The 144,179-nt window shown below is 40.7% G+C and overlaps 4 protein-coding genes across 6 annotated transcripts; 3 read left to right on the forward strand and 1 right to left on the reverse strand.

Moving 5' to 3' along the window:
* The first annotated feature begins 2,210 nt into the window (after positions 1-2,210).
* On the forward strand, positions 2,211-30,439 carry LOC121606577 (centrosomal protein of 120 kDa). 2 transcript variants are annotated; one of them, XR_006006842.1, is made up of 21 exons: positions 2,211-2,390; positions 3,417-3,573; positions 4,028-4,142; positions 4,288-4,432; positions 6,026-6,174; positions 7,298-7,495; positions 7,585-7,809; positions 8,745-8,979; positions 9,068-9,257; positions 9,618-9,767; positions 10,710-10,892; positions 10,973-11,069; positions 11,625-11,810; positions 12,349-12,438; positions 13,401-13,493; positions 14,248-14,409; positions 14,511-14,633; positions 15,577-15,675; positions 26,611-26,756; positions 27,729-27,998; positions 29,626-30,439. XR_006006842.1 is itself a non-coding variant. In XM_041936974.1 (20 exons), exons 1-20 carry the CDS (start codon positions 2,342-2,344, stop codon positions 27,946-27,948), a joined length of 3,012 nt encoding a protein of 1,003 aa, XP_041792908.1. In that variant the 5' UTR covers positions 2,211-2,341; the 3' UTR covers positions 27,949-30,439. The 2 variants fall into 2 exon arrangements, 1 of the variants encoding a protein (XP_041792908.1); XM_041936974.1 differs by having other exon boundaries at positions 27,729-30,439.
* Positions 30,440-39,667: 9,228 nt separating this feature from the next.
* On the reverse strand, positions 39,668-115,026 carry prdm6 (PR domain containing 6). Its single transcript, XM_041937396.1, has 9 exons — positions 114,572-115,026; positions 114,282-114,397; positions 102,695-102,843; positions 100,631-100,789; positions 81,667-81,794; positions 64,871-64,995; positions 55,994-56,369; positions 46,481-46,657; positions 39,668-40,050 (listed from the first exon to the last, which is right to left on the reverse strand). Exons 1-9 carry the CDS (start codon positions 115,024-115,026, stop codon positions 39,936-39,938), a joined length of 1,800 nt encoding a protein of 599 aa, XP_041793330.1. The 3' UTR covers positions 39,668-39,935.
* On the forward strand, positions 72,186-77,859 carry LOC121606827 (GTPase IMAP family member 8-like). Of its 2 annotated transcripts, none has more exons than XM_041937395.1 (3): positions 72,186-72,210; positions 73,180-73,276; positions 73,844-77,859. In XM_041937395.1, exons 2-3 carry the CDS (start codon positions 73,249-73,251, stop codon positions 76,615-76,617), a joined length of 2,802 nt encoding a protein of 933 aa, XP_041793329.1. In that variant the 5' UTR covers positions 72,186-72,210; positions 73,180-73,248; the 3' UTR covers positions 76,618-77,859. The 2 variants fall into 2 exon arrangements, with proteins under 2 accessions (XP_041793329.1, XP_041793327.1); XM_041937393.1 differs by having other exon boundaries at positions 73,200-73,276.
* Positions 115,027-127,338: 12,312 nt separating the features above from the next.
* On the forward strand, positions 127,339-133,818 carry LOC121606201 (peptidyl-prolyl cis-trans isomerase C). The gene is made up of 6 exons (XM_041936395.1): positions 127,339-127,530; positions 129,153-129,266; positions 129,533-129,626; positions 129,992-130,059; positions 130,242-130,358; positions 130,652-133,818. The coding sequence occupies exons 1-6, from the start codon at positions 127,426-127,428 to the stop codon at positions 130,778-130,780; spliced, it is 627 nt and encodes a 208-aa protein (XP_041792329.1). The 5' UTR covers positions 127,339-127,425; the 3' UTR covers positions 130,781-133,818.
* Positions 133,819-144,179: the final 10,361 nt, after the last annotated feature.

The following is a 144,179-nucleotide window of genomic DNA, read 5'->3' on the forward strand; positions in this document are numbered from 1 at the left end:
CTCACAACACAACATGTTCGACACAAACATGCCAGATTCATATACTGCCAGTCTAATGGGGTAACTGATTTCTTTCAAGTGACATAAATAGAGCTGTACGCAGCCTTTTTGTAGAAATTACAGTCAGCTAGCTAGCTAGTTAACAGGATCATTTAGCAAAGAAACTTAGGCTGTGCCAGAAATGACTCCCTTGTTCACTCATTCACTACTCTCTATATAATGGACGCTCAATACTTGACTCAACAGTAAGCAGAGATTTCAGAAACCTATGAATCATCATCATTTTGTTACTGTAATTTTCACATTTATAAAATGTGATATCACTGTGATTGTTAGCCGAAAGTCCCTGGTATGTACACTGCTTTTATTGTTCAATTGTATCATTTCTAAAGGTGCTATATGGATACATGGATATATGGATAAATTTACACACTCAGAATTAAATAAAATGGCAAATGTTAATGTAGTGTACGATATAGCAGAGGGAGCGATTTCAGACACAGCCTTAATGTTAACATGCTAACACTAGCTTCTGCTAGCTACTGGAGGCTTAATGTTAACATGCTAACACTAGCTTCTGCTAGCTACTGTAGGCTTAATGTTAACATGCTAACACTAGTCTAGCTACTGTAAGCTTAATGTTAACATGCAAACACTAGCTTCTGCTAGCTACTGTAGGCTTAATCTTAACATGCTAACACTAGCTTCTGCTAGCTAATGTAGGCTTAATCTTAACATGCTAACACTAGCTTTTGCTAGCTACAGTAGGCTTAATGTTAACATGCTAACACTAGCTTTTGCTGCTACAGTTGGCTTAATGTTAACATGCTAACACTAGCTATTGCTACCTACAGTAGGCTTAATGTTAACATGCTAACACTAGTTTCCACTAATGTTAGCTACTGTATGGATCAGATAAAATGGCTAATCAGACTAACATCACAGACGGCTCATCATATGCTGTAGTTAACTAGCCAACTGATATTGTAGGTGCAACTCAGTCCAATATGGCCACTAGTCCATTAACTTCAACCACAATGCCCTCACACTGTACCTGACAGATCATAATTCAGAGCAGCCCAGTGGTCAAAGCAGTCAGGTTAGCGTGCTTGTTGTAATTCTGAGCCAGAGATGTAAGGAATTTTCTATGATTAAAAGAGTTACACAAGTATCAACAAAGCAGTGTCAAACTGACTGCAAACATCCAAGTAAAATTGTATATTGGCACTGTACAACTGATTCAGCTAAATTAAAATGCTACAAATATGTAACACCATAATTATTATGTGGCTAATTTAGCCTTGATTTTATTTGTATCACTGTTATGGCATGGCTAGCATTAGGGGTAACCATCGTGGAATAATGTAGGAACACTCCTGCCAACGTAGCACAATGCAGCGTAATGTAGTGTTCACATCATGTGGGGCTGAAGTATTTCCAAGATGGATAATCCCAATCCCAATGGCCCAACCTGTCTATCAGCAACTCTGCCTCACTTACACAACACCTTACCTGCATAGTATCAGTGATCATTCTATTACTTGAATATAGTGCTATGAACCCTGTTTACAAAATGCTGTCATCTTTTGGGAGACACAGTGTTGTCTTATAAAGGCTGCTTGGTATGTTCAGTTCATCCACCCGGTGTATCCAGTTAATAACACACTGAAATCGTATAAACATGAAACCTGCTGTTGCTTTTTTATACTGTATATGCCTTAATTCATATGTTTGGCAATCATGATTAAAGGATGTTTATATATATTCTTTTGTCTGTGGAGTTTTCTATTTATAAGTGACACTAAAAAACTACAATGCTTGGCTCTTTCTACAGTAAATTAACCAATTTTCAACTTTAATTTTAAACCACCACACTCTTCATATATAGTTACATTATAGATTAACTCTATATATTATATAGAATTAGTATGTGTATCTATGAGTGGATTACTATCACTATTCTTTTTATGTTTGGTGTGGTTACATGGGCTGATGTATGACCAGTAGTGGAAGAACCACTCTGATCTTTAACTTGGTAAGTCCATTACTGTCCTCGCCCTGCTATTCCACCTCCTACCAGCAGAGTTCGCTGAACACTTAAGTGTCTCTGTCATCACTTCCGCTTTTAAAACAAAATGGGTGGCGCCAAAGCTTGACAACAAAGCAGAGCGGCTGTTTGCTGCCTGCAACGGACAGTTAACCTCGGGGTAAACAAATCTCTGCTGTGTTTAAGTGTCGTGTTTCACAATTTTGTTCTGAATAAAATTAGGAGTTAAAAACGAGTTTCGCAGTTTGATAATAAGCAGTTGAAAAGTTTTCGTCAGAGCTGTCAAATGTCGCCATGGCCACAAAGACAGACCAACTTCTTATCGTTCTGTCCATCCTGGAAGGTAAGTAGTTAAAGGAGGTGGATTATAATCCGTTTACAGCACACTGTTAGCTTCTTAAATAAATTATGCAATAAACGTCACCAGTATGAGACGATGGTAGATGTTTCTTAACACTTGCTGCAGTTAAATGAGTGTTGTTTGTAACGTATTAAAAGTAGCCTGTTGCTGCTGGTTATGCTAACTTTGGCAGTTAAATCCACTCATCTCTGTGACAGCAAGACGTCCAGAGCTGGAGACTTTATCTGTATCTGTGCTGAGAGGCACATTTAGCACAAAGAGAGCTTTTGGAGGAACTTAAACTTGTCAGTGGAAAAACAAATATTGCAACGAAACGTTTTTTTTCTTGTGAAAACGAGGCCACAGCGCTGTATGTGTGCTAGTGCTGCATATTCGGTATTTGTCAACGTAGCTATGCTTCTTATGTCTGCAGGGTTTAGTTATGTACACTGTTTTCACAAAAATCTGTCGTTTTGTAGTATTTTGATACTTGTTTGTTTGGTGATGTTTGTTTAGATTTAGATATGAGCTATATTGAATAGATAGGTATTGTGATGAGAGCGTTTGAATTTTGTAGTATCATGATTAAAGCTTAAATGTGTGCTTTCCTCGTCTTAAAGGCTGTATCATGGTAAAGTGGTGTACTCTAAACTTACTCAACCGTCACAGCTGTGTCATATTTAGTCATGTCATTATTTATGTCAAACACTGTGGAGGAAATGGCTTTAAAGAAGCTCACAGAGGAACAACAAGTACGTTGATTGATGGTCAGATAGAGTAGACCCTTCCCTTTAATTCTACTCTTTTAGTTTTGCTAACTCTTAGGCTGACCACATGTAGATCTATTATGTTTCGCTATGCACTGTAAACAATAGATATGATAATGATATGCTTCAGTGGCTGCTAGAAAAGCAAATCTTTTTTTTTTTTTTTTGCTATTTGACTAATGACTGGAGATAATTTCCCATCTTTTAGACTGTAAGTGATAAATGTGTTCAACTCCTCTGTAAACCCACTGCCCTTCCCCAGGTCGTCACTTCCCGAAGAATCCCCGGCTCAGCCTGGTGGTCCAGGCAAGCTTTGATGGCGAGCAGCTGGCCACGGACCCAGTGGAGCACAGAGATCAGCCACAGTTCAGCACCGAGCTGGCCTGGGAGCTCGACCGCAGGACGCTACACCAACACAGGTCTGAAGAAGTCTCAAGAAGTACCATTAGATTTGGTTGACGATTGTAGGGCTGCATCTAACCGTTATTTTCAGAATCTGCCAAGCTGGTGGGCTTTCTTTTTTCTAGATTAATTGCTCGGTCTACAAAACCTCAGACAATGTAAATAGCACAAATATCTTGCAGCCTAATGTGACGTCATGAAGGGTTTTGCTTTAGCCAAACAATCAAAGATAGCTGATAGATATTCAGTTTAAGGACTGTGTTTAATTATAGCACTGATATGTTATTCTATAGACCACTGTTGCTAGATGTTTAGAACCCCACAGAGAAATAACTATAATATATGGATTCATGTTTGTTGGCATCTTGACCTTCTCTATCAATCTCTTGTGTTGGATGTGTGTGTGTGTGTAACATAAAATGTTACTAAACTGTGTAATGTTGATGCATCTCGACAACTCCGTCCTCTCAGACTGCAGAGAACGCCCATCAAACTTCAGTGTTTCACAGTTGACTCTTTGAGTAAGAAGAGAGAGAGTGTTGGCTACATCGTCCTGGACCTCCGATCTGTACAAGAGATCAAGCCGGTAAACCTCTTCTCCATCTGTCGGGGTGACACGTTGAAGTAGTTGAGATTAGTGTTGCGATCAGTGATATCCAGTGTCACTGGGACCAGTAGAAATATATTTTTTGTCCTGTGTTGAGTGATGGGAATACAAGATTCGTTTCCAGGAGCCTCGCTGGTATCCGTTGCTGAGCAGCAAATATACCAAACAGAGACCAGCCCTCCTCCTCAGCATGATGCTGGAGAACGACACCAAGCCCTCCGAACCCTCTCCCGATAGGTTCAAAGCCAAGAAGGCCCCGCCCCGACAAGGTCAGCTGGTTCATCAGTACTGCTTGCTTTGTTTGTGCTGTGTTCGCTTCAGTGTGTTTCTTATCTCTTATTTATTAGTGCATATAATTTCTTGCAGTTCCTCCTCATTTATCTTGCTGATTCATGCAGCAGTTTGCAGCAGTCTAGGGACAAGAGAGGCACGGAGTCCCCAGTTCTGTGGTTATATGATTGTAAATCAGTGTGATGCTAGAAAATGACATGTTCAGCAGAAATGTACCTGACTAAGAACAGTCTGTCTGCTCTTTGGCCAGCTGTCAGTGCTGTGTCACACCATATTTTATGACATACAGTAGGTTCAGGGCAAAATATCTTAACCCACATTTTATGTGTGATATCTGTGATACTCTGCAGTGATCCAGATCCCTCAACTCTCTGTCATGTGCAGTTTGTAAAGTAAAAATCACAGCAGTGTCTGAGATCCTTTCTCTTAGCACAGTGATAATGATTTGTCACTTTGCACAGCACTTTTTACAGTGAAGTTACTCTTCACCCCTTGCTTGTGAGTTAAACTAAAGAATCCTGGTCATATGTTAGACAAATTTTTGGATGTAATCATGGGCACGACACAGAACAAACTCTTAACTAGAAAGTAAATTGTGAAGTTTTTATGTAACAACATTTCTTTGTTATGAGGGCTTTAAGAATAATATCTGTGTAGGAATAATGGCTGTTTTGTTGCTGAAGTGTCTGGTCCATTTGTTAGCAGCATGTGACCTGTGTTAACACCCCACACTGGAGAATATAGTATCAGAAACTGTGTGCATGTGCTGTGTACTTTGCTATCTGTGTCCCTGAGAGAGTTAAAACCCTGAAAAATATCTCATACTGTTTCACTCCCCACTGATCTGCACTGCTACAACTGTTTTTCAGGTTTCCAACCTGTTTAAACATTGGTTGTGCTCATCAGTGTTTTCTGTTGTTGTATAAGCTTCAGGTTCACTTCAGGTTCAGCTCTAGTTGTTGTATAAACTCTTAGAAATTAAGTAAGATTTATAGTCTAATGAACCGTACTGGATGTTAACATAGATAATTGAGAGTTTAAAAATCTGATGATGTTATATCAGCCAATATTAATTTTTTAAATACACTATGAACACATTTTCAATCACGACCCCTTAAATTTGATTATTTGAGGACTGTGACTAATTAGCAAAGAGTGGGACATTTTATAATTGAACAAGAAACCTGTCACTGCTCTCTGGTGGACAAACTGTAATAGAGACTGTTCAAACTAAATCAAACTTGTCTTTACAGTTAATTCTTATTGGCTGACGTTTACACAGAGACTAAACTCTCTGTCTTGAGGTAAAACTTGCCGTGCTGACATATTGCTCAGGCTCTGGAAAAAAAAAAGAACAGTTTGATTACAGCTTTTTGAAAAGTTTGCAGATGAGTATTTGTAGTGTGGGAGATTGAACCACCTCAATAAGTGCAGAAAAAACAGTGAATTCATGGTGGAAGTGAGTTGTTTGTGTTATTGCAAAGTTGATCATCTTTCGTTCTGCCCTCTGCTCTCTTGTCTTTTTCCTGCCCCTCTCCTATTTTAACACCTGTGCTACTCTGCTATTGTAGGTTCTCCTGCAGTAACTGACCTGCTCTCAGACGACCTGGAGGCCATACTGATCCAAGACCAGGGTTACCACCAAATTGGACCGGCAGATCACTGCTCTGACATGTTCGTTCTGTCCGTCACTGTGGCCTTTGCTACCAAACTGGAACAGGTAAGGACAGTACTCTAACTTCTGATTGATAACTTCCAACCTGAGCTGATACCAGGCAGTGAAGTTTTTCATTAGAAAACTTAAGATAATGTCACCAACCGGACGCTACATACAAACATTTCTGCATCTGGAAATTCTGGAATCACGTCTGATAGCAGACAATAGAAAAACACGTTTTTCTTGGCTTTCTTGAACTGTCGCTCATTTGTCCTCACTGTGACAGTCATTTTAGCTTTTTCCACTTTTCACACAAAATGATAAACCTAGCTGACAACTGAACTGACGCTGAACAAAGAATGAAAGAAATAAAACTACAACATGTTATCAGAAAATTAGTTCTTAGTTATGCTGAAATTCACAGATCGGTGATAGTCTAACAATGAAAGAACATTTCAGGTGCAAACTGTCATTTAAACATTATTGCTTCAACTCTCAGCTGCTTCAGCAAGGACAGTCTGTCCCCCAGAGTGTCATAACAAGACAATGAAGACACCAACTCTGTCGTTGCTACCAAATTAAACCAATATCTTGTCTTACATGAACCTGTTGTTTCTCATGGCAGGGAGAAGTGAGGTAGAGACAGCATGTAGTGTTCATAGAAAGCACTTAGTTCAAAATGTGATGAATTCAGAAATAATTTTATTGTTTGTCATTTGTTAGTTTGGAAAGCTAAACTAACCTAAAAGTTAATTTATCTGTTAGTTGATCGATGAAGTTTTGATATGTTTGAAGGCATTAATCCAGTCGTAATTTTAAACATTTGCTGTTTGTAGCTACTGTAGCTACTATCTACTGCATTTATCTGTCTTGTCATTGTAAATATACTAATTTGGATTTTGCTGACTGAAAAAACAATTAATTAAATTCAAAAAGTAAAAGAATAACTGGAATTATGATAAGCATTTGACATTTTTGTGCCATTTTGGAGATTAGAAAAGGTTGACCAATCAAATATATAGTATTGGTTAATGAAACATTCACCTTAGTGTTTTATTTGCAGCTACAGCTTTTTTCTAGAGTTTACAATATTAAACTTGAGCAATTCAGTCAGATTCAATTCGATTGAGTCAGATAATTTGTTTAGAACCAGCAAAATCAACTGAATGTGCTTTCTTTCCCACAGCTGATCCCCAGCACTATGAAACTGTCAGCAGAGGGGTCAGAGTTCTTCTTCTACTACTCTTTACTGGGGAACGACATCACCAGTGAGCCTTTCCACAACCTGCTGAGCCCCGACTTCGAGCCGGAGCGTGCCTCTGTGCGCATCCGCAGCAGCAAACGGATCCTCCAGACCTTCCTGTCTCAGCAGCCCAGTTTCCAGGTGAGAGGCAGAGCGTGTGATGACCAAGTCATCACTGCCTGTTGCTACCTGGCCATGCATCATCCTATGTCCCTGTCTGTCCTCCTCAGATCCACCTGTGCTGTGGGAATCACTCTCTGGGCAGCACAGACATCTCTCTCTCAGCCCTGTCCACTGTTTCTGTGGATCTGGAGAACAAGGCAGCGACAGTGGAAGGAGCATTTGTACTCCAACCACCTAAACGCATCAAACAGGCACTGCAGGCTCTGCCTGCCGACCTGCAGCCGACCGTAGGAGTGGCTGTTACCCTGAGGAGGGAAGAAGTCACACCACAGGTACAAATGGCAAGGATTTTTTTTTTTTTGACTCAATGCAAGTTTTATAGGTGGTGACAGATAATTTGATATTAAGTGTGGTAGAGCAAGTTTTCTCATTTGTTTTTTTGACAAACCTCAGAGAAAGGAACATCCCTGGACTTGTTACATGTTGTTGTGGTCATACATGTATGTGGAGAGAGAAATAACAGAACTAGTGCTGAAAGAAAGCAAAGAATCATGCCTTTTGTTCATAAATGCCCGGTTTGTGTTTGCAGCTCTTCTATTTTTTTGCTCTTGTGTGTGATGAAGAAGTACTCTCTGCCTCATCTACAGTGGATTTTTCCCTTTTCTGTCTCCATATGGTTCATCACCAGTAGTTTTTATTATATCAGAGATGGATTTGGGTGTTTTTCACTACATTACAACTAAATGAATCGAACATCAACACATAAATGAGAATAACTCATTCTTCTCCACACACCCCAGTAAAGGCCATGATGTCATTATTGTAAACAAAGATGACATAGAACAGAGTGAAATTTTTCTTTCTTTGTGTGGATGGCCCTTCCTGAGACAAGCTTTGACCTTATTATGAGCTGTGGCACATGCTACAACAGTTTTAAAAATGTTTTAATTTTATCGAACCCAAAATCAAGTTGTAATTATGCCAATAGTGTTATGGGAAATTGGGAGGGAGATAAAGGGGACAATGACACACGTGGTGATTTCCTTGTACGTACGTTTTTGTTCAAAATAACAATTTTCGCTGCAGTTGCAGATCTCTCCAACTGTAATGATTCTGGAATCATCTAGTTTTATATCAGTTATGTAGGCTGGTCACCCTCACTTCAATCTGGGACAAAGAGTGTCTTGTAGTGTGAGCAGTGCAGCAGCAGCCTTTATGCAGCACCAGTTTGGATTGACAGTCATATGATCTTCTGTCCTTTCTCCAGTCTTTAAGGAATAAAGATGGAAGTGGAGTTCAGACACACTCCAACCCTCCTCCTTCTGTCCCTCCCTCTGTTCCTCCCGCTGAACAGAGACCTCGAAGCTCCTCTCCAGTCCGAAAACATCCTGATTCTTCTCCTCCCGGTCCTCCTCTTTCTCCTCCTTCCTCTCATACAGAGAGTGAAGCAGAGAGTCTGCTGAAGGAGCTTCAACATGGCAAAGACCTGGTAGGACTGGCAGGTGAGGCTGGAAGTTATTTAAGATAAATTAAGTCAGAACATTAATGACCAAGAGGAGCAGCATTGAACTTGTTTGTTCATGTGTCCAGCTGCAGATTTTGAGGTTCCTGTGCAGCACCAGAGTCAAACTGAAGCTACAGCAGAGGGTGGAGCATCGTCTGTCAGTGTCTCAGCTCCCAAAGTGTCCATTCCCGCCTCCGCCCATCACTACTGCTTCTCTCTGGACCTCCGCAGCCTGGGAAAGCTCAGCCTGGCACACCCCATCGCTGCCACACTAAGGTGAAAGACTAGCTTTTGGAATGAGTCACAACTATAAGCAGTCACTGGAGGTTTCATGCAAAAAAAAAAAAAAGATATTGTAATGTAGGCCTGTGAAATTTGTCAAGGACAGGTATTTTGTGCATATTACTCTCACCTTCATCCACAAGGTTGTAAGATAACAACTTACTCACAAGCTTCACTGTAAAGACAAGAAATGTCACAGTTGTAATAAACATTTCAGGTGTGTTCAACTTTGTTTTAATGTCAAGTGCAGTAAATTTTGTCAAGACAGATAAAAATGACAGGCAAAACCATCTTATACATGGCCTTTATGATAGTGTAAATGATGATGATGGTTATGTGTTTGTTGTATTTCAGGTATTCGTATCAGTTCTTTGGCAGTCCAGCTCCTATCATGACCAACCCTCCTGTAGAGCTGCAGAGGAACATGGAGGCTTCTCTGCCTCAGTCCTACTGTGCCTTCGACTTTGCTGCTCTGCCACAACAACTACAGGACACCTTCGTCAGGTAGGAACACACACACACACACACACACACACACACACACACACACACACACACACACACACACACAGAGTGAAAACTTGTTCCTTTACATGCGTAATACTTAAATTGTATACACATCTGCATGCACTGTACAGACCTGTCAGAGTCGCCTGGTAGAGTGAGTAGGGAGGCCGCGTTTGTCAATCAGTGTTGATGTCAGCAGTATTACATTACACCAGCTCACATTACACCGATTTTAAAATCGCTGCATTGGCTCCCTGTGTGTTGCAGGATCGATTTTGAGGTTCTTTTATTAGTTTTTAAATGTCTTAATGGTCTTGGGCCCACTTATTTATCCGACATGCTTTTATCATATCAACCCTTGCGGGTCCTGAGGTCATGCATGATTTTGCTATCTGACTGAAATTGAAGTAGTGTTGCGTTTTAACATCTCAGAGGATCAGCTACACATGGAAGTCAAAATAGCACTAGGTGCAACAATAAATGCAATACATTCACACTACAATTTCTGTTTAATCACCTTTTTGGTTGCTGTGTTTGACAGATTAAAATGACATGTGCTTGCATAAAGGATAACCAAGTCTTTCATAAAATATCAAGAAAAATATAGTTAAATAGTTGATCCGCAATGGAATGCAGTTCAACACCAAATTAATGTATTTTTCATTTAATGGATGTTAATTTATTTGCCAAAGACAATTTTCCTCCCTGGTGAACAATGAAGCTGTGTTCTATTCTAACAGTGCTACTTCACAGATTTGTGATGCTTCCATGAAAAACTCTTCTTTATTTTCTGCAAAATCACTTTTGTCCAGCAGGTGGTGCAGTATGACTGTGTTGACATTGGTTTTGTCTCTGTGAACATTCAGTCTAGGTGTCTTTTTTCCCTGCAGTGTAATGCAATGCGTTGGAACTCATTGTGTGTATCTGCGTGTGTTGTAGAGTTCCTCTGGTGGTGGAGGTTTGGCACAGAGACTCCACCAGCAGAGACCAGCTAATAGGACAAGCCTCCATCCAGCTGTCTCACCTGCTGCGCTCTGAGAGGAGTCGATTACTGGCATCAACAGGAGAGCAGAGCTGGAGACAGACTCACCAGGACCGGATCCCTGTGGTCAAAACACACCGGTAGGAAACATCACTGAATGGCAAATTGATCACATGGTGCTTGTCAACCACTGTTCAACAACTGTGTTTCCATCCGTCAGACCCAGTGAAAAGGTGGCAGAGTTGAGCTATGTGGCAACACTGGACGACCTGGGATTGGTTAAAGCCAGAGAAGTCATTGTATCTGACTCTTCACAGGTGAGACAGGTGTGTGTGTGTGTGCATGTGTGTGTGTGCGCGTGTCTGCGCATGTGCATGACTTGGATTGGTTGATATGATTAAAAAAATGTTCAGACTTTACTCAGACAGCTCAGACTTTGATAGACTTGATAAAATGTTTTAGGTTCAGACTCCCTATAAGGAAGAAACATGTGCTGATGCATGCTTCCATTTATGCTATATATATTTATATGTATGGACTATATTTTTTATTGGATTTGTGTTTTAGCTGATACAGTACCAAAGTAGCAATACAACTAGCTTCTTCTTCAACTAACATTTTGCCTCAAAATATTGAATGTTCTTTAATTTTGGATGAGAAACACTCTCAGTGTAATGCAGTACAGTGCAATACCACTGCAAACTACACCTCACTGATAAACGTGTAGTTCAATCAATCAATCAATCTTTGTACAAACAGAATTTATGGCTTAGCTGTTCTATTAGAGTGCACCTAGTAAAGTTGCCAATGAGTGTGTAGACCTGTATTATTATCTAAAGATTTTTTTCCTGTTTTTATCATCATGTCACCAGAGCGAACCTGCAGTCCCCACACAGCCAACCTCCCACCCTGCAGCACCCAGACCTGCTGCTCCCAGTCTGAACCCCACCCCGCTGGGCCAAGCTGCTCCACCTGCCCCTAGAGACACCCTGGAGTACCGCACGGCTCTCGAGCTGGAGCTGTGGAAGGAGGAGCAGGAGGATCTGTTTGATGATCAGGTAAACACGGGACCCAAAACAACTGAACAATCTAATAAAAAGACTGAATCCAAAAAAATGATCATCATAAATGATGAAATGTAGTATTTACAATGTTATATAGATATAATGATGTTGCTTGTTTCACTTTGTTTCGCTCACGTTTATGAACAGGTAGACATGTCAACTGATTTTTTTCTACTCAAAAAGGCAGAATTTAAAGACACATTTTGAATATAATGGGTTTTTCGTTATTATATAATAAGTGTATGAAACATGCTAACAAAGCAGCAGAGCAGCAGAACTGTGTCTGTTTTTCTATTAACATTTTGCATCATGAAACTCTGGCTTTATACAAAATTAAGCTTTCATTTTGAAAGAACACTCTTCCACACGTAGCTCCTTTATTATCATTGGCTGAAGCTTTTTGCTCGTTTCATTTGACTTTGTATAAACAGGTATTTGACAACATTGTCCATCCCTCATGATGACTGTTTCATATTCTGCTGAATTAAATACAAACACTGATAAAAGTATAAAAATATGTCATTTGTTTCAGTTGAGGAAGAAAGAGCTGAGCCACATGCAGGCTCTGGCAGAGGAGTGGAGGAGAAGAGACAGAGAGAGAGAAGCTCTGGTCAAGAAGAAGGTAGAGAGTTCACACCTCCTTATGCCGGGATCAGACTACACGTTTTTTTTTGTCTTTGACGATGGTCACCGCGTCAGATCTAATGATCACAGTTCATAAACTATCTTTTATTACTGTCTTGGTTGGTTGACTGACAAGACTACACGTGTGACCTCGACAAATCACAGCACATCTTATTCCACGATCACGCACAAGTTCAGATGTCATTGGGGAGGTGGGTGAGCAGCTGTCAAACTGACGGAAGTGTTGTGCGGGATGCTGGCGGACTTGTGTAGCGAAAATTAGATAATAAATAAAAAATGGCTGTGGATGTGTTATAACATTTAAAGTAATATGAGCATATTCTCTCAATTAGGACCGGGAATAATGTTATGACAGCACAGCCAGCTACTCACCTGGCTGATGAAGTGCTTCTGCTATTTCTCGCCAACATTTGTCTTTTCTCTCTCAACGCACTTTTCCTCTCTTTCGTTGTCGCACCTGACAACAGCAACCCTCCTCTTTGCCATGGTTACCTGGCTGTGCTCTGAAAAGAACACCTGATTGGTCAACGCTCAGAAACATGTTGTGGGAGATGTCACACTGGGCGTGTCAAGACAAAAAAACATGCTAGTTATTGTGTCAGTGTCACGGGGAGTCCCAGACACTGCAGGACAGGTCATTTAACATGTCTCAGTACACGGATATAGATGCGTGATTGTTGTTCACAATCGGCCACGATGCTGATAATTAGTTGGCTACGACAAAATTGTGTCAAAATCAGGCTTAATTTGTGTAGTTTGATCCAGGCATTACACAAATACACACTGTGCTTACATATTACATTATATACTGCAAGATTTCCTACCATACAGACTAGGGCACACAGGGGCACATAAATGTGAATTTAATGAGGGGCTAAAACTGTTCTTAAAATAATGACTGTCCATGGTTTTAATCCCCAAATCTCCGTCTGCTTCTAGGAGGTGGAGTATAATGTGTTGGAGGAGCAGCTCCAGAAGACCCTGTCTGATCTGGAGAAAAGAGAGAAACAGCTGCTTGAAGCCGAGATGGAGGTGAGACTCACCTCTGACACTTCACACAACACTGAGATGATGCACAATGTTAAGAATTTGATGACTTTAATACAGATTATTGGACAGTGCGTCTGTTTAGCATCGTACTTATTTTTGTTTTTCAGATTTGTGAGTAGAATTCAATTAGAGTTCTGACACTTGTGAACTGAAGGCTGAATTACAACATTGGACAGCAAATACTATTATATACAGGGTTGCATTTATCTGCCAGTAATTACCTTGAAGAGTCAACTCATCATTTGGTCTATAAAATGTCACGATTACATTTTCAAATGTCTTGTTTTTGACCAACAGCCTCATTTTCTTTACTATCACATGAAACTATCAAAAGCAACAAATCCTCAGAATTTAGAGCTTAAACTAGTGAGTGTTTAGTAGTTTTTCCTAAAATATGACTTGAATGGTTAATCGATTCTCAAAATATTTCCAAATTAATTTTTTGTCATCGACAAATTGTGTCTGTACTAATTAATGAAATAAATCAGCAGTAATTTATACAGTGGACTACAGTTTTATGACATTTAGAATTTTTGTGTAAAAGAGGGTTATGACTTCAGTTCTGAAAATCTAAATGCCAATTTGCTCTACTGAAACTTAACTGTGTCCAATTGGGCACTAACATTAACAATATTATCAAACTCACTTTTCTATAGAAAATGCAGCTCATTCAACCGTTGCTCTAAGCGTGTTTTTCAGTGATTCTTTCTGACATTGACTCTTCTGTAATGTTCAGACTCAGAGGCTGCAGAGGGAGCTGCGGGCAGAGCACGATCTGACCCAGAGGGAGCTGCAGGAGAGCAGCAGGAGGCTGCGGCAGGAGTGTGATCACCGGGTGGCTCTGGAGAGAGACAAAGTCCGACTGATGGAGGAGGAGAGAGCCCGGCTGCTGCAGCAGGTACACAGGGAGGACACTTCTTTGAATTAGTGAATGTGCATGAGTGAATTTATCTAAAAATAACAACTTCTTTTACTCTTCTCTTGTTTTCTGTTGTCCAGATTGCAGATGGGGAGTCTCGATATAAGCAGCTGGAAAAAGAGTTCCAGCTCTACAGAGAACAGCAGAACATCAGGCCTGAGTTCAGACTGCAGTCAGAGATCAACTTATTGACTCTGGAGAAGGTAATCAACTGGTTTTCAATATCAGTACTACCAAGATAATTAGTACTTATTACATCAGACACGTAACTTGAAATCACAGATACTGTTTCAGAGAAATCTGGTGAAGACAGTATTTAAATAGTAAACAAATCCAGTCGAAGCCAAATAACAAGTGATGAAAGTTGGGAATGAGTTACAGCTATATATATATATATATATATATATTATTCTAACATAATTATTGATGCATTTATGTACGTTATGAACTATAATCCTGCAGTAGGTAAATGTGGAGATAATTTTAATTACTGTATATACTGATGGGTAGTTTAACATATAATAATACATTATAATTTATTAGTTGATTTACATTTCGCAGTAACAACATGAATCTGCAAAGTATCTTTTTACTAAAGCTTTAAAATAAATGTCGGGGACTAAAAAGTACAATATTTAGGCGCACAAAGTAGCATAAACTGAACATACTCAAGTAAAGTGCTCAGAATTGTAGACAGGCACACACAAACAGACACACACACGTGGGGGATGCAATATACATTCCTGTCCCTGGTTTCACACTATTCCACTACTCCACAGGTGGTGGTGATGCACTGAGAAATGTACGAATTTGCCAGTAAAAGGCAGGAAAGAAGAAGAATATAAGCTAGTAAACATAGATTTTAACAAACAGGATTTTAAATGTGTTAGAGCTCTACCATACACATAAAACATTTTGATAAGAAACACTTCATGTAAACGTAAACCCTGTTTGTTAACAAGAAAGCTTTTCATTTCAAGAGACAGTTTTCTCTATATTTCAACTGTCAATGTACATTTTTTGTTCACAAAAATGAATGGATGATTGTGCTTTTAACATTGATTTGATATTGATTTTAATCTCTTTAACCCTTTGCCTGTCTACAGGTGTGTGTGTGACTGATGTTTTTGTCCTGTGATTATTAAGGTGGAGCTGGAGAGGAAGCTGGAGTCCACCACCAAGTCCAAGCTGCACTACAAGCAGCAGTGGGGGCGCGCCTTAAAAGAGCTGGCCAGGTTCAAACAGGTACTGTTTATCTAGAGGGAGGGGCGTTTAAAGTAAACTCACCACCGTTTCAGTGAAAAATGTCCATTAAAGATTTGAAGAGTACACTTTAAAAAGGCCTAAAAATTGTGGTCCAGAAGATCATCAGTCACGTGTTAATCAGTGTTGTTTTGGCTTAAAGAATTTGTAAATGAGTACATACAACTAAATTGAATTTCTTTTCAAATGGAGCATCCAAAAATGAGACATCAGATTACCCAACAGATCTAGGACAACAACGGATAATTATTATCATCATCAGTTAAATTGCTGATTGTTTTCCTGATTAATTGAGTCTTTCTTATAGTTGTTGACTTTTTCAGACCAACAGTCCCAATATTTATATAACGCTAAATATATTTAGCTTTCAATCATAGAAAACAAGGAAAAGCAGCAAATCCTCATAGTGACGAAGCTGGAACCAGTGAGTTTGATCTTATCATCAAAATAGTTGACAGCTAGTATCATATCATGTCAGCTCCACACAGAGCCATGTTAAGATAGAAAAAATACCACAGTGAAATAAAAGCAGCTCAGTTTTTCTCACTAGCAGACAGTAGAGGTGGGGACCCTGAAATCTCAGAAGTCAAAGCGTCCTTGAATGCACCAACAGACAAAGTTTTACTTGTGCAAAGTGTATTACCACATGTTGGTGATGTGACTGTTACAGAGAAGTGTTAGTGTTCATTGTGATGGATTACCAACGTGAAGTCACCCAGTTTATTCTCACTGTGTATTTAAATGAAGTGAAACCAATGACTGCATGGACGATAGAAAATCTCCTTTTAAGACTAATGGCCAGCGCCGCTGTAAAGTGTAGTTAATGGGCTAGAATGAAAGACAATCGCGGTCCTATAGAGTCAAAGCAGTGGATAAAAATCTAAACACTGGAATCAAGATAACTTCACCTCACATAAGAAACTACCAAAACAAAACGGCAAACGCATGTTTGAGAAAAACCTTACCCCCAAAATAGGGACATCATGGAAAGCCAAGCTCAGGCCTCTGTATCCTGACAGCAGTCATATTTCACAGCAGACAATGGTAGTTTTTCTGTGTTGGTGAGTTCAGATGCTGCAGGTTTTTACTCTGCTGCTGGAGACGAGCTGACAGTGTTGGGACATTTAACAGCTCTGTTTAAAGACACAGAGTGAGCAAAGGAAGCTGAGTTCAGCCTGGCCATCATCTGTCAGCTGACATCACACTGTGGCTGTGGGAGCGTCGACAAATACACCAGTATACAAGTACAGTATGGATGTATGTGATTGATGTTTGTAAAGGCAACAGCGGCTGTGCACACTAGGCTCAAATGAAAGTCCTTTTAGCTAGAAAAACATCCTGCATTCAGAAATGTTCCCAAGTCCAATGATATTAGCAGCAAAATGTGCTAAATCAGGAGCAGCCAAACTTTCTCTTGGAGGGCCAAAAGTAAAACTTAACGCTGTGCTAAGGGCCAAAACAAACACTTATTATTTTGTATTGTATTGTCTTGTTAAGGTCCAATAAATCTCAAGTTCACATAATTAGCTGACTTCCTGCGCAAAGTGTCACTCTGCTCGCCATGCTCAGATTCTAAAATAATTAATAACTAGGGTTACTACATATTAAAAGAGCGTTTTAACCTCACAAAAATAAAACAGCATAAACATATATTTTTTGTTTATAATGTTACAATGAATGTTGAAGTTGGTCTAAATAGTACATTTATCTTTTCATATAATGTAACGTGTAGCAACGCAGCATACTTTATGAGCCTTTATTATTAATAATGAGGTTAACTATCTGTTAGGATGTGTGGGCTGATCTTTTTTTTTAACATTTTTACAGAACTGTTTTTTTCAATTTTGCAATGTAAACATTATGATAAGGGTTGTTTGTGACCTCAAACATGATGTCACCAACATTTCTCTACTAATATTTATTTGTTCATTCCTGACCAACATACACACTGACACAGAAATACCTGTGATAAGATAAAAACAGCCCATAATTTCACCTACGACAATGTATGTGATCTAATATATCATTAGATGAAAACAAAGGAGTATATATACACACACACACACAGACTATTTTAACTCAAATTCATATTTGAATTTTAAAAATTCCTTTCATTCGACTGTGAAAATAAGTATTCGATCATGGAAAAACAAGTAGCACACCGTGCCAGATGCAGTGGATGCATTTTTTGTTTGTTTTTAAAAGGGGAAACTTTCCGAGTTAGATGTGACAATATTGCGGCTCTTTGTTGCTGCATCTCTTTATTTTGTTTTTGTCACATTGAATGAAGTAGGCTTTGCGATGAAGTTAGTGCTTCTGTGAATGGAGTCTGGTGGCTTTGGTGAGAACAATGCAGCTGTTTCTGGTTAATAAAACAGATCTTACTCTTTCATAAAAAGATCCATCTCTGCAGGGATCCTTTCCATAATGTTGTCAGACACTGAGAATAACAATCTGAGCCTGTCGGTGGACGTGCATTGACGATGCACAAACGGCTGGAGGGATTACGTTGCAGCATGTTTCGTAGCTGCCTGCCACTGCGCTCTCACTCAATACTGGAAAACTTAAAAAACACTTTTGTCTCCATTAGTCACTTACACATAAAATCACAGGAAAATAGGATCCATAATCAGATAATATTTGACCAGAATTTCTCCTGTTTGTCTTGGACATTGAAATCTTCCAGGACACATTGGAAACTGGACACTCAACTTCACTTTTATTGATTGAAAATGAAATGTCAAACTGATAAGAGCGAATAACTCAACAGCACCGTGAAGGACATTATTTTATTTGCTTATTTTGGAATTGTAGGTATGTAGGCCTTTTAAAAGATATGTTTATTTTGAAATAATATGCACATTGCATTGCTCTTGTTGCAAATAGATATTCAAATGTTCCAACCTTTGTGTTTTTAGAAGCAACAACTGAATGTAATTTCTGGCCAATTGTGACAGCCCTACTTACAAGTAACTTAACTCAGCTCTCAAGTGGCTGCAAGAAATCAGTAAACGATAGAATAAGACTGATATCTGAAAGTACAAGCAGGTGCACAGGAGTGAAACTCAACTCCAAACTACAAAAGTACTGAGAGATGAAAGCAGACAGACAGGGAAAAAAAATAGAAACCTTCACACATGAGTTAAGCTGCTGAAGGGAGGAGACATTCACGGGGTGGCAGCAGTCAGCCCTCAGGACCACAGCAGCATGGCACAGTTCGGCACAGTTCGGCACAGCTCGGCACAGCTCGGCACAGCTCGGCACAGCTATCCCCTGCTGTGAAGCTGTAGCACATACACATGCCACCATGCTTTGGTGTTAAATTGGGCCGACCCAGGGCCATAAAAAAACTCGATTAGAGTGCGTTTGCATATGGGAGTTTAAGTGCGTGTGCGTGCATGTGTGTGTGCGCGTGCACGCGCGCGGGTGGGTGGGTGTAGCAAAGAAAAGAGCGGGAGAGAAAGACAGAGGTATGTTTTTACACCAGAGCCAAATATTTAGCTGAGGTGAAGTAGACAATGAAATGTGTGAGAGCCATCAGTTCTTAACAGTACACACACACACAGGCATGCACACAGCACTAAGTGGGGCTTTAGTCAGCCTAAGACTAATGTAAACACGCACACACACACACAGACCTTATCTGACAAACTAATAACTGTTACTGACATTAACCAGCTGGAAAACCGGACAGACATTTTTCCTCTTCCTCTGTCTCTCTCTCTCTTTTCTTTTTGCATCGATCACTTCCCCTCTTTCTGTTTTATCCGTTCCATTCCTCTCCCTTCAGTCACTTCTCCAATCTCTCCTTTTCCTTCTCTCTTCTTGTTTGACATTTACTCCTTTTCTCTGTCCTTCTCTTCCCCCCTCTTTTTCTTCCTCCTTCATTATTTCCTCTTTCCTCCCTCTCTTCCTATGGTTCCTGTTTTTGAATTAACTCCTCTCTTAGTGTCTTTTATAGCTTTCATGTATAACATTTCTTTCTCCAATCTCTGTACTCACATCTCTTTTTTTCATCTCACACCTCATTTCTTTTTGGTCATGATTCTCCTTTGTGTCTTTCAGTCTGAAATTGCTGTTTGTTTTCAGTCTTTCTCTTCTCTTCCTGTCTTTTCCTTTTCTTTCTATTTGTTCTCTCTCTCTCCTTCTCACCCCTCCCATCCCTCCTTCCTTCCCTCTCTAAGTGCCACATCATTGTAAAGAAAACACAGTGTGATTTATGCAGCTCTAAGGGGGTTCAGTGCCGAGTGTCACCCCCTACCTATTAATCATCCATGGGATTGTGTTGAGCAATAAGCTAGCCAGCCGCTAACTATTCAGATGTCACACTCTCGCTTTTTATAAAATATCAGGCCTGTGTTTACACGACCATCCATCTTTGCGCTCGGTGGTTTTTAAAGCCGGCGCTTGTTTGGTTTTTCTCGGCCTCTCCTCGCCTATTTATTCTCTCCTCTCAGCGCCTCGCATGGCGTTCTGTTTAGCTGAAGTCGGATCATAAAAATTCTTGTCCGAGGAATAATGTGCTTTTCAACCCAGGAGGTGTGGGCGGCCGGAGAGGCAGAGCGAGAATTAATATCCAGACAGTGCTGAGGTATTAGATCAGAGAGTTAGCCTCGCTCTTTTTGAATTCAAAATATTGGGACAAGGAGCTTAAGTTGGTCTTTTCGGAGCAAAAATATTGGGACAAAGAGATTAAAGTTCTGAGCCGAGGAGCTAAATTTGGTATTTTTAAAGCATAAGTGGAAGGTCAGGAAACTAAATTTGGCTTTTAAAAGCTGGTTTGGGAGAGACAACTAAACTTGGTCATTTTTATAGGCCATAAATTAAGTATTTATAACATATTTAAATCTGTACTGTGCAAAAGTCCAGATTACCAAAGCAGAACCCCATGAAAGACGGTCTGCTGCCCTGATGTCTACTTTACAGGTGTCACGTCTCTGTCTGTCTGTTTATGTTGTATTGTCCATTATTAATTTATCAGGAAACCTGTCTTTGTTTTCTCTTAACCAATTCACCTTTATTGATTAATCAGTCTGTAAAAGTTTAGAAAATTGTGAAAATGTCCATTACAATTTAGCGAACAGCTTGTTTTCTCCGACAGTCTTTTAGTGTCATGGAAAAAAAATGGTGATGGTTAATAAATTAATCATCTAATTATTTCCGTTCTGTAAAAGCGGCAAGTTTGCCTAAAAAATATACAGTGTAAAAGTAGGGATGCCACAGGATAAAGTAAACAAGTCTAAACAAGCGTTCAGTGCCAGTTTCTGGTATTTCACAGTTTTCCAGACTTACTGGCACATTTCAGTAACATTTCAGCACTATTTCAGTAGGTTGATACCCAGCCCTGATGATTGGTTTGCCTGTTCACACCATTTCACCTTCATCTTAACTCGGTTTCAGAGAGCCAAAGCACTCACGCTGTGAAATCCCTGTGGGGCCTTCTGGACTAAAACTGTCCTCTCTCATGATGCTGGGACTCTGTTTGTATAAACCTGTCTGTCAAACAGCAGATGTAACATTTCGACTGAGAGAATTTCAGTATTACTGGTCTCAGTGGAGACTCTGATGGTTCCCAGTGGTCATTCCTGGAATATTATGGAGCTCCAAAATGAGTGGCATGTTCCAGACAGGGAAGGTCAGGGAGGTTGATACATTTTGTTGAGCCAATTAGGGATTTCCACGAATATTGCACTTCACATGAAAATAACTAAAGCAACATCAACAAACCAGGAGTATGGCCACTATTTCCAGCAGTACCCAGTTGTAGTTAAAGAATACTAAACGAGTATAATGGTGGGATCTGTGGTTTTAATCTTTGTATTAAGAGGTGTTTCGAGCAGACCGGTGGCCTCTATCTCAGACAAACAGACCACATTCTTAAACTCTGCTCCTGTGTCTTTTATCTCTGGCTTATCGGTCTAAAAACCCCAAAGAGCAGCCTGAAAATACTGATCTTAACCTTTCAGACACTGCATCCACGCACTTCCAGCAGATATAGTACTGCTGGACAGTTAGTATTTAACTCTGTGTGGAACAAATCTAATCTGCTCACAGCTGCAGTCAGGGATTGGATAAGATGGGTTGCTTATAGCATCATTCAGGCTATCGATAAAGTTTTTTTCCTCTCAACAATACATGACGACCTTAGCAAATAAGCTGTTTAAAGTTTCTATTTACATTTTTTCCGTTATTCATGCAGTCCTGCTGATGGATTCATTTCCGTTTTGTTGTGATATCACTGTTTTGACACTTGTATAGAGCTGAAATGAGAGAAATACATATTTGGCAACTTGATAATTGATTGTTTCGATCTTTTTTCAACAATCTCTAGTTGCAGCTTTTTATTTGTGGCAATTTGCTGCTTTCTGTTTCTATCACATACGATTGTTAATTAAATATCAAAACAAAGTTTCAAACTAAAACAAACCCCAGTTTCAGCAGTTTCCACTCTGTGACCAGTTTGACCAGTTTGAACTTCTCTGTGCTTATTAGTGGCAAAATCATTTGAACTAAAATGTTACTTTGGGTTTGTGTGCCGCTCTGATGTTTTTCCTCGTCGATGTGTTCGAAGTTGAATCACATTGAACTTTGATCTTGTTTGTTGGTGACTGTTACAATGAAGACGACAACTGTCTGCTACCTGAAAGCAACTTGTCATGGTTGAAGACCTCTAAGAACTGCACCACACAAGCCTTGGAACCATAATGTGGTCGTGGCAGGAATGTCAGCAGTCAGACCAGGATACCTGGCAGATAAAGAGGCAGATAGTAAACAGGGCTGCTCTGCAGCTGATGGTGCTGCAATATAACAGATCAAATAAAGCAAAGTTTTCGTTGTGTCTCACAGAGCAAAAAGGCTGGGAACTCTTTGTTAAGTTCTATTATTATAATGTGATATTTTTGGGTTTTGGACTATTGATTGGACAAAACAAGAGATATAAAGGTCTCCCTTTTATTGATAAAAATAAAAAAAATGTAATTACAAATTAAGTGGGTGCCTAAAGGAGATCAGTCCTGGGTAGCAGCAGCTTTTGCTTTCTTTTCCTCTTTTAAGTTCTAATAATATTCACTTTACTGTACATCAGAGCAGGAAAACTACTCTTGAACCCCCCTCAGGTGTGGAGTTGCCCCACTTTGCGTCTGTCAGCTCTTTGCAGAAAGCAGGCATTTTGCATTTATCCATATTTTGCTGTGATTTCAGCTGTTGCGTAAACACACTCGTTTGTCTCTAATGTGAGCCCCAGCCGTCCCCTTCATTTTTTTTATCCATCACATCCCCGAAAAACCTCATACAGCGGTGCTGAAAAACTCCCCGTGAACTCCCACAGGTGGTGAGCTGCTCAGAAAACTACATCTGAGCAGAGAAAAGTGTGTCCACATGTGAGCGATGGGATGAAAGTGTTTGTGTGAGAGGTTGTCTCACAGCTGCTCCAACTGTTGACCTCTGAAAGTAGAGGCGAGTAATGGAGGGAAGACGGAGGGGAACCTGGGGGAGGAGAAGTCATTCTCTGGTCATCCATCCCAAAAATCAGCCCCCTGACTGTCTCAAACCTTGATCCTGCTCGCCTGGACTTCCTCTCAGAGCTCTTAGTCCCTGTGTGGCTCACAGCTTGTCTAGTTCACCGTCATCTCGCCTGTTTCAACTGGTGGTTGTCATTTTCTGCTGCCTCTGTGTTGAGCTGCTTGACGCATGATATCATGTTTCTCATGTGATCTCATGTATGTTAAGAAGAACGTCCACTTCATTTATTTGGTCACTCGTTAAAAAATATTTTATATAACTTTCTGCAGCCCCGCAGGGCAGCTGTGGCGACAAAAAGTTAACTCATGAATGTTTATCAGCCATATTGATCGAGACCTGGCGCCGCCACTCAGCTTTGCTGGCATTTTTCCCAGTGGACCCTGTGATACCCAGTTTGTATAATATGTCCACGGACATAACACACTGTCTTACAACAATACTGGAGGCCCTGACCTCTAATAGCAGCCAGGTGCATTTCCAAAGCCAAAGAGTTTATATTTGGTGCAAAGGGTTAACAGCAGTCTCACTGCAGATTTAAAGTGACGTAGCAGAGAACTGGAAAGATGTTGCTCTTGACAACTGGCTTTTCCTCTATTTTGTTTGAACTTTTTTATGTATTTAAATACAACCCTGAAATAGTTTGGATGCTAATAAAACATAATAAAACAGAATGTGATAAAACCTTTTGGACATAAACTCAATTGAAAACAGTACAAAGACAATATATTTAATGTTTCACCTCATCAGCTTCATTGACTTGACTGTAAATATCGTCTTATTCTAAATTTGATGCAGCAGCATGTTTGAAACGAGTCGGGACAGGAGCAACTGAAGACTGGGAAAGTTGTGAACTGCTCCAAAAACACCTGTTTGGATCATTCCACAGGTAAACAGGTTGATTGGTAACAGGTGATAGTATCATAGTGTGAATTAATACATGTTTCCATTCATATGTCATGTGATTAAAAGGAGTTGCTCTGTTGAGGTAAGCAGTGAATGATGCTTATGCTCCAGTAGGTGGAACAAGATGATGTCATTAAATAAGCAAACATGATGAAACATGATGGAAATATGACACGTCTGTTTCCTTCCTGTATTAATGTGAGGAAGGTTACAGCCTCCTCATCGCTCTGCACAGATCTGATGTTCTCGTCTCTTCACTGAGTCCGGTTTTGTCCTCTTCTGCTCACCGTGATGGTGTCAGCTGTTGCGGCTGGGAGATTCATGACGTAGCTGTAAAATATCTGCTGCGGGGTACCGAGTTTTAGTAGCTTTTCTCTTTCACCCCTTCTTCCTCCTCTCCCTCCCGTCGAGGCCTCAGTATCACCCCTCGTCCTCTAATTGTTTCAGGACTCGGCCTCAGATTGTCCTTGGCAGCGGGCACCAGAGAAAATGTTTAGCATGTTTGTTTTTGTAGTAATTAGCCTTAAAATGGCCTGTAATACAGACTGCTAATGGTCCACAGGGAGCTGAGCCTGAGTCAACACACCGTCTCTGTGTGTGTGTGTGTGTGTGTGTGTGTGTGTGTGTAAATGATGTGTTCATGAGAGATTGTATGTGTTTTTATGTGTGTCTGTGAACGTGTGTTTTTTTTTCTTCTAGGAGGTGAGGTGATCAGGCGTGTGAAAATGGGAGCTGTGTGTGTGTGTGTACATGTGTGTACATGTGCATGTGTGAGAGAGAGTCGCGCAGCAATGTGAAAATGTTAGTTTTCCCATCCAGAATGAGCCGGCTGCTCGTTCTGCTCTGTATCACCAGAACACACAGACAGATTCCAGCTTCTCAAATCACCTTCTCACTGCCTGCAGGCTGCTGGTTGGCACTTTTTCCATTTTTAGCCCGTTAACAAAGCAACTGGAGGACGGTGATGCCTGTTAGTCCATCTGTTCCTCCTTCACTTGTCAGTCCATGAGAAGATATTCCTTGTAGTAAGAGCGTACCAGTGCGACAGTAATCACTTTCAGAAAGAACGTTTTCCATCATCACAACCTCCCTGAGCCCAGTTGTCATCCATGAAATCAAGGGCAGGAGTTCGCCAGATTACAAAATATAAAACTCATGATGTTATCTGGTAAATGTGAATTGCAAGCCAGTATCTGTCTATATGCTCTTTTTTACAGAATGAAATCCCACTATGTATTTTTTTTTTATCTAAAAAGTTACCAAGGATTGCAGGTGTTTGTAGTTAAAAGACACCCAGAGTGAGGACTGTGAGTCAATAAACAGCCTAGTGTGTCAGTGTCTAGACTCATAATGTTTTAGCAAGAGAGCAGTTGAGTACTGACCAACAGCTAATACTAGCAGATAGCAAACAATAGTCAGTTTTTCTATACTCATAGTACATCACACTTCATCAGGATCTTTAGACTTTCAGGGCTGAGCAGCAGCTTGTTCTGTCAGTCTGTGATACTCAGAAATTTCAGCTTTTCTTGGTGTTGCATTAGTGTAAGATAAATATGAGTTATTTTGCTTCATTCAGCAGGTGTACATGTTTCACAGGGTTGTTTATTGTCCAGCTTGGATAGAGCAGCGACCCCTACGAATGACCTGCTGAGCCAGACAATCCAAGATCAAACTCTGCATTCAGAAAGCCTTCAGCTGTAGTTCAGTCATCAGCTTTGTTGAAGCAGGGAGCCTCAGCACTTCCTCAGTCACTGATCATACGGCCACTTTTCCCAGCAGGTTGTTGGATGTAAACCTTTAAGTTGTATCCCATTTGATTAATAATCAGAGATTAGACTTTTTGTTTTCCCATCTCAGACTGTTTCCTTGATTTATTAGCATCCAGCTGTAAGCCAGTAGACAGAGCCCAGATTGGTATTATGGGTCACTTTGGGAAGTCTGGCCGGTCTGCGCTGGAGGCCGGAGCAGCTGAGAGAAATATGACTTTTAGACGTTTTTATGAAGTTTTCTTTCTGCTCTCATTGTGTTGGTGTTGGTCTTCGTGTGAATTCTTCAAGTCCTGCCGCATTTTCTCAGGGAGGTTTTGTGAAAATGTGAAACCAGACATATTTATCACCAGCTCCGCTCTGTGTAATGAGAAAAAACAGTTTCTTGGCTTCTAAATGCACACATTTCAGCGCCAGGGTCAGAGGTTTATTGTTAAATATTCTCTGTTCAGATTAGATCTTTAGATGAGTCCAAGACGTCAGGACTCAAGTCAGATTCAACCTGTGGAAGTCAAATGTGTTTGAAATCATTGTGATGGTCCTGAAGGTGACTGTGAGGCAGCAAATTAAAGTCTCACAATAAGAACATCTTTAATGATCACTTCCTGCTTGTGTGTGTGTGTGTGTGTGTGTGTGTGTGTGTGTGTGTGTGTGTGTGTGTGTGTGTGTGTGTGTGTGTGTGTGTGTGTGTGTGTGTGTGTGTGTGTGTGTGTGTGTGTGCTTGCAGCGGGAGCAGGAAAACGCCATGACACGTCTGAAGAAGCAGCAGGCGGAGCTTGAGGCCATGAGACTGCGTTACCTAGCAACAGAGCAGAAGGAGGCGGTTCAGCAGGACAGGCAGGAGCTGGACGACATCAGGAACGAACTCAACAGGTGATTATGTTCAAACAGTACTAGAGAATTAGAAATTAAACTGATAAACAGGAAATTTCACATTTTACTGAAAACATTCATACTGATGAGACCAAGTTCATAGACAAATGTTTATTGAACATATCAAAATGTTTACAGCTGAAACAATCTGTCAGTCAATTAGTCTATCATATAAAGATAGTAATAATAGTAAACCTGCTTAACTTTTATTGGATAATAAGTTAATTGTTTCAGTCATTTTTGAAGCTTCTCATTTCTGAAGATTTACAGCTTTGTGTTGTGTGTTCGACACTATTCAGTTTTTTCTGACATTGTATGGACCAAATTAGTTAATCGGGGAATCAAGTGAATAATCAATAATGAAAGCAATTGTTAGCTCTCAACATGTTTTCATGCTAACTGTGATATGATGTCTTATGTTTATTTTAATGTGGCAATGCTCTGTATACTCGTCCAAAGAACATACCTAGAACCTGGATAATATCAGCACATCCCACATGTCTTAATCAGAAAATGCCCCTTTTGGAAAAGGCTTAATTCTGGAAAAAACAGCCACAATATGCTGCTTACATAACCTCTGTAACATTCAGAATAGTGTCACATTAGGAATAATTGCAGAATATTAGTGTGCACATAAACGTAGTCAATGTAGAGCTAAATCTGAGATGTCCTAAAATGGTCACAGCATGAACCCTTAGCATTCCACTCACAGACTTTTTTTATCAGCATGCTCATTAGCATTCAGCATTTTATCATGGTATCATATGAGTGTAAGCATAATAACACATTACATCACCGTTAGCATTTTCAGAGCTGCAGCTAGCACTTTCAAGATTTTTTGACTTCCGTATGTCCTCTTGTTTTAATTACCCATAACTCATTTAAAACTCTTGTTGTTGTAAAGATTGTATCATCTGGTTGTTTGTTTGTTTCAGATAAATAAGACAAAGTTTTGGATATTTCCTCTCACAGATTAAAGCAGCAGGAGGAGGACAGATTAGGCCCCGCCTCGTCCCTGTGTGGCCCCGCCCCCGCTCAGAGTGTGAACGAGAGCGCTGATGAACACCTGAGCCGCCTGTTAGAGGAGAGAGACACTCTGCTGAGGACCGGAGTATACACCCACGATGACCGAATCATCGCTGAGCTCAACAGACAGATACAGGACGCCATGAGGGACAGGGGGAATCTCTGACAGCTGCTTAAACCGACCAATCAGAGACAGTGCCACACCTGAGGCTGCAGGTAACCCAGCTGTTGGCAGAGGGACTCACCTGAGCTCTGAGGCTGTTTGTATGTCTGTTTCAGGTCATGAATCTATCCACTTTTGTTATTTTGAAAGAATAGAAACACATTTTGTTCAGCGAGATGATGCGACAGATAAAAAGAAAGTTGGCAGCATACAGGTTCAGACTAGAATCCATCTATTCTGTGAATACTTAAAGGAATAATTCAGTCAATCTCATGTCATGTCAGGACTTCATAAGCCTATTTTAGCATAAAGACTAGAAGCCCGGGTTGTTTAATCTGTGCATCAACAAAAATAGTATAAACACAAATTTATGTGCTAGAACTGTTTCTTTTGTGCACAAACAAACAGTCATGTTAACTAGTGAGCTGTTGGTGGGCACATTTTTCATCTTTCCCCCTGCTTTCAGTCTTAATGCTAAGCTAGGCTAACCACATCCCAATGCCAGCTGTGTACTCAGCACACCGTCATGAGATGACAGTGTTCCTTTAACATGTGTCAGACAAGTCAAAAGATATTGCTGCCTACACCAATAAATAGTATTGTTAAATTAAATAATTAAAATAAAAGTGTAAAAAGACAAATACAGCTTTATACTTTACGTCTAACAACCAGTTGTTTGGTAAGAAAGAGGTAAACTCTTTTTTTCCCTTTACCAGCATTAAGTTGATCAAATTAATTACAATATAAGTTATTTGACTCTTCTATTCATTTATTTTGGGTCCTGGCACACATTTAATCATTTCCTTTTCCTCATGCTAACATCATGACCTGGTGTTCTGCAGGGCTGCATAAAGCTTTCCAATCATTTTTACACTTTTTACACTTCCTTTAATTAAATATTTACCAAACCATGTCATATCAGGATCAATCAGATCACTGTATTGATCCCTGAGGGGATATTATATTGATGTTTTCAGCTATATTTTGACTTTGATGACTCATTTTGTCCATACATGAACTACAGAGGAAGCCTCAGAGCTCTTCCAGACTACAGACTGTTTATGACGTTGGGGGAGTGTATTAACAGTTTCTGTTAGTGTGCCATTACACCAAACTGGGTGAACTGGTGATAAAATTGTAAAGGTTTGAACTTGAGTTTTTCAGATTAGCTGCTGCTGTTTGTGTGTTTATGTTCATGTGCTGAAGGAGAGTTCAGATGGGACCTCTTTTCTTCTCTGGCCTGGCAAATCAGATGCTCATGTGGTTTATATCAGTCCTGTTGTGTGTTTGTGTGTGTTCATGCTCTAATAATCCTCAGCCAGCCTTCTTCTGAAAAGCTCCACAGTTTTAATGCAACAACACTCAGATGCCACATGTTTGTCAGAAGGTTTTGGTGTCTGTAATTGTTGCTCGTGTCCATTCTGGTCCTGAATGTGCGACAGAATCCACCATCCAGTGAAAAGGACTTCTAAAGTTCAGCTAAAGCTAACAGGAGTTAGATAGATAGACACTGTAAAATGAATGCAGTACTGTTTACAGGGACCAGTAATGATGCTGTATTAAGACATGAGACGCTCTTCTTTAAGAGACCAGGCTTCAGTTTTACTTGTCTGAGCTTTTAAACTACAAACTGCTGGACATTTTTATCACGACCAACCGTCTTCCATCGTCTCCTTTCAGGCAGAGGCCGCCCTCAGTTCATCGTGTGAGCGCGCTCACTGTTGATACGTTCAAGGATGCTTTGACATTTCAGAATCTGCACAATCCTTTTCACACTGTTCACTGGAGCTCAAAGGATTAGTCAGTTTATCAATTTGATGACTGTCAGAACATTAATCAGGGATCGGTGGCAGCATCTCAAATGTGAATATTTCGCTGGTTTTCTTAAACTTGAATGATACTGAATAACTTCAGCCTTTCAGACTAAACATCATCTTGAGTTCTGTGAATCTTATGTGATGAATATTTACTGATGTTTTAGAAGCAGAACATTAATAAAGCAAATAATCTGCAGATGAATCCACATCTGCTTGTTGGTCCTGTTGGATTAGATTTTAAAGCAGCACAGCTGTTTGTAAGTTCACTCTCATGTCAGAGCGTCACCAAGGAGACAAAACAAGAATTTAACTCTCACACAGAATATCTGACATAGACTAAACACCGACTGTTGTTATTTAATTTGAAAAATGATCCCAGTCGTTAATGTGCCTGTTCCTTTAATATGATTGTTTGAGCATCAGAGGATTCAAATCTGAAGCATTAATGAACCTGAAGCAGCAGAACAGGAAATCAAATCTGTTGTTAAGTTATTAGAAGACGTGTTGATGAGTTCATGTACACTCTGTAAAGTATTGATGTTTGTTCTGATGAGAGGTTTTTATGTGACAGCAGGTGGCGCTACAGCCTCAGAGAAACCTGCAAACGCTCCTCTGACCTGCACACGCAGTGAGACATTAACTTATTTTTTATGATCAGGAATGACTGATATCTGTGTTCGTCCACAATAAATTATTTTGGGATGAAATCTGTTGAGTAAATGAGAGTTTTTGTTCTGTGGAGATTTTGAAGGTATTTCTGCTTCATGAAGGCGATTAAAGAGCAGAGAAGTTTACACTGATAAACACATGAAGATCATTTCTGATCCTCTGTCTTTTCCTCTGCTTTGGTTCACACATATGTTAAGTGTATTTACAAGCAGGCGTCCCCTGACTTTTAACATATTTAAATCAAAACACAAAAATAATTTTCACTTACCAATGACATCTGTGTCTCTTAAGTAAGTTTTTCCTGCTCCTGTATGAATTCAGTCTGGACCCTCTGATTGGTTGAAGCTTACATAAATGCAAATTAAATCTATACATGTTACTACGTTGTGGAGTGCTTTTAGATTTTTCAGACTGAAACAAACTAATGTAAAATATATACTTATATATGCTTAATGCTATGCATTAAATATTTGTGCAATTTCCTGAATTTTAAAGTTATTTTCGCTTTTTGCAGAATTTTTCCAATTTTCCAGTCAAACAGACGGTAAAAGTACCATCATGTCAAAATACTCCATTCCAAGTGCAGAGATATTACCAGCAACATGCACCTGAAGTATCACACGTGAAAGCAGCATCTTACTGTGTATCACTGGGTCAGAATAAGAGACAGATGATCACTGACGTGGAAGCAGCTCATTCAACCACTTTATGTACTTTTGATATTTTAATCTATAACAATGTTTAACAAGCTCATCGTATGTTTTGTGTGAATTCTGTAATGATTTGTACAACTAACTGCAAGTAGTGGAGTAAAAGGATAAAGAAAAGTAGTAGCATAACATGGAAATACTCCAGTAATGCACACGTAGTAGCAAAGCAGTATTTAAGGGCAGTACTTAAGTAAATGTACTGAGTTAAAAAAGAAAGAAAAGCGAAATGTGAAAGTTGTGAGAGCAGAACCAGCTGGAGGTCGCCTGCAGACAGACGACACGTGTTATCACATGTAGAACAACATGCTAACACACACACACACACACACTGCTGCATCTGTGTGTGTTGACGTCTGCGCCCTCTGTGCTGATGGTGAACAGATGTTCCCAACCCATCCATCTACTGAGAGGAAGAGGAGGAGGGTGAAGATAACGGGAGACAACAGAAGAAATGTGATGCTGACGTTGAAGTGAAACCCTCCTCGAATATCTTATCAGCTGTGTGTGTTTTTATCTGGAATTCAAGCTTGTAAAACTTGTTTTGACTGATAACTGACTGAATCCTGTACATTTCAGCCTGCACACACACACACACACACTTTTATTATTACTTGAGGACTGAACAGGGTGTAATGAAACATGTATTTTGAGGAGAAGGCTCCAGGTGCACCTGTTAGTCTCAGGCTTCAGCTCTGATCTGAGGTCTGTGGCTGCGTTCACGTCGATAATCAAACACACGATGATCATCACCTGTAAAACAACAAAAAACAAAACAAAAGAAGAAAAACAAAGAAAAATCACACAAAGACAAACTCACATTTAGCATCAGGTCCAACAACAAGAAGAACAACTCATCCTACTCACACAGAGTAATGACACAGTGTGTACGCCATCTTTTTGCTCAGGGTCTATTTGCACCAGAGCAGCGAGCATCTCTGCAGCCTGAGTTGCTCGTGTCAGTGCATCAACATGTCCAGACTTTTCCTTCACAAACGTTGGGCAGCTCCACCTCCTCCACCCTGCTTCTGTGGAGTCTGTGGAGCAGCAGAAGGAACGCTAACATAAACTGCTCAGATCAAACAGCAGGCGGCTGCGTACAGTCTTTAAACAAATACAGACGCACAGCACTGGAATGCAGCTGAAGTGCTGTAGCCTGTGAATTTGAGGTACTTGTATTTTACTTGAGTATTTTCATTTTTATTGCAACTTTCTACCTCACTACATTTATCTGACAGCTTTAGCTGCTAATTTACACATAAAGACTTTTGCAGCAAAACTATACTGAAAAAAATATTTTCACCATTTTCACAAACCAAACAATCGATCGATTAATGGAGAAAATAATCACAAGATTAATCCCTGATGAAAATAATCATCATCAAAATGAGCTCCACCCCCTTTTTTTTTACATGAATGCATCAGTAATAACAAACAAATGATTGAATGTATAACAGTAGAACAGTCAGAGGGGGCTTTTAATGCTCTGCGTACACCACCACATCTCTCATGATGAGATGCAAACTTGTTCTCAGTCTGCTGGAAAACATTTCAACCAGTGGACTGAGGTTCCTGCTGAGGAGCCTGAAGACGCTGGCGGAGTGTTTCGGTCCTGTTTACACACTCCAACACTGGAGACGTGACGGGGTTGGATTTGTTGTGAATTAACTCTGGAAAAAACATCCCGGCCCGCCCGTCACTGCTGCAGAACAACTTCAAACTAATTATTGAAGTCAAAGGTTTCCCACTTCTACACTTTCACGACCTGCCGAGGTTTGAGGAAGAAAAAAGATGCAGGGAAACAAACTGCTTGGAACTGAACCACAGCCTGGTGTGGTGGTGACAACGCAGGAGATGAACCGTCCAATGGGAGCAGAGTATGAAATGATTTTAGTTACTTTTAATTACCTGAAGCACTGCGGTGACACAGTCACATCACATCTAACAAACAGGTTTTCAGTCAGTCAGGATTCAGAGGAGAAAGAATTAACTTCAGAGCTCGAAAGTGAAACTGATCTGTTGTCAGTGATGCAGGTTAAATAAAGTTCAACCTGTGCTTCCCTTCCTCCAATACAGGAAGTTTTCCTGAAAAAACGAATAAATTTCTCAATAAATAAATAAATAAATAAATAAATAAAAATACAAATAATAATAATAATAATAATAATAATGTAATATTATTATTTGAACTTTCTCAAACCAGATTTGTTTTCGGCGATATATTGGAGAGTTAAACCTTCTTGAACCCGCCACTGTAGAATGGATTATGAATGCACACACACACACGCACACACACACAGAACATGTTTCAGACAGATTTTCTCACAGTGAAACTTTCCCACTTTTCTCCTCCAACATGTTTCCAATTAAAACGAGAAAAAAAAAAACCTCTGCAGCTTCATGTCTAATTGGTTTTGAAAGTGCGACCTCGCGTCTGCTTAATATTTTCCCCCTGACAGGAAATACCACCAAAAGTAAGCCATTACACCCATTAAACACACACTCACACACACACACACACACACTCACACAGTGGTAAGGCTAATCAGCTTCACTAATACCTGACAAACACTGTTATTATTGATGACCTATTTTCTATATCATCACCTTCTTCTTCTGTTGTCGCTGTCACAGCTGATAAAAACAGTCAGACCTCCCAGCAGTATCGTCAGAGGTGAAGCTACAAGTTAGCCCGAGGACTCAGAGCTTAGACTCAGGTTTTATGTTCAAAATAAGAGAAACTTTGCTGAAAAACATTTGCTTGTTTTTACAGAATTGAATTCCCCACATTGTAAAGATTTTCATTATTTCAACAGACCTAAATCACTCTGGAGTTCAGTGTGTACGATTTATATTTGCAATATTCACAGTTCTGTTTTCATTAGTGTGCAATCACCTGAAAATAAGAATCACTGAGTGTTTGCTCTTTGTAACTCCAGAGGGAGCGGGTCCTCGTCCACCATGTTGTGCTGTCATTTTTCTACAGTAGCCCAGAAAGGACAAACCCAACACGGCTCCAGAGAGCACCTTTCATGTACTTCGTGTTTTTAGCGAGGAAAAGGGTGTTCAGTCGACTGCAATCTGTTACCTCATCACTAGATGGCACTAAATCCTACACACTGGACCTTTAAAGCTGCTCTAATCAATATTCCTTGTTAACAATCGATCACGTGACTTGTAGTGACGAACCGAACTGACAGATCACCTGACTCTGCAGCTCCCTCAGCTCCACCGAGCGCTTCATCGCTTTGGTTTTCTGACCTGTAACTGTTGTGGTGTCGCTTGGCTCTCACGTATTAATCCCATACTCAGATCAGATCGCAGTGTCATCTGACTCTGTGGTCTGAACACGTGATCAGGAGTAAATTCAGTCCACTTTCTGCCACAAACTGCTCGATGATACAAGATGTACCAAAACTGTACTGTCTTTTAAAAGCAAGCATAAAACTTACCTGTTCTCTCAGGCCTAACCAGCACCGCCATCTGTCTGTCTGTCTGTCTGTCAGTTCATATTTGCTGTGTGAAGCACATTATTTGGCTCTATAAACAGATCTGACTTCACTCTGATCATCGGCCTCAGAGAAAGCTTGAAACAGCACCAGCTGAGCAGCAGACAGACGCAGTGAGAACGCTGAGCTGCAGATATCTCGTTCAGGAGCTGACAGAGTAAATCCTGGTCTCACATTCATCAGGTGGAAACAAACAACTCTGTAGGGGGACAGTCGCGGTGCTTCAGATACCTAAATACGTTTTACCGATGCTTTACAGATGTCAGTCCTGTCTACAGCTATCATCAACAGCTGTAGACAGGACTGACATCCCCCCACTTCAACCTGGGTTATCATAATTATGTAATTAGATGTGACGTATCTGGATTGTGAATGATTTATACCATTTAGGTTATGGAGGAGTTGTTCCAGAGGGGTTTCTCTCTCTGCTTGCACATTATGTTGAGGTCTTTTCTTATTTCATACTTGTTCAAATAAATAAAAGTGGAACAGTTAAAAACCTTTTTTCCCCTCCTCGTGCTTGTCTCTCAGTCAGCAGTTTCTCTCTGTTTGCTTGTCTTCTAATTAAAACTACCACTTCCATAATCTCATTACACATAATCTAATCTGGACTCACAGAAAGGAAAATGACACGAAGCCCGGTTGTGTGATCACTTGTTTGGCCTCGGGTTCTGGATCCGGTTCCCACGGTGAAAAAACGGCTGTGATGGATGCTTGAAAGCTCTGACTGTGTTTGTTTTGGTGAATTTGTGGAATCCTCGCAGGAATAATCTCTGAAATCAGACTGGAAAGTGGAAAGTCCAGTTTGTGTTTGCAGACTGACAGAGCTGAGGTCAGGCCGGTGCTGTGTGTGTGTGTGTGTGTGTGTGTGTTACAGATTATTAACAGTAAGTAGAGGCAGCTGTTGATCGGTCAGTAAACCTCCTGTGTGGGGGTTCGTGTTATTGTTTTAGCTCACAGTTAAGTGATAATCTCAGGTGATTTGCGTGGTGCAGGACAGAAGCCACACCCCTTTCTGAAATGCTCCAATCACAGTTGAGCAAGAACTTCAAACAAGTCACTCTTATTCAAAACACAGAATAATGTCTGCCTTCACTTTTAATTCTCGTTAGTTTTCAGTCCCAACTGGCAAAACTCTGAAAAGACTGGAGCTGTTTTAAAGTTATTTGTTAGTTAAAAATGAAGCTGAACTTCTTTCACATCCTCTGGACAGCTGCATGGACAGACATTGGAGAGCGATAAAATCACAGAGAGAACCACTGATAAGAATCAAAACTGGATTTCAGCTTTATTTCCTATGGAACAATGTCTTTTTGGTTTTTGATCTCATTTTGTCATTCGTTATAAAAAAGGGGGGGGGGAGGAGTCAGAGAAATCATGCAAACAAGATCGGGTCAAAATGGATTCATAGAGTCTTTCTGTTTGGCACGAATCATCAGGTCCTGTCAGTCATATTACAGAGGAAATGATTATCATCATCAGAAGGCTGAGCAACATTCATTTTCTGCCCAGCTGATCCAGAGAAAGTCTTTTACATTTCCAACCAATGGAGGAAAAATTCATTCTGCATGTGAACTATTAGAAACCTTTAATTTATGACACAGCTCCAAATGTGGCTTTTATTTTTCACTTTTAAAGAGTAGGCAGTAGGTTTGAACATTTGAACATCCAAAGTTCATCAATCTACTCTGAGTTCTTGTCCTTCAGTCAGAGATTGCCTACATTTCCCAGAATGACTTGGAACAACTCTACATATTTGTCACCTTGTGAAGTCAGAAGAGGGGCCCGTAAAAAAAACCAGAAACATTTTCTGCCGTCAAATTCCACTGGAGCTTGTAGAAACATCTCATCAGGTTGTGTCTGTTCGGTCGGTAATCTCAGGTGTGCTTTTAGTTTAAATACACGGCAGCCGGAGAAGTTGCTCTCGAGGTTCATCCTCTGGATCCTGACAGATGTGAACAGTCGTGAATTTGCTCAGAGCTCTGGTTCATATTCACATTTGTGTTTGTCAGATTATTCCACCTCAGTCCCACTGATCCCTCATATAAAAAGCACGTAGTTTGTATTTTTCTATATACAGCATTGGATCAGTCAGCATTCTGAATAAAGAGATGTCTCACTCTGGCTGCTGTTCGTAACACAAACACGTCTGTAAGAGTCTGAAGAGCTGTTGGTTCAGTCCCAACAAGTCTGTGCTGTGGATCTGCAGCGCAGCACAAACATCAGGATTTATGATCGCAGAATTGATCTAAATGGACATAAACCATCTGAATGATAGGAATATGTTTTATAATCCATCTGAAACACTTGATGATTTGTGGCTAACATGCATCAAGTTTTGGGAATAAACTCTTCATCTGTGAAAATGTGAAACTGCTTCCTTTCAGGTCTTACTGTTGTGTTCATAGCTCACTGGAAGACGTGGAAAAAAACGTACAATTCTGCTCCAATTTAGAAACTTCAACATGGTTTTCTGAATAAAACTTTTAATTTAGCAAGAAATGTGTGCAGATGAAGTGACACACACAACAGGTGACCACAAACAGGTGACGTATGCTAAACATGTTCACATTTGAAGAGTGGCATCAAATTTCATCTGGCAAAATCTAAAATGATTATAACTGTCATAACTTCACAGAATTCACACAATAGCAGAATGTCTAAAAATGTCTTGATAGTCAAATAGTCCGACAAACAAGAAACCTGACGATGCAGACATAAAGTAGGACAAGCAGCTCATGAAGTGATGCTGATTGGACTGTGGAACTACGGGACCACTGATAGGCTGAAGCAACCTTTGCAGGCAGCCAATCACAGAAGCAGATCAATGCTACAGCCAAAAAGGTAACCAGGAGTGGTTGTGACTGCTACAGTCTGAGGGCTGGCTCATGTTTGGTCCCTAAATGCCAGAACACAGCCGAGTCCGCCGACACTCAGCTGCAGTCGAGCTGAAATGCAACATTTCTGCTCGGCACGGCCAGATGTGAGCAGATTTTCCACGTCTGCAGTTGGTATTCACAATAATGAAATAACTAAGGCTGAGAGTGGAAGTCCATACTTTAGCTTTGACGGTGACTGAAGGTGCTCAGGACTCTTACAGACGTTTGTGTGACAACATTAAAGGTGTTTCCCTGCAGTGAAACATCCCTCTGAGTTTTGGTCTGGACGGCAGGTTTACATCCACCAGGTTCAACACTCTGTTGGTCTTTGGGAAGTTACAGTTTTCAGATTATTATTATCATCATTATTATTATTATTAAAGCTTTTTAAACTCTCAGGCACAAAAACCTATTTGGTGTCCATGTAATAACTGTGCTTTTATCGTTACTCATTTTCATACAAAGTGTATCGTAATGACACAGGAATATTTACAAATCTGAGATTGCTTGTGAATGGATTCAAACTTGTATTGCGTAGCAAATATACTCTATGAGACAGAACTTCTAACGAGAGAGATGAGAAAGTATTCATCGAACCCGAAACGTTTGCCCTTTTTGGATTTTACGACGTTTGTGCCTCAGATGATCGGATGTCGGATATTCCTCTAAAATTGAAGGTAACTGAACAGATGGAGCACGATGGAAGAAATGCTTCAAACGCTTAGATGAGACAAAACATGGACTGACTTTAACCCAAATACGCTTCTAAACACTTCATACTCAGCACAGCTCTCTGTGAGCTGTGGGATTGTTTCGATAAAAACCTCTTCAGTATTTCCTCCTTCTCTTCTTCTCTTCTTCTCTTCTCTCTCTTCATCTGCCACCATCAGGCTGCAAAAATTAAATTAGCAACATTCTGAAACAAAAGTGCCCGAAGCATGATATGAGCAACAAGATAAATATACTTTGTTTTTCTTTTGTCCTTTGTTTTTCTTTTGTACTTCTTTTTTTTTTTTACAATACATACTCCTCGTCATGTTATTTTGTTCATTTGGTGATGTAGAGCTCGAGCGCCATCCTCAGATGTTTGTGTTGCTGCTCGTTGTGCATTATCAGTCTGTTTGCTTTGGTCACGCCCTCCTTTGGCATCGCTGTCGCAAAAAGAAAGAAAGAAACTGAGAAGTAAAGCTACAGACAGAACCTCAGTCTGGATTTTTTGGTATTTCGTTGTTTCTGTCCCGGTTTCAAGAAAGAGTTTTCTTTGGAGGGAAACCTGACGGGATTCCCAAAAGCCTCCAATAAATATCCTCATCCACAAAACATTAAGTTCATTAGTCCGACCCCTTTATCTGAAAGATCTGCTCTGCTGGAAAAAAAAAAAAAAAAAGGATCTTTGGTTTGGTTGAATCAGGATTCTCTCCAGCAGGATGTCCCTCCTCCCCAAGAGTCAGTCAGTCAAGTCCAAACTGTTCACACTAAACCTGCTAAATGTGAAAACGCTCTTCAACAATGACGTCCGTTTTCAGCTCTCCGTCCGCACTGAAACGCCAGGACAGCCGGAGAGCGGTAAAATCTCCTCTCCGCCTTCCTTTATTGGTCAGCAAACAACTAAGCTGTTAATAAGAGCTAAAGTGTTCAGCAGTGGAACGATAATGTGTCTCAATGCTTCAGTTTTAGTGAAGTGCTTCCTGTTTCTGCTGTCACACAACCAGACAAGCATGAAATTATGATTTGATCCTGGCTGATATACCAGTTTACCTGCTGACCCGATGCTAAAGTCAGCTGACAAAATCAGTATAAACGCAGCTTAACGACACCACCTGCACCCCGAGAAGGGCTATACTGACTTTTAAACTAAGCGATCACAGAATGAGAGGCGACAGAAAGTTTCCTTCTCAAATTTACCGCCACACATCCCGTAAACATAATTTAGCAGGCTTCTGTTGTACTTTTCTTTTCCACAGTGACATAAAGCATTTTAAAGCTACGTCGCTCTCTCAGGTTAGAAACACTTCAATTTTCAAATGTAACACAAACTCATTAACTTGACCTGTAACTACTGATCAGTGCATTCTGGTTTCACTATAGGAATATGACAGTAGAGAGTCAATAAACTATTGAATCAATAAACAAAAACTATGCAGTTTTCCTCCTGTGTGCACATTATGGAGCCTAATCTAAAATTAAATTTCTGATATCATTTGTTGGAGGTTGTGTGCTTTCCAGAGTAATCCTGAGCATTTTCAGATTTATCCGCTGTCAATTTTCTTTTTTTTTTTAATCTTGTTTTTGGCTGTAAAAATAAGCAGTCTCAGTGTGGATGACGGGCCAAAAACAGAGAGGAAAAGATGCGTTTTCAGATTTAGCTGCCTTAATGTGGATGCGGCGTCAGTATTTTTCAGTCGAGGGTTAATCCACCTCGATGGACTCGCTGCTCTCGTTCACTGGTTTACACTCGTTGGGAAGTCGCTGATGGCGGCTGAGCTGAGTGGCCTGTGTGAAGCTGCGGTCGCAACGCTCGCACCTGTCACACACACACACACACACACACACACACACACACACACACACACACAGAAACGCACAGAAGACAGATAAGAAATGGCGATTAGTTTACGAGTTTGCATGAAGAGAAGGTCAGAAAAACACAACACTGTTGAAGAGCAAGAGCACAGGACTAAACAAAACAAACACACAGATGCAACCTTTACATCTGTCAACACACACACACACACACACACACACACACATCTCCCTGCTAACTCTAATATCCAGTGACGGTATAAAGTGTGTGTGAGGCCCAATGGAGCAGCAAGCTGTAATTGTTGCCCTGATCTTCACAACCTGACCGACAAATTACGCACACACACACACACACACACCGACAAACACACACACACACACACCGACAAACACACACACACACACACACACACACAAGGACCACCTGTCAATAATCTATCTAGTGGTCTGGGGAAGGTATTCCCATCTCACACACACTTTAACACACCGACACACACAAGCACAGACATATCCAGGCCTGATAAAGCAGCGTCACTGTCACTTTCAATTGAAAGAGAGAAGAGAGGGAGCTTTTAGTCTGAGCTGGAGGGGGGTTAGGGGGCAGTTAAACGTATATAAATGTGTGTGTGTGTGTGTGCTGGATTAAGGGTGTGTGCGGGGGGACTCTTCAAAGAGAAAGCTGTGTTGAGGTATTGGACTTAGCAGCCCTGAAACAAGACTAACATGCTGTGAGATAGATAGGGTGAGGACGGGGAGGGAAGGGCATGCGAGATAAGGAAGGAGAGGCGTGTATATTTTTCTGGACTGAAACTCAGTCCAGTGTGGGCAGAACAATGGAAACTGGAAGCTTTTTAACTTGAATTTTCCATCAGTATCTCATAAAAGTCAGCGTGTTTATAATTTAATAACCTGGTTAATTTTGATGTTCTGCATTAATCGCATGTGATAAATTTTGTGTCAATGGAAAAAAATCTGGTTAAAGCAGGTTAGATTTTTGCTAGAGACGTGATTTCTTGGCCAGTGTTCATCACAGTGAAGGAGTACCACTCTGAATGCAACAATACAGCTCATCTTATGTCACTGATGGACATCAGTGACATAAGATGAGCTGTCTGAGCGGGCCTGTCAGTTGGCTGGCTTGCCAAAGTGCTTCACCAGTAACACGATCCATGATGCCAACTAAAGGTGTTGCTTTTAGCCAACAATACATGATGTAACAGCTCAAAGCAAAAACGTATAACTAATGATGGCTTTCTGCTAGCCAATAGCGATGCAAAGGCAGGGGGAGGCCAGCCGGCTGCCTGTGTGCTGTGGCTCTGGCATTGGTTACGCTGCTGCATTGGCTGATGGTGCGATCATGGAGCCAATGGTCGAAATAAAATATGGAAGCATTACAGGTAGTAATGTTATTCCAAATATGTCTGTCGCCACCCATCTGGTGACGTAGTCGTTGTGAGTGCAGTGTCTAAGGACAGACAGAGTAATGTGTGACTACACCTTTGACATTCACTCACTTTTTGATCGATGGGGATTTGTTGGGTATGTAGTTAAAATTAGACACTTCCCTGGTTGTGCAGGCTATAACATGTAATGTGAGAGGCTGCACACAATGATAGCTACTCAGGATCTCGGTATAACTGTAATGTTGTGCACAAGGGTGGACGCCACCTGCTGGCGGTTTACTATAGGTGTCAAAAGAGCTGCTGAACTAACACGAAACACACTATGCATTGAATAGCCAACTTTTTGTTGGCATTCAGTTAGCATAACACAAGCTAGCCCTAACCCTATTATTTGCTAACTTCAATTTTGTTATATATCACTGCTTTGCCTCTGTCAAGAAGTTCTCTCTACATGGACATTGGTCTTCATGTGTACTTTATACATTTTTGATGATCAGTGACTGACAGATGAAAGATGGAGTGACAGTGTCAGATAATGACAGCTTGTAAACTATCCTACAAAAATGCCAGCGATGCTCCTGAATGCTCTGCGATTGAAAGCGCTGCATTTTGTAAGTATATTTAAATGTGTGTGAGGCACTTTACAGTATTGACGCTGAAAAAGACATTTAGCAGACGGATCTTCCATTTGAATCCTTCTCATTTTGCAAATTTCTTACTGCACAAGAAAAACAAAGCAGAGGCCTGACTGAGCCGAACTGCTCTGCCCTCAAGGTGGTCTAATTCATCTGTATATCTACAAAACCACAACAGCTACTGACATCAAAGGTCCTCTGAAGCTCCACTGTCACAGCGACTTATCCACCAGGACAGACACGAAGACGGTCCTCCGGCGGAACAAAGAGCGGAGCTGAAACCAGGCGGCCACAGTCCGCCGGCTATCGACCAGCCAGCGTCTGTTACCGGCCGAATCCTTCTTTTCTCAGCGGGGAAAAATAACGTTGAGCACTTTGTGCTGACAAAATGACAGAGACAGCTTTAATCACTTTCCCTCAAGGATCAGTGAAGTTTCAGCTCACTTCTTAATCTTTTCTATGAAAGGGGACAGGATGGGAAGTAAACAAGTACAGATTGTGTTCAGTCACATATTGATAGGACTGATGGAGCCAAGAGGCAGACGGACGTGTACAAATCTCCATTAACCGCATTGTTAAAATTTACTGTGGGAGCATTCAGGCAGCATCAATTTTTTACTAAATTCTACCCTGAACCTGCAACTTATTCAAGTTTTTCCACTTGTTATGAGTTCTATTGAGTGAATATTGTTAATATCAATACTGTGATCAATAATGTGAATGTGCTGCTGTCAGTACTGCAGCCACTGAGAATCACAACCACACAATCACACAACTCTGTTGCCATATACAACTTTTAGCCTCTTGATTCCCCTGCAACAGTTAGACTGTCCCTCAGGCTCTCACCAAACTTCCCTTTAAATTGATCTTCTGAACCCACAGCAGACTACCACCCTGCCACCAATAAGCATACAAACACCAACTGCCTGATAAAGATAGATGAGATTCATTTGTACCGTTTCACCTTTAAGGTCATTCATGGTAAATGTCCTGTCTTGCTTGTAAAATGCTTTCTTCAGGTTTCAGGACATGAACAGTAAACAAAAGGAACTGAAAATATTTGTTGTTTAATGGGGAACCAGCTGATGTGTCGGAAAACCTACAGCATGAAACCATTGAGCTGCAAAGCAACGACCTGCTACTGAGAGCAGCTCTGGCAAAGACTGTTTAACTCAACACTGAGTAGCCCAAACCTAGAAAAGCAGCTGTGACTAGCAGAGATTAGCGTCATATATATGCCCAATACTTCAGTATGGTCCTTGAAGGATGTCATAAAAATTGAAATGGTCCATCATAGGAAAAAGGTTCAATCTTCAGGGTCCCCAGAGGCTGTTTTGAAGTTGGCAAAACTGCATTTTCCTATGATGTGCCCTGGTTTGGAATAATTTAACAAGATAAACCTGCTTTGGAAACCCTGCCATGTTTCATGTCTCTAAGGTGTTTTCTTTTGTGCTAAATGTGACTATGACTTTATATGACAGTGTGTAAACAACTCTTGATTTCTCTTGTAAGGGGATATGTGTCTCTCTGAATATGGGACTTCATCATCATTCAACATTCATCAGGTGGACACAAATGCTCCAATGGGATTATAATCTTGTTATATGTCTGATAGATTTGGATGTCTGCAGTTTTTCTGCAGCTTTATGATAAAACTTAAGTTTAGGTTAAGTTTTAACTGAAGTTTAGGCGTTTACATGGCTTAAAACTGACATTTTTGTCAGCTATAAAACTATTTTGGTAACTATGTTACTGTCCATGTTGTGGAGATTGCCCTCAATTTGGGAACATCGTTGTAGGTCAGGGTTGATGTTTGGAAACTCAACTGTGAATTGTGTTGAGTCTCAAACATGTGAGGTGGGGGGAAATTTGTGTTTTGGAGGAGGTTGGAGGCGTTATAGTAAATGACTGCTTAACTGAGTGCTTATGTAATTTGCAAAAAAAAATAAAATATATGTTGTACAAGTAAGAAAGAGTATAATACAGGTAATGCATGAACAACATAAGTCCAATCACAGGCGAGAAAGCAGGCTTTCGTTTACGCAGATGAACGAAGCCACTGCTCAGAGATCAGATTAAAAGTCTTCAGGCGACAAAGGATGTACTGCATATACTGTCCCAGAATCATTTAAGGGCTGAAACTTTTCACGTTTCTATCCTCTGAGCTTCAGTGCTACAGGAAGACAAAGTTTAAATGGCTGCAGTTTAACGCAGCCCTGAAAGAAAAAGTGCTTACACAGAACACAGAACACAGCCGCACAAAGGAACAGCAGAGAGAACAGCAGCAGTCTGACAGGCCCCACAGTCCAGCGAGTATCAGCGCTGAAAAGCTGCCGACCACACAGAATCCCGGCCCCTGTCTCCTCAGCGGGAAAATAAAGTTGAGCGTTTTCCTCCTGACAAAGTGACAGTGGCAGCTTTAATCTATTTGCCGCACCGTCCAAAAGGAGATAACTCCCCAAGGCCATCGATCCGCTAAAGATTTCTGACGCCCGTCCATGATTGTCTTTGTCCCGCTCCGCCTCCACCGAGACTCTGAAGTGCTGATGAAAAGGTTCGGGGTTTCCTCCGATTGCTTATTAAGAACGCTGATTTGCTTTTACCGGATTTCTCGCCGCTGCTTGTCGTTTCACTTTTTACACCGTGATCTCTTGTTCCTCCGCGCTCTTTATCTCATTTTCTTACTTGTTCTTCTCGCCCTTTCGCTCCCCACGTCAATGACAAGTTCGGATTTCTCTGATTGCTTATTAAGAACATTAATTTGCTTCCCCCAGCTTTCCCCTTATATGTGTCCTCCAGATTTCCCACAACCCAAATCCCTTATTCTGCTTTCTTCACTTTCTTTAATATCTCTTACTCTTTCGCCCTTTCCCCCCTGTCACCCTGCTGCCCTCTCCCTGAATGCTGACCTCTGTGTCCACTGGGGGAATCTTTATTGTCCTCCACCGCTGACGGGATGACAGCATGACAACAGCAGCTTCCAGAAACCCCTAATTGCAGTGTGGCTTGCCCTCTAATTATATCAGTCTTCACCGAGTAAAAAATGGAAATGAGCAATCTCAGGGTGCAGAGATTCATTACCGAGCGGCTAAGTGCTGTGATCGAGCTGCTTCTGTATTTACACTGAGCGATGTGTGTGCATTTTCACCGATGCTCTCATCCACGGCGATTTGCATCGAGCAAAAGACGAGGCCGAGCGAAGGTTTTCCTCGATCGCCAACATCACAGGAATCATGGGTAAGGAAAGCAAAGGTCAGAGGTCACAGCAGCTATGACAGCAGATGTAACAAAATGCTCACATAACCACAGAGGGTTCATGAATAATGGAAAAGAGCTATAACACGAAGTGAGGTCCAAGAAAGGCAGAGCAGTTTTTTGTTTGTTCGCTCGTTTTGTTCTTGAACCGGACCCTCACCTCTTTTGAGTTACAGAAATAAAATGTCCAGAAGATGGATCTAAATTTAAATAAAAAGATTTCAAATTTGTACTTAAATTCCCCAAGATGCTTTAACTTGCTCCCAGTAAAATGTTTTCTTTCTAACATGAAGAAATTCAGAACATTTCGAGCTCCCACTGGACTATTCTTCATGTTATAAAATAAGTAAGTTTAATGGGAGTGGTGACAGTGTCACTGATGTTATGAGAAGTTAAAGATGCTTCACTTCATTAGTTCAACTAAATACTCAGTTTGTTTATTGTGGCATGTCGAGCAGCGTTGGTCTCAGCCAACAACGAGCGCTGGTCGTTATTGATAATAAAGTATTTCTCCATGATGCCTTTGACTCTTTAAGTTGGTCAATGAATCTTTATATGTTACTCCTCGTAACCAGTGATGACATCTTGGTCAACAAGCACAAACTGTGAGCTCGTATCAGTTTCCAAAGTCTTTTTTCAGTCCCTCCCTGTCGTACTTTTGGTTGTGAGATTTGAAACAAGATAGAGCCGGACAGATAATCGTGACACCAAACCTTCTGAAAATCAATGTGTGAAGTATTGTCTTGGGCTCTTTATCATCAGCACCAGTAACAACGTTATGATTGATGGTATTATGGATACTTTTCTAAGACAGCCTTACATTATCATAACGATAGCACAAAAACAAACCTGAGCAATTAGCTGTAAGTTTATGGTGAGGCTGCAAGGGTTTTATTCAGATTAGTTAAAATTAATTCTGCAATATGTAGAAAAAGTGACATCCCAAATCGCTAAGTTGCCATCAGGTGAAAGCTAGGCTGTCAGGAAGTAGTAATGAGGGTGTCAGTAGGTGGTTAAGAGGATGTCAGTAGGTGTTAGCTGTGTGTCATACGTAAGTGAAACTGGTCAGGCTGGCCAGGCGGGATGGAGCAGAAGGTGGGGTGGGTTGGATGGGTGGGGGGTACTCACTGTTACTTACTTGAACGGCTTCTCCCCTGTGTGCGTGCGAATGTGGTTGTTGAGCGTCGTGGCACCGGCGAATGCACGGCCGCAGTATCCACATTTGAAGGGCCGATCACTCGAGTGTGTCACGACGTGGTTCCTCAAATCTGATGGCTGAGAGAAGGACTGGGAGCAGTGGCCACACTGGTATGGTCTGAGAGAGAGACAGGTGAGAAAATAAAGGGGGTATGTTTGTGCAGCCTGTGCTCCAGATCTTGTCGTGCAGAGCTGGTGGTAGGATGGAGGTCTTGGCGGAACCTGGAAGATGCTCAAAGATGCGCTGCAAATTTGTATATATGCTAAATGCTGTTTTTACAGAAGGACCTTGTGGTACATCGCGATTCTGCTAGCAGCTCTGTTTATTTTTAGTTCTTGGTTACAACTGGTTACAAATTATTAATTCATTCATTTCTGGTAGTTTGTAGCAACAATGCTTGATACGTTTTTCTTATTATTCTCTGACTGCTGTTGCGTCTTTTCTCATTGAGTTTTGTCCTTCCCAAATCAAGGATGTCAGGATAGAGAGTGTCTTATATTCTGCAGATGGTAATGGTCAAAAGTTGTTATTTTGTGCTATATAGAGGTGACTTGCAGACATGCAGAATACAAACAAGTAGTCACACACACACACCTGCACACAAATACAGCTAATTACACAAAAAACACACCCAGGGATCCAAACACGCATTAAGACACAGAAACAGATAGAGAGGCATGAAGCAAGTATGTAAGGTCTGCAAACACAGATAGCGTACACATACACACACACACGCGCACTCACACATGGGGAGACACTGGTCCGGTAACCATGGCAGCATGACCCTCATCAACAATGCAGGCCGAGATCATGACTGGACCATCTATCACTATGTGTGTGTGTGTGTGTGTGTGTGTGTGTGTGTGTAGTTACAGGGAGTGAGATAGAGACAGTAACAGAACAAGAAAAAAAGATAGAGATAGATATAAAGAGACTGAGTGTGTGTGTGTGTGTGTGTTGGTGAGTGTGTGTGTGTGTGTGTGTGGGTGGGGGGGTTGTCCCAAATGGGTGCTTGCAGTGGGAGTGAATCAGACTGAAACAAACAACCAAACAATAGCTGTGTGTCTGCTAATAGAGTGTCCTGCTTCCATACAGCAGCAGATCTAATCTTACACTCTCTCTATTTATTGAGTTGAACACAGTCTGCTATCATTATCTCGTTACTTTGATTTAACTTACGCGACAGTTCCAGGGTGATCGCAGCTTCTGCCCATATCTTGCATCCTCTCTCTGGTTTCCATTATCATTTTTCCTGCTTTCCTGCCTCCGTTTACAGACACAGGAAACATTTCCGAGGTTATGAAAAATCTAGGTTAATTGTTTTGTTACTCAACTAGAATGATCAGAGGCAGATTATTCTATTGGTTGCTGACCACTTCTCAAAGACAGCATAAAAGGAAGGATGCAGACCATAAAGGTGAATCCTTGAAGGAATCAGGAAGCCAGTCTGAGCACAGTCATTCTTTGAAGATGAGACAGAGTGCACTCTTATAGAGACTAAAAGTAATGGTATGCTCACACAGTTCTGAAAAACTATAATGCATTCAATGTAATTTAAGTACTTCTGTGGACTAAAATCATCACCTTAATTTAACAGAAACAATAACAAAACATTAATGTTATGACCACCCTCAAATTCTACAAAAGTAACTTTAGCTTCAACAGTTGTGATGAACGTTACTCTTTTTTAGACAAAGAATTATTGTTTTGATGTTTAATTCACTGTTTTTCTTCAAAATATTATTTTATTTAATTTATATCTTTTATTTATTTGAGTACATATGTCTGTTTTCCACACATACTAAACAGCATTTTAACCTTACAGTCCTGACGAATCTTAACATTACATTCCTACATGCAGCTCTGGAATGTCTTTCTCTGTACATTGCGTATCGTACTTGTATATCCCTCTTAGACATATATATGCATACATACAGTACATGTCTTTACTGTAGCTGGTTTATCGCTGTGGATCACTGTGATGTTTCTGCAGCAGCGCGGGACAAAATCCTGTGTGCTGCCTGTAGTCAGAAAATAAAGTGATTTTTATTCTGAAACCAATAAGACAAAACTCTGACATCAGTACCTTACAAATAGGTAAACACCCCAGAACTAGAATAAAACAAATAGACCAACATCTTCACCGCTCCAATAAATCACAAAAACCCTGAGAGCATGTCGAGAACACACACACACACACGCACAGAGGAAAGTAATAAGAGTAAAATAGTGTAATATAAAATCGAAAAATTCTCACTTGCAGTTTTCCACATAAAAGGCGTCTCGCCATGGGGGTCGGTTCATTTATCAGCCGGCTGGTCTATAACTTCACGCCTCAGTGGGCCGCACCACTATTTATTAGGTGGGTTTTCTATGAAGAGCTGCATTGATTGTGAATAGTTTAAGTTGATGAATGTGTGGATATTATTTATTAAGGCAGCAGGCCGGGAGATTAATGCCCGGTTATTGTTTATTACAGTGGAGAGAGAAGGAGGAGGAGTTGAAGCATAAACACCTCCATCACACACACATCCACGCACACACACACCCACATGCACATGCATGCACGCACACACACATCGGTATGTGCATATATAACCAAAATATTTGCACATACGAGCACATGCAAATATGTTCTTGTGCACAAGTGCATAAAATCTGCAAACTGTTGCAAACAACCACACATGTACATGGATTACCACATGTTTTAGGTATTTGTACTGTATTGTACATATTGTACATATAGTACATTGTACATACTCATACAACCTGCAGCTCACAGTCTGACTAACCCTCAGGCTAATTCATTGAACTTAAACTCAAGTTCTAGCTGCAGCCATGACAGACAAGCAGGACAGGAAATGAATCCTCACATTGTGAAATATGACTTAGTGGTAATTTACAATGTATGAGGCAAAACATACAAATGCAAACATATATTTAGGCTGTGTCCATGTACCATTAGCATTGTGGGAAAAAATGCAGTCCCCTTATTTACATCAACGAGACAACTGTGTTGACACAGCTAGGATCCTGACTCAGAGGGTCCCAGCAGAAGTAAATCCTCATCCTGGGATCTGCAACAGCGAATGCTTTGCATATATGCAAAATGACCATGTCGATTAGCATAGCTGCATATTTACCAACTAATTGTTTCACCTTTTCATTCACTTATACTTCAGGAGATCTTACAGCTGAGGATATAAAACCCTCTGCGTTTTCTCTTTTGTTGCTAATCTCCATTACAAACAAAGCTGCTCCTCAGCATCTCTCTTGGTTCCCATTAGCATCACACAGTTATTGAGTCTGACGGTGGTACAGTCTGTTGACAGCACAGACAGCCACAGATGTTCAGAGTCAACACGGCGACAGGCTAACAAAAACACAAAATAGACGCTTGGATTTGGTTCACAGGCAAACTAATAATACTTGGTTTGGATGGGCGATGAGAGTTGAACTGGCTGCCATGTTGTTCCCACTTAGCCTCGCCTCTGTGTGTGTGTGTGGACGATCTATAAAATTTGTCATTTTCAACACGTCTGTGAAATGCGGTTCAGCACAATAAACCTTGTGTGGCCTTTCAACACAACATGTGGTAACAACAGCAGAGTCAGTGTCAACGTGTCGCTGTGTCCACACCTTTAACACATGAGCTGATGAAAAAGGCAGAATGTGTGTGTGTAAGACCCACACTGCATGGCAACCAGCTCCGGTTATTAAGACTACATGGGAATAAGTTTCTTGGCACAGACGCATGTTTTCATTTCATCAGAGGGAGGTCAGAGGTCAGGAAGGTGGTCATGAGCTCAAAAAAACCCCCCAAAAAACAGAGAAAACTACAGCAAGTCGGCGTCAACAACTCAATCAGATTGCTAGCAAAGACAGGTTATTTCCTTGTGTCGTCATAATAAAAGCCCAAACACAGGGAATATGGAGAGAGAGAGGAGGATTTGAGGCAGAGATGTTGCGTTTTATGCCCCTGTTCATTTTAATCAACCGTTTTCAAACCTAAGCGATATGAGTAACCAGAAAAAGTCACAGCAGTGTCCGAAATTGTATTTTATTAAAACAACGGAAAGCTTCCGGGGAGATCATTTCAACTGTTTCCAACACAAATCACCTTGTTAGATGAACTCTGTCGAATCAGATGTCATCTCCTTGATGCTTGTAAAGTGATTGAACTCGTCCTGCCCTGTGTTATCACTGAGAGGTGCAGAAGCAGACACTGCTGCATGAGCGAAACAGAGAACAAACCAACACTGGATCACAAACAATTTGCAATAAGCATCGCAGACAAGTACATTCACGTGCCCCGTGGGTCAAAACTGATTCTAAGCAGAAAGAGTTTTTTGAGCCTTAAAGTTGAGCTTGGACTCACTGACTCTGTGTGTGATTGCAGCACGCAGCGATGCAGAATGAAGTGTGCTGATTGACCCGTACGGAGTCGTCTAATCCATATGGAGTTATATCTGTGCTGTGAGGACGACTCCTCTGTCCGCCGCGTATGAAGACATTATTCCCCCGAGACCAGCAGCTATAAATCACTGCTCCCGTCTCATCAATACACAATCAATGACTCTCTGAACACACTCCCTCCCTCACACACACACACACAGTATGTGCGTGAGCAGACATGTGCACATCCAAGCACAAATAAAATGACTGGTAAACTCCCTATACAAACACCGACCCCTTCATCTCCTTCTCCCTCTGTCTTTTCCACCACAGCCATGGCTCTCGCCCTCTTTCTTCTCCCTCTCTCTCTTTGACTATATTGACCAACCAATTAAAGCAGAAAGCTCACATAATGTCCTCTCATCAACCAGCTGAACTCATCAAGTGAGCCCAGAACAAAAACCAAGCTAACAGCCACTAACATGTCATCACAGAGAGTGCCTTGTTTTTGTTTGTTTGTTTGGACTATGGATATTATAGTTTCTGAAGGAATCATAGTCATTAAGGAGAGCTTATTATGCTGCCATACATTTTAACATTGGAAGGATCTTGTGGCACCAAATTGAGGCTCATGTCTCAGGCTGCTAACAACTGTAATTGGACCCAGCGACGGCAAAATACAACAAAAGGCAAGAGACGATATCTGATAGCCTGCTAGCAGCCAGTTGGTCATGCTTTAAAAATAAAGTGCCATAACATTAAAACTAAATGAATATATTCAATCAAAAAATGCAAATGAAACAAAATCACACTCAGGTCCATTATAGAAACAAAAAAAATGTGAAATTTACATTACTAACAGCAGACCTCTACTAAGACATGGTAAAATGCACTCATATGCAGATGCAACACAAAGTAGGTTTATATTATAGTGGCAAACATGACAGATACAAATAGACTCTGAAGGAATTTCTACAAGCCCGTCCATCAAAGTGATGGATCATTATTAGTTACTCCTTCGGCTACACACTGAAAAAAGAATAAAGTCATTTCTCAACACATCTGTGAGTCCAGCAGGGACAACACACATCTGTGTTAGTGTTAAATGCAAATATGTCCTCACTGTCGGGTGATAAATCTCCTAAATGTCAACTGTTTAGCAACAAAGAGAAACAGTCTTGTTTTAGCCTGACATGCAAACATTTTGAGCTAATTGTGTTATTGTGAATTTTCTCAGCTCACAGAGCAGCAAGTGAGCCTTGGAGGTTTGTATTATGTTCAGCTCTCTATGGATACAGGTCAGTCAGATGTAGCTGAATAGCTGCAGTGCTCCTCTCACCTCAAAACTAGCGGTGAGTTGAGCAGTTAGCCCAGCAGAGAAAAACTCAACTAAAATCATTTAATTAACACCGTCTTACCTATAAATATATAAGTCCGTCTCTCAAATTTGATAAAATTCAAAGCTGATCCAGTCTATTAATGTGTTTTACAAGGAACAAAACTACCTGCTTGGGAATCAAGCTTAAAGTATCAGCACAACATGAAAAAGTAGATCATCAGAGTCGCTGCGTGAAGGCTAACTGGACTCAACTAAAATCCTTCAACAGATGATCTTCAGCAAAAGCTCACTTCAATGAAAACTGACAGATACACAAACTGGAACCACAAATGGATCATTAGTGATCATTCAAGGTCAAGTGGCTTGGGAAGCAGTACTGTAGATGTCAATTAGCATGTTAGAAGCCAGTCTGTAGGTGGAAAACACCAGCGTCAGCACTAAATGTCCTGAAACCGCTGCTGTTCTGGAGGCACCTCATGTCTTCAACGTTCTGCCACATTGGTCAGACTTGTTCCAGATACCTTCAGCGTTATTAAGTCAAAGGTTGCATGTAAAGTAGGGGCTCTCTTTAAGTGTATTTTACCTCTGTTTGAGTAATTCTGCACATATCCCTGCCAATCCCAGGCATTTTGTCATTACTGTATTGTACATGTCTGTGCTATATTATGTAATTAAGGTCTTGAGACAAATAAAAGCTGTGAATTCTGACTGTGAATCAAGACCCAAATGCTGCTTATTATTCTGGATGTTCTCAGAGCACAAGCACCACCAACCATTGTTTCGTAAGACAATTCAATCATCATTCAATGAAAATATCACCATGAGAATGAATCCAACATCACTGACATACAAGGAAACATCAAAATCAAAAACTTTTTCAGGCTCATTTTAGGGAAAACTTGTTTCCTTGTCAATTACCTCAGTACAGGGTTTCTAAGATTTTCCAGTAATAGAGTTAAACATTTAACGTACCCCATTACTCAAGTGAGATTATTGTAGTCCTTACACAAGTAATAGAGAATGTTAATTGTTTAATGTATCACTGGAAAACCTGAAGAGCAACGTGCTGAGGCCAAATCATTGACGAGCCATTTCTAGATGGTAAAAACAAATGACAGAATGGACATTTAATTCCTCTATAAAGTGAACTTGGTGATGATACACACTTTCAATCAGCTATAAACTTTCTGTCCTTTGATAAACAAGGGTGATTATATCCATATACACATACATACTTTATTCATAAACAACATCAGCCACCAGAATGAGACCTGAATTGTGAACACTGGAGATCAAAGTACTTAGCAAAAAATACCCCATTTTCAGTAAAAGCACTAATGACTCTTTTAAACACCAGTGCAGTAAACACATCAATCACAAAAGCAGTAGTTATTAATTGTGTTCATTGCCGTGGTTTGTTCTGCATTGGTTGTGTAGTCCATTTTTGTTCTGACTTTTTTCCTGATTCATCACTCATCACCATCACAAAACTTAAACAGCGTCCTGCATCCCGACACCAGTTTAAAACTGAAGCGAAAGCACTTCCAAGGCCTCATTGACATAAACAAACTGCTCCTCTGATGATGGATTCTGTTGAAATGACACAGAGGGGGAAAAATGACACGGAAGACGAAAAAGTTCAGAAAAAGAAACACTCAGCAGAAAAAAAACAAACCGAAAAGAGATGGAGCTGAATGGAGGTGTGTGGTGGTTTTTTTTAAGCTGATATAAAGAGCCATCAGTCTTAAACTCCAAATGTTCCCATCAAGTAAACATCAATAAATATGTATGAAGGCAGAGGGAGAAGCAGAGGGACAGGAAGGGAAGGGAAGAAGGGAAAGAGAGAGAGGCCAATGGTGGAAAAGCCAGACTCCTTCACTCACAGAGCAGCCATAGTGGTTTAATGTCTAAAGATGGAAATGTGTCCCTTCAAAGACAACACAGGTGGGTGACTAATTCCAGTAAAGATCAACACAAAGGGCGTTAGTATGGTAACAGCTTCAATCCTCCTTGGCATGGACGTTAAACTATCAAAAACCCTCTTGAGGACCATGAGAACCACCTGAAGGAAATCGAGAAACATCACAGTGACCACAAAAAACACCTAAAGGACTACTACAACCTCCAACATGACCATTACAACCACCTAAAAGACTGCAGAACTTCCTCACGTATCCCCAAGATACTGCTGAATGATCAGAGAACCACAGTAAGGACTCCTCAGTGACTGCCATGACCTCCTAAAGGACAACCAGAACACCTTTCAAGACTTCAGGCTGCTCCTCAATGATCACTTGAACCCCCTAAATCACTAGAACCACCTACAGGACTTCAACAGGACCACACTTCTCACTTAAAGACTTTAGCTCTTTATATGCACAGAGTGACGCTGCAAAGGGCTTACTGGTCTAACTCCAGTCCAGTGTTAGGTACAATGCAGCCTTGGAGCTCCAGGACTCAGGTCAGTTTGGCTTGTTCAGCTGAATTTTATCTGCCCCTCTGTCCCATAAAACCTTCCTATTGACAGGCAGCTCCACATCGACCCTCCCTCCCTCCTCCATATCCAGCCCACATTTTTCTTCCCTATGAGTATTAGTTTATTGAATAAGTGGCATCTGTTTTCCTGGCCCCGTCACCGTAAGGCGAGGTATTTCTCACTGACGCACAGCACTGATTTATACGCTGCTCTGACTCTCCCCGCAAAAAATAAAGCTAAGCAAAAAATTTCCAATACATCCTCCGTCCGTCCAACACACACACACACACGCACGAATACACACATCACGTCCCCTCTTCTTCCCCTAACCCTTCCTCCATCCATGCTGTATATAATTAAGTTGGCAGATGTTATACACACTTTAAACACTTTTACACTCTTTTCACGCTTATCCACAAACTCCCACTTTCCGTCACACACAAATGGTGTGATGATGAGACAACCAAAGTCATAAATTACAGCTAAATGTCTGGCTCGTCAGCTGCCTCTGAAAAATGGCGACAATGGTTTAAAAAACTTGAATGCTGTCTCATGTTCAGTGTGTTAATGAGTATTCTGTAAAAGTATTCCTGGCTTTATTACAAAACATATACAGGTACTGAAGTTGTAGAAGTGTCATTTTTGCTTCCGTGTCCAAAAGGACAATCAATAATAATAATAACAAAAAACATCTTATGACTAGAGTCTTGATTTAAAATATAATAAAGTAATATTTAGGACTCAATGGCTACCTATGTTGTATATGACATTTATCCAAAATACTTTCTTAACAGTAAAAAACTTGATGTGGTCATTATTTTGAAGCACAGAAACAGTCCACTGTCCATCAAACTTCTTGTGCATCATAGTCTGATCGTTTTGCACCCAGCTGTTTGCACAATGGGGCAATGCAATGTACTGGGCTCTGGACTCTTGTTGCAACAGTGTGACTACAACTTGGCTTGATCTGGCGATGCTGTTGAGAAATTTGATGGATGTTTCCAAAGTGTTTGGAACTATAAACTCATACTGGGGAGGACACTTCAGCATTTTCTTAAACAACAATTCATCTAACCCATACAGTTTATGAGTCTAATGTTAACAAATTATTTTCCTTACTGAATGCTTCTGGTAGAAACAGATGGAAGGAAACCATCATTTGTGACAGTTCTCCTCCATGTGGTGGGTTTATCCAGCATCAACATCCATACAGAAATAACAGTCGTAATAGAGGCTGTCTCACCTGTCTGGATTCTGCGGACAGACATGCATCTGCAGCAGGATCCTCTGGGTGAAGGTTTTGAAGCACTGGCCACACTTCCAGAGATGCCAGTCACTGAACTCACTGCTCAGCTGGCTGGTGGAGGTTGGGCTTGCCAGGATCCGCTGGTTCTTTGACCCCAACTGGCCAAAACTGGAGTCTGACTGAACCGCGACCCCAACCTTGTCCAACAGGGATAAATTCCTAGAGCAGGGGGAGTGGGGGAAGACCATGGAGCGCATGAGGGCAGCGGAGGGGGTGGAAGAGGAGGAAGACGAGGAAGGTTTGCCATTCTTGCTGAATGATTGGAGAGACTCCTGCCTGGTCATGGCATCTACCACTGTGCCTGGGACGTTTACTGGACACAAAGAATGAAAAAAATTATTTGGTGAAGCAGTTGGTGGTTTCAAGAGAACGCAGTGTTTCCCTTACTGTTTACTTCATTTCTCTCTCTGTATTTGATGATGCTGGTTAAGACTTGTTTCAGCAATTAGCCGCTCTGTGTGTGAAGCTAGCCTTGCTAGCTTTCCCTGCATTACCATTGCTGGACAGATTTATGGAGCGGAGTGGAGGAGGGACAGATTCTTAATGTAGTCTGTATAAAACCCAAGATGAACAGATATCAATCTCAAATGTTGAAATTCAGGCCAAAATATCTGAGTTTTTTAAACGCATCCATCATGTATCGTAACAGTGGATGCTTGAAGCTGTGCTGCTGATGGGAGCGAATGTAGCCCACGCCAGAACGCAACTGGACCAACTCACCCATTCTTAGTTCAAAGCAACTTTTAAGGTGGCCCTCCACATGTCTATGTTTTAACTGTCACCAGGACATTTTTTTGTGCGTGTGCTGTGTCGGATGTATAGAAGTAATTCTGGTTCTGCTCCTCTGATGGAACCAGAAAGCCAGTCATAATGTCCTAACTGAGGCCAGATCTGCCTGGCCAGCCCTGGGCAAACTGCAGCTCCCGGTACCAGTGGATGAAGTTGTTATGGGTTTAGTTAGGCTGTTTGGAGTTTGTTAGTACAGTCACAGTGACATGCTGTTCTGCTCCCCGACCACAGAAATGTTTCTCAAACGATGGCTACAGTTCAGGGCCCAGGCTGGGCCTCCTGCCTGTTTCTGGGGGATTACCACATGATAGCGGTTGAGTTGTAATTTACTTGGACGAACTAATTACAATGTCAACTGTTACTGATGCTACTACTATTGTTAATGATGCTGCTACTTATATTATTATTACTTTACCTTATACCACTACTACTATTTTATTTCAATGATTCTTTTGATTATTATGCATTCGTCCTTTGCGTAATATATTCTTAAGGTTTTTATGTTGTGCTCGTGATTTTATGTGTTTTGCGAGACACTTCTTATTTCTGTTAGTTCTGTTTTGATAAGTGCTTTGTAACAAAAATATGAACATAGAAGCGGGCAAGATAAATGTATTAGGCCGAGGGGATGAACAGATATAGGATACAGAAGTGTTGCTGGTGAATAAAACAGTCAAGTACAATGACATTAACAGGAAAAAACACATTATATAAAAGTGTGTAAATTCGATTTCAGCTGAACCAGCTGATGCCAGCTGTCCTCACTTGACCCAGAATTCAACTGTGCTCTGTTCTGTGGTCTGACCAACTGACAGACCTGGACTTCATAATCCTTCATTATATTTCAAATGACATTAAAAGGGCTTGTCTTACTTTAATTCACTGTGGATGGTTTCATTTTTCATTCTGTAAAGCTGGTCTGTTTGGAAAAACCTGGCATGTGGACTGGCAGGAAGTGGGATCATCTGACTTACTCTTTCCAAGACCTTAAACACGTAGTTTTTGTTAATTATTTTGTCGTTTTAGGTAGGGAGACTTTTGGGAGTCAGTTCTGAGGGGGCAGTATAGAAGAACTACTATATTTTTCTTTTTTTAATAACCATGTTAAAGCAGTCCACCACCTCCTGGAACCATTTTCCTTCTCTAGTACCTGCAGTACATCTGAGTGTTTGGATTTTATATTTACGAACATGCCGTGCAGTAATCCATGAGGACTATGTCGTCTTTGCTTTTCTTTCTATTCTCCTCTCTAACTTTGCCGTGCAGTACATCTGCAGTGGAGTCATCATAACCATTTTCCATCCTTCATCAGCTCAACTCTGCCATCAGGCCACCAGGCTCCATTGATTCTCTAATAACCTTATGAGGAGATAATTACACCATCTGTAAGTTGCCCGACGGCACTATCGACGCCCACGTTACGCGTCGCTCGCCAACGCTTAATTCATTTTGCAACAAACGTCGCACATACAAAAAATGCAAGTCAATACAGTTTGGGCTGTGCATGAAATGCATCATCAGAATGGGAGAATTATGCAGATGCAGTTTGCAGAGTCTGTGTTTTCTTTCTTTGGAAGGGGTGTGTTCTCTCAGAGAGGTGTGACACGAATACAAACTGACCACAGACCCTGAGCTCAATGATGGAGCGAGTGCAAAGTTTTAAAAGCAACTTTTCAAGCCTGAAGGAAGTGAGTGTTTGATACTTCGGGTGGAGTGTCACGCTCTATCTCTGCATCAGTCTTCCTGTTCAACTATCAGTTCAAGCTTCAGTCTAACACTCTTCCTCCTCCTTCTTTCCTTCTTAATGAGAGCCACATGACGACCCCTCCCAGCCGTCCTGTCTTTTATTTTCTGTTTATATCTGCTTCTCTTTGTCATTCGGTTTGACAGTATGTACACTGCACTCATCAACACAATAAAGTCTAAAAGCTCATGTTGGAACACGATCACATTGATCACAAAATTCAATGCTATACTTGAACCCTCTAATTTCAATCGAGATGGCATTATTCTATATTTTTGCTATTTTATATCCCATGAAAAGACTAACACGAGAAATGTTTGGTTTGCACCAAAGACATACATCTTTTAGCTCAAGAGTATATAGTTTCATTTTTTTTAAAAAAGGCTCAGTAATTTCAGTAAACAGCTGGTCACTGTGGTTTTTAGCAAACATTACACTAACAGCAGGAAACAGTGCGTTTGTTGTGGATTATTTTCATCCGTGGATTAATCCAGATTTGTTGCTGTCTAAACTGCAGTGAGTGTGTGTATGGCAATGTGAAAACATATCACATCAGAGCCACGCTGTGGCTCATTGATGTGTTTTAATAGTCTTTGGATAACGATGGAGGTCTATGGCACAGAAGAAGGAGAAGATGTATCAGACTCTGATGAACACACAATACTTCTGCTGGCTCTGCACATCGGATGTGTTGAAAATAACAGACAGCCATATCTTTTACAGTTCTACTTTACATTTACACATGCATTGTTACACTGACATGGGGAAAAGCCTCTCTATCTTCGGCTCTTTACTTCTATGTAAGTATTGTTCAGATCATGATGCCAAAGCATTGTTAGTAATCAATGATGAAAAGTTACCAAAGATAATAAAGTCTTATAAAATCAATAGAGGCAATTATACTAATGGCAATACTAATATGTCAGATAAAGAAGAGATGTGAGTATGAAGTACAGAAGAGTTTACTGCAGAGGTGGACAAAACGTCTGCTGCTCTTCCTCCTCATAAATTTCCCCTCTTTTCCTCTCTCCTTCCTGTCCTCGTCTGAACTCTTCATCCCTCCCTTTCTTTCTTTTAACTGGACTCATCTTCTCTCTGTTCCTCTATCTGTCCTTCACTCTTTGTCTTTTTCTATCAACCTTTCATTTCTCCTCTCCCATCATCCTCTACTTCTACTTTTCTCTTCCCCCTTTTCTCCTCCCCTTGCCTCATCCTCATCTCTCCTGTCTTCTACCCATTTTCTTTTTCCTTTCTTCTTCTCTTTCAGCCTCTCCTGTTCTCACTTCTCTCACACTCCTTTTGTCCTCTTCCTCTCTCTTTGTCTTACGTTCCTATAAAAACACAACTCAACTCCACATTACTGCTGCTGTTACAGGCCGGAGTACAAGTAGTTAGGAGAAAGGAGAGGAAGACAGAAAATTGTGATACAGAAAAGGAGTGGATAAAAGGAAAAGGAGAGGAAACGAAGTCAGGGAGGTGCAGGATGAAGAGACAAAGAGGACATATATGAAAAGGAGAAAGACAGTGCGGAGTCCCCCTGAAGTGATTTTTCCTTTTCTGTCAGTGCACATGTTGTTGTTGTTAGGCAGCGGCCGGGCTGCGCAGCGTCAAGCCGACAGGCTGTGATTGGATGGAACGTGCATGAGTAAACAACCACAGGGTGTGTGTGCTTTGATAGTGTGTGTGTGTGTGTGTGTGTGTTGGGAGGGTGTGTGTGTCTTCTCTTTTGTGTGTCGGTGTGTGGTTTGGCTCTAATGTGTTCTCTGTTTGTCTTTAATGTGTGTGTGTGTGTGTGTGTGTGTGTGTGTGCGTGCGTGCGTGAGTTTGTGTGTATGAGTTCTTGTATGTGTGTGCATACACATACATACCTGCAAGTGTCCAGGGGAATGTGTGTTAAACGGCGTTTGTTTTGTGTGTGTGTGTGTGTGTGTGTGTGTGTGTGTGTGTGTGTGTGTATTTGAATTTGCTTAAATGAATGAAACCTTACTGGCACATTTTTTGGCAACTTCATAAAGTAATTCAGGGTTATTCCAGATAGAATTTCTGTACAATTTTTTTCTTAATTTTCTGAATTCAGTCTTGAATTAATTTTTTTAGTTTCATCTTGTTCAGTTTAAACCTAAATCAGAACAAGTGCAACAAAAACATTTTCTCTGCCTCCCTGTTCCCATTTGGTCCACTAGGATTTATTCCATTCAATACTCTTTGTTAATTGTATAACTGCATTATGTATAATTGTTCTTAATCAGTTCATTTGTTTCCATGATCATATAACATAGTTTAAACATTAAGGCACATTTTTTTGCCTGAATCATTTTTCCTAGCCACGGTTTCTTAAAGCCCTGCTCTGGTCTGTAATTATTGAGCTTACATCTAGAAATTCAATCACTACTGATTTTTAATCACCGGTGAGTTCATGTGTCTCCCTAAATGCTGCACGATGTCTGTTGGAGTAGAGTCAACCATTGTGCTTTTATGTCTCAGCGAACATCTCCAAAACTCACCAAGGTAACATGAAAAGTGCATCTGCATTTCAAATGGTGGATTTAAATGCAATTTAAATTCTGACCATGTGACCCAGGTCAGAGCTCATTGCCAGCTTGTTGATGATCTGTGTTGCTCAAAAAGTTGCCTGGTGCATTACAATTTTTACTGGAAATGAATAGTTCCAATGAACCAGTTGCTCCATTGCCCCTGGGGCTTCAGATCTGTGAGAATGTGGCTAAAGACAGTGTGTGAAAGTGGAACAAGAGAAACAGATGCAAAAAGCATCTATTTTACACGATAATATTAATTTATTTTCCCCTCAACCTTTCAGTTTTTTTTTCTCTGATAATGAAGCAAACTGACTGATTCAATGGATGGCAGATTAACTGACACACCTTTCACTTTCAATCTGTCTTTGTCTTTGCTTAAATTGTCAATGAACGGTGTCATTTTCATGCAGCACATTTGGGATATGCCAAATTAATTCATAGGCACTTTGTGGATGTTGACCCAAATACAAAAGATATGTACAGAGGGTCTACTGGACAGTTTCCAGTCTGAATGTGCTCTGCTGGTGCTTTCTGCATGAATACAGGTCAACATTTAAACGTCTGCTCCACTGAGGACACAGTTGCTCCAGTGCAGAGTTTTAACATCACACTCATCCTTTGCGGGCACAATCAGCAGATAACGATGCCACGGAAAACCCAAATGCAGTTAGTAGCTAAATGTCCTTAATTTAGAGCAGAGCTGCTGTCTCTCAGTTCGTACAAAAGAAGCGTAATCTAATTTCACTTCGTTTGGTTGTCAACAAGCTTTTTTCACTGCAGGGTGGAACAAAAGCAAATCCTCCAGTCTTTGTTTGCCTTCTGCCCGTCTGTGGAGGTATGCTACGTATCTGCATGTGTACATGTGTGTCTGTATTTTTGAGGACAACAGGGATGAAGACAGTTTAAGTTATTTATACAGTTAATGAAGACATTTTTGCAACTTTTATTCTTTGAGTTTTTGTTAAATGAAGCACAGATTTTACACACAGTTTAGTTTGTTGTGCTGGCCTTCAAATGATGAAAGAATTGACAGAATCATCAAACTGATAGACCCCTGGATTCTTGACTCTGGCACACCTCATTACTTAGCACACACACTGTATTACCATCTGAAACAGTGTTTGTGGTATTTCAATGAGCAGACTTCAGTGTGCACCATTACACTGCATATAGTAGCTTTAATCTGCAGGCCATGTGATGATGTTTGGGACATATAAAAATTCTCAGTTATCCAGATCCTGGCATATTAGCTGTCAAAGAAAACATGACCATTGCTTCAATGTTTCACCTCTCACCCACGGAAATTAAGTCATTACCCTTACAGAGGTTTCCTGCTATGAACTGAAGTGCTGCACAAGTGGAGATTTAGCCCTGTTTTTGGCACATCAAGTCATTTGGATTCATCCTCTGAGGACCACGAACTGTCTCTGCTATACTCCATGTCAATCTATACAGTGACTTAAAATAAGTTAAAGTTAAAATAATTGACTTTGAGTTAACATGTTGTACAAATCAACAGACATGGCCATCACTTCAGCCACACAGCTAATATGGTTCACACTTTTTTTGTTTAAATTCGGGAAAAATGTTTTGTTAGTGATGTATTGGCAAAACAGGTCCTCCTAAACATAGTAATACAAGTGTGTGTGTGTACGTGGGGGTGTGTGCGTGTGTGTGTCTGTGCAGAAGCTGCCGCAGTCCCGTCACGATGAACGATGTCATGTAAAAGAGTCGTTCCATCTGTAAAACAAACCAGTTTGTGGCCAAACGTCTCTAATTTGCAATCAGCACGATCTCATTTAACTGCGACTCTGTGAAAGATGAGCTCCTAATTCAATTCATTTCAATTTAGATTCCAAAGATTAAAACTCCTTCTTCATGTTTTGTTTTTTAGCTCCATAATTGTGTAAGAAAAAAAAGTCAAAGTTTGTTTTTTTTTTCCCCCTGCAGGGAGTTACTCTGTCAAATCCACAGAAAAACAGTTTGAATGGAAAAGATATAAACAGGCTGACTGAGCAGAAAACTGGGGGAGATATAAACAAAAATAAATTAGTGACAGAAATAGAGAGGATGGACAGAAGAGAGTGAGGTGGAGGAAGAAAGGAGAGACAAAGGCCAGGAGAGACGGAAAGAAAAAAGAAAAATAAAAACGGTCTGTGAGTAACTGAGAGACGAATAAAGACAAGAAAGACAAGAAAAACTTCACCACGTTTGCAAGCTGAAATCACTAAAATGTCAACTTTGAGAAGACTTTCACCAAAAAGCTTGACTTTGAGTGTCATACTAGCATCTGTTTATAAGCAGCCTGGTGTTTATGAAGCTTTTTAAGACTGTTTAAATATACAGTAATTTGAGTCTAATCAGTGAGTAAGGCGAGCAGCTGAATGTAACAGGCAGCATTATACATACAGGGATTTTTACAGACTAGAAAACTTACCGTTGTTTTTTTTTTTTTGAAGAAATTCAATTTTTATCAGCCTAATTCTGACAAAAGATAAATAAGAATCACAGTAAATGTTTATACTAATAGAAAACCTCATGCATTTTATAACTCTTAAGCTATTTCATATTTGTAAAATCAAATTTAAGAGACAAATATTTTGCCTTGACCTGTAGACATGCCACAGTATTCTCTTCACTAGAACAAGATAGAAACTAGAAGAGGCACCCAAAGAATTACAAAAGACACATGGACAGAAAGCTTCAACAAGTGAAGGTAAAGCACATGCTGCTCCTTTTCGTCATCGTATGAACCGTTTCGACAGGAGCCTTCTTTAACTCCAAATAAACTAATACATTTATTCAAAATGAGTCATTTCATTTTGCAACATTGCCTGAAAATTGTCAGCCCAAACAAGAACCAGGTGGACTTAGACTGAGTCAAAACATGGACTTCACCAAACTGGAGTTATGAGGTTTTCATGAAGCATCAGACACTCGATGGACTAAAGTGGACAATCCTGGATAAAAGGTGGAGGCTCACAAATGTGTACATTTTTGTTTGCCAAAGAACAGGATGGAAAGTTTCACCGAGGGAGAGAGGGGCAGCATAACGACACCAGGCCACAGGGTGGCTCTATTTTAGAAAACAATAGACTTCTTCCAGTCCTGTTTTGACTGGCTTAGTTGGACAGACAAATAAATCAGACAGTGGCAAGTTTGGGAAAAAACTGCCTCCACTACGTTGTTTTTGTGGCGGGCCAAAAGCTTTCTTTTCTCCTGTCTAAGAGCTTAAATACCGTCAGTAATAAAATTAGAGCAGCATCCAAAGAAAACTGCAGTTTCTTTCCTGCACACCGACCAGTTGCAGAGCCAGGAGGTTTGGCTTATGTAGATTTCACAGTCACATTTACATCTGAAACATTTAGCTGATGATTTTATCAGAGTTCACTGTCTGGCTTCACTGATTCCTAACTATTCAGTTAAGATAAGATAAACGTTATTGATTGCACACTGGGGAAATTCACTACACTATTCACTCCACTTTCTTGCTCAAGGACACTTCAGCAAGACTTCCTTCAGCAGTTGGGAAATCAAACTTGTGACCGCTTGGAGTTTTAGAAGAGATGATGTAATGTTACAACACTAAATGTTTTGTTGTTTTGCATGAGTCCCGAAAATAAAGGATTATTTTTCAAGCTGTCACAGTCATATTTTGAAGCTGATGTTGATTAAATATACACGGAGAAGTCCAACATGGAAGAGCTGAGACAAAAAGACAGAAAGAAAGCAGTGTTCTCTCACAGTTTTCGTCCTGAGCGATGCACTGCAGCGGGATACCGAAGAACGAAGTGTAGGAATCATTGTACCAAACCAGCAGCTCTGTGCCTCTGGGGATGTCCATGCACGCTCGGTAGAAGATACAGGACCTGCAATCAAACACAGAGACATACACATTTAACTTGAAATTGCAAAACATCAGGTGCGTCTCAACTCATGGTCAACTCGTGCTTTAAAAATCAAGACAAATAAAAATGTATATTTAAAAGTGCAATTAAACACTGTGTTCTTTTTCATTCTATTTCAGTCACATGAAGTGGGATGACAGAGGATGTAGCACATATAAGCCCACGTCATCATGAAAGATGCCCCTTCGCACAGGTAATCTGTGAATGCATGTTGCTTCGAAAAATGAGGTAGTCAACATGATTCGGAATAGTCGGAGCCAGCTGTTCATTTTTTCACTATAATAAACTTATTGATCGCTGATGATCCCTTAATGTGTGCACCTCCTTAGTTTTGATAAAGGTGCAATAGCTGCCCAGTAAGTGGTTTCACTTGTGGGTAAAACTTATTTTGTTGTGATTTCTGTAGAGGTGCTTCATTGCCATACGTCGAAGAAGCAGGTTTTTGTAAGTTAGGAGTACTTGTTAGAGTTATTTAGGGTGCTGTTTTGGTTTGAGTTTCAGAGACTCATGCTGGTTTCTGGTCTCTCTGGTTTCATCTCTCTGTTGATGAGTGCGTCCGCTCCTGAGCAACCTGTTCTCTTGTGCAATAAATAAATAAATAAATAAATAAATAAATAAATAAATAAATAAGGGGAGAGCGAGATGAAGGAATAACAGAAGACAAACATTAACAAAAGAAGAGACTGCTGAGATTAAAGATTTGCTCCGAACCAAAGTTGAGGCTTCCATCCGTGCTCCCGACAACTGTACCCAGTGGACAGCGGTTCAGGGGAGGCCTGAAGGCTGACCCAGACACAGTTAAATCAGTGGTCAATATGGAGCTGGCACAAAGAGGCTCGAATGAATATATATATATATATATATATATATATATATATATATATATACACCACACACACACACACACGGGGAAGATGGATAGCAGCAATTGTTAAGCACCGCCACTGGAGGACATCCAGAATTCCCACAACTACATAAATCTCATTTGACGGTGAAAATGCTCCCTATATATATATATATATATAAAACATTTAGTTTTTATTTTCCATGAATTCTAGATTATCACTAGATCATCATTGTTTTTGGCCCTCAAAAAAAAAATGAAAATATTATTTTGGGGTCTACAGCAGTGGTTCCCAAAATAGGTGTTGGGTCCACCAAAAAGGGTCCCAAGGTTCCTCTGATGGGTTGCAAGAAAATTAAGAGGATGGATAAGCAGAAAAAAATTCAGATTTTATGGGTAACAAGGTAGCTAACAACTGGTTGCTAACCACAAAGCAGCAGCTCTGCTAGCAGCCACAATATTTTACTCTATTACTCTTTACTCTATTTTCTTATGAAGATTATTAGACATTAAATGCAGCAGGGCTAACATTAAATTCTGACCTGTTGGTGGTGCTGGAGAAGAAGTCAGGGGGTCACTGAAATCATCAAGAAAATTCTCCTCTGAGGACCATAAATATCCACAGAAAACTTCACATATGGGTGTTCAAAGTTTTGAACAAATTGACCCTTTGTCATTATTATCATCCACAGTCTCTAACAGGGCAAAAGCAAACTCCTGATCAACAGAACTGCAGACGGGACAGTGTGAGGTGTCAGTGACTTTATCCAGGTCTGATTTTGGAAATGCCTCCCATCTGATAAGAGCTTGATTTCACATCTGACCAAACCCAAATGATTTATGGGAAATATCTGGTGTCCCTCACTCTCTTCAGACCAACTAATGACCATGAAGTTGTTCAAACACACAGCCCGTGAGCTGACGGATCCTGGGTCACACCACTGCTAAAACAACACCTCATCCACCCAAAAACATCAAACATGAGCAAACTCCACGTTCAAAACCACATTTTCATATTCATCCCAAACTATTTTTAAACAATTTCCCACATGTTCTTCTCTCCCATCAGGATGACAGGCTGTCAGACAGACCAGATCGTAACTGTGAGGTCACAGGTTCAACTCCCACACGACTCCCATGTTTTTCTGCCAAAGTACCTTCAAGCCAGAAAACGAATTACTCTTTGCAAGCAGCTCGGGACAACCACTTAAAATGAATAGAAACAATATGAAATCCAAACCATAACTGCTTTCTAATGTCCAGATAATTCAGAGCACATTGAATGTCTTCATGTGAGAAACATTCAACTAATGAAGTTTGACTTCTGTTCGCTAAAATGCCTCAAAAGCTCCAGCAGACTGTTAAAATACATCAAATCCAAAGAAATATGCAAACATATTACATACATACATACAACTATACTCTGGGTTTTCAACATTTCAGCCCACTATCTAAAACTCACGTTGATCTTCAGAATCAGCCTATTATTTTTAGATCGTTTTCCACCCTTCAGGGCGTACATTGGTTTCATTTGATTTCTATGAAAGACTTTCTGCAGATAGATAACCCATCACAGTCACATTTCAGACAACTTTATTTTTTCTGTCAAAGTGACTCTCGAGGGAAGAGGGGAGAATAAGCAGTGAGAGGGAGACTTCGAGGAGGATAAATAACTCAATGAGAAAAAGACAAATAGACAGAAAAATTAAAGAAGGCAAAAGAAAAGCCAAAGAGGAGGGAGGAGGAGGAGGAGGAGGAGGAGGAGGAGGAGGAGGAGGAGGAGGGGAAATGTCAGCTGTGTGACATTATGCTTATTTACCAAAGTGAAGATAGATAGATAGATAGATAGATAGATAGATAGATAGATAGATAGATAGATAGATAGATAGATAGATAGATAGATAGATAGATAGATAGATAGATAGATAGATAGATAGATAGATAGATAAACATCTGAACATCTAAGTCCCACTAAGCTAAAATACAATGAGGGAGGAAATGAAAGAAAGCAAATAAAGAGAGAAAAGGAATTCAAAAGAGGAAAACAAGAAGAGAAATACAGGTAACTGACAAGGAGAAGGATTCTTCTGGAGGAGAAAAAAAGTCTTTTGTTGCGGTAGTTAAAGATGTTGTAGGATACTGACTTGTATTGATAACTGATGCTGATAATTGATAACTGTGCCACAGTTCTCAACTAGTATTGTGTGCACACATTTACAGACATTTTGCCTCTTAAAAAAACACAGACACTACAATAGCAGTAATTCCTACTCAACTGTCTGAAAGTTTAATAACAGAATACTTCCTCTCTATAGTGCTTTTAGGTGTATTCTATATAAATGCTTTAAGTAGTGTATAAAATCCAAGGGAAATAAGGTTTGATGTAACTTTATATCTCAGCGTTAAAAGTAGTATTTTACGTTTATGTCACACAATCGTGGAATTATGCATTCCCTGTTAATGAACAGTGCAGAAAAAGATCAGAAACGTTTGAGGAGAGCAGTTAGTTCAGCCAGAGAAGTCAGAGAAGATCTGGGTTTGCCAATGTGTGTGTGTGTGTGTTTTATTAATTCTTTCCACACCGGGGGAGGGGTGGGGTGTTTGTTGGGCCCATGTGAAAACACAGCCAGGAGGGAGCAGGCTGTAAATCAAACATACCATATGACCTCCCAGGATGAAAGGAGAACATGGGGTTCACAAACATGCGGCGGCTTGTATGCATTTAAAACAAATGTGTGAGTTTAATATGTACACGCTGCTACATTCAGGCGGGGCGGTGTTATAAATCAAACACATCCAACATACTCTCAGGTTTGAAAAATAAAAGTCCCTGCTACTTTACAGCAGTGTGGCTGAATTTGAAATCGTTCGTCTGCAGATCAGTGGGACGCAGCATCGTCAGCTCTCTGATCCTTCCTCTGTTCTGTTTTCATACAAAGCCAAAATAACTCTATAATCAGCTTTTAATAATAGCATGCATATGGACACTGTGAGGTTATAAATCAAACAACTCAAATTCCTGACAAGGTGTAATAATGTGTCTACATGCGTAAAGACGTGTTTATCTAAAACGTTCATGCTGACAAAGCACAACAAAGTCAGTCCACAGTTTCAGTGTGGTCTGGCCCAACTCAGTGGCCATTTTCTGGGGTTTGTTGGGTTTACGTCCAAAACGACATTACGACAAAATGTTTCAAACTGATCTTTGAACCTTTTGAGGTATATGATCAGATCAACTAAATATCAAATATATGTTAGATTAAGCATAATCGGGGTAAACTGATTTGTTTAAATGTAGACCACTTTTAGTTGTAGTATGTGAGGCCACATAGGGTCAGAGCAGGGAAAGGGACACCAGAGGTGGTAAAGTTTATAGAGGGGCTATTAGGACGTAAACCTCTCAAAGAGATAGATATAGCTTGTCGCAAAGGAAAACATTCCTCAGTGGCCCAGAACATGATCTGGTTTTTGAATTAGGAAAAGTATGGGTGGAGTAAGTCGAAATGCCATGCTATATATTGTGTTGACCTCGCATTTTGGGCATATTCAAAGTCCAATTTCTAACCAAACGGAGAAGGAAATGAACCAGAATGCAATGCGGTTGCAGGAGAGACTGAGTTTGAATAAAGGAGTGAACTGTCACTTCTTTTGAAAACTTGCTCTCTTGATGCCATTGTCTGTACCATGAAAGCAAGCTGACCCTATTTGAAGGGGTTTTTCATTTGAAAACATTGTTGTGCATCGTACAGGTATCCAGATACTGTTTCGATTCTTTTCGGTGTCTCATGGTATGGTATTCTGCCAGTTTTTCTTAGCCTTGATGAGAAATCACATGCACTCAGACACCATGTAAGGAGGTTTCCAAATTCTGTACTTTATATTTTTGGTTTTTCCTGTGGGAGGCCCTCAAGTTTAAGATAATGTCCCTACAGGAGCCCTGTTTTCTGATGGAAATACAGCACAACCAAAGGTCTTTCCCAGCTGCTGAATGTATAACTTGAACTTTATTGTGGAGGTGTGTGTGTTCTGTGTTTGCACCTTTTAGCAAAACTGCCCTCAGTGTCACTCGACCTGTTTGCACCATAAGCAACACCCTGGTTAAAACATTAGAGGTTTCAATATTACGCCATGAAGTTTAGTCAAGACTGTACTGTTTGCACATTTAAGCCTAAAGCCACCACAGTTGATCCCAGACTCTTAATCATACCAGCTGTGTGCAAGGCAGCAGATCTAATGATCCTTCTACAGCATAACTAGCTTAAACAAAAACAAAAAAAAAGTCAAGTCATGAGCAGCTAATCAGTCCACCAAACACAGCCAGGGCTGTTTCACTGTTGTCATACTTGTGCAATGACAACAATCAAAGTGTTTTGGCATTCAAAGACTCTCCTTTGCTTCTCTCTCAGTGCGCGGGCCCTGCCTATTCATTGCTGTCATACCTAACTGCTGAAAAAAAAAGATAGTTATGGATGAGTTGATCTTATTATAGCGCTGAGACTTCATTGGTGCGCTTTGAGAAAGAGTGAGAATTTTATCTGGTGAGTAGATTAAACGGGTGATAAATGAGAAGAAGAAAAACATACAGAATACCTGTGTATATGTTGCCTACATACTTCATTTGTTTTATATAACTTAGTCAGGAAATTTGTGTTTGGTTGATTATTTCTTTGTTGTAACAATGTTTCGTGGCAATAAATCTTATACCATTGGAAAGCCTGTTCATTTCCCTTTTAAATGGGTCATGTTTGTAAGGAACATGCATCTGTGGGATGAGCAGCAAAGCTCAGTATGTGGTTTGCGCCCATGAAAAATTTGCCAAATTTTAATAATGAGATTTATTGCCAAGAAGCATTGTTACAACAAAGAAATAATATACCAAATACAAATTTGCTATGTTTATATAGTATTATTACGATATACTGTATATTACTATATATTATTATTATTGTTGTTAGTAATGTTATTATTGTTATTATATTATTAGTATTAGCAGTAGTAACAACATCTCAGGCTCATTATATGATGCACAGGACACACCTGTATGATATCAGACTAATCCAGTGAGATGTTATGCATGGTAATGTTGCATCATGCCAATCGTGAGAAGTCAGTTAGTCAGTCAACCATGCTTGTTTCGTTGTTGTCATAGTTGAACGGAGGCCTGCCTTCTAACTCTGAAGACGGTTATCTCAGGTGAGGTGATTTCAGTGTGGAGCTTTTACTTCAATTATTCATCTCATGCCATTCATAATTGGTGTACCAGCTCCTAAAAGTCCTCATACCTAAATGACAAAATGGTTGATTGGCAAATGTCTTCCAAATGACATTTATTCTCTTCTATAATTAGGGTCTAACTAATGAGGATGGTTAAAAAAAAAATCAGAGAAAATTAGATAAGATTCACAGAATAAAAAAGTAGATTTGTTTTACACTGTAATGTTGATGGACAAAAAAAATTCAAGCCTGAGGAAAATCACAGAGCAAATCCATGTATTTGGCAAATACCTGGAGTGCTACAACACTATTTGATAGGGTTTACTTCACTTGTAACCGATCCACTGAAATATGCTCGAATGGCCCCAGAAATGACTTGGATTGGCTGAGGACAGAAAACATACGTATGTGCTGTTTTAACCATTTACTCATGTAGGCTAAGTGTTTCTCACGTGAGTGCAGATAATCAGTCAAATTTGTCTATTTGCCATAGAACTAGTTTTAGGGACAGGACCTCTCTATTGCGCTCTCCACCCTGGTAAAAAACAGCTTTCTACTGATGAGATCCCACCCTAGACAAATTCTAGTTGTTTAATTTCAGTCAACCTACTCATGTGAAATAAATAATTATGTGAACAGCACCAGTGTGGACCAGGCACTGTCGCTGTGTGACCTTTCCCCTGCATGGCGCTATCTAGTGAACTCTTTCTGCACGTGGGCCAAGAGAGTTCTCGTGATTCAAGTTGAACTGATGCATCTGCACATGTATGAAAACAGACAGTGATCAGTGATTAGAGACCTCGATAAGATCTTTTCATGTCCGGTCAACATATACTGGTATCTCAAAACCAAAGGGCTAGCCCAGTAACAACCAGTATACTGGCGTGCATTCCCGCCCTCCACAGCTGATCCCAGACAGACAGCTGAGTCTTAATGCTAAGTTACAACTGAGGGAAAAGAATGAAAGTGAACATATCAGTCAGTCAGTCAACCATGGCTGTTTTTTTGTCATCATACCTGTACAGAGCCCCGCCTCCTCACTCTGCTGATAAAAAGGATCACCTTTTCAGTGCAGCTCTGATACTTCCCTTGAAGAACTTTGAGGAAGACTGACGCAGGTGAGTGAACTCAACAGAAATAAATGTACTATAATAATATATATATAATATATAGCATCTATATGTGTGGATTATAAAAGAAGACAGCATTGTTAACTTGATTAATTGGTGATTACTTGTGATTAGATGGAGCATTACATTTCCTAGTTATCAGAGTCAGTACAATATTTTGTAGATACACACATTGTATGCTGTGCCAAAAGATTAAACCAAAATGACTATAAAACACAACTGAAAACTACTGCAGCATTTGTGACTATGTCAAGAAAATAGAGGAGAAAAAAATTCACATCAGCCTGCAATAAATAGGATGTTCTTTGAAATGCCAACCAGAATTTTGAAAATTTAATCCAAATATCGATTCATCAAATTGAAGAGTAAGGTTCGACTAAAAAATGACAGAGCTATTGTTCCAATGCAAATTAGCTTTACTTTGAGACTATCTGGCATCAAACAGCTCCTGACGATGGTTTCTGAGTGAAGCCAAAAGCTTGAGACTTTTTTCCAGTTACCCTGTTCTTATTATTCAAAATATCTGTTCAGTTTATAACTTAATTTTATACTTATTAATATTGTGTTTACTGGAAAAAAAAACATATTCATACCTTTTTCACAAGAAGAAAAAGTGATTAAGCATGTTTTATAAAATGAATGAATTAATATACTGAGCATCTGAAGTATATTTACTTCACTTTTGTATACAACTAATGTTACTAAGTTGTCTTAAACTGAAGCCATTTCGCTAAAGGTTGTGTATTACAGGTCATACAGCAACATATGCTTCTAGTATATATTTAAATTCTACTTTTATTGTATATTTTTGCGACGAAAATCCAAACTTCATATTGAGAATAATACTATAAATTAAATAGAAATATATATATATTTCTTGCAGAACCTCTTGCCAAAGGTTTACCATTCAATAATTATCTGTGTGATAAATAATTATTGTATAATAACTTTGCCTAGTGTCTCCTGAAATCCAACAGACACCAGCAGCCTGTCACCTTGAATTCCCTGTGACAGGTTTCCATCATCATGGCAGCATCAGCATCCACGACCCACGGTAACTCTACAGAGACTTATCAACACATGCTGTATCACAGATAGAGCCAGTGAGAAATCAATCTATAACACATGAAATAGAGACAACGATAAGGTCACAGAGACAAGGAGGAAGAAGAGGCAGTGTGCTAAATGCACTGTGTATCCAGGCGGCTCAGGAGGGAAAATGGTTCTACAGCTTTAAGACTTAACTGAGGAACCCAAAATTAAGCCGTCCATCCCTTCTTTAGTTATAATTTCATGATTTACTAGTTCTGATTGAGACTCACAATGACAGGATCAGGTGACATAGAAAGTACCTAAAATATCACGCTTTAAAAGAGCAACTCATCTGTCTTGAAAACCTACAGGAATGCTTATTTTCGAGATCCATGATGAGGATTTCGAGGGAACGTGGTCCTAATGACTCACTCAAATTTAAGAGTTACAGAACCAAAGTGTAATTCAAAACAAACCTGTTTAATGACATATTGCATGAATTACTGACACAAATGGAAACCAGAAAATAACAATGTGCTCAAAGTCATTGTGGAAATTTGTAATGCTTTTTGTTGTTGTTGTTTCACAGCATCGAATCTCAGGGTTGTGGTGTTTGGAAAGAGTCAGAAAAAAAAGACAATACTAACTAACTTCATCACAGGGAAACAAGATTTCATTTCTCTGAAAATGACCACGAGATCTACAGTCACTCAGGGAGAGTGGAGGAAAATAGCTTTAACGGTGGTGAACACCTCGGACATCTTCAGTGCACCAGTGGAAAAAGTGAGACATGAGATGAAGAAGTGTGTGGCCCTTTGTCCACCTGGACCAAATGTTCTCCTGCTGTTAGTGAAGCCTTCTGATTTCAGCGAACAGGACAGGCAGAAAGTACATTTCATTCTGGGCTTCTTTGGTCGAGATTCTTTCAAATACTCGATGGTCATCTTGACACATGGCCAGGTGGCGAAGAGTTCGGCGGTGGATCAACTCATACGAGACTGCAGACGAAGGCAGCACAGAGTGAACTTTGATAAAAAAGGGCTTTCAGAATCTGATCCTGTAGAACTCATTGAAAAGATGGAGAAAATGGTGTGCGACAACAGAGGAGGACATCTAAACTGCACTGAAGGGGATGAGCCCTTCACATTGTCTGAACCTCTGAACCTAGTGTTGTGTGGGAGATCCGGGACCTGGAAGAGTTCAGTTGCTAATGCCATTCTGGGAGAGCGAAAGTTTGGTCCACCTGCTGACATGTCCGAGTGTATTAAAAAAGAGGGAGGGGTGTGTGGACGGTGGGTTTCCTTGGTGGAGCTGCCTGCCTTGTATGGAAAACCTCAGGAGGCTGTCAATCAGAATATATTCAGGTGTTTCTCCTTCTGTGATCCTGGGGGCATCCATGCCCTCATCCTGGTCCTTCCTGTGGACTCCCTCACTGATGAAGACAAGAAAGAGATAGAGACCATCCAGAAGACATTCACCTCTCAAATGAATGACTTCACTGTGATTCTGTTCACTGTGGAATCAGATCACAATCCTCCTGATGCTATTAGTCATGTAAAGAGGGACAGAGACATCCAGCTGCTCTGTCAGAGCTGTGGAGGACGATACATTGTCTTCAACATCAAGGACAAGCAGCAGTTCTCTGAGGTGTTGCATACTGTGGAGGACATGACAGCTGCGGGATCCAGATGCTTCACAAAGCAAATGATTGTTAAGCCTCGGCAGCAAAAGAGCGGAAGTTGTACTGCTGAACCAGAGGTGCCAAATTCTGAAAATCAGAGCGCGAAGTGTCTCAGGATGGTGCTGATTGGTAAGACTGGCTGTGGAAAGAGTGCCACCGGAAACACTATTCTGGGCAAAGAATGCTTCAAAGCCAGATTGTGCATGACGTCAGTGACCAAGCTTTGCCAAAAAGAAACAGGAGAGATCGACGGGCAGCCTGTCGCTGTGGTCGACACGCCCGGCTTGTACGACACAAATCTGTCCAATTATGAAGTGCAACAGGAGCTTGTGAAATGCATCAGCTTGTTAGCTCCAGGACCTCATGTGTTCCTACTGGTGTTGCAGACGGGCCGCTTTACAAAAGAGGAGAAAGATACCGTGGAGCTGATCAAGAGTATTTTTGGCAAGAAGTCACAAGACTTCATCATTGTGATATTCACCAGAGGAGACGATCTTAAAGAGCAAACAATTGAGAGCTACATAGAAGAAGACAGTGAAGACTTTGTCAAAAAGCTGATTGCTGACTGTGGAGGAAGATACCAGGTCTTCAATAACAACGATCGGACAAATAACACGCAAGTCAGACAGCTGCTGAACAATGTAGAGCGAATGGGAAAGAAAAATGGCGGCAGCTGCTACACCACAGAGATGTTCCAGGAGGCCGAGGCAGCCATACAAAGTGAAGTGAAGAGGATCCTGAAAGGGAAAGAGGAAGAGATGCAGAGAGAAAAGGAGGAGCTGGAAAGAAAACGTGACGAGGAAGTTCAAGAGAAGGAGAAAAAGATGAAACAAGAGAGAGCAGAGAGAGACAAAGCACTGAAGGAAAAGAAGGAGCACCTCAACAGAGAACAGGAGAAAAGGAAGAGGGAAGAGGAAAAGAGGAAGGAAGACAACAAGAGTTGGAAAATGTATGAAGAACAGCTACGACAGCAGTGGAAACAAAAAATTGAAGCTCTAGAGGAAAAAATCACATCTGAATCAGATAAAAGTGCAACCGCCGACAGGAAGCTGATGCAAAGCCGAAAGGAGATGAGACAAGAACGAGAGGCGTGGGAGAAAGAGCGAAAAGAATGGTGGGAGGCGCGACATCGAGAAGACCAGCAGAGACAAGAAGAGGAGCAAGCGCGACTCAAGAGGCTCAGAGAAGAATATGAGCAGGAAAAAAACGAATATGAAAAGAAAATAAAAGAAGATAGACTCAGGAGAGAACGAGAGGAGAGCGAATGGAAGGTGGCGCAAGAAAGCTACAAGAAAAGAGAGCAAGAAATGAAGAGAAGAAATGCCGAGGAGGCCAGGAAGCAAGCTGAAGAATTCAATGAGTTCAGAAACAAATACACAGCGGACTTTGCAGCTCTGATGGAAAAGCACGACAAAGAAATGGAGGACATCAACCAGAAGCTACGGAAACAGACTGAAGTCATGAAGGAACGTCTGCTCATGAAAAAGGAGTATCAGAGAGACTTTGATAGACTGAAGAGGAAACAAGAGCAAGAGCTGCATGAGCTTGAACAGACTCTCTCCGAAGAAAATGAGGATGAAGAAATCGAAACACTGAAGAAAAGACATGATGAAGAAGTCAGTGTCTGGGTACAAGAAAATGCAGAGAAAGCCTTAGCAGATAAGACTTGCTGCATTTTATGAGGTGCTGGCTTTCATCTGCACGTCTCTAGAGCAGCGTGGCTTTACTGAACTGAGTGAGCATTTGGTTTTGAAGACTTAAAACACAATATAAATTTTAACAGTTTCTCTTTTCCTGTTGAACTAATGTAATGTAATGTTTGTCTGTAGATGATATGCACTTAATGCTTTCATCCAGTCCTTCATGTTCAGTAGTTGTATTACTCAATCTAGCCAAGGCTTGACATACAAATACTGTATTTTAGTAAGAAACACTCTTAGATGAGCTTGTTCCATGTTGTCATTTGACATTATCTTTTTTTTTTCCTTTTGCAAATTAAACAAAATGGATATTTACCTGTTTACATTTTAACACACAAGAGTTCCTGCAGCAAATATTAACTGCAAACTAAAATCATGAATAAATGTTGACTCATCATAAGACCAGTGACACCTGACACAGCAGAAACACTAAGTAACATGCATTCATCAAAAAGCAATGCAATGATTATGACAATGATAACATTCAGTCTCACAAAGTTAATGTCCTGTCTTGGTTCAGTTTGTGTTCATGTGCAGATCAACACCGTGTTGGCCATGTTTGAGTGTATGTTTATCTTATGTGAGGTGCAAGTCATTCATGTTTCCAACCTGATCAATCCCGAAATGAAAGCTTTTTTCTTGCTAATAAGCTGCAGTACAAAACTGAACAACAGTGAATAAGGTGTTTCAATGGCTGCCTGAATGAAATCAGGCTAAATCCCAACCAAAACAGCTATGAGCTCTATTCACTGTGATTGCTTATTACATTATGAAAAGTTATACAAAGTTACTTGTGTGTAGTGTGTGTATGAAGACCTGCCTTCCATTTCTATCTCTTGATTATTTTTTTAAGATTAAACCCTTCATTTTGAATCTGAATGAAGGTGAGACAACCTGACTGTTCTTGGATGGTGCTTTTAAAAGATGAGCGTCAAGTTTAGGTCGTGAATTCATTTAATCAAATAATCAAATATTTAATCAAATATTTACACATACTGTGTGCTACGAGCACATTCTTTAACTGCCGATCTATGGAGAACAATGAAGAAGCTCCAACAAATCAGCTGATGTAGTCTGAAGATACCAAACTTGGAAGCATCATCATCATAACACAGTTTCTTTATCTTCATAATCGGTGGCCGCGTCTGCTGGAGCCGGTTTTACCAGATTCTGATCTAACTGTGTAGCTCAGTGCCCTCTGGACTCTGAATAATCACGACTAAATAATAATTAGATATCCAAAATCTCAATCGCTTCTTACAAAGGTACTTCAGCACACACTCTTAGCATGCATGCTGCTATTAGTTAGCATGTTAGCTAGCATGGCAATCCTGCTCCTGTCCTCCCATGAACAAAACAGATCAGACCAGATCCTCGCAAGGAAAGAGAGGAAACCTTAAAATAGTTGGCTCAGGGTATGCTTGCTACACTACTAACCATACATATTGTACTCTTATGATTGGACAGGGCAGGGCTTCCTAAACTTTTTTATCTTGGGATCCAAAAATCAAATTCATTAGTCCCATGTGCTCCAGGTGATGAAGAAAACAACAACTAACCTTCTCTTTCACTATGGAAGCACGCTGTCTTTAGATGTTTTCTTCTATGTTCTACAAGAACTCGCCTTTCTCTTGTGCTGTTTTGTGTTGTATGCATTTACTGCTTTAATAACTTTTAGTACTTAACGACACTCCCCACAAAACACACTGAAGTGCTCCTTATCATTTCTAAGTGGTCTCACAAAAAAAAAAATTATTATAAAGTATTTTAAGCTCAAGGTCCACTTACTGGCTTCAGTCTAGGTGATGATCACATGATTACAAGTGATATGTGATATTAAACATGTTGCGTTTGGGCTTCTTCATGATGCTTGGCTGTGGAAGGACTGAATCTGGCAACCAATTTCACTTCACTCACTTGATTTGGAGTGTGTGACATTGAGGAAATTGCAATCAGTTACCACAGAGATAGACAGAGATAGAACTGTCAGCGTTTTATCAAATTTGAATAAATCCTTTCAGATCCCTTATCATATTGTTTAAGTTTAACTTGTTCAATTAGGATAATAAAGTTAGAAATAAACTAATACTCAAGAAATGATTTAGTTGAGATTAAGTTTATTTATTTATCTGACACTTTTATCGGTCACGTGAGACGTGTCCTCACCTACACCAACACTTTTTAATGGCAGGCTAATGTTCACCACTTGTATGTTGTTCACCAGTTGTAGCCTACTTGCTCTTGCTTATCTTTTTTTTTTTAACCTCCTTTTCACATTTTAAGATAAAAAAAACCCCATAATTTGAAACAAGATCATGACGACAATGTACCAGATCTAAAGCAAGAGCGTGACCACAAAACGATGGATCTGACTAAAGAACATGACGAGAGACTAAAGGACCTAAAGCAGCAGCATGAGGACAAAATAACAGCAGGGCAGGAATTATACTACAGCCAAAAGGCCGGTGCAGTGGATGCCCTGGGGTGCAGCTAAACACTGTGTGGCATAAGCAAGTGCGTTTTAAAATGTACAAGCATATTGCTCACTACGGTGTTAGCGAACTACAAACAAACATGGAGTTTGTAAGTTTCTGTGAGATGCTTATCTGCATATGGTATTCAGTAATATTCCATTTACGGTGATGATAGGTATGCTCCTGTATTAAAGTTACAAAATGAGTAAACTCACGATCAACGTGTTCAGGGGACACACCCTGTTTTTTACCTAATGCAACCAGGCATACTATTTTCCTCAGCAGGAGGCTTCCATTTAATTCAAGTACTGTATGTATACTTTTTAATTTACAGTCTAATAAAGTGTGTTCGCACTGATTACTGACGATGGCAGATCAGGCTAACTGTTAGCTAATTGTACTAGTTTCCAGTAGTAGTATGCAGTAAAGGGTTGCCCTTTGAACATTTTAAACACCTAGAAACAGCTAATAATTCTCTGTTTAATACCTCCTCTTTCTGTCAGCTGCTATATGTCTGCAGTATATCTAGTGAAGCGACAAGCGGTCTCGCCAGTGTGTTGAATGTTTAATGTGTAAAACAGTGTAATAAGTCATTTTTGCAGCACTCTTATGATCCCAAACTCAAATGCTAATAGTTGCATGTGTGTTGAAGCTTAAGATTAATCTTGACCTTAGCCAATTTATAGACTTTATTTTATGATTAAACATTCAAATAAAGAATCTAAATGAAGAGCATGGCAGTATGATGACAGATCTGAAGCAAGAGTGTGAATACAAAATGTATCTGAATCTGAAGCAAGAGCACGGTAAGACAATGACGGAACAAGCAAAAGAGAAAATAATCTGAACAAAGACCATGGCCAAAAAAAGGTGGATCTGAAACAAGAGTACGACAAAAAAAATAAGGAATCTGAAGGAAGGTCACATCAAGGAAACGAGGCATCTGAAGCAAGACCATGATAACAAAATGTCTGCTCAAAAACAAGAGCACGACAACAAGATAACTGATCTCAGGCAAGAATGTGGCAGAAAAAAATAAAGATTTGATAAAAGAGCATCATGACAACATAAAAGATATACGGCAAGAGCACATCAACAGAATAAATCATCTGAAGCAGGATGATGATAACAGCGTAGAAGACATGAAGCAAGAGCATCGTAGCAAAATGACGGATCGGATGCAACAGCATGATGACAAAATAAATGGTCCAAACCAAGACCGTGATGACACAATGGAGGATCTGAAGATAAAACATGGCAAAGACAACAGAGCAAACAAGAGCAGGATGAGAACATTAAGAGTCTGAAGCAAAAACCCGAGAAACTAAAGGATGTAAAGCAGGACGCCGTACTGCAATGGAATACATCATTATTATCATTATTAACCCAACAGTAACAGTTTACACATTATGAGCTCTGTTCTTTGCCTTAGTGTGTTATTTTACAGTTTGGGCCATCATTTCTAATATTGACTGTTTTTGCTTTAGATGGAGACAAAAGTACGTAGAAAATCTAAATTTAAAAAAACACATTTTTATGATGGAAACAAGACTGTGTGGATATCTTAATAATGTATTACTTTTACTTCTGTTTTGAAATTGACGCTGATTTCCATCAGTCAACTGGATAGTCAATATTATCATTTTAAAGCTGGAGTGCTGAACTTTGACATATAAATGAACTTTCATGGCCCGTGCCAAAACAGGTGTGGATGATTTCTCACTGCTGGATAAATCCCTCTGGATTTCGCAGCACGCCGGAGGTGGTGCCCCAGTAGCATCTTACGTCAACTAGAAAAGAGTGGTTTGCTGGAGCGAAGGTGGGGAGCAAACATAGTGAGGGTAGCAGCACTAGTAGGCTATTGAATGTAGAAACATGGCTGAGGTGAGTCCACAGTGTTTGTGTAATTACCCTCACAGCCATAGGGGGGAAACGACAGTTCCACCATGCAGGTTTAAATCTCTCATATTTGTTTTAATGGGTTTAGTTCATTTTTTGGTTTTGATGAAGTTATGTTCAGGATGATTCAGTGATTATTATAGTGTAAATGTGTCACACTTTATATTTTGTTTTGTCAGATTTCTAAGACAGCTAATAAGAACTCTATTGTGGGCATGGTAGCATTTGTGCATGGAAAGATCTTATTAAAGTGGGTCTAAAAAATGTGCCGTCTTTGCGGGGGTACAGATCAGTGTTACTTCAAGGATTTCTGTCTTCCTTTAATCTTTTTAATGGCTGACCACAGCAGCAATAATAATGTTAGCTGCTACTGGGTGTCACTTTAGAGATTCCAGTTTACCCTTATATACCTTTTAAAGGTTTGATGTGATTACAGTATCTTTTGAATTATTCTGACTGCTTCAGTGTTTTTGTTTTCCGACAAATCTGACATTTGTGTGGAAAACTGCAGTCAGGGGTTATATGTAAAGCATCATCCCGACCCTTTGCCTCCTTTCAGTCAGCTGAGGGTGCCCAGTGGTGACTGTGAATAAAACTGTTCCTATTGGAACTTACTGTATAACACCCACCAGACGTCATTTAGAGAACGTGTTCTTACCTGTACTGTACAACCATCATGTTCTGCTCCCCGCAGTGTCTGGCACAGCGGATGTACCTCATCCAGCTGGACTTACTGGGATCATTACCATCAATAAAGTGCTGTAACGTCCCATCTGCATCATAGATCTGGAACACACAAATATGCACGGTCAGAACTGAAAGCGGTGCATGTACAAAAGAGCTGTGTTCGCTGCAATCCATTAAGTACTATAATGACCTTTATTCCCTGCATAGCTGATAAAAGCAGTGTTACAGTTAGAAGTTACACACACAAGATTGTATTTCTAGTTTATTTTTCATCTTTAAAGGATAGTAATATCACATCCAATTACATCTTGGACTGGGGCTGCAGCTACTGCAATGATCATTTGTTATCAATTAATTCCACCATTTATTACATTTCACTAAGATTCATTATTATTATATTATTATTATTATTAGATTATATAAAAACAACTAAAATCAATGGATTATTGAAATAGTTGCTAATTAATTTTTTTCTGACCGACTAATGGAAAAATCACTCAGGTCTCATCTCTCAAGACACTCTGAGAAATAAGCACAATCATCTATCTGCATTAGTTTTCAGTCACTAGACTACTGCACATTAGAATTATTATTTGTTTATCTATTTTAAGTACAAAATATGACTCGATTTCACATAAACTGTGCATTTATTTGCTTTTTGTATTGTTAATGAATGTTGTTGGCTTTGTTTTTTGGGAAGTTTTTCAAATGTAATTTCATTCATACAGCTACAGTCTGTTCTCTCTTTTCTTCTTTGTATATCTGACTTCAATATAAAAACAGACATTGGATATAAAAGAATTTGGACATATTACAGATCTATAAGAACAGAGGTGAAGACAGTCAGACGTTTAGATTAGAAGACGAGCTCGCTGCTCAGGACGTGCAGTCTCTTCTGTGTGTCATAGATCTCATGAGGAACGATATACAGACTCTTACATATAGATATATGGATGATAGATCTGCAGGGTTGGGGCTTGGGGTGGAAGGTGAAGAACTCCCTGCAGACATGCCACATCTGAAATCCTCTGGGATTTCACTCCTACAAGATTTACTCCCATGTTTAGGACATATAGTGTTTAATGTCACACTCATATAGCTAAAAGTAATACAACAATAAAAAGGTAACATGTGTGTCAGTGGAGAAGATCTGAAACAGTTTTATGTCATGTGTCATGTGTCATGGAGCTGAAAATAGCTTTCTGTAAAATGTTCCACAGTATTTATACCCACAGATTAGTTTAAGTGGTGAACTGTAAAACTATAGGTAGTACAGGCATATTTATGGGAAGCCAAGGTCACAAATCTGTACATTTTAAGAGATCCATCACATAATAGTGTGATCATGTTTCAGTTTAAGGTCAGAGTTTTCTTAAGAATGAACAGTCCTGCACTCGCAGCTCAAACAAAAAGAAATAACTCCAGCTGATTTGAAATGTTTTAAGCAAGCCTTGGCAACAAATCATTAGCCTCTTATCCGCAGTCAGGCTGAAGCTGTGATTATTAGAGGCCTGCTGGGTGTTAAACGTTATACAAACCTGATTTACACCGGCTTAAAAGCTTCACTGTTCCGTCTGCCAACGTCTCGGCCATAAAAACAAGTTCTGAGGTCTAAAAATATGTTTTCAGAGTGACAGTGGAAGGTAGCGCCTGAAACAAGATACATGAACACGAAGATTAAACCAAACAAATCTTCATTTAGAAAAAAGAGTGAGGAAGAAGCTTTTATTTTTTCTTTTGCTGCTCTTGTGGCAGGGTGTAAGGAAGACACTATCAGTCCGTCCACAGCAAAACACAGCATGACTGCAAGCACTGAGCAGCTTTCTGCAGATATTCATGTTCTCCAGACAGCGAGTCCTCATGATTTCAACTTTTCCTCTAGTGAGGCCTTAACTTTCTCTTGTACACACAAAATATTAACTGAATAGTCGGACTGACTTTTGTTTGGATGGCCCCGTGACCTCTCCTTTTGTGTAGCCCTCAGGACAAACTTTACATTTTACCAGACCAGCTCAAAAGCTCAAACCCAAAATTTTCACCAGACATGAGAAATGGGCAGCACACAAGAAGCACAGCGGGAAATCTCATCCAGCTGAATTTAATACACACCAACATGAAAAGCAGCTGATATCAGCAGCCCGTATGAGAGGTATACAGGAAGAAAATAGTACCAATAGGCTTTAGGTATGTAGCTTTGTTTCTTATTAGGAACATTTAAAAGTCAACATAACAATAAAACTATTCAGAATAAAAGAAAATCAACAGTACAATTCACAGCTACAATAAGCAGTTAGAAAGAGTCGATCTCCCTCAGCCTCCCTCAGTGTTCATTATTAATCCATCCCTCCATCCATCCGTGGTGATGCAGTGTGACTGTATTGAGGAGGCGTTGAGTGCGTTTATAAGGTGATGACCTGAGCCAATAGCCGAGCTCTGTGCTGTCCATACAGCCAACAAACAATCAATGCTGTAAATGACTGCGAGAATCAAAGGAAACAGCCTCATTTATTATTCTCTGCATGTAAGCACTTTAATGTCTGTCTGTCTGTCTGTCTGTCTGTCTGTCTGTCTGTCTGTCTGCAGACGCTTCTGCCTTTAACAGAATCATTGTCACGTCTATTATAGAATGCTATTAATAGAAATACTACATAATAATGATAGAAATGTGAAAATCGCCTCTGAGATGTTTGCCCTCCTCAGGCAGGGAGAAGGGACAGCAGGCAATGGGGCTGATGGGAAATGTGGTCTTACTTTACTCTGCACCCCTCCGTCTCTGAGTGTTATCTGTTTAGGGTTAAAAATGATGTGTGTGATGTGTGTGTGTTTCTTTTGTATCTTTGAGGTTAGAATTGAGTTTAGCTTCAGTGAGGGGATTAGGTGTGAACATGCGTGTGGTGTGTTACTTTCCCCGCCTCCTGCACTCCGCTGTTGTTTAAAGCTTTTGTTACTCGCAGCCATTTGTCACTGACGTCTATTTAAACAAATAACAGTATGTTTAACAGCCTCCTGCGTCGTCCTGCTCCACTTTACTCTGCGCTGCCGTGGGTTTGGCCTTCCAAAATAGTGGGAGCACCTAAAGGCAGCCTGGCAACAAAAAAAAAAACAATACGTTGCCAAGTTCTGGGGGGACTGCAATAGTTGCTACAGCGCTCTGTTATTTTTAGATAGCCTAAGTCATGGCTTCATTCTAAGGCGCTGTCGACAAATGTTAATGTGGTATAAAGAGCCAGTTTTGTTGTCAATCTACTATAGCCTGAGCAGTGAGGAAGCCCCATACGTGATCTTAACAGGCACCTACCAGACATCCAGACATGAACATTATAAATGTTATTAAAAAAAATAATAATCCATTAGAACCTGTACAATAGTACTTTCTGACCACTAGAGTGCAGTAAGTCAATTTCCAATCAATCCTTCAGTGGTGAGCGGTGATATATTATTTGTTGTGTGTGATGTAGACATAAAAGATTTAACACCTAATGTTACAAACCTTTGCCAGACAGGATGACTGAATGATTGCTATTGGACAAACTCCCATGAAAACAACATCATTTTGAAGACTTTCAATATAGCACAGGACTATCAGTGGTTTGGGTTTGGTTAAGATCAGGAAAAAAATGTGGTTTTGTTCAAGTGTTCATGAAGGAAAACACTTCAAATAATAATTAAAAATAATCAAAATAGATACATGAAATATCCCAAATAAATTGTATGAAATGATATGAAACGTGTTCATTCAACTATTCAGCAGTTATTTGTGAATGTCTGAATCTTGTCATGATGCCTGTGGTTTGTATATCGTCCTGGTTTTGTGGTTTTGATTCAGTCCCGCTCAGTCTTAAGCTGCATTTTTAGAACCTGCTAATATTTTGAACGCAGTATCTCTGGTAATATGTTCCATCACATCTTCATCAACAGGAGCACCTGTGTGAGAGCCTCTGCTGACTGCACAGTAAAACGTCTGAAGCTGCAGTGAGCTGGAGCCTCTCACACCAGCAGCTGGTTTCTAGCTTGATGCTGTTCTGTCAAAGACATTTTGGCGGCCTGTGTTTATCGAATCCATCGCTGCAAAATTCCATCTGCAAGACAAACGGCCAAATGTAACATGTTGTTTAGTTCAACGGCTAGAAAATGTTGCAAACGCTGCCAGGCTGTCAGCTTCGCTTCGCAGCTCTGGCTGTCATTTTTCCATCTGAGCACAACACTTGTGACGAAACTTGATTTTTTTTTTTTTTTTTTTTTTTTTTTGCTGCAGCTTCGGTTTCTTAAAGCTCAATAAATTCTCCTTGTTTGACCTTCAGTTTGTCCGGGACGGATGACCCTTTCAGCACGGCCCTGCTTTATATTCACACTCTGAGACCACACATCATATGAGCTGCTGCTGCTGCTGCTGGAGGAGGAGCTGAGGGTTCACTGCTTTGTTCAAAAGAGCTTCAGGTTAATCTCAACTACAACTGCATCTAATGATTATTTGCATTATTGATTAATCTATTTTCTTTATTAATATTTCTGCTAAATTTTGCCAAAAACTCAGTAGTGAAAAACGTCCATATCCGCCAGTTCTATGTGATATTCAGTTTACAACACAAGGGACCAGCGAATGTTTGTCATTTTCGTTTGAAAAATGATTTCAGCAGTTAATCAATTGCCAGAATGTCATGCCAACATTACACATTGTGCAAAGTGCCTTTTTCTAAATTTTAACATAACTAAAATACATTTAGGGGGATTATTCAAGAGGTCCTTCTATACATTTAAATGTACTTTATTTTTCTGCCCTTTTTATTGGACAGTCAGTGACGAAGAGGCAGGCAGGAAACAAGTGACATGCAATATGCTCCAACCATTCAGCTACTAGAGCACTCCATGACCTTGCTGATTTTAATAAGTAGAATTTGAATGAAGTGCAGGTCTACTGAAGATATCAAAGAGGAACAGAAAGTAGAACGAAACTATTTATCTGCTTTGAACTTTTCAGTGAAACTGAAGTGGAGGGTGTCGGAGAGACAGAGAGTCTCATCTGTCTGCCTCTGCCTCTTCAGATTTACAAGAACCAGAAGAGTGGAGGTAAGAGGGGAGGATTAACACACACACACACGCGCGCGCACACACACACACACACACGCACACACACACACACACACACACACACACACACACACACACACACTACAGTGAGGGACTGTGAGTGTTTCTAAGGGGGTGGATTACAGCTCACTCTTCCAGTCATTGATCTCTGCTGTCAGTGCTTCACTTACAGCTCTGTCACTGTGTCTGTGTGTGTGTGTGTGTGTGTGTGTGTGAGTGTGTGTGTGTGTGTGTGTGTGAAAAGTATGCTATGTAATAGTAAAGCTCAAATAGAGTTTTTGTAAATTGTATATGTGTAATACAATAGATACAACGTAGAAATATAAATACAAATACGAAATGAAATAAGCATCAAACATTTGACAAACAGCAATTTTATGAACAAGCGTATTTAAATGTATATAAGAAGAAAAGATGATTTACTGTTTGATACACTGACATGACTCATGTCTAAAAACATTTACGTACTTACATTGGACATGAGCGACAAACACAGCCATGTTTCAAGCCTGCAGAGTTTGGTGGTGACTTTGATATTTAGAGGATCAGTTCCATATTTTGGGAAATGCACTTATTTGCTTTCTGGTGAGAGAGCGAGTCAGATGAAAAGGTCTCATGTTTGCGTGGTAAATATGAAGCTACAGTCAGCAGCTGCTTATCTTGGCAGAGCATAAAGACTGGGGTTTGGGGGGAAAACAGCTAGACCGGCCTTTAAAGCTAACTGATTAACATGCATAAGCATCAGGAAGTGACGGCCAAGAAATAGTCCGGCACATAACCCCTTCAATTTATATTTCGCTTTTTGTCCATATTAAACAGTGGTGGAAAGTAACTAAGTATATTTACTCAAGTACTTTACTTAAGTACCATTTTGAGGTACTTGTACCTGTATTTGACAGCTATAATTAGTCCATACTTTTCAGCGTCAGACTTCATACATAGAAGCTTATAAAATACGCCACATTGCTTCAGACTAACTACTGGTTCCCAAGCCTACGGGTCGTAGCCCTGTACAAACAAGCAGTGTCTGCTTTGGGTGCCTCATCACATTTCAGATGTCTGAGTTATCAGATGCTCCACAAAGAGACGTTTCACCCCTGAACTTCTCACATGGCTTCATTTAAACAACTGTCCGAATGATCCAATATATTAGATTATGAGAACAGATTTGTGTATCAAAACTTTTTTTTGTTGCCTTTGGTTTGAGCCCAGCTAGCTGTTTCCTCCTTTATGCTAAGCTAACTAGCTGCTGGCTGTAGCTTCATATTTACTGCACAGGCGTGAGTGTGGAATCGATTTTTTTGTGTTAGTCGAAGCCAAAGCTCAACTCTTCCTTTAAAACGCAGATTTTAGATGACTATTCAAGTAATAATGAATCCGCTCTTTAGGACAACAAAAACTTGTTGTGTGCTTTTTGAGCTGAACACACACTCTCTATTTCTGAGTTACAGCTGTTGGTGAGTGATCTGCACAACTTCAACCAGCAGCTGAGTGTGTGTGTGTGTGTGTGTGTGTGTGTGTGTGTGTGTGTGTGTGTGTGTGTATGCTTGTATGTGCATGTGTGTGTGAGAGAGAGAGACAGAGAGAGATAAAGTGTGTCTGAAATTTACTGACAGTGTTTTGACCTTTTGACCTTATTACAGAGAGTAAATCTTCTCCTTGTCTGGGCCGAGTAGACGCTACAGAGATACCCTTTGTGTGTGTGTGTGTGTGTGTGTGTCTGTGTGTGTGTGTGTGCGTGTGTGTGTGTGTGTGTCTCCAGACAGGAATGTGGGTTCAGTTATCAGTTAAAAACACTTAAGTGCAGCCCTGAAGCGACACTGGCATGTAAATGGCCGCTTCACCATCAAACGACGATGTGTGTGTGATGAATGTGTGCGTGTGTCGGTGCGTGTTAAATGTGTTTATCGCTGGGTGCGTGACGTGCGTATGTGTCAGTAAGTCACTAATGCAGCTGTGAGTTATCATGTCTTAAGGTGTTACGACACACTTACGACACTCTCTCACATAAACACACACACGCAGGATGATGCAGGAGTGTATCTGAAATCCTCCATCAGCAGAGGTCAGCAGACCATTCTGAGTTTTCTCAGGATTATTATGTGCTTTAGTTTTGGACATTAGCTGTTGTGAGCTGATATCTGGAGACAAGATTCAGTATTTTCAGTTTTGAAGATTTCCAAGCAAAGAAGGTGAATAAGCACGTTAACAAGACTCCCAAAAACAATGTTCCCCAAGAATAACTTATCGAGCCACTAGTGAATTAGCTGGTTGCAGAAGGCTTTTAGAGGTTTTTCATCTAGCAAACGTAACTGAAAAGGTAAAAATATTCTAAAGTGTGAGGAGCAAATAAAGAAATAAAACATGATCACCCCTGGAGAGTGTGTTGAGATGCAGATTGTAAAAAACATTTACTTGACACGTTATGAACAGTGTTACAGGAGTTGTTGTTTTGGCTGACGGCTTGTTACTTCTTGCAAGACATCACATACTTAACTGATCTGGGTACAAAGCACATGTAGTGTGCTCAGCTGCAGTTGTGTGGACTCGCACTGATGTTGAACATGGGCACTATCATATGATAGAGTCATTGCTTATGCAACATTTCAGGCGACAAGCCAGACGAGAAAATCTGAGCAATCAGTTTTCATGACTGGTCAGTCCCACTCCTCCAGTCTCCCCTTCGCGATCACCACTGGTACAGGAAATAAAAACCATGCAGAGTATTTTCTCTGACCTCTTCTGGTTAAAAACCAAAAGCATCTCAAATCTAAGATGATGTTCCAGTGTAAAACAATGGGCTCAGATGGTGATATCAGTGTGTACTGACCACATCCCAAGTACACTTCTGGAGCCTGGTGCAGGTTCATTTAAAAGGTCTGCTGCTGTGGTGCAACATTAAGGTCTCTGCTTAGCAAACAACTCTCAGATATTACATGTTAGTGCAAAATGTCAAATACTGCAGGATGGTGAGTTCTAGTTTCTGACTCCTGTTTCTCTCATCAGTACAGAAGGTGTTTAGATGCTCAGTAACTAATCAGCAGTATCTGCAGACAGAACATCAGTGTCAGAAAAAGTCCAACTGTCAGTCCCTTCTTCTTCTTCTTCTTCTTCTTCTTCTCTACAGAAAACGCTGTTGTCCTCTTCTTCTTTTTCAGTCCAAATCCTGTAAAACTGTTCCTGAGAGCCGATCAATGCTCGCACACTTCTGTTCTACAGCAAATCAATGCAACTCCACTAATTCTACTGTTATCTGCTCTCTTCATCGGCCTCCTCCTCCTTATCTTACCATGTCTCCTCCTCACTCCCTCCCCCCTTCTCCTTCCTCCTTCACCTTTTCCTCTTTTTCCTAATCTTTGCCTGTCTCATCCCTCTCCTGCAGGTGGTGGACAAAAGTGTGGACGCCTCATGAAGAAGGACTTTAACTCTGAAGTTACTGGCTCACAATCACTGACTCCGTATCAAAGGTGGGTCTGTTTCAGGCCGAATGCTAATCAGTGCAGTTGTGAGCTGTAGAAGATCTCCATGTCCAGCATTTCCAGTAGTATAGTAACAGGGCTGTAACCAGGATTTTAAAAATACTGTGGTTATGCATGCCTGCAAACACCACAAAATATAAACTCAACACAAACTTGCCAGGAAATTAATAGGAAATTGTGTTTGATTTCCCAATGAGACTGTTTTTAATATGCTATTTCAAAGTCATCTCCGTGCAGCCAGGAATTAAAATTTTAATGGATAAATGCTGATTCATGGTGATCTGAAAATACTGGAAACAGCCTTAAAATGTGTGAACTGCTCCAAGGTGGCTATGACCCGTAAAATCCCAGAAAACTGGGAAAAATTATCTATTGTCTAAACTGCAGGAATGTCTGTAAACAGAAAAATCAATTCTGTAAAGATCACAGCATCAAAAAGCATGGTCTCACAACACAAGACCTACAATATATGTGTGTGTCTGTCAGAATGACACCACTGATTTGCATAATGTAGAAACCTTTTCACAAAAAGTTATTAACATAAAAGTTATTCATAATTTTACAAAACACATACCTCCATAACCATAAACGGACACACAAATTATTTTGACTCATTTACACACTCTTTGTCCTGCTGCCTCAAACACTCACTACAGCGCCAATTGTGGATTAATCCACTGCTGAAAACAGTCCCCAACAAATGCATGATTTCCTTGTGTTTGTTTGCTTAAATCTACAGAGATCAGATGAGGAAGTTACTGAGCTTTTTAAAAAAATAAAAAATAAAAATAAATAAACTATGTATTTGTCAGCTGGTTAAAAGTTCACATCTTTAAGAGCCACAGACAGGAAGTTGTTTATTGAAAAGAAAAACATAGAATAACACCAGCCCTGTCCTTTTAATGACTCAGAATCATCAGGGTCATCTTTAAACTGCACTAAAATAACCTGCTGCTAAAGAATTGCACATGACTAATCAAGCTCTTGCTATAGACATACAAACATGTGAGACATCCCTCGTAGATAACACATTCTCTAAAATGTGTATTTTAAATCTCTCTAAACCACACGTTTCGTTTTACTTCTGTTGCACTTCCTCTCTAACCTGTAAATCCTCAGTTTCTTCTCCTTTTTTCTCATCCATCCCCTCTGCCTCAGCTCTCTCAATGTAACAGTACATGTGAAAAGCCTCCGTTCATACGCACTCTCCATATCCATCTGATTCTGTTCTCTGTTGTCACTCTGGATGTTAAATCTTCTGTAACCAGAGAGTGTGCTCATGGCCGACTTGCCAGGTGAAATGAAATGGTTAAATAAAAGCAAAATAAAGACAGGCTCCTTCTCATTCATCCTCTCTCAGACACACTGGTATTCAGACTTTCAGATCTTTTACTTTTTTAAAACACAATCTGTCGCTGAGGAGTCCATTTTTCAGCAGTAAGCCTCATAAACCCTGCTGCCATCGCTGCCATCACCACTGCTGCTACCATGCCCAAGAGCAACAGTCTGGGCCTCCACGCATCCAGCAAGCGCCGCCTCACCATCTGAAACTGTGTTTTCAGTGAGCAGCAAGCCGACTCATAAATCAGAGGGGTAATAATCGTTCAGAGAAATGGATAATATTTGGATAACCGACCCTGATTCACCTCAGTGTCAACAGCAGCCAGTTTCCCATCTGAAGGCAGAGCTGCTGCTTTCTCACACAACAAGGAGGAGCAGCAAGGAGCAGCAGAGCGTCACGCACCAGCACACCTAGATTCATGTACCACCACCCACAGGACTGAAGTACCACCATGTGCAGAACTGAGGTCCCACCACCCACAGGACTGATGTACCACCACCTACAGGACTGACATACCACCACCTACAGGACTGATGTACCACCACCCACAGGACTGACGTACCACCATGCGCAGGACTGAGGTCCCATCACTCGCCGGACTGATGTACCACCACCAAAAAGGACTGATGTACCACCACCAAAAAGGACTGATGTACCACCACCCACAGGACTGATGTACCACCACCTACAGGACTGACGTACCACCACCCACAGGACTGATGTACCACCACCAAAAAGGACTGATGTACCACCACCCACAGGACTGACGTACCACCACCTTCAGGACTGACGTACCACCACCCACAGGACTGACGTGCCACCACCCACAGGACTGATGTACCAACACCCACAGGACTGATGTACCACCATGTGCAGGACTGAGGTCTCACCACCTAATAGCCAGGCAATGCTAAGATGGCTAACGCCACAGCCCCTTTTACACAGCTTCACAATGGCTCTACAGAAACCAAAGGGTGAGACTATGTTCATGTTGTATACAGTGTTTGACCCCAACCCACTGGTATGACTTCAGCATGACCATGCATCATCCCTGCCCACCTGTCCCACTAAATCTAATCCATTTGTCCCAATGAGCCCCAACCTCTGGTCTGACCTCATCTACTTCATCTCAGCTGCTTGACATTGACTCAACGACTGATCCCACCAACATCCTCCAATCAACCCCAGCCCAGTATAAAACTCTTGACTTACATTTCTGTCATTTACAAACAAATATCTTGTTTTTGCACCTAGTGTAGTGATCTATCTTATTTGGTCTTCTCTAACACATTCCCGTAGTAATTATGGTGGGAGCAAAGGAGGAAGTCAGGTGACGTAGTATGAATAGCAGGAAGTCCACATCTGCAGGAATGTGAGGTGGATGCATGGTCCATAGGTTCGTAATATAGATAATATTAATGTTTTTAATCCAAACCATGATCTTTTCCAAGTGGTTTTGTGGCCTAAACCTAGGGAAATTTTAACCATTTCAAAGGTCCTGGTATGATGAATGTCCAGTTCAAACAAAACCTATATTGTAAGCAAACGGTGATCACTACGCAATGTTAACCACGTGATGATAAACGTCCAGTTCAATGCAGGTCTGGTATGCATGTCACTGGTGCTCTCCAGCAGTCGTATATGTCACTTTGGGAGTCATCGGCAATTGACCTTTTCAGTAGTTTAGGCATGAGGATGTGTTGTCCTGAAACAAAGGAAATGGAAACTGGAATAAACAGAATTACTCTATTTGTAGGCCTCTGCAATAAGCTTGAGTATGAGTATGGGCATGAATATTCTGTTCAGATTCAGTCCTCTTGATCTGCCATTAGGCTCATCGATCTGACAAGCCTTCAACACCCTTCAACACCAACCTGGTCAACAACAGTCAGACAGCAATCAGAGTAAAGTCAGGTGTGTAAATGTCCTCACTTTCCAAAGTTTCCAGACTTTCGAGGTATAAAAACCTTGGGGAGGATAAATAAGATGTGGATACAGAACCCAGTTGATGCCAAAATAGAGGAAATAGATAGGAGGACCTAAATGGAGCAAAAGGTAATTGTCGTCATAGTCCGTTTACAAAATAATTCTCTGTATGCTTTATTTGAAAAGACCATTTTTGAACATGTCTGCCTGGTCAAGAGCATCTTAATAATCTTAGTGATGAGCAATCAGGCTGACAAACTGAGCTGACAGAAGACGGAAAACATCCAGCGATGGTTTCAAACCTGTGACATGAAGAGAACACGTAAGTGTTTGTACTGCGGCTCACCACAGCATGCAAAGACCCTACAGACACCGACACAGGAGAGGAAACAACCAGCGGCTCTATCACTGTGTAAAAACACACTGATCAAACATGCTGCTGGATTATGAAGAGACTACACACATGTACGCACACACACTCTATGTTATTCTAACATGAAGGTTCTGATGGAAAACCCCAGCCTTTGTTCTCGAACCCCTGTGGTTACCATGCCTACAGGGTGATGTCACACAGAGAGGAGAAATGAACTGAGTTAACCCGACTCACTGAGTGGGTTTAACCAAACAGCGCAGGGATGAGTGGTGGTTTATAGCGTCCACAGTCTGACCTTCAAATCAAACCAGAAAGATTGTTTTAAACCCCCAAAACAGGGTCTCGGCTTCACGCCCAGGTTCTGATCTGTGGACAGTTTTGATTGGACAGGTTAGGAGCTGAGAGGACACAGTCTGATGACATGATCTATACATGCTGAATCTGAAGCAAAATGCACTGAATGACTAGGTGTCAGAAAGCAGAGATTAGGAGGCTGCCATGTTGGCCACTGACTTTTTCTTTGACTTAGCCAGCCTTTATCTTTTGAACTGGATGGTAGAGATACATGATGATATGACATGAGGGGAGAGAGAGGATTGACATACAGAAAAACACCCCCAGCCAAACATCATGATTATGACCATACAGGATTGGCGTCTTAAACCCCTAGTGTACCAGGACACCCCACCATAGACTCCTTTTAACACAGATTTGTGCACTCTTTTTGTGTGAAGAGTGAAAGAGTGAGTGAAGAGTGAAACCTTGGGTTGGATGTCATGCTAAAGGGAACTGGGCAATAACAGATTTGAATGGACACATAAAAGGATCTTTTCATCTGTCTGCCTATAGGCTATAGGCTCCAACAGAGGGGAGAAATGCAGGCAAAAATCATCTTTGAAATCGAAGATCAAGCCATGGAGGAAGTTGTGGACATGGCTGAGGAGGCTAAAACCTTAAAGAACAAGACCAAGGAGGGCAAAAAGCTGAAGAAGAAGGAGTTGGAGGAGCAGGAGGACCCTGGCTGTCAACCTCCAACACCAAAGAAGAGAAAAAAACAAAAATCTGGCAGCAGACCAAGTGAACGACCACATTCTACTCTAATTCAACTATTGTGCCAATTTGTAAAGAATGTAAAGAACGTGTTATGCACTATTAGACATCACATGTAAAAGAATGCAGAGGCCTTTTTTCAAAAATGATAGGCATTCAAAAATAATCAAAAACACAAGAGTGAGCCACGGTGTTGCACTGGGTGACTTCATTACCATGACCACACACTCTGCTGTTTGTTTTGACTCAATGTACCATCATGCCAACACATCTTCACACCGAAACAACTGAATAGGTCGACTGCCACTGACTCTCAAAACAACATATATCACTGTTGGACAGCGTTAGCAAGAAGGTGGACCTTCATCCTCACGTTGCCAATGCCATGAAACAGTCGCAATTTGCTTAGGTTGAACAACGAAAAGTAGTTGGTTAGGTGAAGGAAACACAACTATTTGGTTAGGTTTTAGAAAAGATCATGGGTAAAAATAAGTATGCTGCTGTTACATGATGGAGGATAAGATCGTTATGTACATAAATTAGGCCAGTGCTGACTTTCAGTTTCACTCAGGACACAAACAGTTGTCTCCTGGGAGAAAGTCCTGTGTTTGTTTAACTTATCCGTCCTCTCCACCTTCCTCCAAATGCAGACTTCCTTGACTTCCTTTACTCTTGAATCTTTTCACATTAACAGCTTTGTATCACCGTATCCAAGAGCTTTGAGTTCTGACTCTTTGGATAAACTGGGAACCCACTGAACTGCTGCTTTATATCAGCGTGGTCATCACTGCTTTCATTCCAAACTGCCATTGATAAAAACTCAAACGCCTCACTGAAATCCAAGCAGGAAACCAAAACATGTAATTTGTCATTAAACCATTGATGATTATGTAATCAAGTCATGATGTCAATGGTGTTCAGACCCTTTAATAAAACCCAGAATACAGACTGTTAGGCAAACATTGAATAATGACATCAGTCAAGAAAACATTACAGAGCCTTTACTGGATGCTGTGACCACAAACCACGGAAAACACAAAGTCAATGGGAATTCTGTAGGGAGTACAGCGGGAATACGATGATGGACAGACAGACAAACACAAACGGACAGACCAACGGGCAAGTAAAGACGGACAACAGTGATTCAGTTATATGAAACAGACCAAGAAAATAGATTTATCTGCTTTAAGATGTATAAAGATACCAACATGGAATCCTCATGTGTCTCATCAACATCCCACACTAACAAAATATTTTGCCTCAAACTGTGCAGCTAGGTTTTCCTTTCTTTGCTGCTCTGAACTTGCGATGTTTGGGGCTGTTTTCACTGACTCTGCGCTGACAGCTCGTCCAGTCTCAGATCTGTCCAAAAGAAAACTCCCGTAAAACCCCCAGAGGACGAGGTCAGAGCTGTGACTTCAGGACGTTTTTCGTGTTTTCGCTGCACATTCTTTTCAATCAGGACCACCTCAAGGTTCGGACCGGGAGGTCACCGGTTTGACTCCTCGGGAAAATCCTTCCTTTCTGTCAACAAGTACGCTCAGACAAAAGTATTGTAATGTGACTCAGTCACAAGTCTGAGGTTCTGGACTGGACTACAAGGAAATGTTGTATTTCTCGCTATATTTATCTCATGGAGTTACTGGTTACCTTGAAAATTGCAGGAATTTTTCTTTCAAATTTGAAAGACAGCTCCTCTTCACAACAATTTTTTACTGTTGTGAATAAAGCATGGTGAACTGAAAAAGAGTGTGTGAAGTTACCGAACTTGGATGGACATCAAAATAGATTGGGTTGCACCTCGCTAAGTCTTGAAATGACCATTTTTCTGCACAACACCAGACCGGACTGAATCACTAAGAGACGTGTGTGTTTGTTCAGACAGTTGGAAGCAGGCTAAGTTTCTGCAACTTAACATGAGAGTCAATAATTATTTGGCAGACTCAGATTTTACATTCAACATCAGAAAATATCACTTCTTATCCTTTCTTTTCTACCTCTCATTTCCTTCCTTGCTCTTCTTTTTTGTATGTTTTCTTATTTTTTCTTCATTCTCTATTTCCATCCATCACTTTCTTTCTACCATTTTCTTTCTCATTTCTTTTACTTTCTGTCCAGCATTCATTTCTTTTTTCTTTCTTTTCTTCTTCAGCTGATCTGAGAGTGCATGAAAATATTATTTACTTTGGATACTTCAGCACATTGTACTGTAAATTCTCAGTATATTTTTGTAAAACGTTTAATACAGGACAGTAAAAAAGTAGGTAATTCCATTTCAGTGGGAACCAGCTAATATGTTCATTATCATTAATTTGTCAATGATTTTTCCAAAAAATAAAAAAGATTAATACTTTAGTTTATGGTAGAAAACAGTGAAATCATTTCCCAGACTTCAACATGACATCTTCAAAGTTCTTGTTTTTTCCTACCACCAGTTTAAAATCCAAAGGTATTTATTTTAAAACAGAGAAAACGACAATAATATTCTGCCGAAAATGTGCTTTACAGGCTCTTATTTTCACTGTCCTACATCAGACCACTGACAGTATATGTGGTTAAAAATCACCAAAAATAACACTGGTATTAAAGCAATGTTGTGTTGTGTTGTGATCTCTTCCTCATGACTCTTCACCGCAGTACAGAAACAGTAAGTGATAAAGCTCCAGGTCAGACAGTTAAAGAATTATTCCTCCATAAACTCAGACTCAAACACTGAGCTCCGCCTCGGAGGAGATCAATTTGTCGAGTCGTAAAATACTGCAGCACCAGAAAATCCTCCGCTGTTCCACCCAGACGTAACGGCAAGTGTCTTAATTAAAACTGGCCGTTCCTGGACACCATAGACAACATGACACAAGCTCCCTGATTGGCTATAGGACAAGTATCTCTTCCTGTTTTGGGGAGCATCAATAAGAGAGTTTAACAACCGGTGAGCTTTAATGGGATCTGTGTGTAAAGCTTCTTCATCAATAGGCCTAATGACCGGTTTTAGCCCGGCAGCCGATAAACTGCCGATGGTTAGAGCCAGGTTATCGGATCAGCATTTCTTCAGGGCCGAGGGTTGCAAAGGCTGGTTTGGAACCCCTCAATGGGTCGCTGCTCCACCCAGCTGGGTCCAATTACAACAAATACTATAAAATACCTAATGTGGGTGATTCACTTACAAAAAACTGCAGATAGCAAATCTATATCTATATCTACAATCTATATATCTTCTTGCTCCTCTTTACTCTGGGAGTTTTAGTGCAAATCCAGGAATTATTAATATCTAAAACCTCCATACATTTTTATAGGACTATTTTTCCAGTCTTCTGAGAGTTTTTACACCCTCTACATATTTTATACCACATAACCTGTGGAGGAAAAAACTCTGTTTACAACAAGAAAGGGTTATTTTTCCTGCAGTGAACAAAGGTTGATCACTGTAATTTCTGTAAAAGTTCACTGTGTAGGATTTATTGTCAGAAATGGAGTAGACTATTCAAAGTTATGCTTTCGTGAGTGTATAATCACCTGAAAACACTGAGACTCTGTGTGTAAAGAATGCAACTGTGAATCTTACACATTGAATTATATCGTTATATTTTAGTCCAGAAATAAATAATAGTGCGACTAATGCAATGAAGGTCAGTGTGGTTGCACATTCACATTTTAAATGTAACAAATAATGACAAAGTCTCCTCCCAACAAGAGATTTCAACAAAAGAGTCAAAATGTTTGGGGAAAAAGTTGCATAGGAGAATACACTATAAACTCTAAGAGAAAGAAGAGATATTTTAGAACTAAATTGTAATGCATAAAAAATGTTTCAAATTGAAATGCTAGGGTTTGGCTGGAGGATTGAATGGCTCCTTATGACTCTGCCAAGCAAAGGACTTCATTAAAAACACATTTTCTAATCCAGTGTCCCTGCATTCTTTGTTCTGCACTGTCTCTTGGTGTAAATACTTCAAAAACATAATTTTTAATAAGTGATTTATTTAAACATCCTTCTTCTCTAAAGTTATCTTTGATGACTTGTCTTGAACTCAGGGACAGTTGTAGTATAAGTGAAGCCAATCAAATGTGGTTTAGGGTGAATAGCTAACCTGCCATCACATAAAACAGCAGCTAGCTGGTGAATATCAGGAAACTTTGTCCCAGTACAGTTTGATCAGATACCTCTTAAAATTGTACCTGTTCACATTTATGTCATATTAAAGACTGTTGAAAGGCTGTTTGACGTTAACAGCTGGCAGTGATGGATAGGTAGCTGTCCAGTGACTGTTGATGTCTCTGTACTGTAACAGTGTGCATCAGGTAAAACATAAAAAACGGATTTGTAAAATCCTGCTGTCAGTGAACTCAGCGCCTTTATGTTCTCTGTTTGAAGCACAAATCCTGACATGACGAGCTCCTTGCTCCTGCTGGACTTGGCCTATGATGTCTCACATGCCCCAACCCCCCCCGACCTCTGACCTTTGACCCTCTGCAGCACAACTCCACCCCCCCCCAAACCCATCTCCACCCCCCTCTCCTCCTGATGTGCTGCTGCGGTCAACAGCAGAGAGACTGATGTCCGGTCAACCGATGTCTGACTGACCTTTACCAGCTCGGCCACAAGGGACTCATCTATCTCTCTGTCCCCCAGCATCCCTCACTCCCTCTCTCTCTCTCCCCCCTGTCTCTCCCTCGAATGCTAAAGCAGCTGTTTATAACTGCCACATTGACTTTCTCCTGCCACTGTATGTAAATACAATCTGCTCTGATCAATGGACTGAGAGGTGACATGACGCTGACCACAGGCACACACACACACACACACACACACACACACACGTAAACAGAAACATGTACTATATGCGCACAAAATCACAGTGAACAATCAGTACAGGGTTTTCTGCAGGAAAGTTAAATTTAACACTTTTTGAGACCTTTTTAAATTTAATACCTGCCAAATATCATGATATTATGAAGGAAAACCTGAGTGGACGATATGGCATAGAATCATTTACTATCAGAGATTTTTTTCCCAGTACTTCCAGCAGTATAAAACAATCATTTCTAACGATACAATTAAATTAAAGTGCCTCAGACCTGAAAAAATGCATGGATGGATTATATATTTAAAAATGATTACAGGCGTCCCTGACAGCCGGCAATCACATACAAGTAAACCACAGAAACATTGTCTCTTATTTGAATACTTGTGAACACTGACTTTGCTGCTTTTAATGCTTTTCAAGACCTGCAGTAATGACACAACATTAATATTTCTGCTTTCCCAAAGAGTAAATAAGGAAAGTCGATGGCCACAAAAGTAAAAATCTGTCAGGTTTGTTTGATCTAGATGAATCTGTGGGAAAGCGAGTGTGCCTTTAATGTGGCACGTTAAAGGCAACAATAGTCAATCTAATTTTATGTGGAGCAGGAATATATAACAATAAGCTAATGAGTCACAATTTCACTCATACTTGAAGGTGACAGGGGCGTGTCTTAAGTCACAGTGTCATTATGCAGTCTGATAACAACCCTGATATCTCATCAAAGTAAAACATGTCATTCACACACACCTGCTATCTTTACAGGGATTTGACTGATGGTATGAATGAACAATGCTGTGAGGCACTCTGGACATGAGGATGCATCAAAATGTGCGGTACAGCACCCGTGCATCAACCCGTCGCAGCCCTCTTACCTCCCACAGGTGCCTGGAGTTTCTGACGGCTCCAGACTGCAGTTTGTCCAGCAGCAGGGGGACTCCCTGAAAGGGGCCGATCCAGGTTCCCTGAGGGATCCTCTGGGCCGCACAGATCCCGTAACCCAGACCAGGAACTGTACTGGTGCACAGACACACCTGCACACACAACATAGAGCAGATATTTCTATTTATAACAGCGATCCTGATGACTGGTGGGAAAAGTGAAGAGGAAAACATGAAACGTCACCAGGAAAGAGCAGAATAAAGTTTTTGCAGCAGCGCGTCACACAGCGTGCCGCAGTTCTGTATGTAACACGCTCAGCTTGCACAAACAAACAGCAGCTGTGACCAGTGGTGGAAGCTAAAGTTAAACTCATCTCAGGTTACTTGAGGATTTCCATTTACTCCACTTCATTTTGGACACGTGTTCTACTTTTTACTCTATTTGTCTGACAACATTAGTTAGTTGTAACTTTGCAGATTCAGATTATTAATACAACATACACATCAACTCATAAATGATGGTGTATTATTATGGAATAAGATACCCAGCAGAATATGAAGTAATTAAAATTAGCTGCACATTTAGCAGCTGTACCGTTAATGATGATTAGTGACTCATACATCAATACATGAATAATCGTCATCTGGTGACACAATGTGATTCTGAGACAGGCAGTTCTGCATGATACTAGTGAAAGTACTTAAAGGAGGTTTTGCTGCTACAACTTTTCTACTTTAACTGGAGTGATATTTTGATTGTAGCACTTGTACTTGTAACAGAGAATTACTGCATTGCTTTATTGCTACTTTTACTTGAGTAACACATTTAAGTACTTCTTCCACTGCTGGCCGTGACAAACAGTGACCAGAGTCATCGCTGCATTCACTCTGTCCTCTGAGTGTCCTCAGGACAGCTGAGGTGAAAGGTATCGTTCTGCTTCGTTACATCCTTCTGGAGCTCCTCACCTCACCAGTTCACCTGTATGTACCTCTGTCTCTGCCCCTTTTTTTTATTCTACAGACCAAAACCAGGCTGCTAAACTACCGTTACACAGCTGCTCTGTAGTGACTTTCCTCCAGTTTTCATAGACATAATATTTGCCCTCTGTTTTCTGTCTTTTATCAAACTTTATCAAACATGCTGCATAATGTATCATTACCTTGCCCATGGTAAAAGGGCAGAAAATGTACTGGCAACATTAGTAAACCGCAGCTGACAGCTGCAGAGCCGCAGAGCATCTGGCTGAAGCATGTAACAAAAGCAACCAACCTTAATCCGTGCTTGCTACATCACTGACTATGAAACCAGGAGACAGCGTGGAAGAAGCACTCAGATCTTTGACTGAAGTCAAAATAGCAATACTGCTGTGTATAAATACAAAGTTAAGTACAAAAGTATCAATAGTTAATGTGCTTGTTGGGCAGAATGGTGCCGTTCAGAGAGAAAAAATAATTATTGTCATATTACTGGAATATTATGACTCATGCTTTAACACATACAGTGAGCAGCATCTTAATGTTACAGCTCGTGGAGGTGCAGCACATTTTAGCTACTTCATATACTGCTGGATCATTTAATCTACAGCACAGCATCATATTTTAGAAATTAACTGCACGTTTAGCTTTAAAATTTGTGACTAAGCTGTAAGAAAATGTAGTGAAGTAAAAAGTTACTTTGACAGCTCTGAAGTGGACGCATGTAGTTATTCAGTCAGACGGTAACACTGATGATGGATGTACAGTTTAATCCACAGTGTTACACCAAATGTAACTGTCTTCTTATAGGGATTATAAAATACTAAATTTAATTTCAAAAACTTTTTTCACTTGCTTGACACAAAAAAAAAATGTTCGTATTGACTTAGTAACTTCTTTATTTCTAGCTGTAACTACAAACAGAAATGTTTTTGTTAAAACCTAATGTGGGCTGGCTTTTATCGGCACGACTTTATTTCATTGTTCAGAGGATGAAAATTAATCTCTGATGTGAAATACACAACATCTCAGAAAATGTCTGAGAAACATTGAAAAATGTAACAGCCAGGCAGCAAGTGTCACCTCTCTGGGCAGGTCTCTGAGCCAATCAGGGACATCTGGCAGGGTGACGGGCGCCGCCGTGCTGCTGGTGCCGACGAGTCGACGCAGCGAGTGAAGAGGGCCGTGCATCGGACACTCGCCGTTCCTGTTGTCTGCACACATGTCACATCCTGGAGACAGAAGAGCAGATTTGACTGATTATTACCTTTAGCAACACGCAAACAAACAAATAAAAAACACACGTTCTTGACTCATGATCTGAGAAAATAAAAGCAGCACTGACCTTGAATTTTAAACATTTTAAGACTTTTAAAGACAGCTCAAATAGATCCTGTAAATAAAAATGTATCTAAATAACAGATTTAACATTTTGCATGAAACAGCAGTGTAGTTAGAAAGATTAATGGGGTTGAAGGTTACTTATTTTCCTTTGTTGGAGCTCTGAGTACTTTTAAAGACGACCTGCAGCTCTGTCTGATGAAGTGAACTGTTTTTTTTTATTGGTGCTTACAGTCAAAAGTCAGATTTAAAGGATTATTTAAATGTTCTTATAAAATAACCTTCTGACAAAGTGAAAAACTGCAACTAAAGAAAAAGGAAAGTGGAAGAAAGAGGAGGATCAGGGAGTCGCTGTGTTTGCAACAATCCTAAAAAAGTCCAAAAGAGGAAAAAAAGTCCTCTCTGCTCTCTGTTTTTCCAGGTTAAATGTGGCGAGCAGCATTTTGCTGGGAATTAGTGAGTGTCAACATTTACCCAGAGATGCAGTCTGACAGTAATGGATGTTAATTGACTGCAGCAACATAATGAGAGATTATTATCTGGACACAAAACTCCCACAGAGCCACGCAGAGCAGAGAGGCTGAGAGGAACAGGATGTTAATGCTGGGTTTTTTCTGTTTTTCCCAAAATGAAATATCCGCCGTTTGAGAGAGTGATGGCTACTTTTACACCGTGATTGATTGAAGCAAATTAAACCACATTATGGTCATTAAAAACCACTAAACGTAACACAGGTTCACAGTCAAGTAAATGGGAAAAATTCGACAGACTGAATTCTCCACGATCCTGGAATTTATTAAACTAAAACAAACGAATACGTCATTTTTATTTCAGTTTGGGGTTAGACATCTACTGGAAACTGCTCGAATCGTCTCAGCTCTCTTCTCCCCGCAGGCTTTAACGAGTCCCGTCAGTCGTCCCGTGGTATGTGAGTGCATGTGAAGGAAGGACATCGTTAATTTGTGTAGATATTAAAACTAAACTCAGTAAGAGAGTTTAGTAGGTAAGAGAGCCTGATTACAACAAACACACACACACACACACACGCTCACACACACACACACACACACACACACACACACATTTCGGGGAGCTGGGAGAACTACTTTTGAACTTCGGGCAGAGCCAGGCTACTTGTTTCCATCTGCTTCTCGTCCAGTTTTTATGCTAAGCTCAGATAATCATATTCTAACTCCAATTTATTCTTATATAGATCTCAATCTTTCCAAACTCATGACAAAAGAAAATATTTTCCCAAAATGCTGACGTATTCATTTAACAAATTACAGAACATTTAATTCTAAACCCATCATGTTGTTCAATCAGAGACATGATCAGCAGGTAAAGGCCACAGGACAGAATGTAACTAAATGAATTTACTCGAGTACTGCACTGAAACACACTGTTTGTACTTCTACTCCACCACATTTCAGAGGGAAATATTGTTCTTTTAACAAATGAATAATAATAGTAATATGTTTGTTATAAATTAAACTACCCAACAGTGTAAAACTTAAGCAATTAGTCTATTAATCAGTAGATTGATAGATAATTATTTGGCACCTTTTTGCAGCATTGTGCAGGTTTCACTTTGGGTAACTGACAACATTTCTCACTATTTTCAAAATCTTTACAAACCAAACAATCAAAATAATCAGCAGATGAATCCATAATGAAAATATTCACAAGTTGCAGTCCTACACAAAACGGTTCAAAATGAGCTCCACTTCAACCAACGACAACAGTAAAAGCCTGCTTTTAAAAGAACGCAGCAGTAATAATAATCTAATGATAGAATCTATAATAGGAGAACAGTCAGAGGGGACACTTTTCTGCATTGAGCACGTTTGCTTTTAATACTTTAAATAACTTTCCTGATTATACTTAGATACTTTTACACGTAACAAAGTATTTTTACAATACAATTTTTATACTTTTACTTAAGTAAAAGATGTGAGTATGTCTTCCACCACTCTCTGAAAACTCTAAAAGTTTGTCAGAAGGAATGTGAATGTTTCTTCTTTTGACTCTAATCCAGAAATGTCTTTCACTGAAGTTACAACTTTTCTTATTTAAATATCCAGACAGGGTTTGAACAGAACAGTGTCGGCTGCAGATGAGCTGTGATCATCCGTCCACAGCGACACACTCAGATTGTTTTCGTAGCGTTCGGGCCTCATTAGAGAGCTCACGGTGCAGAGAGACAGAGGGGACGACGAGGAGTTCAGACTCAAACTGTCGATGACATGAAATCTCAACAGGCCAGCCGCGATCTGCTGCTCAGTTTAACTCTGTTTTCAGCTCGGAACAACACCGGAGCTCTGATCTGATCCACATTCACACAAACTGTAACCCTGATGCATGTAATACTGCAGCTGCCAGTACAAACTGATACAAATACACAAAGACGGACAGGAGGTGAGTTCAGTAAAAACTTGACATAACATAACTTCATATTATGCTTAGTTATTTTTGATGAAATTGTTCCTACTTTAAACCATAATTTTGCCCATTTTAGATGATTTTATTGAGCCAGAGTTCCTGCACACTGTGTTGTGTTGATACACAGTTAAACATGTGAACTTTGGCCCCTTTTGTTAAATGATAACAAGTAGGAAACCATGTTTTTGATACACTGTAGGTACTGAAGCATTACAGTCAACATTAACAAGGACAATAGCCACAGTTCTACTACTCACACAGTACTCCTACTCCTACTAATCATAGTGCCTCTACCACGACTACTACAGCTCTGATGCATTAACATATTTTCAACATATGATTTGACTGACCAACGTAAAAGATATATGTGCAATTCACTCTGAAATATTCAGTATGCTGACAAACATCAGTTATTAACACTTTGCATGTTTTGCAAAATATATTTTGCATACATTTAGTCTACTTTTTAATGATAAGTGATGCATAATCAATTTCATTTAGAATTTATTATTATTATTTTAAGAAAAATCACAATACATTTATATATATTTCAGAAAGAAAATAAAAATATAAATGGATTACTACGACAAACTCAAATACACCCTGGAATTTATTTATATGTCACATGTTCATGTATATTTGTTGTATTTATTATTTCTACAAGACTGATAATGGCTTAAAGACAAAACATGATGATTTAAATATATAGGATGTGAAAAATGGACATGAGGTTTGAAAAGCAATTTCAGCAAAGTTTACTTGCACTTCCACTTATTTCCTATTTAATACTGCAACTGTCGCATAAAGTTCTCTTTTCATGCTTATTTTGAGGCCTCTTAGTATCCGTGCTTGTACTTCAGGTTTGTTTTTCAAAAAAGCATGTGTGAAATTCATGTTTTCACATGTGAAATGTGATAGTTCACATGAGAAATGCCCTCACATGCTCATATGTGACGTATTCACATGTGAAGCATCTGACAAACACATGCGCTTACTATATGTGAATTCAACACTGGTATAATGTCATTTATGTGACATTCTGTTTAACATGCGGATGCGTGATAAGTTCACACGTGCTTTTCTTGACATTACTTCTGAGCTGACTGCATAAACTAATAACACAGTAAAAGAATAACACACTGCAGTTTAAGTGCTGTCCTTATTTCAGTAAACCTGTTTCCCTTTCCTCCTCTCCGCTCTTCTCTTCCTCTCTCTTAGACTGATGAACTGGCTGTGAACTTGTTATGGCGTGCTCTCCTCGCTGCCCATCATTCAAACTCAGTATTCTGTTACATCCATCGCCAGTGTTTGGACAGGTCCGCTCTGCCTCTGATCTCTGAGCGCCGGACGCCGTTTTTATTCTACGACGTCTGCGGGCACTTCATACAATTTAGTTTCTGCAAAATTGGGGTGGTTTTGGTGGTGGTGGGGGTCTCTTAAAGCACCTACATCATTTGCTTCCAACATATCAGTGCCCTAAATTTGCGTGTACTGAGACTTTGAAGTGCTACTTTCCATTTCTACATGTGTATAATCCGACTCTAATCCAGATCGATTAAATGCAGGAGTAAAACACGTGTGTGTCATTTGCTGACTTGCCTCCATAACATGCACGGTAACAAACTTCTGGATCTCTCCTCAACAAAACCATCACATGTCATAAAGACTATCGACGTTAATAGCTGCGTTTGTTTCCAACACAGCTGTGAGTCCAGATGAGGATGGACCACACAGCGAGGCTGCCCTTCTACTCTGCAAACCCACACTGAACAAAGCGCAACAGAGCATTTTACCCTCGTTTAGATGCTAGTTTTGGTTTTATGGCTCAGTCTCAGTGTTTCCAGCAGCAGCAAACAAGCTCTGATCAAGCCACTGTGCACAACCTGTTCAGAGACCAGCTGCTGAAGAAAGTGAAACATCTAGCAGCTAAAGAGTCAGACAGTTTTCTCAGGAGTTGGTGGAGAACAAACCAGAGCTAAAAGGCGAGTGGATATTGTTCTTGAATTCACCGAGTGGACACAAACACACCTCCAGTGAGAAATAATGCTGCTCAGTGGCTGCTAGATGTGGGTGTAGCCATCAGGTTGCTAAATTGTTGGCCTTAACAGCTTTAGAAAGTGTGCGTTTCTGTTTTGCTGCATCGTAGACAGACTTCATGCAACTGTATTAACTGCAATGGCTAATTAGTTCAAAATGAGCACCTCTTGCAACTTCTACACAGTCAACCCACACCAGGAAAGTGAACTGTGTCCAGCTTGTACTGTATCATGGTTACAGGAGGTATTGATTTAGAGTGTATAGCTTGCTTAGCCCATTAGTTTGATTTGAAACTGGGATGGAGGTGCTTCTTGTAGCAGTTTCTTGTGGGACAGCTGTACAAGTGGGCGTGTGTCATTAGAGATTTAGTTATATGCACATCTGGCTGTCCATTATGGATAATATAAGTTGCTTTTTTTACACAATATTTTTCAGGTATTCAATTCACTGGACTAGCCAAAAACTGACATTTCAGTCTTGACGAAAATCAGAATCAGAAATCAACTTATTGCAAGTTGGTTTTTACAGACAAGGAATTTGCCTCAGTATATTGGTGCATAATGAAATAATAATAGCAGGGGAAAAGAAGAGATTCTCTTCATGCAAATCTGCAAGACCAAACTTCAAACATTCCTCCTTTATATTTCTGGTGGAGTTTATTGCAGATAATTCACATTTGGATGTGAGGATGTGCGTATTTACATTTCTATAGCTACAACTTAGTTTGAGACCGTCACTGAGTGCTCCATAATGACTGCTTTCTGTATGAAGTTTGATCAGCTACATGTGTAGGCTACCCCAGAGCGCTACCTGTGAATGTGGACTGTGACATGAAGTCATTGTGGATTTTAAGTTAGCCAAGTGCTCTTCCTCTCAATGTAAACAAAAGGGAAAAATTGTTTGTGTGTCTGCTCCAAAAATTAAATGTGTCCTTCCTTGGCTCATGCTACACCCTTACACACCAAATTTCATAAAAATCGGGCTGGTAGATTTTCTACAATCCAGCTGACAGACAAACAAACCAACAAACTGGACTGAAAACATGACTTTCTTGGCAGAGGTAATTATATGTGCAACATTTACAAATTTATACACACTGTGACAGAGAATTTTGTGCACACCACCCACCCCTAGGAGGAGGAGTTAATGTGCCCAACCGATCAGTGTGATACATTTGTTCCATGGACTTCATTTTTCAGTCAACATGGGCATGGTCATGGTTGATAGGAGCAGTTAACATTTGTCATGTTGGTTAAAAGAGTTACTATTCCTGTAAATTGACGTTCAAAAGCCTGTACAGCAGCATGGACCTCATCCACACTTGATGTCCCCATTCTAAAGCTCAACTCCAGAACCATATGAAAAAAATAAATAAATCAGCCCACATTTTGGTTTGGTTGGAGGAACAGGACCAGATAATGTTTTTAGCTGCAGGTGTTGAAGAGAGGTGCCGTTTAGTTGAACCTTAAACTTCAGAATAAACACAAAAACAACAGCTTGCTCTGTAACAGCCACCCTGTGGTGCTGGTAACAGTGGAATAAGCTAAGAGAGGCAGTAAAATATGGTGATTTACAGTAATCTTACAATACAGGACAGGCAGCCCAGAACATGGAGGAATTATAGATATTTACTGTTTCCTGACTGCTGTCAGGGGCCCACTATGTCTCTCAGTGTGTGTGTGTATGAAGAGTGATGAGCAGGGATTGGAGTGGGACAGCCGCATGAAACATGGTTCATTATGCCACATTAAACATGGACGTTTATTAGACACAGCGGCTGGAAACTAACAGACAGAGCTGTGTGTCCGTCTGTGTGTGTGTGTGTGTGTGTGTGTGTGTGTGTGTGTTTATTAAATTACAATAAAACTGCCAGTTGACATTTTGTCCAGATGAAAATTGTAAGAACTGATCTGTGTTTTTTGTATCCAGGCAAAATGCGTCCCAGCTGTCAGATAACTTCCAGTCATATGTTTTATTTCTCTATAAGACCAAAATAAAATTTACATTTATTGAATAGAAAAGTCCAGATGTTTTATGTTTCTGCCTACTTTTGTTCAGTGACAGCAGATCAGATAAACTGGTCAGAAAATATGCTTGTTTTTGATTAAGTCTAAACTTTCTATTCCCTTGAAAAAATCAATAAGGCACAACTATGATCGTGGATGACTTATGAGTTAATTATAGGTCACTGTGTTTAAATAATACACACATATATATGTGTGTGTGTGTATGTGTGTGTGTGTGTATGTGTATAAGATAAGATAAGATAAGATTAGATAAGATAAGATATACCATAAGATATGAGATAAGATCATTTAAGGATCAGTCTGTGATCTACATGTAAACAAAGCCTGCCTGCTCCCTATGACTCAAACAGGATTGGAAGCTGCTATCATTAAATTGACTGACAGATCTTTTAATATAAGAGATAAAATGAGACAGTAACTAGATCCTCATTGTGTTCAGGGCTCTCCCCAAGTCCATGCAGTGCAATCCACCCACCAAAATTTAGCCACCAACCAAACTCCATAGAATTTTCTCATTATTTAAGAGAGCCCTTTCACACACATCAAAGTCATTTTACTTGTCACAAGCAGCACTACTGTCTGTAAAAACAGTTGTATGTCTTCTGTGTTTCTGGAGGAGCTTTGCCCAGTCTGGAAAAAATAACCCTGACGATATCAGCTTGATCTTGGAGACTACAAATTTATAACAGAAAATCTGTGTTACAAACTGGAATGATGTGTGAAAGTGGTGGCCATTCGCCATGGGTCTAATGACAAGATGGCAGTGGCCAGTTGCATTATGGGAAATGTAAGGTAAATGTAGGATCCAATGTTTTTGGAGTTCATCAGATTTTACACTCTTTCATTCATTTAACTGTTAAAGTGTATCTCCCGACATTATGGTCCAAATTGTTGTTCTGCAGCCATATCCACCCTACACATCACGTCAATTTATCCCAAAGAGTGTTACAATCCCAGTGTTCACAATGTGTAATTCTGGAATATTTCAATGCATATTTTTTGCATAAGATAGTCAAACTATAAAATATTTAGTCTAAACATTATCTGGCTATCACTTTAAAAATATCATGTGTAATGTGCATACTTTTAGAATGTAAATTCCTCCTCAGTTCAATAATCAACCATAACCATATACAGGAACACGAGTGAATTCATTTGAAAGAGTTGTTCATTAAACTCTTGAATGGCACTGCACCTGTTCAAAGAAAAAAAAAACATTACAATAACCTGAATAATAATGTCTAAAAATACAAATGGCCGAATATTAATATTCATAATCAAATATTCAAAAGTTAGACAGGTGAAAACACACCCATGACTTTTTAGGCATTTTCTGTATATTATTATTATTATTATTATTGTTATTATTATTATTATTATTACGGTTGTTGTTGTTATCGTAGGTGTTAATAATAACCAATTAATAATCGAGGTCGGGCGATGACACATGAGGGTGTGTGTGTGTTTGTGTGCGTGCGTGCGTGTGACTGCTTTATCTACACTAACACTCATCCACCCGCATACACACCTACACACACGCGCACTCTCTCTCTCTCTCTCTCTCTCTCTCACACACACACACACACACACACACACACACACACACATCACACACACCCCAGAGACCTCAATACGGCCGTGTTGGGATGATAAATAGCGGGCCGGTGGCCGGTGATCGATCCCCCTCCTCTCTCTCTCTCTATCTCTATCTCTCTCTCTCTCTCTCTCTCTCTCTCTCTCTCTCTCTCTCTTCCACAAACACAAAACTATATACGGCAATTAATTCCTGCTTGTCCCTCCATCCCTCATCGGCCCTGCCGGCGCGTATCGACGCAGATTACTGCTGATGGTCCGTTTTATCACCGCAGAATATACAGCGAGGAGCGCTCATAGGCACACACACACACACACACACACGCCTATACATACACACATTATCTCAGTGGTGTTTAGGATCGCTGCCATAACGCCTGAAACAGTCACTTCAAGACAAACTCTAAAGTCTCGATGTCACCGCGTGAACCTGCGACCTAATATCACAGCATTATTGTCGGAATATTATAGGAGTATTATAGGATGGTGACACCGTTGTAAGAGGACAAAACCATAGCCTACAATTTAACCAACAGTATCCTGCAGACTGTGCGCCACAGTTAACCTGTAAGTCGTTATTACACAAACATTATGAAGGTATTGTTGACTCACTGGAGTCGAATAGATTAAACCCGAACAACAAAAACTACTAAGTTTAAGTCACCTTAAAGCTCCAGCGCAATAGAAATATTACACATAGTAAATGCCTGTTAGGAAGACAACACATCAATAAGATGATTGCATCTATAATATAGGCTGTCTGAAAACACTATTGAGAGAAAAAAATAAAACCGGCTCAATGTGCAACACAATCCACTCTAAATGATAATATTATGGAAATATTAGAACCGTAATTATATATTACTAAAAATGCACAAAGTTGATCAAAGTCATCATAAATTGACTTTTACGCACAGCAGACGCACTGAGCTAAAAAAAAAAAAAGTACTTCAGAAATGTTATTATTATTAGAAAAACGATTTTAAAAATCGTATTAAGAAAATAGACAAAATAAATGCTCTGTAGAGAATCAGTAAACCAGATATTTTAAAACAATGAGAGGCCATCAGATGACCATTGCGCACTGCACTCACACCCAATAGGTGAAAATCACCAAGTATTACGGGAATTCTCTGCTGAAGCTGCTTGAGATCTCCTTCTCAAACAATAATATCATTATATTAGGCTACTGAGTCCCTGTGGGGACAGAAATATTAAAAAATATTACAGGAGATAAAAATAAAGGTAATAGGGCACAGAAACAAGTCATAGAAATATGAAGGGTTCAAGAGTGTGAAGGAGGGAAAAAACGCTAAAACACTAAAACTTAAACAAACTGACAGGCGCGCGGCTTCACTTTGATATCCACGTGCGCAGCGGGAAGCGGTGCGGCCGCCGGTGAGTGCGGCTCGAAGCGGGACACTGTCCGGTAATGGAACGAGCCAGGCAACACAGTGGTGTGTGTGTGTGTGTGTGTGTGTGTGTGTGTGTGCGTGTGTGTGCGTGCGTGCGTGTGTGTGTGCGCGCGCGCGACTTTTACGCATGACGGCGCCCTGTCAATATCCGTCCACACACGTGCGCGCACACACGGACTCACAAGCAGATGGAAAAGTAATAAAGGACTCTGATCCATTCTCACGAAATAAAAACGTGGCTTTATGATTCCGCTGCGGCCTCAAAAACGGTTGCAGAAACCTCAAAGTTCATCATTTTAAAGCTGTTTAAGTAGCTCGATCGAAGTCGGGTAAAATAAAAAGGAAAAGGAAAAACAGTCCAGCCCGTTTAAACTCTTCTGACGAACCGTTTGATTTGTTGAACTGTCCAGAATTGAAGAAAACTCCCCTGAAATAAACTACTCGTCAATTAATCGATCGCTTTGATTGGAGTTGGAGTGAGATTAATCATTAGTGCACACCCCCACTAAAAAACAAACAAACAAAAAATATATATGAAGTAAGGCAGGTGTAAACCCCGATGCTTATTTCCATAAAATCTGAATGAGGTCTGGTTGATATTAACTCTGAGCTGCAGGCCTACTGCTGCTGCCATTTGAGGGTTTGGACCCTGGCCAGGCTGCTGACCTTTGACTTCTGACCCCCCACACCCAAACCCTCCTGCAGCTCCTACTGTCCAGCTCTGCAGCTGTCAAACCAACTGTAACACCTGACAAACCGCTCCAGAAAACTACTACCATTAAAGAAAAAACTAATTTTAATAGTTTTATGCCTTTGGTTTGCTTATTAACTGAGGTGACAAGTTGAACTGAATAAAAACATCTCATAGTTTGAAGTTTTAAATGTTTTTTACATTTTAAACTGGTGGAACTTTTATTTTAGAAAATTGTTTTCAATTGGGAACAACCTGCTTAAATTATCTATTATTATATTATTATTTAATTATTTTTTTGCCTCACTGACTTTAAGTGACTGTTTAGCTGGAATTCAGGCCTGACACTAATTTTGTGGAGCTTTGATTAGATACATATCAAGGAAATATTTTAAAAAGCACTGTTAATGTTCAATGAAATACTAAATATGTTTAGAAATATTTAGAAATGCAGTCACACAAGAAGATTAAAGAAAATATATAACAAGTCAATATTATAGAAATAATTAGGCATTTTCTTTTGATTTTAACAAAATAATTTCTAAATGCAATAAGAGATTAATGACAGTTGAATGAAGCACAATAAAATAGCAAGCATCACATTGACGGTTCTCACAGAAAGACTAAAGAATTATATGCAGCAGCAATGATTAAATTACTGTAAAGTTACTACAGATGGTCACACCACTTGAACTCACTCCAGAAATAAACAACACCGATACTGAACCCTGCACACACTGTCACCTTCTGCAGAATTATAGAAATATAATGCAAAAATTATGGGAAATATACCAAATGAAAACTGCAGACGGTCAAAAGTCATTACTGAGCATCACAGATAAAATCTATGATCCAATGAGAATAATTATTATACAAAGTGCCTGCATGTAAACATAAACGGGGTGTCCAGGTGGCCTAGTGGGTATGATGCACACCATATACTGTGGCTGCAACATCCGAGTTCTCCTCTCATTTCCTGTCACCTCCCCACTGTCCAATTTCAAACAAAATACCACAAAAAACAAAAACAAAAACAAAAACAAACCACTACACAAGCTCTATGGCTGTGACACAGTGTGTGTGTGTGTGTGTGTGTGTGTGTGTTTGTGTGTGTGTGTACGTACGGTTGTTGACCTCTCCTGTGTGGTTGCTCAGTGGGATGATCTCCATCCTCTGCTGTCCGTACAGGTAGTAGTCCAGCTCCTCTGACGTCAGCTTGAACCTAGCCGTCGCTCCTTTGCTGCCCTCCTCGACTCCTCCACTGCTGCTGCTCTTCACACTGGACGACACCACGCCGACCCCACCGCAGCTCTGCTCTTTGGTGTGATGGAGAAGCCCCGCTGCTGGGTTGTGACCCTGGTGGTTCTCTGGGGGGACGACCACCACCAGATCTCCCCCTCCTCCTCCTCCCGGCCCTCCTCCTCCTCCTCCTCCTCCTCCAGGTCCTCCTGGCCCAGCACACACCGGGGCCAACGCCTGCCCAAAGAGTGCAATCTGCTGGGGGACGGGCAGCTGGGAGATCCCTGCTGAAGTGGAGATGGAGATGGAGGAGGATGGGGTGAGAGCTGCCGCCGCCGCCGCTGCTGCTGCTGCTGCAGCCGCCGCCGCCGCTGCTGCCGAAGAAGAAGCTGAGGTGGAGGATGTAGAAGAAGAAGAGGAGGAGGTGCAGTGTGTGGATGCCAGGAGGTGGCTGTGCAGGCGGGATGGGCGCAGGCTGTCCACGGGGATGGAGAGACGGTCAGGTGGAGGCTGCGGTGTGGCAAGAGGAGCCTTCAGCTGCGCCTGGGGGAAGAGCTGCTGCCAGTGCTGCAGGTAGGACGGGTCCACCTTCAAGAAGGCCGAGCCGCTCGGGTCACCCGGCTTCAGCATGGCTTCCCACCGGCTGCTGGGAGGAAGATCAGAGAGGATGAGGTGTCAATCCTCAGCGTCAAAACACACACAGAGGTCAGGGCAGGATGTAGACATGTACGGTACACACTGAGGGTCAAATCTGTTCACTGACTTCTATACCAGGGAGTTAAATCCAAACACAAACCGCACAAGAACTACATCAAATTCACTACAAACATGTGGGAGGCAGAAATTTACAATCTACGCCAAGTCACTGTTAAGATGTGTTGTTTTACTACTTCACACTTAACATGCAAGAGATTTATCAGATTTAAGAGACAAACACACTCAAACAAGACATAAATCACTGCATTTCCACATTAAAAATCACCGTTAAGGCATTTTTCTGAGACTACAGGACTCAAAAACTAAACGTATCTCAACAGTGTATTTGCACTAATTTTACTCTAAAGGCGTGAAGCTGATGCTCACCACATATAGAGCACAGACTTCAGCCTCATCCCTCACATTAAACTCTCAGTTTTCCGCGTTCAGCTGAGCCAGATCGCACCTGATTTACAGGTTTTTACCACCTGGTTTACACTGAAGGTGTCATCACAGAAAAAGGAAGCGTGTCAGCTTTGTCGCTTTACCCTGAATCACATGCTGGTTGTGTTAAAATTTACATAAACACACACCGGACGTTTTGCCTCATTCTGCACACTGCATCCACATTTTCCTGTGAAGTGTGTGATCATGTTCCTGTTCAATTTTAGACTTTTGGCGGTTTATGAAAAATGTAAACGTGCATGTGAGACGTAAACGTGCATGTGAGAGACATTTTCAATATGTCAGGGTGTTAACTGCACTAAAATGAAGTTTCAGCTGTTAAGTGGAGCACGGAAAGAACATTGTTCAAAATTAAATCTACAACAAAGCCTCAAATGAAGCACATCCAGATTTTAAATCCTCTTTTTTAAAGTGATGCTTTGTTTTTTGATCCTAATCACTAATTTTTATTAAATCTTTACTGAAGTTACATTTTAAACATTTAGTTGAGTGTGGTCCCACACGGTCTCCCTCCTGTCAATCACCAATTTCAGGCTTAAAATTTAAGATTAAAGTTTAAATTAGACACAGATGGCCTACATTTAAATTTGTGGAATAATTAAAAATAAGAGAGCCACAAGTTCCTCAGTTAAGAGTAGTGTTAGTTTATGTGTCAGGTGTTTCAGATGATCCTGGTCACTTCATTCAGTCTGAAACGCTTCACTGTTTCCGCCTGCAAGATTTCACTGATGTTTCAAGACAAAACACAGATTTTATTCTGCTAATAAACATCAACTCTTATGTGCGTTGTTAAAAACAAATATTCCGACAGGTGATTAGTTCGACATGCAGTATAAGAGAAGTTTAAGCTGAACAGACAGGTTGGTTCTGTTCTGACCAAATAAATCCGCGGCTGCAGCGTATTATTTCTTTCAAAGCAGTAAAAATGTGGCACATTTTTTAGAATTTAAGGCATGAGTGGGTCCCCAGCATGGACAGAAATCTCTATATATTATCAGAGAAGATATCATCTTGTGCCTTTTTAGCCAAATTTCACATCTTTAAAGATTCTATTTTTCGTCCTCATCCTTTCTAAAAATGAGCAGTAACTCTCTAAATGTCAATAAAAACGTATTTGGCGCTATTTCTGAGACATAAAATGTGAGTAAACTCCACAGCCAATAAAACACTGAGTATTAACTGACTTCAGCCTCGTTGACCCTCCGCTTCAGCCCTGCTCCGCTGTCTCGGTCTCGGATGGTTGTTTTAGCGCGGATTTTACGCACGCCAAGCGCAAAAAAGAAAAAAAAAATACAAGCAATTAAAACTGCGAGCGCTCACTCAGGTACACTTTGGGTTAGTTTGCAGTGTTAACCAGCCAGTGAGAAAAGTTTCAAAAGAATGAATAGGTCCGGTTAAGTCCAGTCAGATCGGCGGTCCGGCGTGCTGTCCGTGGCGAACAGAGACAGCGGTCGGCGGGTAGAGACGCGTGGACGCTCGGCTGGCTTTTCCCGGAGTTTCCCGGGATGTTGCGGTTTTCTTTCTTTCGTTCTTTTTTATTTATTTGTTTTTTTTATGTGGAAGTTGTTGAAAGCGCAGAAAAGGCTTACTGCTGTCAAGAGTGTGTATGGCGGCTCCTGGGCGCTGATTTCCGGGCAGCGGTGGAAGGTTCGTCCCTCCTCCGGGCTGCGGTGAACCATCGAGGGGAGCCGGGACAGTTCGCTGCGTCCTGCGCGTCTCCGGAGCCAAAACTACCGGAGCAGTTGGTGCGCTAGCCCCTCTCTCGCTCTCCCTCTCTCTCCTCTTCCATCACTTGCCCCCTCCCCTCTCCTCTCCCTCTCCTTTATCTCATGTAGGCTCTCTCTAATTCACACGTATTATTTCTCTCTCAGTCTCTCTCTGCACTCTCACTCTTTTCCTTTCTCCCCTTTTTCCTTTTGTCCACCCTCATCTCCAACTCTCCTCTCTCCTTTTTTCTGTTTGCCCTTTCTCCACGCTGGCTTTTATGTTTCCATCCACCTCTCTCTTCCATTTGTCCAGATTCAGCTCAGTTCAGTTCAATTCAAATGGTCTTTACTGACACTAAGTACAAATGTTCAGGGTCTATAATCACAGCAGCAAAGGCTCTATGTAAATCTGTGTGTGTGTGTGTGTGTGTGTGTGTGTGTGTGTGTGTGTGTGTGTGTGTGCGTGTGTGTGCGTGTGTCCATCTACCACAGCAGCAAATCTAGCTGTTGACTGGAATATATGTGGTTTATAGTAAGTGAATACTGGGCCAGTATTATCTTTATGTTTGTATTTTATCTGTTCTTCTGATCGATGAGTATACTAAAGAACTGACAGAAGATGCTACTAATAAGTTCTCCAACTTTAAATGATAAACCACGAGGAGTTCGTCATTATGTTTCTTCCTCGTCACCATGTTTTCACTACCTGTAGGTCAACATCACTGGACACATTACAGAAGACTCAGCAAGAGACGGCCAAAAGAATCGGACATGTTAGTTTTTTGATTGTTTGTTGTGAGGCACTGTAGATCGTGCGTCTTCCACTATGATACACCGCACAGGAGAAACCCAGCAACCATTGTGGTCAACGCTCATTTGTGCCTCACATCTGTCTATCAGACTGTCATCATGGAGTCTGATCACGACATAAGAGCCTGTCACGATAAAAAGAGCACAGTGAAAGTAAATTGCACAAGATAGTTGGTGCTAGAAGAATGGAGACACTTTGTTGAACAGCTGTAGCTGGCAGACTACGCTAATGTGCTAGCCAGCTGCAGAGTTAGCGACTGAGGAGGGAGAACAACCTCAGAGCTAGCTAGTTTGCAACTGTAAGTGTTCGCTAGCTAGCTCATTAGCTCTCCTGTTTTTCCTCGGATTCTCCCATATTTGATCCTTCTCTCCTGCTGCCCTCCTACTGAAATATTTTCCCGTAAATCTCCCGTATTTTTAACGTTTCCAAACAAACAAACAAGTTAGCTGTAACCTTGACAGGGGGCTGAACCGCTGAGTCCTTTGGTAACGCAGGTGGCAGAAAGCAGAACATCTAGTGACGAAAAATCATTCACTCGAACGGCGTCCACCAATAAAATGACACGACGACAAGGAGGAAGAAGAAGGACGACTGTGAGAGGGATGGAGCTGTAGATCCTGCGTTTGCTGTCTTCCACTATGATACACCACACAGGAGAAAACCAGCAAACATTGTGGTCAACGCTCATTTGTGCCTCAAATCTGTCTATCAGACTGTTATCATGGAGTCTGATCACGACATAAGAGCCTGTCACGATAAAAAGAGCACAGTGAAAATAAATTGCACAAGATAGGTGGTGCTAGAAGACTGGAGACACTTTGTTGAACTGCTGTAGCTGGCAGACTAAACACTAACGTGCTAGCCAGCTGCGGAGTGAGCGACTGAGGAGGGAGAACAACCTCAGAGCTAGCTAGTCTGCAACTGTAACTGTCCGCTAGCTAGCTCATTAGCTCTTCTGTTTTTCCTGGGATTCTCCCATATTTGACCCTTCTGTCCCGCTGCCGTCCTAATGAAATATTTTCCTGTAATTCTCCTGTATTTTTAACATTTCCAAACAAACAAAAAAGTTAGCTGTTACCTTGACAGGGGGTGAACTGCTGAGTCCTCCGGCAACGCAGGTGGCAGCAAGCAGAACATCTAGTGACGAAAAATCATTCACTCAAAAGAAGGAAAAATGAAGGAAAAAGAAGAAGGACGACTGTGAGAGGGATGGAGCAGCTGCATAAAGGCTTAAAGTTACTAAAAAAAGGCTTACACTTACTAAATGAAGAGCAATGTTGGTCAAAATCATGCTTTTTGTAAAATACGCTACAGGGATTTTAGTGTTTCACACGGAGGGCCCAAGAGGCTCAGAAACATGCACCACCAATGACTGTATTTATACTATCTCTAACATCCATTTTCATAACCCCCGTCTACCACCAATCATCTCTCTGACAGCAGCCTCTAAAATTCACACCTGAATCATAATGTGTGAGCGGTGAGTACATGTCCTTCAAGTAAGACACAGATAAACTAAGAGCTGACTTTATATGTGTTTTCATTGATATCATGCAGGGATGCTGACAGCATTTCACTTTCAACCAGGTGTCAGACACCTGACTGTAGTCACTGTGGGGATTCACTGTGTAGCCTTGTCTAAATGTAAGGGGCATGTGGACAGTGGTAAGGGTGGTGGGACGGCCCACATACATAACTTTTCACTTTTCATTGTCATGAGCTCAGAAGAACAGCCTGTTTTCAGCTCTGGGATGATGTATGTAAACCAAGAGGGTTTAAAACTGTTTATTTAGCTCAAGAACCATAAAGGAACACTTAACCCTTCACTATATCAGAAACATTCTTATTCAAGCCAAATTTGGAGATGCATGGTTTTCACTGGAAAGTAATGATATGAAAAAAGTAACTAGTGACTACAGCTGTGAGACGCATGTAATGGAGTATGAAGTATGATGTTTGCCTCTGAGATGTAGTGGTGTACAAGTATGAAGTCGCATAAAATGGAAATACTCAATTAAAATACAAGTACGTTGAATTTGCATTTAAGTACAGGCCTCGAGTAAATGTACTTTGTTACTTTCCATCACTGTTCCAATGAATGAGAAGATTTAGAGACAAAGTGCCACCTTTTTAAATGAAGGTTTGAGCGTGAAGGGAGCTATAACAGCCTCATGTCCGTTTTTCTGCTGAGACAGCCATCACTCTCCCGACCACAAGAGGGCTCATCTGAGGAGGAGGTGAAGCTCAGCTGATCCTCCCTGTGACCTGTGCTGAGACAGAGTGGCTGTTAGCTGGAGTCTCCTTCTTTCTATCCAGCCACCTTCTGCAGAACTTTGAACCCATTTGTCAGTGTTGCAGCTAAGATTATCATTACAACATTTATTATTATTACTGCTCTTGTAGGTGGTCGTCCTGCTGTCAGCTCACCTCAGCGTCTTTATCAGCCTCTCACTTAAAATCAGTGTGCGCGCGCGCGTGTGTGTGTGTGCAGATAAGACGGATTACAGCCGAGCTCATTGTGTTTCTAGGTCTGACTTGTTATCCACAACCCCGAGCTTTCCCACCCGTCTGCTGCTAATGCACACACGCACACACACACACACACACACACACACACACACACACACACACACACACACACACACACACACACACACAGGGCCAGGCATGTACAGTATGTGTGTGTACATCAGTCATTGTAAGCTGCCATGGATAAGAACATCAGCTAAATGCCTGAAAACGTAAATGTGTGTGTGTGTGTGTGTGTGTGTGTGTGTGTTGTTATGACTGGCGTCGCCCTGACAGGCCCCATTTGTCATCCTCGGGACCTCTGGTGGATTGATAACGAACAAAAACACAAACATAAGCGTCTGAAAATGAACTCTTGTCGGCTTAAAGCGACTTTTTCAGCGCCGAGGAATGTGGAGCAACAACAGGCCGTCCGATTGGCTGAAGCAGCAGTTCAGGGTCGACAGTAGCCAGTGGGGAATCGCAGGGTTGGGAGTTCGAATCCTGGCTCCTCCGATAGGTAATTTAAGCTTCATTTTTTTGTTCTCTCTAAAAGCCTGTTGCTTTGATGTTACTCTATACTTTCCTGTGAAGACTTTTTAATGGTGACACTGCACAGATTGCACATAGTTTTGTGTTTATATCTACACGTATGTGCCTGCCTTTGTTTTCTTTCTTTCTTTCTTCCTTTGGTGCTACTTTTCTATACATGAAAGGGGCTAAAACTGCATCTCATTGTGGAATCCTGCATTGTACAATGGCAATAGAGCTGAATCATGATTCAGCCAAAAATGTCCTCTACATGACTTGTATGAGAAACGTTTTTTTTGACATTAGGAAGCAGAATTGGCTCTCAGTCCCCTTCTGCCTTTAGTTCCTTTTTTATTCATTTTTAGTTGCTTGACATTAGTGAGTCACATTTCTGGCCTCCCAATAACTCGCTTCTAATCACTTCTCACTAGATTCAAAGAAGTACTCTAAAGAAGTACTTCTGCATGACTTTGTTCATACATAATAATTCTGAAGATGCTGTCTGACAGATACATTTACTGAATCAGTTCAATTATGTAACGTTTCAGTCCCCGCAGACCTTCAATAGAGCATGTTTCTCTGTTAATAATCACAAGAATTGGAAGCCATTTTTCCTTTATACATATTATATACGAGATATTGAGCTCCCCTCAGATGCACCTGCAAGAGCAATACTGGATGTAGTTAGTTCATCCGTTCACAACAACAAAGATACAATAAAGGTAAAGAAAAAACACAGGAATTCACAATCACAAGTGTTCATCAAAAAGCAGAATGTTTGGAGGTCTTCCACAGGAGTGACAGCTGTTTATTTTAGAGCTATTGTGTGGTATTATTTCTAACCTGCGTATTAATACAACTAAAGTTAAAATGTCCTGTGACTCGACATTATAATTACTCTGCTTAGACGTGGTCAGTGAGCAGAGGTCACGAAGCATGAAATAATCACTCAGCCATCACCTGAGATTGATGGCAGTGCTTGAATCTTTAAATGTGAGTCAGTCTTAAAGCAGCCTCACCAAATGTCCTTCACATGGTTGTTTTTAGAGAAAAATGTATTTCCTCTCATGTAAAGAATACAGCAGGAATTGCAATGATGGGCTCAGCTTTTTATCGCTACTTTCCTACATGCGCTGAACAGATCACTTGAAATAAAATGTTTAATATTTGCTCAACAAAATGAGACATTTGGCTGAAGTGAAATAAAACGAGCAGGACTGAAGGTAAAGGTAAATTGTAATTAAACTAGTCTGATTTAATTATCAAAATGGAAGAAAGCAGAAGCAGAAGAAAAGCTTGATGTTACTAGGCGACTGAAAATGTATTAATAGACATTTGCTCACATTCATTTTCACATACTGTAAGTCCCCATAAATCGACAGCTTTGCTCACTAAGTTAATGTTTTTTGTCACTTTTGAGGCTGTAATCTTTGTTTTCTTTGTCAGTATTAACAACTACATTTGAGCTGTTCTTTGCTGTTTTTTATTGCTTTTTATTTTTATGTATGAGCCTACACGTTCCAAATGTATTGTCTACTGTCTATTATTTTTCCACGTCATCATCATCATTAGTCCATAATTACAGTTCTTCTCCATATTGTGGCTGGGGATCCTCTGTTCGAGACAGAAAACATACAGAAAGAAAAGAAAAAAGGAAAAGGCAGAGCAGCAGGAGAATTAGGTGTTTTCATCCATTGATTAATGGCTTTCTAAAGCAAAGCACATCGGAGGAGCCGGCCGATCGATAAATTAACTGCCCAAATTCATCATTTTCTACAACAAAAGCTAATTATTTAGACGGCTGCAGGAAAAGAAAAAACACAATATTAACAAGAGTTCATTTAGCAAAGCCGTGTATTCCTGCATGTGAGAGCGCTGCAGAGCTGCTGTTTACGCTCAGAGGAGCTTCATACTCAACATGAACATGCAGAAAGTGAACCTGAGATCAGTCTTTCACAAGGATGAAAACGGATTTAGACAAAAGACAGAGGTAATCATTCACACGAGAGAGATTTCTGACATACATCATCCTCAAATTCAAGCCATCGTTGAAACATGTCGTTAAAATAAAGAGTTAAAAAGACGAACTGCTTTTTCTTCCACCACTTGAGGTCAAAGTGAAACATTTCCATCAAGGTTGACTCCATTGTTTTAAACTTGGTTCGCGCATTGACGTTCCCCTCAGGATACATTTTAATAACTTCCAAACTTTTCCTTGAGCGCCATCATCAGGTAAGCATTTAAATTTATGACCAAATTCCTGCAAACATTCCCAGCAGCCTCAGCTGTCTTTTGTGTTTAGTGCTAACGAGCAAACGTCAGCAAGCTAACATGGTGAACATGATGAACATTTTACTTGCTGAACATCAGTATATTATACATTGTGCTAATGCTAGCATTTAGCTCGTTGCGACACTGTGCAGCCTCACAGAGCCTATGGCATGGCTTCAGACTCTTAAGTGCAACTCAAAGAGATTGAACAACCGTGAAACTAATGCTTTTCACGCTGTGGACCAACTATTACACATTCTGATGTGAGACTGGGTTGATCGGAAGTGTCACATCATTTCACGCCTGCGGCCCAAAGACGGCAGGACACGTCGATCCCGGAAGTGGGCACGACAAAATGTTTTTCTGAAACCACTGGATGATTCCACACATCACAATTCATCCAGCATGACAGCAGGAACCAATGTGTCCTTGTCCATGTTCGAGTCCAGCCGCGGACATTTGTTGCATCCCAGTCCTCATCTCTCTCTACCTCTCGTTTCCTGTCATCTCTCTATGGTTGACTGTCTAATAAAGGCAAAAAAAGGCCCCGAAACACTACTACAATGTTTCCGGTAGTTTAATCTGAATTATTCATGTTTTCTGATTAGTTTGTTTACATCAGTGCAAGTAATCATGACAAGCTGACTAAACTCACATTAAAGCGTTTTTAAATGTCATCACAGTGGTCCAGTTCTATAACTATAGGCTTCAAACACTGACCGGGCCTTTAATGAAAAATTTAAGGTTTAAAGGGTTCATTTCCACTTGGTGCTAAATGAGGCCGTGTGGGTTTAAATCCATGAGGGTTAGTTAGCACATAACTGATGGTAATTCAATTAAAACATTGGCATGTCCTCTGTTCATTTACACACATACACACACACACAAATACATGCGCAGCCCCCCTGTAACCTTGGTGTGAGAGCCTCTTGTACATATATAAATATACAGGTTTTAAAGTGGTGTCACTTTCATTTACATAGGAGCAAGTTGTTAAGGTCTTGCTTTGACATTCAATTAAAACGTTTACATTTCTGCTTAATTAATTCGGCGGATGGCGGGAAGAAAAGACGAATGGACGGGCCGCTTTGACAGGAGACCGATAACCGTGAGTGTGTGTGTGTGTGTGTGTGTGTGTGTGTGTCCCGGCTGTGGTGTTAAGGTCACGGCAGGCTGACTATTATAATTCATCTCTATAGACATGTATTCAGCAGGGACTTATATTCTCTTTTTCAGCTTTATTTCCTGCAGCTGAAGCCGAGCTGAGCTGAGGTGTTTATAACGCAGTAAAGTGTTTTAAAGCTGTGAAACCCGACTGTATGGACTACATTATCCCTCTGTTTATTGTTAAAAACTAACTGCTGCAGCTGATTATTGATCTCTACATGCTGGAAAATGCATTTGTTTGTCATTCAGAAAGGAGGAATACAAATCCACAGAGCAGCAGGATGTTATTTTTTTTTCCTGTGTTGATTGTGACTGTGTTTTTGTGATTTGTGAACTTTAGATTTTATATAGATTATTTATACATTAAGTGTATAACCTTACTACTTTAACATTTGAAAAATAACTGCATGTGTGTATGATGCAGTATTTTCCATCAGCATGTGTCTCCACCAAACTGTGTTCCAGGCAGCATGGAGAGTGCTTTGAAACAGCATGTAGACCTGCATGTTGGGACACACAATAGCAGCACTTTAGTTTACAGGTGTGTAATTTCCACATAATTTGCTGGAAAGAAATATGAACCGAAATATAGGAAAACAGTTTTGTTAGCAGTTGTTGACTGTCAAAGGAATTTCCATGAAAGAGCTGCTCCATATATATAAACCCTGCAATACATAAACAATAAAAATCAATCAAGAAATGAATTAATAATAATAATGATCTTTTTGTTGGGTGTTGGAGGCCTTGAACTCATCAACTCAGAGTGAGTATTGCTAAAATCCTGGATACAATCCTGGTATACAAACTATAGACAAAAACAGTATTTTTTTATCTATTTAATTTTAAGCAATGTGCTTGCAAATCCATCAAACTATAATGTGTTTATCTAATTCTTACGTGAGGATTATTTGTTGATGGTATTCTTTAATTTTTGTTTTGTTTCCCACAGATCTGTGTTTTTAGTGAGCGAGAACAGCGTTCTATATCTTCTTCGAGGTGATAGCACTGATGTCATAAAGGATGCTGACACATGTTTGCATGTGATCGTGAGAGTTCAAATGAAAGAGGGCTGCACCTGTGTGAAAGGACTGCATTTGAAATAACTGGATCTGTCTGTATTTGCTCCTCCAGAAGACAGGGGGCGCTGCAGATAATCATGCAGATGTGTAGTGCTTTATAAAGCTACATAAAGTCAAAGGGTTCAAACACTTGTTTTAAAACACGCTCACTTTAAGCTTTGACTTCTTTCCAGGGTAATAATGTGTTTATACTCTCTCAGTATCACTCTGTGCTCCTGCATCTGTGCTTGTATGATCATCCAGATGTGTGCAGGCTGACAGGTATGACATTCTGCTTGTTACTACAAATGATCAAACACACAGATGTTAGTGTTTCTATCAGCTCAGGATGTTAAAGGTCGACACAAACAGGACCGGTAACCTTTATCCAGAGGCGGTTTGACTGAGATTAGAAACAAATCTTTTGTTGAGCAGGAATGTTTTACCTTCTGTCTCATGAGGCCCTCACATTCATCATGAGACCCCTTCCAGGGTCTCGGCCCACAGGTTGGGAACCACTGTCTTAAGTATCAACAGTGCCTTTTTTTTCTCTCTAATGAACAGAATGAAAATGTTGCATGGAGTTGCAGATTTAAATGTTCGTGTTTTGTGTTTGTCTTGTGTAGTTTTAGAGACTTTTATTCTAGACTGTGCTGCTCAGAAGATGTTTTACCCAAAGTGGAAATAAAATGACAGTTTTATGGTTTTGTAAGCACTGGATGAAAACACTGCATGTAACAAAGACGAGTTATACACTGAAAGCAGGGGGCAAAATGAAAATGACACTCACTATTCACTTACTTCAATTAGCTTCTACACTGCTGCCATTTTTCTTGAAAAAGAGCAAAGTCTTGTCTGCTTTAAGGGGCATAAAATCACATGAAAATACTATGTCCACAATGCAAATTAATTTAAAGAACATAGATAATAAAGCCACAGAGGAAGGGAACCTGCCAACATGGTCATAACTGTACTTTCAAACCTAGCAGCTAGCTGTCACTCAGCTTTCTGTGTTTTGCTAAAGACTGATGAGATTCTCCTTTACATCTTGACCTGAACATATCAAAATGAATTCAGTGTTTTGCAAATGTTAGCCTGTGATAGTGGTGGTAAAAACTACTAGCTAATTTCCATAACATTCACACAGTGCTTCCTTAACAATAATAAATAGGATGCTATGCTGTCACAAGTCATTACTAGCTAGTGAGGCAAACAGTTAGATTGGGAGATGGCTACTAACTTGCAAAGCAGACTATGCCTACATTTCTCAAATGCAGTTAAGTGTGTATAACTAATTGCATTTCATTTTCACACATCTGAATTGACTCTACTAACCACTTCAGCAGCACGCCATTAAGCTGTAACCAACAATTCTTTAAAAGTTAATGTTAAGTGTGTGTGTGCAGAGGCTATGGCAACTTTTGGGAGAAACCAATAACATAGTGGAAAGGGGTGTGTGACTTTTTGAGGTATTATCTATGACATAATCACAACAATATATTTAACACATGATATAAAATAATCACAGCTACATAATACAGCAGCAATATAAAATACATAGAATGAAATTACAAAAATCTAGATATCAAAAATGTGGCAGGGAACGCGCCACCCCAGCTTGAATGGGCATGACGCGTGGGGTGGGCGGGGCTTAGGCCAACGTTCAGCCCACATGGGGAGTGGTCTGCTGATGCAGTCGAGTTGGAGCGCTGTTTCCCAGCCAGCCTCCCAACTGTGACTCGCTGTGATTTCTTCTTCGTCTCCCCCATCACCGCTACTCCCAGCAGGGGCCTGCCGCCGCTGTCTCCGGCTAAAGATGGAGCTCCGGACGATAGTGCCCGCTCTCCTCTTCCTGTCTGCCGTCTGTCTGCCGCCTGTGTCCGGCGCGGCTTCACGGACAGGACCGAAAGTCACCGAGAAGGTGGGTGATGGTATTTGTCGCATTTATTTGCATGAGTCTTCTCTCCTCTTCTCTCCGTGCACCATCGGCATCCGCTAATCGCGAGCTGCTGCGCGCGCCACTGGACCGCGGATAATAAGGGGGAGATAAGACGAGCTCGCGCGCGCTCACACACGCTCAGACTCTCACACACACTCTCTCTCATACACACATAAACACACACACATACACAGATTTTGTGAGACTACGTGTCATATCAGCGTGGAGAGGCCTGGACCGGAACACGGAAACACATATTTGTCTCATATTTACGGATCTTTCCAGAATATGTGAGATAATACACACACACACACACACACACACACACACACATACACACACACTTACTCACTTGCTCACACTGATGCAGCTGTACACGTGTCCTTTCAGATGCGCAGTGCGTTTGCTTGCAGGCGGTTCACACACACACACACACACACACACACACACACACACACAGGACCTGACTTTCATATTGTCTACTATCCAGACTTCAGATCCTTTCATGCTATCATTAGTTTGATGCGTCACATGTTTCAAATTGTATCCAGTTATTATGCCTGAGTGTGAAATAGTGATTACTGAGACCTCAACACCTGCTTTTATGGTGAAATTGTGTTAATTAAACAGGGATGTGTTAATGACATTTATTATGATGATTCAACGATAGAAAAGAACATTACAAACTGACTAATATGTCTTCATTAAGTAGTGATTCACATTGCTTGTGTCGAAGCAGAAGTCTTATTATTGTTTTATTTTTTTTTTATTATTATACTTTTCCTATCAGTCAAACCCTCTCTCAACTCAATGTGTATTATATTATGCATAATATTCACACCCAAGAAATATTACAGTGGGGGACTGGAGAACGATTGTCCCACAGTACTTGATCAGTTTTGATGGACATGTATTTAAGCTGTTCTGCTCCTCATTGTGTGTGTTTGTTTGTATTCTTAAAATCAGAAAACACTTCAGATCCCATGTTGTGACAGCATTGTACCAGTTACTGAAAAAAGTAGTTGCATTTATTCGTCAACTCATTTTTGTGTTTATCTGCTATCAAGATGAAAGTAACAAGTCCATTTAATTCAGGAATTGTTATTGCGTTATTCAACCAGAAAAAGTAATTTGTTATGTTTCACATAACTACTAAAGGTAGTTACGCATTACCTTCCTCAAGCTGGTTGCGACCAAATCGGCTTGCACTGTGGCCAAATTTAATCTTTACTTCTTTAAACAACATCACTCAGAGTGTAATATTTCCATCCGAAGAGTGGTGCAGTAGACATATCAAATAGCAGAAAATGGAAATACTTGAGTAAAGAACAAGTACAAGTCAAACTTGTACTTAAGTACAGCACTTGACTAAATGCACTTTACTGCACGTTTCTTTCCACCACTGCTAAATTTGCAGTGTGACGTAGTTAAGGATCAAAAGCTGAAGTTACAAGTTCAGTGTTTTGCTTTAAATGTCACAGAGTTGAAGTAGAAAAATAGAATAATTTAGCTACAAAAACAATTCAAGTGAAAGTTTATTGTCACTTCACACCTCTGATTGGTCGACAGTCTTTCTGTGCGTGTGTGTTTGTGTGTGTGTCCAGGTGTTTTTTGACATCACAGTGGCAGGTCACGAGGTGGGGCGGATCGTCATCGGCCTTTTTGGGGAGGTCGTCCCACTCACTGTCAATAACTTTGTTGCCCTGGCAACCGGAGAGGTAGGTTGATGGTGTGTTCAAACACACGCACACGCATTCATTTCTTGGTTTGGTTGTGTATTGCATGTCATTTCCACACAAGCATTTGAAATGTTGATATAGTGGACCTATCAAGCCTCACACCTTTGTCGCTGTTGAATCTCCTGTGTGCTGTAATCCTCTACCTCTTCGTCTAATCCTCTTAAAGCTGCACGTTCCCTCTTCCTGTGATTGCGCAGTGCTCATTATGTTTATGCAGACTGTAAGTTTCCTCTGCGTCTCTGCAGAAAGGTTACGGCTACAAAGGGACAAAGTTCCACCGAGTCATCAAGGACTTCATGATCCAGGGGGGAGACTTCACAGCTGGAGATGGAACTGGAGGTGATACTCAATCACTCACTGTCTGTAGGCTTGCACACTGAATCCAGAACGTGAAACATAATCCACAACTCTGCTTTCCATTCAGATGCTCAGTGTGTTCCAAACACTTCTCACAAAACCACACACTGTCTGTTTCACACACAATGCACATAAGTCAGCATCAAAGGGCTCATGTGTGCCATAGAAAACAATGCGGTAGTTTGTGTGCATGTTAACCGTCTTATTAACTTCACACCTAAGCAATAAAATGCAAAAACAAAGTCAGAGAACTGAAAAAAAAAGTTTTTGTATTGTTTTTAGAGATTTTAGAAATTTATGCAAAATTTGCCAACACCTGAAAGTGACCAAATTCTTTTTCCATGCAGGTCACAGCATCTATGGAACAACTTTTGCAGATGAAAACTTCAAACTGAAGCATCTAGGAGCAGGCTGGGTTAGCACACACACACACACACACACACACACTCTGTATGTTTTGAACCACCACATTTTTCTACTTTCATTTATGTCATTGAGTGAAGTTATAATGGGAGGATCAGCGAGGTGATTAAACCCAAACCAGTCTAGTCAAAATGATCATGACATGAATTGTGTTTGTGTGTGTTCATGTACCAGGTGAGTATGGCGAATGCTGGTCCAGACACCAACGGATCACAGTTCTTCATCCTGGCAACCAAAGCACCGTGGCTGGACGGGAAACATGTGGTCTTTGGCAAAGTCCTGGACGGGATGGTGGGTGGACCCTCAGACACTTTTCATAACGCTGCTGCATACAGATACGACATTTTCAGAAATTTTGGCATCTAAATACTGCTGAAAACTGATTTTGAGCTTTAGGGTTCATGATTGATCTTCAAAATAGGAGCTGACAAAAAACTTCTTAACACAGATAATAGATAGATAACCCATCCCTAACTGCTTATCAGACAAGTTTATCCTAAAGATAAAGACGATCAAAACTAACAAATCTCTTGTTTGAAACCTGCTGAACTATATGAACCTGCTTCCATCTGTCTCCTCTGCAGTCTGTGGTTCACACCATCGAGCTCCAGGACACCAACGACAGGAACCTGCCGTACACCGAGTGTGTGATCATCAACAGCGGCAGGATCCCCGTCAAAGAGCCCTTCATCGTGGAGGTGGAGGGCTGGTAAATGCCTCTGTTCGGAGGTTTACTGTGGAACAAAGACAGTATGTGATTATCGTGTGCTGGTGATCAATCAGAAGTCCGGTTTGCAGTTTGCCAAATCCACATTTTCATATTATTATTTTGCATGCTAAGGAGCTAACACTAACATGCTACCAATTAGGGCTGGGAGTTGTTTGAAATGTTTTCATACAAGGGCTGATACAGTATTGATGCCAAAACAGTTTTCAGTATGAACATGTTCCTTCTTTCATTCAAAAAAACATAAACTCTGTCAGCGTGACTCATACAGACCGTCCTCAGCAGAAAAATGCCTGTATAATGTTGGTGTGAGCAGGTTATTGCGATCCATATTTATTGTTTTATTGTTAGGCGGCGACCTCTAGTGGTCATAGTAATTATGAAAGAAGCAAGAGAGGAAGTCATAGTATAAAGAGCAAGAAAGTCTGACTTTAATCCAAGAGACCACTGTTTGTGACCCATTTTTACTGACATAGTAGCAGTCACAATCTGAACCCAAACTGTGATTTTTCCTAAACCCAACCTTTTGCTGCCTCAACTTAAGGAAACCGTTTCACGTTCACGATTGCTAACCACATGACAATGAGGGTTGGGTATGTTTGTCGCTGGTATCCTCCAGTGGTCATATGTGTCGTTTAAGAAGTCACTAGCTGTTCAATCATTTAGGTATGAGGACCGGTCGTACAGACGCATGCCGGTTGGTACCAATAATATACTGAGGTTCAATAACCAGCCCTGTTAACACGCTAAAATGAACATGTAGCATTGCATCCTGAACAAATACACTTTCCTTCTGAAATATTCAGCATTGCTGCTTTAACCTGTCAAGATGAACGTGGCTTCTGATCGATTTCCACTGTATGCACATAAGAACCAGATATTTTCATTAAGCTATTAACAAAACATATCACACACTGATGTCTAACAATTGTCTGTGAAGGGAGGGAAGATTTTTATCAACTTTTTGACAGGGAATACAGGACAAAGCAAATGAATCTGTGGTGAATTCAAAGCATCCACTCGTTAAACACACAACTTTAACTGAGTTTGGAGATCAGATACAGATTAACACACGCAAGTTAAATTCAGTACAGATACTACAGGATTACACAAACATTGGCAAGTCATACTATTCTCAGGCGAAAACCTTATGTCTCCAAGATGGCCACCTTTTCAGGATTGTGTGCCACGTTTTAAACTAGATTCATTTTTGTTAACAAAGCAACTTTATAATCCCCAGAGTTTGGCATTTAGTGGCCTTTAAAACCTAAAGGTTTCGTGAGCCATAAGGCGTAAGACATGATGTTCGGGCAATTAACTCTGATGTCAAAAAAACATAAAACTGGATTAAACAAGGCGCATACTGTGCCATGACATAGTTATGACGCTCTGATGAGAAATGTCCCATTGCCGTTATTCCTGTTATGCTGAAAACAAACGGCCATCGCTCAGAAAATACTCACTCTAGTATCACCAACTTCCGTACATAACTTAGCTGACGTGCCTACTGTGACTACTTTAACCCAAACTGTGACCTTTTCCTGAAGGGGGCTTGCCTACGCCTAATCATACTGTGACCCTTGCACAAGGTTGATGTAGGTCACCTGACTTCATCCTTACCTGCATGTCCGAATACACTAAGATATTTAAGGCAAAAAACTCCAAGGAGAGTGTGTATTTCCAGAACGACAGCCCTTTGGAGCAATGGGCGTTTGTTGGATAAAAGGCTAATGGGCTTTCGGTTCCACGAAAAGCCCACACATACAAGACCAAATTTCAGTCTGTGGAAATACAGTATTTATGTGCTCAAAGGTGGATTTTTGAATCCTTTTGCACTTATGTGGTGTTTATTCATGAAGTAGTCCAGGTAAAACGACCTCTCGTGTATGAACATGTAATACAAATACCAAAACCTGGAGATGTGAGGTTTTCAGCCGATAGTGACCCATTGTATGCAGAGAGGAGTACTGGTAGTACTGTGGTTCATGCTAGCGGTTTTATACGCTAGCATACTTGTATATTTAGTGGATGGTGAAAGTTAGCATCATCCCTAAAACTCAAACTCAGTAATGACCTGTGGCATGACATATCATGGAAACTTCTCACGCACACAGAACTCACAGAACAATGTAGCTCCTCATTGATCTCCTAGTGCCATATCATTCCTACTTTGCCAAATTTGCTTGCACTTTCTATGCATACACTCGATACTTAAATACTGTATCTTCATTTCAGTATCTTTTAACAAACATATGCAAAAAACTTTGTAGCAAGTGTCAAATGCCATTCTCGCACTTTCTTATTTAGGATTTTTATCATTCCATCATTGAAATGATGATTGCTGTGTTCACGTTTTGATTCCATGGAGATAACGTATCCTGTCCTCCTGATTATTATGCATTATGCGTCATATCATGTTTGAAAAAAACTACAGCACAAATTGCACAGGAGGAAAATGTTGTGTGGGTACAGCCCTAATACTGTTGCTGTCCTCTCAGTAATGATCTTAAATGTTGTTGTTTGTGTTAGAGGTGTGTTGTGAATTCACTCTGACTGTTAATGTTTTCACTTTTTTGTCATCGTTCTCTTTAATGTTCTTGCGATTTCAGTTAACCCGAAACTGTCACGGTAGCATTATGATCTAGAAGAACTCTGACTGATATTCTTCATGTCGCTGAAGTTAATGCAGCATCTCAAACCTTCAACAAACACATCAGAAGGTCTGTTTTCATTATTTATAAAAACAGCAGAAAAGTGCCAACAAGTGTATTTTCTACAATAAACAATTTGCTGCTGCAAAACGATCTTACACAATGTTATTTTGTATCACTGGTTATTTTGTGTCCTTGTCCTGTTTCTGCTTTTCTGTTGTGGACCAGTAGCCCGAGTGATCCCAGTCAACTCTTTAAGACAGCAGATGTCACATACGCATGTTGTATTTGTTCAGGTGACCATCAGTCCCACCAGGTGGACCAATAAAGAAGCCACTGCAGGATGTAAACAATGGAAGCCAGACATACTGTCTTTACTCCACTCCGTGTTTCTGTAATCAGCCTGGACATGATGTGAATCACAAGATGTTACAGATGAACAGTCTCCATAGTGATGCATTTCTTATTGGCAGCACAGGATTTAGGTATGATGCCAACATTCAGTGCCAGGCAGGAAGTTTGGTGTCATTAATAATTAATAATAATAGTTAATTAATCTTTTCTCCACTCTGCTGTCTTTATACACCAGGTTTACACATTGTTCATATATATGTGTGATTTGATACTGACTCAACCTGTTGGCAATTGAGAGTAAAACCGGTTTGTTGTACACAAATAGTTAAAGGGGAGCGTGTCTTTCTCTTTGTCTTCTTTTCAGCTGACACCCAACAAAACTGAGCGTCACGGCCAATATCTGGTGAGCAGTGAGAGAGGGACAGAGAGTCTCAGCCCGTTAAACTCTCGTCTATTCCCTTCCTGCTCTCTGCCATCACCTTCACTGTGTTTCAACACAGCTCGTGATTTAGTCATTTACATACGTTTCCATTGCTGTTGTATGAAACAGCGATCTGTTAACCAGCAATGGCTCTCGATCTGCTGCGCTGGTAGAGTTTATGATCGTAACATTATTTGATAAACTTCACATACACACAGTTTAATACAACACTCGTACTGTGTGGACAGCTATACTGACATTTAAAAAGAGTGATCACAGATCAGAAGCCTGGACAAAACGCTGCTGTCCCCTCACCCTCACTGGGCAGCTCTGCCACATGCACACTAGCAGCCTGCTTATGTGCTGTACATGTAACTCTATATCCTGGTTTCAGAAACCTGGATGTGCTACCTGGAATAGTCCAACAGAAACCAGGATACTGTGGCGTGCACACACCTGATCCAGGTTTCTGATCGTTCTTTGTTGGCACAGACACAAATACAGCACTACACAAATGATCAGAAACCTGGATACTGTTTAAATCAAGTACACAGGGATATACGTGGCGAGGTTTCTTAATTTCTTGCAAATATTACATCTCAAATATGATCAAAAACAGGATAGGAATCAAAACCAGGATACTAGTGCATGTGAAAACACTAACTGTTGTGCAGAAGCTTTGTTTTTGAGTGAGGAAAAATGGCTGACGATGTAGGACCGAAACAGGAAAAACATGCATGTCTAAATTTTACCAGCTTTAATGTAGAGATGTGTTATGATGTACAAACTATTCAGAACATTCAGGTATAAGATGTGGGGTCGTATAGTAGCCAAGAAGCACCCATCACTCACATCTAAATGAGCTGCAAACATGAATATGAGGCCTGTTCATGCTTGTAAAGCACAAAACATGTGGTTTAAACAACGAAAACTAGATTAGATACGTATCTGCAGAAGAAATGAAGCTCAGCTTTTGAAGCATTTTCAATGAACATGAGAACCACGACAGAGCCGTGGCTGCACCGCGGTGCAACTGAACAGTCATTCTCCGTTATGGTGCCGACACGTTCCTCTCAAACCTGCTGGATGTGAAAGCACTCTTTTCATTCAGACTCCAGCTCTGACCGGAGGAGTGCAGAGACCCTCTTTTGTCTCTCATTTGAAGCAGCTGTGGATCTGTTTGAGGAGCGTTGGCGTTAAACGGTGTAATTATCATCGGTAAAAGGTGAAGCTGCAGAGGAAGGCCGAGAGCTGACAGCTGATCTCTCAGCGCTGACACAAAACTGCTGCTAATGAGAACTACAGCGGGTGATTTGTTTTCCCCTGTTCTACAACACACACAAACACACACACACACACACACACACACACACACACAGATACAAACAGATAAACAGATACACTCCCACCTTCACACACACACACACACACACACACAGGGGAGGAAAACATCTCCGAACACAAAGGTCAGAGCGGAGCAGAAATCTCTGGAGGAAGACAGGAAGTCGACGGAAAACAGTGAAATATATCACCGTCGTCCGCTCGACGTGCTCGCTGCTCTGAAAAGTCAGATCGCCACAAATTAAGAAAATAGTCCTTATTTTCACTCCTGACTCCCGTTTCTCTCAAACAGCTGAAGCGTCCCGAGGTTCTGGAGGACTTCCAGCTCTGCTGTTTTGTAGTCCATCTTTTGCTATATGCTATATGAAGTAATACGTAAGCTACAACAACATGACGAAAGAGGTTCACCACATCGAAGCTTTTCTTTTTTTTTTTTTAATTGAACTTCAAGTGTAGATCAATAAAACTGTCAGTCAAACAGATAGGCGGGCAGAAAATATGCTACACATTCACTTCCCTGTACGGCGGCGGCAGAACGCTCTGCTGGGTTCCAGCTTCAGAAACGTTTGGGAAAATGTAGCTCGTGTGGACGCTACTGCACCACTTTATAAATAAAAGAGAGAAGCTACTGAAAAGCTGCTTGATTCAGAAAACAGCGATGCTATCACCACGCTGCTGCCACTGAATCAAGTCTTTTTTTGTTTCAACGCACAGAACAAAGTGCTTTCAAGCTGTTCAGGAAGGGACGCTTCAGCCTGAGACAGAGACTAAACTGTCCAAAATAAAAAAAAAACGTTTTACTTCTCCTCCTTCCTCCTCTGGGAGGGAAGTTAATAAGAATAATTTGGAATGGCTTCTGCAAGGTGAGTTTTCCTTTAAAGGTCCATAATGTAAAGTAAACTGAAGTGACGTGGAGTGAGCTGTTCACGCTCTTTATAAACAAAGTCAGTATTGTATGCATGGTCAAGCCTGGAGGACAAATGATGTCCTTAGTAAAAAGAGATGATATGATGGTGAGAAGCTACAAACTTCACACATGTCAGGCTGGACAAAAGCTGGATTTATGTTATTGGACTTTTAGAGAAAAGATTTGTTTGACGTGTGCACTGATTTCAATTTTCCAGAGAAGAAAATACCCTGTAAGATGTGCTGTCCGTGTTGATACAGATGCTGTTTCAGCAGCATTTATATTGCAACATTGCAACATGAAGAAGGTCCAAACAAATGCAGCCAATTAAAGGCTTTGAAACAACATTTCTATGAAACTTAGACACCTTTTAAATAAAATTCATCCTGTTTTTTGGGACATCCAAACATATTTTGATGCACAAATCGTCAAATCGGTGATGACTGAGTACTGTCCACTCTCTGCTTGCAGTCAAGTTTGAACTGAAGATACATTTCCACTTCCTAAAATGAGCTCACGCTTCACTTTTTAAAGGGGATTTTCAGCTGTGTCAAATCTATGTGGGCCCAGATGTGATTATTAATGTACCTAGAATTTATAAGACCTTACAATTCTGTATTGTCCGCCTTTAACACTTAAAGCGTTGATTTTAGACATATATGCATATAAGCATGTAAAATGCAAACGGGGCAAACACTCCCTGAGGAACGCCATTTTCTGATCCTCTCTTCAGTTTGAACCATCTCAGCTGAGTCTAGGTTTTCTGGCTCTTGTTGTTTTATTTTTCCACAGGACCACCAGGTGAGATGGACGCACAGACGGACAAACTACCACCTTAAACATCCACCGCCTCTCCTCAGCACACTGCGGAGAAACCCCTCTGTTTGTCAGCCGATATAACAAGACTGTCTGAACCTGACGGAGCAGCAGAGGGCCCGAGACGGAGGGCAGAGAGGGTTTCAGAGGACGAAAGAGAGAAACGGGAAGCGATAGAGAGACACAGAGAGAAACAGACAGAGAGGAGGGGGAGAGAGAGAAAGTGGTGGTAGGTTTTTAAATGGTCCGGAGGGATGCGTGTCGAGGAGGAGGAGGAGGAAGAGGAGAGGAAAGGGAGGCTCCCACAGCGACTGCTAGTTGTTATATTGGGGATCTGTTAGTGGATCAATGAAAAAAGAAAGAAAGAGGGAAAGAGAAAGAGGGAGGGAGAGAGGCTGTGTGGAAGGATGACAGGCCTCATTACCACCAAACCTCAGACAGTGATGCTTCTGTGTGTGTGTGTGTGTGTGTGTGTGTGTGTGTGCATGTGTGTGTGCTTGCAGTGTGTGCGTGCACAGTCCTACATATATACTGTGTGTATTCCCATGCCAGCAGCTTTCTATTTACATGTATGTGTGTGTGTGTCTGTGTGTTTGTGTGTGTCTGTGCGCGCTCTCTCCCTGCAGGCCTCTGTAAGAGAAGGATGATGGGACAGAGTTGTTTAAAGGTCAGCAGCAAACACATCATCAGACAGAGAGAGAGAGCAGCGCTGAGAACTAACAGCTAACCTGCACACAACCAAAAACTGAAGTGACCACACGGCGACTAACACACACACACACACACACACACACACACGTGTGTGAGGCTGCCATCAGGCTCATATCAAAGGATAATTCAGGTCAGGTCATCAGGAATAATCGCAAAAGCAAAATGCAAACATACTCAGAGTAACAGTGCTAACATGCTGATCTATTGCAGGTGTAATGTTCACCATGTTCATCATGTAAGCATTTGCTAATTAACACTGATGTTAATAAGCACTTAACACAAACTGCAGCTGAGGCTGACGGGAATGTCATAAACCAAAGTATTAGACAAATTAAAACTTGACCTGCTTGTGGGAATAGATGAAGAGTCAGAGAGTCATTAGAAATCTTAGCAGTTAGCATTGGCATCTAGCAGTTAACATTAACAGTATTGGTGAATCTAGCTGTATTGTCTTCTGTTCTTCTTAGTAGTTAGCAGTTAGCATTTAGCATTAGCATTAGCTAAATGGTATCGGTACTGGCCACTACCTGGAGCATCTCTGGGTCAGTTGAACGTGGCAGTGCTGTTTGGATTGTGTAGGAGCAGTGTGAACTGGCGCTAGGGGGGGTTTAGCAATACCACTGTCTCTACTGGCTCTGGGCTTTAACTGTGACCTCTCATGTCTTTTGAGGCTTCAAAGTCTAAGTGCTGTTCACATAGCAGCTCCTAGTGGGACATCAGCGCTGGACCGAGGCTTCTGCACTGAACAGGCACGCGTTTGTATCGGCTGGTTTTCTATCTGCGCCTGCAAGGTTGAAAATCAATCCAAAAACTTTGGAAGGAAAACGGTCCTCAGTAAAACAATCTATCGCAGCTTCAAGTCAGATCTTTCAGCCTTTTCAAGTCAGAATGTTCTGCTTTCTGAAGAGCAAACTGCAGCTTTACAAAGAACATGGGGAGATCTGTCAGAGCTATCCTGAGACTCATCACGACCCAAAAGTTCAAGTGAGGCTTCAGGTGTTCCAGGTCTGAATTTTGACCATTAAAAAGCTAATAACTAAGTAACTAAGCAGACAGCAGAAATTGTTTCCGTATTGTTTCTGTCACGTCTCTGCATAGATCAGCTTTCCTTTTTGTCGTTCTCTCTGCTGGAGGAAAACGTCAGGAAAGTAAGGGAACTTGTGCTGGAGTTTGCCGTCGCTGCAGGATCTGTTTTCCAGCAGCGATACTGCTCTAAGTGGCAGCTCGCTGCGGACGTGAAACAGCTCCGAGAGATCCCTCCTCACCTCCGCCACATTAACGACACTCCCGTCACGCGTAGCTCCTCTCTCCTGGCTGCCATCACCGCGTCGGCCATATTGACCCGACGGTGACGACGGGGAGTCTCGCCCTCCTCTACAGTGACAATGATCACCTCCTTCTCCCTCTTTCCCTCCACCTCGCCCTTCCTCCTCGTCTCTGTGTGCAATTAGAGAGAGGAATAATCATATTGACAGGGCTGACAGGTTGGGGCAGGAGAGCAGGAACATGAATAGTCACATGTGTCAAAAGCAGAGCGAGGAGGAGGATGGGCGGTCAGACGTATCAGTGTGTCTTATTGTAGCTTTGATATTATGACAATGGCACACAATCAATTCAGATTCTGAATCACTGAGGCCACCAGGTCCAGTAAATGCCCAGGAATTAGTCTGCTGACATTTCTACACAGACGTATTGACATCTAACAGAGTAGAACAGTTCAGACTGAGACTAACAGACGAACTGTGAGCTACTGAATTATATATCGACATACATGGAGATATTATGTACTGTATTTATATGATGGCCATGGGAGACACTCACTTATGACTGGCAGGCAGGTGTTTTTGGGAAGAAATGCATTTAGTGTAGCTTAGCACAAAGACTGCTAGCATAGCATAACAGACATCGTGGGATACAGCTGCACTGCGTTACCTTGAGGCCTTTGGCTGTCAGTGAGTGGCCAGTCAGCAGCATGAGAGAGAGAGTCGGTGGGCAGGAGCTAGAATAGAGAGTAAGCCAGCACAGAGGCTGCTCTCAGTAGAAAAAAATGGCAGCATTTGTTTGTTGCGGTGCCTGAAATGACTGACGCTCACTTCTAATGGAGCAGGATGTTGAGTGGCCACGTGAATATACTGTCAGGCCCAAAGCTGACATTATTCAGGCCATGAAACCTCATAGAGAGGAGAACAGGGGGATGGATGGTTCAGCAAAGTGTGTGACGTGGACACTGACCACTCTCTGGTTCTGCACTATTTTTTTTTTCTTAATTACAGTGTATCTTATATTTGGGTTAATTCCAGCAGCCTAAACCTTATTTGTTCTTAATTATGCGTGAGCTGTATTCATTCTCGAGTGGTCTTTATCCTATTTATAGCCTATTCAGTCTTACACTAAAAGCTTATTTTCTGCTCTTTCTTTCTGATACATATTCATGCATTAAACCCACATTCCTCTCTCTGTATGCATTTCACCATTTGTCCAGTAATTTTTCTCCCATCTGTATGCATCCCTGCATTAAAAGCCTCATCTTGCCTCCACTCCCCCACACATATTAAAAGCCATTTTCCGCCTTTGTTTCTGTTTTAACTACATGCATTCCACCATTAAAAGCTAATTTTCCGACCGCCTCTCTCCCATCTATATGCATTGCTGCGCTGAAGCCTAATTTTTCTACTTTCTCTGCGCCTCCTCTCCTCTCGGGCTCCATCAGTCCGGTGGAGCCGTCCGGGGAAATCGTTAGCGCTCCTTCTCTTTAAATTGGGGAGGTGGACGGCAGGTGAACATCGCATTGATCGCCCTCTCAAGGCCTCTTTCTCTCCTCTCCCCTTCATCCCTCTCTCTCTCTCGCATCCCTCACCACCAATTGTCTGGCCTTTACTCCCCCCTCCTCCCTCCTCACATCACCGCCAATTGCCGGCCATTTTCCCCCCCTCTATCTCTTCCTTCTTCTTTTCTCCAGATCCTAGCGGAGGTCACAAATTTACAAGAGAGAGTGGTGTGTGTGTGTGTGTGGGGGGGGGTGCTGTCTATCTGTCTAACAACCACCATCATGGGGCGGAAAACAGAGATATGGGGGTGGGGGGTTTGGAGGGGATGGAGCAGCAGGGGGTTATGGGACAAAGATGGTGGGTGGCGTGGGAGGGGGGTCGGAGTAAACATAGTGATGATTTCCCCTGAGTTTCGTTCATCCGGACCGATGAGGAGGGAGAGAGACAGAGAGAGAAAAGGGGGGGGGGGGAGAGAGAGAGAGCAGCTGCTGTCCTGTCACCGCCGGCAACCGTAACTGTGGTGACACCTCCTCCTCCTCCTCTTCACAATGAGAGAGAAAAGAGAGAGGGATGCTGCGAGAAAATCGAAATGCTGACACACACACACACACACACACACGCGCACACACCCTCAGCAGCCCCCTCGGACACCTCTCATCGTCCAATTAGAGTCCTAACTGAGAGGAGAGGAGAGAGATTCCTGTCTTAGTCATTATTTTTTCAAAAGTACCTATTTGTTTTAGTTTTTTCACTTTTCTAGTTTTGCATTAATGGCTGTGGTTGTGTAAAATGTTCTTTCCTTTATCAGCTGACTTGCTCATGAGTTTTAAACCGATCCTTTAAACACAAGAACAAGAGTCACTGTAAAGAAAACCAAACTGTAGATACACCAAAGTCTTTCGACCTGGTGATTGGTCTAAAAAAAAGAAAAAGTCTGGGAATCACCAAAGTTCTTACAATCCTTCCTGGGTTGGGGGGGTAAATGTACGAATAAAATTTTGTGGCAGTTCAGCCAATAGTTGTTGAGATTATTCATTCTGACTGATGGACAGAGCCACATAACCATTCCCGGAGCCAAGCTGCCATTGTGTGTCGGTTGAACAGAGCTAATGATTTTCATGATCCATGTGATTACTTTCTGTCCTGACACAGTTTGAAGACAGTGAAGTTAATGGACAGGACACATTTCAAAGAAAGTCTCCGTTTGATTAGCAAAAAGTTCCAGCAGCAGTAAAAAGTTCAAAGTTTCTTTTTATTTGTCTGCGTTCTGAGTAGGTGAGACACAATATATGTACGTCTGTGTGTGATAAAGTGGTCGTATTAACGACAGCAGCAGTGGTGGACGAACTAGTAATCATAGTTATAGAGGTGCTAGCAGTTGTAGAAAGTTTATTTGCATAATAAGCAAAGCTCTTGCAGAAATGTTTGCCCAGATTTGAGTGTGCAGATGCTTTTCTTCCTTCAGTTTAACAGTTTAGAGCTTCATCACCTCAGCTGAGTCTGGCACCGGGTGAGTGGTGTGTCGTTTTTTAATGACACTTTAACTGTTAAAAGCAAAATTTTCCAACTGTCTTCGAGGTTGCATGTGTCTGAACGCATGCTGACATAGCCCTGATGATGTCATAGTGATGTCATCATGGTTATCCTTGCAGACTCAGCAAAGCTTGTCCAGAGCCACAGAAGAAGTGTTTTTACAGGTTGTTTTTTACTTTTTTAAACTAGGAAACTGATCATTATGTGTAAAATCAGTGGCATGCTACTTTAATAGCAGTTGTATTAGCAGTAAAGCTACGCTGTCCTTGTTGAGCTGCAGTAGATATAATAACAGCAGGGGTAAAGTCAGTCATGGTACAAGTTATTAAAACTGTAGTAGTATTGCTTTAGTAGTATTAGTGATGATCAGAGCACCTGCAGTAGTAGTAGTTACAGTTATCTGTAGCACTCACATCAGTAGTTTTAGCACTAGTCGCTGTGGTTGTATTTGTAGAAACAGTAAAAATGGTTTTTAGTTACCTCTCCTCTTCCTTTTCTCTTCACGGTGCTCTCTTTATTCTCTCTCTCCTCCTCATCTGTCCTTTTTCTCCCCCCTCTCTCCCCCCTCTCCCTCTGAAACTAATTAGCAGTGAAGGCCGGAGCAGAGGGAGGAGCGAGGGAGGGAGACATGAAGAACGAGAGGAGGGCTGAGCGACCAGAGGAGGTGTGAAGGAGAAAAAAAAAAGATACTAAAAGTGGAGAAAAGATCCATATTAGATGGTTGCAGCCCTGGTTAACCCTGAGCTGTAAACAGCCACAGCAGAGGATAGAAGCACTTTCTATTTGTCCTTCACTGGTGTTTTCTTCCTGACTGCTCAGGAGCTAAACTTCACACCACCAGCTTTTCGTGAGCATTTCTGGACGTCCGTCTCATGGAACAGTTCTGTATTTACAAATGCATGAAAAGCTCTGAGAGGCTGTACTCAGACACAGAGGTGCTCTGAGCTAAAGGAGCTGCCGACAGATGTTCAAAGTAGCACTTGACATTCTGAAATCTTGGATGAAATAGTAGTAGCAGCCATTGCTCCTTAAAAAGAGCCATTTGGCTCTCTGTCTCCTCGTGCCTCCACTGCACATTAACTTGTAAATCAAAGTACACATTGACTTCAGTGGCCTCCATGTTTACTCCTGTATGACAGAGTGCTGGGTGTGACGTTGTTCTTTTGCCCGTGCAGGTCAGTCGAGGGCCATGACCAGTTCACACTGGGATCTGATACTGGCTACAATTAAAAATAATGTGAACAGCCAAACAAAAAAAATCAGAATTGAGCACTAAGGCTTGCAGTGTGGACGCAGCCTTACACCAGGGGTGTATTTTAGGTGAGGCTGCTTGGACATTGGAGAGCAAAATACCACTGTGGTCAGTTTTTGCCTGATTTGAGGGAACATTTGATTGATTTGAGTGAAGCGAACTCACACCTTTAAGTGGTACAGTTGTATTTTTAAGGCCTCACCTGCACCTGTTGGTATTAGAGTAACACAGCATGCTGCAGATTGATGACATGGTGATTCATGACGGAAAGTCCTGCGGTGGACTGAGAAATTGTTGCCGTTACGACCTCTATCTCTGCTGTAAAGGAACATACAAATACAATGACTTGCCAATAAATTAAGATATTTTACTAATTGAGTGCAGGGGTGAATAAGGACCACTAAATATATAAATATATATACAATTTGAACTGATGAATGAATGACTGAGTCAAAAGCACAATGAGGGCTAAATAACTAGCTAATACCAATAAAAGATCAATTTTAGAACAAACTCTGCATCAGGTCTCAGACGGAAGATGGTTTGTTCCTACTGTTGCTGTGCTGATGAAGGGCTGATATGAGGCAAATATCCCAGAAAGAGTCGAGCATGGCGAAGCAGACCCGCTGAT

Source organism: Chelmon rostratus, chromosome 5 (genome assembly GCF_017976325.1).
Source record: "Chelmon rostratus isolate fCheRos1 chromosome 5, fCheRos1.pri, whole genome shotgun sequence".
Classification (NCBI taxonomy): domain Eukaryota; kingdom Metazoa; phylum Chordata; class Actinopteri; order Chaetodontiformes; family Chaetodontidae; genus Chelmon; species Chelmon rostratus.

Coding starts and splice junctions, on each gene's coding strand:
- LOC121606577 (XM_041936974.1), top strand. CDS start 2,342: ATGGCCACAAAGACAGACCAACTTCTTATCGTTCTGTCCATCCTGGAA. Junction 4,433..6,025: donor GAAGGCCCCGCCCCGACAAG/GTCAGCTGGTTC, acceptor CTGCTATTGTAG/GTTCTCCTGCAGTAACTGAC. Junction 14,410..14,510: donor GAGCCCGGCTGCTGCAGCAG/GTACACAGGGAG, acceptor TCTGTTGTCCAG/ATTGCAGATGGGGAGTCTCG.
- LOC121606201 (XM_041936395.1), top strand. CDS start 127,426: ATGGAGCTCCGGACGATAGTGCCCGCTCTCCTCTTCCTGTCTGCCGTC. Junction 127,531..129,152: donor GACCGAAAGTCACCGAGAAG/GTGGGTGATGGT, acceptor GTGTGTGTCCAG/GTGTTTTTTGACATCACAGT. Junction 130,359..130,651: donor GCAAAGTCCTGGACGGGATG/GTGGGTGGACCC, acceptor TCTCCTCTGCAG/TCTGTGGTTCACACCATCGA.
- LOC121606827 (XM_041937395.1), top strand. CDS start 73,249: ATGGCAGCATCAGCATCCACGACCCACG. Junction 73,277..73,843: donor ATCAGCATCCACGACCCACG/GTAACTCTACAG, acceptor GTTGTTTCACAG/CATCGAATCTCAGGGTTGTG.
- prdm6 (XM_041937396.1), bottom strand. CDS start 115,026: ATGCTGAAGCCGGGTGACCCGAGCGGCTCGGCCTTCTTGAAGGTGGAC. Junction 100,790..102,694: donor TCAGAGACCTGCCCAGAGAG/GTGACACTTGCT, acceptor TTGTGTGTGCAG/GTGTGTCTGTGCACCAGTAC. Junction 64,996..81,666: donor ATGATGGTTGTACAGTACAG/GTAAGAACACGT, acceptor GTTTGATTGCAG/GTCCTGTATCTTCTACCGAG.